Genomic DNA, 144,179 nt, shown 5'->3' on the forward strand with positions numbered 1-144,179 from the left:
GTAAAGCAATTGACACCAATATAGCTGAAGAAAAATCAGATAAAAGAATTTAAAAAAATGAAGAAACCCTAAGAATCATGTGGGACTCTATCAAGAAGAATAACTTGCATGTAATTGGAGTTCCAGAACAAGGAGGGATAACAGAATATACAGAGAGAACAGTTGAAGATCTGTTGGCAGAAAACTTCCCTGACGTCATGAAAGACAAAAGGATATCTATCCAAGATGCTCATCGAACCCCATTATAAGATTGATCCAAAAAGAAAATCACCAAGACATATTATCATCAAACTTGCCAAAACCAAAGATAAAGAGAAAACTTTAAAACCAGCCAGGGATAAAAGAAAGGTCTCCTACAAAGGAGAATCAATAAGTTCAGACTACTCAGCAGAAACCATGCAGTCAAGAAGGCAATGGGATGACATATATAGAGCACTAAAGGATAAAAAACCCCAGCCAAGGATCATATATCCAGCAAAACTCTCTCTCAAATATGAAGGTGAAATTAAAACATTTACAGATAAACACAAACTTAGAGAATTCGCAAAAACCAAACCAAAGCTACAAGAAATACTAAAGGAAATTGGTCAGAAAATCAATAACATCAGATACCAACACAACACAAGGTCACAGAACAGAACATCCGGATATCAACCCAAATAAGGAAATCACAAAAACAAATTAAGATTAATTTTAAAAAGAAAAAAATGCTCAAAACAGGAAATCATTGAAGTCATTAAGTAAAAGATCACAATAATCAAAAAGAGGGACTAAATACAGGAGGCATAGAACTGCCATATGGAGAGGAAAACAAGGTGATATAGGATGACACAAGTTAGATTTTACTTACAAAAATAGGGGTAAATATTAAGGTAACCACAAAAAGGTCTAACAATTCCATAACTCAAAATAAAAACTAAGAAAAACATAATGACTCAGCAAACATAAATTCAACTACTATGAAAACGAGGAACACACAATTTACAAAGAAAAACGTCTCAGCACAAAAAAGTATGTGGAAAAATGAAATTGTCAACAGCACAAACAAAAAGGCATCAAAATGACAGCACTAAATTCATACCTATCCATAATTGGGCTGAATGTAAATGGACTAAATGCACCAAAAAAGAGACAGAGAATCTCAGACTGGATAAGGAAACACAATCCGTCTATATGCTGCCTACAAGAGACACATCTTAGACTTAGAGACACAAACTAAAACTCAAAGGATAGAAAAAAACATATCAAGCAAACAACAATCAAAAAAGAGCAGGAGTAGAATATTAATTTCTGACAAAATAGACTTTAAAGTTAAACCCACTACAAAGGATAAAGAAGGACACTACATAATGATTAAAGGGACAAATGACCAGGAAGATATAACCATATAAAATATTTATGAACCCAATGACAGTGCTGCAAGATACATAAAACAAACTTTCACAGAACTGAAAAGTGAGATAGACACCTCCACAATTATAGTAGGAGACTTTAACACACCACTTTCAGAGAAGGACAGGACTTCCAGTAAGAAGCTCAATAGAGACAAGACCTAATTACAACAATCAACCAACTTGACCCCATAGACTTATACAGAACACTCCACCCAACAGCTGCAAAATATACTTTTTTTTCTAGAGCACATGGAACATTCTCTAGAATAGATCACATATTAGGTCATAAAGCAAGGCTTAGCAGAATCCAAAACATCGAAATATTACAAAGCATGATCTCAGACCACAAGGCCATAAAAGTAGAAATCAATAGGAGAAAAATCAGGGAAAAGAAATCAAATACTTGGAAACTGAACAACACCCTCCTGAAAAAAGACTGGGTTATAGAAGACATTAAGGAGGGAATAAAGAAATTCATAGAATGCGATGAGAATGAAAACACTTCCTATCAAAACCTCTGGGACACAGCAAAAGCAGTGCTCAGAGGTCAATTTATATCGATAAATGCACACATATAAAAAGAAGAAAGAGCCAAAATCAGAGAACTGTCCCTACAACTTGAACAAATAGAAAGCGAGCAACAAAAGAATCCATCACGCACCAGAAGAAAACAAATAACAAAAATTAGAGCTGAACTAAATGAATTAGAGAACAGAAAAACAATTGAAAGAATTAACAAAGCCAAAAGCTGGTTCTTTGAAAAAAATTAACAAAATTGATAAACCATTGGCCAGACTGACTAAAGAAATACAAGAAAGGAAACAAATAACCTGAATAAGAGACGAGATGGGCCATATCACAACAGACCCAACTGAAATTAAAAGAATCATATCAGATTATTATGAAAAATTGTACTCTAACAAATTTGCAAACCTAGAAGAAATGAATGAATTCCTAGAAAAACACTACCTACCTAAACTACCACAATCAGAAGTAGAAAAACTAAATAGACCCATAACAAAAAAAGAGATTGAAAAGGTAATCAAAAAACTCCTAACAAAAAAAAGCCCTGGCCCAGACGGTTTCACTGCAGAGTTCTACCAAACTTTCAGAGAAGAGTTAACACCGCTACTACTAAAGGTATTTCAAAGCATAGAAAATGACGGAATACTACCTAACTCATTCTATGAAGCCACCATATCCCTGTTACCAAAACCAGGTAAAGACACCACAAAAAAAGAAAATTACAGACGTATATCCCTCATGAACATAGATGCAAAAATCCTCAACAAAATTCTAGCCAATAGAATTCAACAACATATCAAAAAAATAATCCACTATGACCAAGTGGGATTTATACCAGTTATGCAAGGTTGGTTTAATATTACAAAAATCATTAATGTAATCCACCATATAAATTAAAAAAAGACAAAAACCACATCATCTTATCAATTGATGCAAAAAAGGCATTTGACAAAGTCCAACACCCATTCATGATAAAAACTCTCAGCAAAATAGGAATTGAAGGAAAATTCCTCAACATAATAAAGGGTATCTATACAAAGTCAACAGCCAACATCATTCTAAATGGAGAGACCCTGAAAGCATTTCCCTTGAGAACGGGAACCAGACAAGGATGCCCTTTATCACCGCTCTTATTCAACACGGTGCTAGACGTCCTGGCTGGAGCAATTAGGCTAGACAAAGAAATAAAGGGCATCCAGATTGACAAGGAAGAAGTAAAATTATCTCTATTTGCAGATGACATGATCTTATACACAGAAAACCCTAAGGAATCCTCCAGAAAACTACTGAAACTAATAGAAGAGTTCGGCAGAGTCTAAGGTTACAAGATAAACATACAAAAATCACTTGGATTCCTCTACATCAACAAAAAGAACATCAAAGAGGAAATCACCAAATCAATACCATTCACAGTAACCCCCAAGAAGATAAAATACTTAGGAATTAATCTTACCAAAGATGTAAAAGACCTATACCAAGAAAACTACAAAGTACTAGTGCAAGAAACTAAAAGGGACCTGCTTAAGTGGAAAAACATACCTTGCTCATGGATAGGAAGACTTAACATAGTAAAAATGTCTATTCTACCAAAAGCCATCTATACATACAATGCACTTTCAATCCAAATTCCAATGACATTTTTTAATGTGATGGAGAAACAAATCACCAACTTCATATGGAAGGGAAAGAAGCCCCAGATAAGTAAAGCATTACTGAAAAAGAAGAAGAAAGTGGGAGGCCTCACTCTACCTGATTTTAGAACATATTATACAGCCACAGTAGTGAAAATAGCCTGATACTACTACAACAACAGGCACATAGACCAATGGAACAGAACTGAGAACCCAAATATTAATCCATCCACATATGAGCAGCTGATATTTGACAAAGGCCCAGTGTCAGTTAATTGGGGAAAAGATAGTCTTTTTAACAAATGATGCTGGCATAACTGGATATCCATTTACAAAAAAATGAAACAGGACCCATACCTCACACCATGCACAAAAACTAACTCCAAGTGGATCAAAGACCTAAACATAAAGACTAAAACGATAAAGATCATGGAAGAAAAAATAGGGACAATGTTAGGAGCCCTAATACAAGGCATAAACAGAATAAAAAAATTACTAAAAATGATGAAAAGAAACCAGACAACTGGGAGCTCCTAAAAATCAAACACGTATGCTCATCTAAGGACTTCACCAAAAGAGTAAAAAGACCACCTACAGATTGGGAAAAAATTTTCACCTATGACATCTCTGACCAGCACCTGATCTCTAAAATCTATATGATTCTGTTAAAACTCAACCACAAAAAGACAAACAACCCAATCAAGAAGTGGGCAAAGGATATGAACACACACTTCACTAAAGAAGATATTCAGGCAGCTAACAGATACATGAGAAAATGCTCTCGATCATTAGCCATTACAGAAATGCAAATTAAAACTACGATGAGATTCCATCTCACTCTAATAAGGCCGGCATTAATCCAAAAAACACAAAATAATAAATGTTGGAGAGGCTGCAGAGAGATTGGAACTCTTATACACTGCTGGTGGGAATGTAAAATGGTACAACCACTTTGGAAATCTTCTTAAAAAGTTAGAACTACCATACAACCCAGAAATCCCACTCCTCGGAATATACCCTAGAGAAATAAGAGCCTTTACATGAACAGATATATGCACACCCATGTTTATTGCAGCACTGTTTACAATAGCAAAAAGCTGGAAGAGACCAAGGTGTCCATCAACGGATGAATGGGTAAATAAATTGTGGTATATTCACACAATGGAATACTATGCATCGATAAAGAACAGTGACAAATATGTGAAACATTTCATAACATGGAGGAACCTGGAAGGCATTATGCTGAGTGAAATTAGTCAGATGCAAAAGGACAAATTTGTATAAGACCAGTATTATAAGATCTTGAGAAATAGTATAAACTGAGAAGAACACATTCTTTTATGGTTACGAGAGGGGGGAGGGAGGGAGAGTGGGAGAGGGTTATTCACTGATTAGTTAGTAGATAAGAACTACTTTAGGTGAAGGGAAGGACAATACTCAATACAGGGAAGGTCAGCTCAACTGGACTGGACCAAAAGTAAAGAAGTTTCCGGGATAAACTGAATGCTTCGAAGGTCAGCGAAGCAAGGGCGGGGGTTTGGGGACTATGGCTTAAGGGGACTTCTAAGTCAATTGGCAAAATAAATTCTATTATGAAAACATTCTGCATCCCACTCTGAAGTGTGGCATCTGGGGTCTTAAATGCTAACAAGTGGCCATCTAAGATGCATCAATTGGTCTCAACCCATCTGGATCAAAGGAGAATGAAGAACACCAAGGTCACACAATAACTATGACCCCAAAACAGAAAGGGCCACATGAACTAGAGACTTACATCATCCTGAGACCAGAAGAACTAGATGGTGCCCGGCCACAACCGATGACTGCCCTGACAGGGAGCACAACAGAGAACCCCTGAGGGAGCAGGAGAACAGTGGGATGCAGACCCCAAATTCTCATAAAAAGACGAGACTTAATGGTCTGCCTGAGACTAGAAGAATCCCGGCGGTCATGGTCCCCAAACCTTCTGTTGGCCCAGGACAGGAACCATTCCCGAAGACTACTCATCAGACATGGAAGGGCCTGGACAATGGGCTGGAGAGAGAAGCTGATGAAGAGTGAGCTACTTGTATCTGGTGGACACTTGAGACTGTATTGGCATCTCCTGTCTGGAGGGGAGATGGGAGGGTAGAGAGGGTTAGAAACTGGCAAAACCGTCACGAAAGGAGAGACTGGAAGGAGGGAGCAGGCTGACTCATTAGGGGGAGAGTAAATGGGAGTATGTAGTAAGTTGTATATAAGCTTATATGTGACAGACTGACTTGATTTGTAAACTTTCACTTAAAACACAATAAAAATTATTAAAAAAAAATCAGCTGGATTCTTCTACACCAACAAAGAGAATGTCAAAGAGGAAATCACCAAATCAATACCATTTACGATAGCTCCCAAGAAGATAAAATACTTAGGAATAAATCTAACCAGAGACATAAAAGACCTGTACAAAGAAAACTACAAGACACTACTGCAAGAAACCAAAAGAGAGTTATGTAAGTGGAAAAATATACCTTGCTCATGGATGGGAAGACTCAATATTGTAAAAATGTCTATTCTACCCAAAGCGATCTATAGATACAAAGGAATCCTGATCCAAATAACAATGACATTTTTTAATGAATGGAGAAACAAATCACCAACTTCATATGGAAGGGAAAGAGGCCCTGGATAAGTAAAGCATTCCTGAAAAAAGAAGAACAAAGTGGGAGACCTCACACCACCTGATCTGAGAATATTTTATACCTCCACAGTAATCAAAACAGCCTGGTACTGGTACAACAGATACATAGGCCAATGGAACAGAAGTGAGAATTCAGAGATAAATCCACCCAAAATGAGCAGCTATTTGACAAAGGCCCAAAGTCAGTTAAATGCGGATAAAGACAGCCTCTAACAAATGATGCTGGCATGACTGGATATCTATCTACAAAAAAATGAAACAAGACCCATACCTCACACTATGCACAAAAACCAACTCAAAATGAATCAAAAACCTACATATAAAATCTAAAATGATAAAGACCATGGAAGAAAAAATAGGGACAATGCTAGGAGCCCTAAAACATAGCACAGACAGTCAAAAAAAACTTACTAACAATGCAGAAACACCAGAAAAGAAACTAGATAGCTGGGAGCTCCTAAAAATCAAACACTTATGCTCATCTAAAGACTTCACCAAAAGAGTAAAAAGATTGCCTACAGACTGGGAAAAAAATTTTGGCTATGAAAATCCTGATCAGCATCTGATCTCTAAAATCTACAGGATACTGCAAAATCTTAATGAAAAAAAAAAAAGACATACCAATTAAAAAATGGGCAAAGGATATGAACAGGCACTTCACCAAAGAAGCCATTCAGGAGGCTAACAGATACATGAGGAAATGCTCATGATCATTAGCCATTAGAGAAATGCAAATCAAAACTACAATAAGATACCATCTCACCCCAACAAGGTTGGCATTAATCCAAAAAACACAAAATAATAAACTTTGGAGAGGTGTAGAGAGGCTGGAACACTGCTGGTGGGGATGTAAAATGCTACAACTACTTTGGGAATCAATTTGGTGCTTCCTTAAAAAGCTAGAAATAGAACTACCATATGATCTGATCCAGTAATCCCACTACTTGGAATGTATCCTAGGGAAATAAGATCCTTCACAGGAACAGATATATGCACACTCAAGTTCATTGAAGCACTATTTACAATAGCAAAAAATGGTAGCAACCCAGGTGCCCACCAATGGGTGAATGGATAGATTATGGTATATTCACATAATGAGACAGTACACAATGATTAAGAACAAGGATGAATCCGTGAACTATCTCATAACGTGGAGGAATCTGGAAGGCATTATGCTGAGTGAAATTAGGTAGTTGCTCAAGGACAAATATTATACGAGACCACTATTATAAGAACTCAAGAAAAAGTTTAAACACAGAAGAAAATATTATTTGATGGTTACAACTGTGGGGAAGAGGGGTGTTTACTAATTAGATAGTAGACAAGAACTATTTTAAGTGAAGAGAGAGACAACACACAATACGGGAGAGGCCAGCACAATTGGACTAAATCAAAAGCAAAGAATTTTCCTGAATACAACCAAATGCTTCGACGGGAAGGGTAGCAGGGATGGGGATCTGGGGACCATGGTTTCAGGGGACATCTAGGTCAATTGGCATAATGAAATATATTAAGAAAATGTTCTACATCCCACTTTGGTGAGTGGCGTCTGGGGTCTTAAACACTAGCAAGTGGCCGTCTAAGATGCATCAATTGGTCTCAAGCCACCTGGAGCAAAGGAGAATGAAGACAACCAAAGACAAGGTAATGATGAGCCCAAGAGACAGAAAGGGACATATAAACCAGAGAGTACATCAGCCTGAGATTGGAAGAACTAGATGGTGCCCGGCCACCACTGATGACTGCCCTGACTGGGAAAACCACAGAGATTTCCTGATGGAGCAGAAGAACAGTGGGATGCAAATCTCAAATTCTCATAAAAAGACCAGGCTTAATGGTCTGACTGAGACTAGAGGGACCACAGGGGTCCTGGTCCCTGGACCCTCTGTTATCCCAAGGCTGGAACCATTCCTGAAGCCAACTCTTCAGACAGGGATTGGACTGGACTATAAGACAGAAAATTATACTGGTGAAGAATGAACCTCTTGGCTCAAGTAGACACGTGAGATTATGTGGGCAGCTCCTGTCTGGAGGAGAGATGAGAAGGCAGAGGGGGACAGGAGTTGGTTGAATGGACATGGGGTATACAGGGTGGAGAGGAGTAGTGTGCTGTCTCATTATGGGGAGAGCAGCTAGGAGTACATAGCAAAGTGTGTAGAAGTTTTTGTATGAGAGACTGACTTGATTTGTAAACTTTCACTTAAAGCACAGTAAATAAAAAAATAAAATAAAAATTATGCAAAGATTAATACCATATAACCTAGAGTATTCAAAGGTGCAAAACTTGGAGTTCATTAAACTACAGGGTACATTGAAACTCAAAATAAGGTGCTCAACAGTGGCTACAATAACTGATGTGGGTCTCAAAAACACACTTAGAACTTTCAAATTCCAGCTGTGGAAAAGGTAGATAAGGTCTCCAAAATCCCAATATGGCCCAAATCCTGGTGGCGTAGTAGTTAAGTGCCACGGCTGCTAACCAAAAGGTCTGCAGTTCGAATCTGCCAGACGCTCCTTGGAAACTCTATGGGGCAGTTCTACTCTGTCCTATAGCGTCGCTATGAGTTGGAATCGACTCGACGGCAGCGGGTTAGCAGTCATATTAATGTGGAATTTTGAGTATACAAAGTAGAATTCAGCAAAAGAAAGGAGAGGAGAGGAAAGCAATGTGCACAAGCACACGCGGGGGTCTCATGAGATGCTCATATCACCACTCCAGAGCAGGGACCCTGCTCCAGCCTACAGAGGAGAAAACTGCTTTTCTGATGAAATGAATGATTGAGTCAGAGTTGCAAAGCTTGGAAATGACAGAACTACAACTGTGACCAAAACCTGTGCTTCTTGTTACAAAAATAGCACCTCTTCACAAAAGCTAACTTACTTTTTGTTCATTCATCAGAAGATGATTTTTAATAAAAAGATTATAGAATAATAGCCTGAAAGTCAGAGGAACATAATTAGAATGTTGACCCCCTCCTTGTTTGCTGTATGGTCTTCTGTTAGCTCAGAGACCTCACTAGTATTCCTTCCAGGGTCTCCATTTGTGAAAATCAATAGTTCCTCCTACCTGGACTAACCCACTGGTTATTAGAATTAAGTGAGAAATTACAGAATCAAAACATCCATATATATATGTAAAACAGAACTTCTATGTTTCAACATTTTTATATGTGCAATTCAGTGATAATGCTTACATTCATTATGTTGTGCAACCATCGCCACTGTCCGTTTCTAATTTTTTTCATCACCGTTAACAGAAGCCCAGTGCCTGCTAAGCAGTGAGTCCCTCTTTCCCCTTCCCTCAAGCCTGTCCCTAGTGACTTTTGTTTCTGTGCATTTTCCTATTCTATATATTTCGTATAATATTTGTCCTTTTGTAACTGATTTATTTCACTCTGGATAATGTTTTCAAGGTTCATCCATGTCACAGTTTGTATCAGAGCTTCATTTCTCTTTATGGCTGATTAATATTCCATTGTATGTGTGTATTTATCCATTCATCTGTTGATGGACATTTAGGTTGTTTCTATCTTTTGGCTATTGTTAATAATGATGCAGTAAGCATTGGTGTACATGTATCTGTTTGTATTCATGCTTTCAATTATTTTGGGTATATATGTGGATTGGGATTGCTAAATCAAATGGTAATTCTATGTTTAAACTTTTTGAGGAGGTCCAAGTGGTATGTTAAAGTCTCCAATTTTTATTGTAGCACTGCTTACATCTTCCCTCAATTTCTTTCAATGTTTGATTCATGTATTTTTGGGCTCTGTAGATAGATAAATACATAGATACATAGAAAGGTAATGAAAACAGCAGAACTGAAACAGAGACAGAGGAAGACAGGTGCCATGTGAGGATCATCTACAAGCCAAGGAAACCCAAGGAAACAAGGAATGCCCAGGGTTACTATAAGAATTGACATGGCCAAATCCCTTATTTGGACTTTTAGCCTCCAGAACCGTGAGACTATAAACTTCCATTCTTCAAAGCCACCCACTTGTGATGTTCTGGTACAGAGGCACTAGCTAACCAAGACAGCTACTGTGAACCCCAAACTGTTCAAGGCTTTGCCAAGGTTAATTCCAACAGTTCCTGCTAGTTTTTTTTTTTTTTTTTTTTCTTCTTTTTCACATCTCTGTGGGAGGATGGGAGCATGAAGCTCCTTATTCTACCATCTTGGTGATTATTGTTAGGTGCTGTTGAGTTGGTTCCAACTCATAGTGACCCTATGTACAACAGAACAAAATGCTGCCTGGTCCTGCATCATCCTTACAATCATTATAAATGGAGAAAATATTGAAGTTGTAAAGGATTTCATTTTGCTTAGATCCACAATCAACACCCATGGAAGCAACAGACTAGAAATCAAAGAACTCATTGCAGTGGGCAAATCTGCTGCAAAAGACTTCTTTAAAGTGTTAAAAAGCAAAGATGTCACCTTGAAGACTAAGGTGCACTTGACCCAAGCCATGGTGTTTTCAGTCGACTTATACACATGTGAAAGCTGTACAATGAATAAGGAAGACCAAAGAAGAACTGATGCCTTTGAATTACAATGTTGGCAAAGAATATTGAATGGACTGCCAGAAGAATGAACAAATCTGTCTTGGAAGAAGTACAGCCAGAATGCTCATCAGAAGCAATGATGGTGAGACTTCATCTCACATATTTTGGACATGTTATCAGGAGGAATCAGTCCCTGGAGAAGAACATCATGCTTGGTAGAGTAGAGGGTAAGTGAAAAAGAGGAAAACCTTCTTAAATGAATTATTAAATTAAATGAATTATTAAATGAAATGAATGTAATTTTACTCTGTTAGAATGTATTTTGATTACACTTTTCCTTTTCATCACTTTACTGCTAAGCACAATATGCAAACAGAGGGGGAATAGCAAGGACAAGAGAGACAGAGAAATTACAAATATCTCTAACCTACTACTCTGATCATCTCTGATGTCAATTTTTTTCATTGTTTTTAGATCCAACTAGAAATTACCTTCTGTCTTCCAATTTTAATTCTAAGGTTGGACTCAAGATGCCCTGCATCCCTCTTATGTAATTCTCAGAGGAGACAATCGACACACACTGCTTTCTGAGCCCCTTTAGTGCTTTAGCTTAGAGTTTGGCACAAGGAAAGAGGAGAGAATAGAACATATCCTTTAATATAGGGTAGTTTCAGGCATAATGACACAATGGAGTTAATTTTAGTGTCATAAAAGATATAATCATCCAACTTTGATAAGCATCACACTATCATTTCTCATCACCACAAAATGAACCTATATGAGAGCTCACTCTTCAAAAGGAAGCCCTCTCCCCTGCTGCCAAATTCTCACCCCATCTTTCGTTTTTCCAAGCTCCAAGACTGACTATCCCTTTTTAAAGTAACTGTTTTCTTTTGGCAATCAATCTACAGTGGAATCCATTTAAACTTTTAAAAATGCATTTCTTCGGAAGGTTACACCAAAGATATTTTGATTAAGATTTGGATGTTTCTTCAACTCTTCAGCCTTTCATTCTGATATTATTGCTGCAGAATTTACCCTGCGTGATGGCTGAGGTCATCCATTCTATGCTGACTTATCTTTACTTCATTCTCTGAGGCTCCCACCTTATGTTCACATTTCAGTCTCCATGCTGTTTTTCTTTGTATTTTTCATACTTACCCCAGAGTCTGGCATAAATACGAACTTGATAATACCTGATTACTTAAGGCATGGTGAAAGTGTTTGAGCACTACCAGGTCTTGAAACATATGCCATCATGCTTTCCAGATTTCCTTGGTCTAGTTTTATCCCTGCTCAACATTTTATGTAAGTTCTTCTTTTATGGAGGGTATATACAGATAGAAGACTGCTTGTGAAGTCCATTTGTCAGTAAGCAGCACTGTACAAATAACTGATATATGCACATCTACATAAAAGTAAATTTCACAAGAAAACTGTGTGTCTTGAGAGCTTTGATTTAGACTTTACTTGTTTGTTTTCAATTCTTCTAGAAATTTTATCCAAAGACTTTTTTAATTTGAGTTTATAGTTTTCATGATAGGTTTACATAAGACTTTATAAGTACATGTGTACTTGCATCTGTACAAGTGTGTGCACGTGTGCACACACACACTAGAATAACAATGGAATGGTCAAGACAAAAATTACTTCATAACTACTGCTCTGGACATCTTTTGATTGGGGACAGAATTAACGTGCTTGTTGTCTGGCATGTAGCTTGTTTATGACTACACCCACCTAGCTAAATTGATATTTTGAAAGTTTGTGAGCTAAGCAACTCCTGTATGTGAATTTTCAATTTCCCTTCTGGATGTGATGCCTTTCTTCTAGGGTCACTGTTCATGGAAAAGCAAATAACAAGAATCACAATGAAGAACTGCCTTTCACAACACTTAAAAAAAAAGGGAGGGGGGAATGTTTATTCTTCCTTTTCTTCTCTCAACTCTGTGCTTGCAGATGTTGAATACGATATTTCTGACTGGTACAGTTTTTTTTTTTCTTTAAGAACACACAGTCATTGAATACAATCAGTTCTTCATAACCTACACTTGTACTTTCACAACCTATGAGAGCACTGCAGGGTCACTGAATGTGTGGGCACTGGAACCTCTGGCCCTGCCTTGTGATTATTGGCAAAGGCACTTTCTTTCACTGTGCTTCAGATTCGCCACCAAAGAGAGATTTTACTATCCCTCTTCATGGTGCTGTTGAAAGGAGTAAATTAGTTAATAGGAGATATCATGTAGGGTAGTCCTTGGTCATAGGAAACACTCTTTATGTGTAGCTATCATTTATTTATAGGGGTGTGGCTGCAGAACTTAGTATTTAATGATAGGTCATGAGATATGGCAATAAAAGCACAAGCAGCAAAAGACAAAATAGATAATTGAGACCTCAAAAAATTAAATACTTTTGTTCATCAAAGAACTTTAGCAACAGAGTGAAGAGAAAAACCTCACATTAGGAGAAAATTTTGGAAACCCTTTAAATGATAAGCATCTACTATCCAAAATATATTTTTAAAAAGTCTACAACTCAGCCACTAAAGACAAACAAATCAATCAAAAAGGCAGGGAGGGGGAGCAGGGAACAAAGAACTTGAACATACAGTTCACCAAAGAGGACATTTGAATAGCCAACAAGCACATGAAAAGATGTCCAATGTCATAAGACATTAGGGAAATTCAAATCAAAACCACAGTGAGTTACCACTTCATTCCCATTGGAGTGAAAAAATGGGAAACAAGAGGTGTTGAAGAGGATGTGAAGAATTTCAAACCCTCATCCATTGGTGGTAGTAATGCAAATTGGTGCAGCCACTGTAAAAAACAGGTCATGTTTCCTCAAAAGTTTGAACATGGAATTACCATATAACCTGGCAATACCAATCCTAGATATATACCCAAAAGAATTGAAAGCAAGAATGCAAACAGAAATATTTACACCAGTGTTCATTGCAGCACTATTCACAATAGGCAAAAGGTGGAAACAACCTAAATGTCCATTGACAGATGAATGAATAAGCAAAATTGGTGCATGTGTACACTGGCATATTACTCAGCCATAAAGACAAAATCCTGATACATGCCACAACATGGATAAAACTTAAAAACATTATGCTGAGCAAAATAAGTCAATCACAAAAGGACAAATGCAGTATAAACTCATATATATATATATATATAGAAACCAAAGCTTACTAGTGGTTACCAGGGTAGGAGGGAGGGGGGAAGGTGAAATTTTCATTTGGGGGGGTGCACAGAACTTAATGGTAGGATAATCAGGAAAAATATGGAGGATGGAAGGATGGACACAAGATGGAGGACAGATACAAGATGGAGGATGGACACAGGATGGAGGGTGGACCCATGATAGACACACAGTGGAGGATGGATACAAGATGGAGGATACACACAAGATGAAGATGGATACAAGGTGGAGTACGGACACAAGGTGGAGTATGGACACAAGATGGAGGATAGATACAAGATGGAGGATAGACACAGGATGAAGGATGGACACAAGATGGAGGATGGACACAAGATGGAGGATGAATACAAGATGGAGGATAGACACAAGATGGAAGACAGACACAAGAAGGAGGATGGACACAAGATGGAAGAGGAATACACAGTAGAGGACAGACACAAGATGGAGGATGGATACAAGATGCAGGACAGATATAAGATGCAGAATTGAAACAAGATGGAGGATGGAGGATGAACAAAAGTAAACCAGTTGTTGTTGAGTTCATTCTGATTTCTGGCAATCCAGTGTGTGTTGGAGTAGAAATGCATAGGCTTTTCTCTGCAGTAATCTTTACAGAAACAAATTGCCAGTCCATTCTTCTTCAGATTCAAACTGCTAACTTTTAGGTTAGTAAAACCAAAAAAAACCCAGTGCTGTCGAGTTGATTCCAACTCATAGCAACCCTATAGGACAGAGTAGAACTGCCCCATAGAGTTTCCAAGGAGGGCCTCACGGATTCCAACTGCCGACCTTTTGGTTAGCAGCCATAGAACTTAACCACTACGCCACCAGGGCTTCGTGGTAGAAACTAGGTTAGTAGTCAAGCATAAATCATTTGGGCCACCCAGGGACCTGAGTACATAATAGTTGTGTAATACTTATTTGGTAACTTTAACCCATTTCTTGCCCAAATAATTACGGAACTGAGTGAGCTAAACTATGAAATAATATAAAATCCACTAACACCGAGATAGTTGCTGTGATACCCCTTCAAAGGGAGGATGGCGAGACTTTGCCTCATGTACTTTGAACATGTTATCAAGAGGTACCAGTCCCTGGAGAAGGACATCATCATTCCTGGTAAAGTAGAGGGTCATCAAAAAAGAGGAAGACCCTCAACAAGATGGATTGACACCGTGGCTGCAACAATGGGTTCAAACACTGGAACAATCTTGAGGGTGGAACACGACTGGGCAGTGATTCATTCTGTTGTACAGAAGGTCACTTTGAGCTGAACATACTTGATGGCACTTAACAACAATAACTCCTAGATATGTCATAATTCCAGGTAGGGAAGGAACATTCTTCTTACTGGGCTAGTATACTGCATTCCAGTCCACCCATTGCCCACCATCCTGAAAGTGTAGGAAGGGTGCAATGGGGACAGATGCTTAAGTGATCAAACAGTTCTGCTGTATGTTATTGTTAGGTGCCGTTGAGTCGGTTCCGACTCATAGCGACCCTATGCACAACAGAACGAAACACTGCCTGGTCCTGGACCACCCTTACAATTGTTGTTATGCTTGAGCTCATTGTTGCAGCCACTGTGTCAATCCACCTCGTTGAGGGTCTTCCTCTTTTCTGTTGACCCTGTACTCTGACAAGCATGATGTCCTTCTCCAGGGACTGATCCCTCCTGACAACATGTCCAAAGTATATAAGACACAGTCTTGCCATCCTTGCCTCTAAGGAGCATGCGGGCCTCACTTCTTCCAAGACAGATTTGTTCATTCTTTTGGCAGTCCATGGTATATTCAATATTCTTCACCAACACCACAATTCAAAGCTGTCTACTCTGCTTCGGTCTTCCTTATTCATTGTCCAGCTTTCACATGCATAAGATGTGATTGAAAATACCATGCCTTGAGTCAGGCGCACCTTAGTCTTCAGGGTGATATCTTTGCTCTTCAATACTTTCAAGAGGTCCTTTGCAGCAGATTTGCCCAATGCAATGCATCTTTTGATTTCTTGACTGCTGCTTCCATGGCTGTTAATTGTGGATCCAAGAAAAATGAAATCCTTGGCAACTTGAATCTTTTCTTCATTTACCGTGATGTTGCTCATTGGCCCAGTTGTGAGGATTTTTGTTTTCTTTATGTTGAGGTCTAATCCATACTGAAGGCTGTGGTCTTTGTTCTTATAGTAAGGGCCTCAAGTCCTCTTCACTTTCAGCAAGTAAGGTTGTGTCATCTGCATAACGCAGGTTGTTAATGAGTCTTCCTCCAATCCTGATGCCCCATTCTTCTTCATATAATCAAGCTTCTAGTATTATTTGTTCAACATACGGATTAAATAGGTATGGTGAAAGAATACAACCCTGATGCACACCTTTCCTGACTTTAAACCATGCAGTATCCTCTTGTTCTGTCCGAACAACTGCCTCTTGATCTATGTTCAGGTTCGTCATGAGCACAATTAAGTGTTCTGGAATTCCCATTCTCCACAGTGTTACCCATAGTTTGTTATTATCCACAGAGTCGAATGCTTTTGCGTAGTCAATAAAACACAGGTAAACATCCTTCTGGTATTCTCTGCTTTCAGACAGGATCCATCTGACATCAGCAATGATATCCCTGGTTCCACGTCCTCTTCTGAAACCAGCCTGAATTTCTGGCAGTTCCCTGTCAATATACTGCTGCAGCCATTTTTGAATGATCTTCAGCAAAGTTTTGCTTGCGTGTGATATTAATGATATCGTTCTATAATTTCCACATTTGGTTGGATCACCTTTCTTGAGAATAGGCATAAATATGGATCTCTTCCAGTCAGTTGGCCAGGAAGCTGTCTTCCATATTTCTTGGCATAGGAGAGTGAGCACCTCCAGTGCTGCATCTGTTTGTTGAAACATCTCAATTGATATTCCATCAATTCCTGGAGCCTTGTTTTTTGCCAATGCCTTGAGAGCAGCTTGGACTTCTTCCTTCGGTACCATCGGTTCCTGATCATATGCCACCTCTTGAAATGGTTGAATATTGACTAATTCTTTTTGGTATAATGACTCTGTATATTCCTTCCATCTTCTTTTGATGCTTCCTGTGTCGTTTAATATCTTCCCCATGGAATCCTTCACTATTGCAACTCAAGGCTTGAATTTTTCTTCAGTTCTTTCAGCTTGAGAAACACCGAGCATGTTCTTCCCTTTTGGTTTTCCATCTCCAGCTCTTTGCACATGTCATTATAATACTTTACTTTGTCTTCTTGAGAGGCTCTTTGAAATCTTCTGTTCAGTTATTTTACTTCATCAATTCTTGCATTTGCTTTAGCTGCTTGAAGCTCAAGAGCAAGTTTGAGAGTTTCCTCTGACATCCATCTTGGTCTTTTCTTTCTTTCCTGTCTTTTCAGTGACCTCTTGCTTTCTTCATGGATGATGTCCTTGATGTCATTCCACAACTCATCTGATCTTCAGTCACTAGTGTTCAATGTGTCAAATCTACACTTCAAATGGTCTCTAAATTCAAGTGGGATATACTCAAGGTCATATTTTGGCTCTCATGGACTTGCTCTGATTTTGTTCAGTTTCGGCTTGAACTTGCATATGAGCAATTGATGGTCTATTCCACATTCGGCCCCTGGCCTTGTTATGACTGATGATATTGAGCTTTTCCATCATCTCTTTCCACAGATGTAGTCAATTTGATTTCTGTGTGTTCCATCTGGCAAGGTCCATGTGTATAGTCGCCGTTTATGTTGGTGAAAGAAGGTATTTGCAATGAAGAAGTCGTTGGTCTTGCAAAATTCTATCATTCAATCTACAGCATTGTTTCTATCACCAAGGCCATCTTCTATTGCCACCCTCTTCTCCCACTCCACTGTCTCCCAACTTGTTTAGGTACCTTACCAGAGTGGAGGGACAAGAACACACACTTATTGAGTATCTTTGTGCTAGACACATGTGTCCATTATACATCCTATCTCATGAAAACTCAGGGAGGCACATATCATTGTCCCGTTTTATAGATGAGGAAATTGAGGCTCAGAGAACATGAATTACTTGTGTGGCTAATAACGGCAGAGCTAAAGTCAGAGCAAAAACATCTCTGACCCCAGCATCTGTTTTTCACTCAGAGGTGTGCCTTTTCTTTCCACACAGGTCAGTATCTCACTATGTCATTTACTTAGTATGTTCAATAATTATGATAATGTATTTTCCATTTTTTTCTCTTTTTATAGAAGTGAAATTCAAAAAACAAAATTAACCGCTTTAAAATGCACAATTCAGTAGTAAATTCACAATCCTGTGCAACCACCACCTCCATCTAGTTCCAAAACTTTTTTATCATTCCTAAAAGGAAACTCTACACCCATTATGCAGTCACTCCCCATACCTCCTACTCCCAACCTCTGGAATCCACCTATCTGTGTTCTGTCTCAATGGATTTACCTGTTCTGGATATTTCATATAAATGAAATCATAATTTTTTTTTGTATGTCTGTCTTCCTTCATTTACCATATTGTTTTTGAGGTTCATCAGTGTTGTAGCATGTATTAGGACTTCATTTCTCTTTACAGATGAGCAATATTCCATTGTATGTATACACCACATTTGTTTATTCATTTAGTCCATTGATAGACACTTGGGTTGTTTCCACCTTTGGCAATTGTGGGTAGTCCTGCAATGAACACTGTTGCGCAAGTATCTGTTTGAGTCTCTGCTTTCCATTTTTTGGTATATACCTATGAGCTGAATTGCTGGTTCATATGGTAATTTTCCGCTTAGCTTTTTAAGTAACTCCTGAACTCTTTTCTGCAGCAGCTGTATCATTTTATGTTCTCACCAGCAGTGGACAAATGTTCCAATTTCTACACATCTTTGTAAATACTTGATTTTCATTTATTTATTTGTTTATTTTTTTTAATAATAGCCATCCTAGTGGGTGTGAAGTGGTATCTCATTGTAGTTTTGATTTGCATTTCCTGAATGGCTAATTATGTTGAGAATATTTTTACCTGTTTTTGGCTATTTCGCTATTTTGGCTATCTTCTTTGGAGGAATGTTTATTCTTTTACCCATTTTTAATTGAATTGTTTTTTATTGTTGAGTTTTAAGAGTTCTTTATATATTCTAGATGGTAGACTCATCAAATACATCATTTGCAGATATTATCTCCCATTCTGTAGGTTGTGTTTTTATTTTTTTGATAATGTCTTTTACACAAAGTATTTTTAATTTCGATAGAGTCCAATTTATCTATTCTTCCTTTTGTTGCTCTAACTTTCAGTGTTATCTTTAAGAATTCATTGCCAAATCAGAGATCATAAGATTTACTCTTTTTTTTTTTTTTTTGAGTTATATATACTTTTATATAGGGAAACCCTGGTGGCTTAGTGGTTAAGGGCTACGGCGGGTAACCAAAGGTTCAGCAGTTTGAATCCACCAGGTGCTCCTTGGAAACTCTATGGGGTAGTTCTATTCTGTCCTATAGGGTCACGATGAGTCGGAAGCAACTCAACGGCACTGGGTTTTGTTTTTGTTTTGGTTTATGTGGTTTCAGGAGACCTGACGGTGCAGTGGCTAAGGACTCAACAGCTAACAAAAATGTTTGCAGTTCAAATCCACCAGCCACTCTGCTGGGAGAAAAATGTGGCAGTCTGCTTCCATAAGTATTACAGCTTTGGAAACCCTGTGGTACAGTTCTACTCTTTCCTATAGGGTTGCTAGGAGTTGGAATCAACTCAATGGCAATGAGTTTGGGTTTTTACATAGTTTTAGCTCTCACACTTAGGTAGTTGATCCATTTTGAGTTAATTTCACATATGGTGTGAGGTAGGGGTCCAGCTTCATTATTTTGCATGTGGATATCCTGTTGTCCCAGCACCATTGGTTGAAGAGACTATTCTTCCTCTGTCAAAAATCAATTGGCCATAAACGTGTAGGTATATTTCTAGACTCACAATTTTATTCTGTTGGTCTATACATCTGTCCTTATGCCAGGACCACACTGTTTTGATTAATGCAGATTTTCAGTAAGTTTTCAAATTAGGAAATGTGAGTCCTCCAACTTTGTCTTTCTTTTTAATATTGTTTTGGCTACTCATGGCCTCTTGAAATTCCATATGAATCTGAACATTGGGCTTTCCATTTCTGAAAAATAAGGCTGCTGGAGTTTTGATTGGAATAGAACTGAACCCATAGATTGTTTTGGGGTGGTATTGTCATATTAATGTTAAATCTTCCAATCCATGAACATGGGATACCTGTCCATTCATCTATGGGATCATTAATTGCTTTCAGAAATGCTTTGTAGGTTTTTGTGGTGTCCAGGTCTCTCATCCCCTTGCTTAAATTTATCCCTAAGTTTTTAATTCATTTAAATGCTATTGTAAACAGAATCGTTTCTTAGTTTACATTTCAGATTGTTCACTGCTAAATATAGAAACACAACTGATTTTTGTGTATTGATCTTGTCTTCTGCAATTTTGCTGAAATTTCCATTTTTAGTTGCAGAAATATATGGATGGCATTAGAGAAGAAAGAGCTTGGAAATTAAAATTACGTACAAAGCCCTTTGATTGAGACAGGCTGGCATTCTAGCAGTGGATTTTAGCATAGTCAGATAATTGTACTCTTTATCAAACAACATACAATAAAACAAACGTATAGTTAGCTATATGAATATCCTTCAAGAAACTAGGATAAACAATATGATGTGCTTCATTGTCCATTTATTTGGGACATGAACTCATTCTAAGTTTGTCTGTCCTATTTGGGAACTGGTCCAGGGCTCACCAAGGTGTGGTGAAGGTTGACCATCTGCAAACATAGCAAGAAACTACAAGAATTTGATAGAATACTCTACAAGATAGTAATCTTTAAGAAAACTACTTCTTAGGGAGGAATTTGTGTCTTCACAACCTGCTCTGTCCAGTTGATTCCAACTCATAGTGACCCTATAGGGCAGATAGAACTGCCTCATGGGGTTTCCAAGGAGCAGCTGGTGGATTTGAACAGCTGACCTTGACCTTTTGGTTATTTTGGTTAGTAGCCAAGCTATTAACCACTGCACCACCAGGGCTCATATACATAAAGAAACCCTGGTGGCATAGTGGTTAAGAGCTATGGCTGCCAACCAAAAGATGAGCACTTTGAATCCACCAGGCACTTCTTAAAAACTCTATGAGACAGCCTACTCTGTCCTATAGGATCACTATGAGTCTGAATTGACTCGACGGTAACGGTTTGATATAAATATATATAAAGTAGCGTTGACCTTAATGACATAGATGGAGTCAAGCCTCTGGGACTTTCAATTGCTAATGTAGCACGACTCAAAATGAGAAGAAACAGCTGCAAACATCCATTAATAATCAGAAGCTGGAATGTACAGTTATGAACCTAGGAAAATTGGAAATTGTCAAATATGAAATGGAATGCTTAAAGATCAATTATTAATACCCTAGGCATTAGTGAGATGAAATGGACTGGTATTGGTCATTTTGAATCAGACAATCACATGGTCTACTATGCCAGGAACAACAACTTGAAGAGGAATGGTGTTGCATTCATAGTCAAAATGAAGAACATTTCAAGATCTATCCTGAAGGACAATACTGTCAGTGATAGAATAAAATCCATATGCCTACATACGGCACTGGGTTTTTTGGTGTTGGGTACATGGAAGACCAGTTAATATGACTATTATTCAAATTTACACATCAACCACTAAGGCCAAAGATGAAGAAACTGAAGATTTTTACCAACTTCTGCAGTGTGAAATTCAACAAACATGCAATCAGGATGCACTAATAATTACTGGTGATTGGAACTTGAAAGTTGGAAACAAAGAAGAAGGATCAGCAGTTGGAAAATATGGCCTTGGTGATAAAAATGATGCTGGAGATCCCATGATTGAATTTTGCAAGACCAGTGATTTCTTCATTGCAAATACCTTTTTTTCACCAACATAAACAGTGACTATACACATGGACCTCGTCAGATGGAATACACAAGAATCAAATCCACTACATCTGTGGAAAGAAATGGTGGAAAAGCTCAATAGCATCAGTCAGAACAAGACCAGGGGCTGACTGTGGATCAGACCATCAATGTGCAAGTTCAAGTTGAAGCTGAAGATAATTAGAACAAGTCTGCAAGAGCCAAAGTACAACCTTGAGTATATCCCACTGGAATTTAGAGACCATTTCAAGAATAGATTTGACACGTTGAACACTAATGACCAGATGAGTTGTGAAATGACATCAAAGACATCATACAGGAAGAAAGCAAGAGGTCATTTAAAAGACAGGAAAGAAAGAAAAGACCTAAGTGGATGTCAGAAGAGACTCTGAAACTTGCTCTCAAATGTAGAGTAGCTAAAGCAAAAGGAAAAAATGATGAAGTAAAAGAGCTGAACAGAAGATTTCAAAGGGCAGCTCAAGAAGACAAAGTAAAGTATTATGATGACATGTGTAAAGAACTGGAGATAGAAAACCAAAAGGGAAGAACATGTTCAGCATTTCTCAAGCTGAAAGAACTGAAGAAAAATTCAAGCCTTGAGTTGTAATACTGAAGGATTCTATGGGGAAAATATTAAATGATGCAGGAAGCATCCAAAGAAGCTGGAAGGAATATACAGAGTCATCATACCAAAAGGAATTGGTCAATATTCAACCATTTCAGGAGGTAACATATGATCAGGAACCTATTAAAGGAAAAAGTCCAAGCTGCACTGAAGGCATTGGTGAAAAACAAGCTTCTGGGAATTGATGGAACACCAACCGAATGTCTCAACAAATGGATGCAGCGCTGGTAGTGCTCACTTGCCTATGCCAAGAAATTTGGAAGAAAACTACCTGGCCAACTGACTGGAAGTGATCCATGTATATGCCTATTCCCAAGGAAAGTGAAATTATGAAACAATATCATTAATATCACCCACAAGCAAAATTTTGCTGAAGATCATTCAAAAGCAGCTGCAGCAGTATTTCAACAGGGAACTGTCAGAAATTCAAGCCAGATTCAGAAGAGGAGGTGGAACCAGGGATATCATGCTGATGTCAGAGGGATCCTGACTGAAAGTAGAGAATACTAGAAAGATGTTTACCTGTGTTTTATTGACTGTGCAAAGGCATTAGACTGTGTGAATCATAAAAATTATGGATAACATTGCAAAGAATGGGAATTATGGAACACTTCATTGTGCTCATGAGGAGTCTGTACATGGATGAAGAGGCAGTCATTCAAACAGAACAAGGGGATACTGCATGGGCTAAAGTCAGGAAAGATGTCTGTCAGGGTTGTAGCCTTTCATCATACCTATTCAATCTGTATGCTGAGGTAATAATCCTAGAAACTGGACTATATGAAGAAGAACGGGGTATCAGAATTGGAGGAAGACTCATTAACAACCTGCATTATGTAGATGACACAACCTTGCTTGCTGAAAGTAAGGAGGACTTGAAGCACTTACTGATGAAGATCAAAGACCACAGCCTTCAATATGGATTACACCTCAATACAAAGAAAACAAAAGTTCTCAAAACTGGACCAATAAGCAATATAATGATAAACGGAGAAAAGATTGAGGTTGTCAAGGATTTCATTTTACTTGGATCCACAATCAACACCTATGGAAGCAGCAGTCAAGAAATCAAAAGATGCATTGCATTGGGCAAACTGGCTGCAAAAGACCTCTTTAAAATGTTGAAAAGCAAAGATATCACCTTGAGGACTAAGGTGTGCCTGACCCAAGCCATGGTGTTTTCATTCGTCTCATATGCATGCAAAAGCTGGATGATGAATAAAGAAGACTGAAGAAGAATTGATGCCTTTGAATTGTGGTGTTGGTGAAGAATATTGAATAGACCACGGACTGCCAAAAGAATGAACAAATCTGTCTTGGAAGAAGTGCAACCAGAATGCTCCTTAGAAGCAAGAATGGAGAGACTATGTCTCACATACTTTGGACATGTTATAGGAGGGATCAGTCCCTGGAGTAGGACATCATGCTTGGTAAAGTGGAGGGTCATCGAAAAAGAGGAAGACCCTCAAGGAGATGGGTTGACACAGTGGCTGCATCAATGGGCTCAAGCATACCACCTGTTGCGAGAATGTTGCAGGACTGGGCAGTGTTTTGTTTCGTTTGACTAGGAGTTGAAACTGACTAGATGGCACCTAACAACAACATATAGATAGATAGATAGACAGACAGACAGATAGATAGATAGATAGATGATTGATGGATAGGTAGATAGATAGATGATAGATAAATAGATGATAGATAATAGGTAGATAGGTAGGTAGATAGATAGATGATAGATAGATACATAGCTACATACATACATACAAACATCATATTAAATATTCACTATTAAACAAACCAGAAACCAAACCCGTTGCTGTCAGTCAATTCCAACTCACGGCAACCCCATGTATTACAGAGTAGAACTGCTCCGTTGGGTTTTCTTGCCTGCAATTTTTATAGAAGATGATCTCTAGGCTTTTCTTTCCTGGCGCTCTTAAGTGGATCCAAATAACAAACTTTTAGGTTAGTATTCAGGTGCAAACCAGGGAGCTTCAATATTTAATGTTTAAGTATATTTAATACATGAATATGTTTAATAAAATATATCTTGTTTAAAAGCTATAATTTATTCTTGAAACCATATTAAAAGAAAAAAAGACCTATTTTTTTTTTATGGGAAAATCACATGTATCCTATTCCACCCCAAGAAAACTAAACAATTTTCACAGATAGAAAAATAAATCTGCTGAACAAGTGTGTATAAATAGTAAAGAGCAATTTGACAGTAAATAGCACATAAAATGGAATTCAATCAAGTTTTATTGTGCTAATACTTTGATTCTTTCTCTACACCATTTTTTTTTTTTTTAAATATTACCTTTGGTAGCTCATAGTTATCTTGCCATTGAATTGTCTTCCAACATAAAGGTACTGGACAGAAACACACTCTTAGGGTAAAATAGAGGATAAACACTGAGGAGCTCTGGAAGTCACAGAAATAAAGCAAGCACACACAACAGACAGAGGAGCTTAAATGAAGCTACCTCTTCCCTCTTTCTTGGGAAATGCAGGCCAAGGAAACTACTTGGTCTTAGCCTTCATTTAAAGTTGTTGCGTGTGATGTTCTCTGACTAAGGCGGCTGTCTCAAGTAGTTTAGAGAGAGCGTCTATGCTGGAAGCCATAACATCAAAATATCACTGCTTAACAATGCACTTGGGTGTGTTTTGGGGTGAAAAAGTCACTACAAACAAAAAGGGTGTCTGAGAAGTAGTACAAGAGTTCACCGATCCTTATAGCCAAGCGTTACTAACTGAGGGTGGTTTATGGAAGGCAAGTCTATAAATAGCACAGTCCTCTGGCTACACCACTAGAAATGGCCAGCCACCTTCTATGATGACCAAGTATGGGCGAATCACCAAGGGCTCAGTGCCAGAGATAATCCCTCAAGCCAGCCTCTTCAAGAGGGAATGCCAAGAGAAGTCTGAGGGAGGAGATATTGCCACCTCCACATTGTGCAAGGCAGTGAGGATCAGGCAATGCTGCCATTGGGTTGACACTTGGCTGCTCCTGGTCCAGACTTGTTGGTGAATGCTACAAGATTTTCCAACACCAGAGTCCCCTTCCTCGAGTTGGCAGCAAACAGCTCTCATTCCTATGAAGTCCATGCTCTCTGCCAAACTTCTCTTCTCTGGGGGGCAAGGACCTGCATCTTTGCTGGGCAGTGCATTTCACAGGGGGATGTCTTCCCTGTTGTTTTCTCTTCCTTCCCTGGGTCACCAGGGGTAGGACTTCCTAGGATCTATGTAAGAGAGTGGGGAGAATTGGCACGTGTCACATGTCCTGTTCTAAGGACCTTATCTGAAGCCTCTCTTTTAATCCTAAAGTTTTTCTCTGTATGGTACAAACAGCAACTGAGAGGTTGGAGGTTTGAGGCTACCCAGAGCCACCTTGAGGAAAAGCCTGGAGATCTACTTCTGAAAAACCAGCCATTGAAAACCCTCAGAGCACAGTTCTACTCTGGGACACCTGGAGTTGCCATGAGTAGGTGCTGACACTATGACACCCGGTATTTTACTTTTTGGTCAGAGGATCACATTCAAGCACCTGTCCCCCACTGTTCCCACTAGGTCACTATGTGCCATCCCCTAAACATCACTTTGTGAGACTCAGAATCACAGAGCGAAGTCTGCTAGAAGGGTTTGACACCTGCAGAGACTACAGAGGAACCCCTCCATAAAGCTGACAGTTCAGAGGAGCCAACAGCTGGAGCGATGGCCTCCCTGGCTCCAGCGATGCCCCACTGAGGTTCTCTCTGATCCTGGAGTCCTTCTTTCCTCCCACTGTTATAGATGCCTCATCTGGTAACTTAGGACTGGGCGTGTCCTAGTATTTAATCCACTGACCCATCCTGTTGACAAAGGTTTGTGCGTGGGTTAGAATGAGTGGGTTGGATGAGTGGACAGTGTGGCTCACTAGAACCCTGCGTTAGTACAATCTCCAGCTCCTTTTAGATCTGTGGTTCACAAAGCCACTTGTTTGAAGGCTTATAATTTTACACCATTTTAGGACCTGTCTCAGCCTCCTAGGGCTGCCATAAGAAAAAAGTGTACCAGTGAGTGGCTTTGAAGAACAAGAATATATTGTCTCACAGTTTTGGAGGCTGGAAGTCTGAACTAGAGCTTCAGATCATGGGCAGGGTCCTTCCTTGTCAGTAGCCAGGGATCATCCTTGGCACTCCTCAGCTTGTAGAGGGATCTTCACATGGTGTCTCTCTTCCCCGTGTGCAATTGTCTCAGGTGGGATTAGGTTTAGGACCCACTCTACTCTGTTGTGGCCTCATTAACATAACAAAGAAAGCTCTTATTCCCATATGAGGTAGCATTTACAGGTATAGGAGTTATGACTTCAGCATATATTTTGGGGGGCATAATTTAATCCACAACAGGACCCTTAAACAGAAGGAAAAGAAGGAGAAATACAGATTTTTTTCTCTCACAGAAAACACAAATCCTGGGAGTCTGAACAGGGCTTGCTTCTTCACTAGGGTAGAGCTAGAGCCCTGGATTCCATGGGCCTCTTCAGCATCCATTTACAGACCATGAAAAAGTCATCCTAAGCGACAATGTTTCTGATATGGCCACTGCCGTTGCAAGGAAATGCAGCTGCCTGTTGGAAAACTTACATATTCTAGTAAATTACTGAAAATAATCTGAATATATGAGATATACCATTGATGCAATGCACGATTTTAAAGCACCGTTATTAACATACGTGCCAGAGCACTTAACCAATTACGTACATATACATATGGTGGAGAAGTGGTTAAGAGCTTGGGTGCTAACCAAAAGGTTGGCAGTTCAAATCCACCAGCCAGTCCTTGGGAACCCTATGAGGCAGTTCTACTCCGTCCTATAGGGTCACTATGAGTCAGAATTAACTCAACAGCAATGAGTTTGTTTTGTTTTCTTTCTATCATCTATCTATCTATCTATCTATCTATCTATCTATCTATCTATCTATCTATCTATCTATCTATCTATCTATCTATCTATCTATCTATCATCTATCTATCTATCATCTATCTATCTATCTATCTATCTATCTATCTATCTATCTATCTATCTATCTATCTATCATCTATCTATCTATCATCTATCTATCTATCTATCTATCTATCTATCTATCTATCTATCTATCTATCTATCTATCTATCTATCTATCTATCTATCTATCTATCATCTATCTATCTATATCTATCTATCTATCTATCTATCTATCTATCTATCTATCTATCTATCTATCTATCTATCTATCTATCTATCTATCATCGATCTATCTATCTATCATCGATCTACCTATCATTGATCTATCATCAATCTATCATCGATCTAGCTATCTATCATCTATCTATCATCGATCTAGCTATCTATCATCTATCTATCATCGATCTATCATCTACCTATCTACCTATCATCTATCTATCTATCTATCTATCTATCTATCTATCTATCTATCTATCTATCTATCTATCTATCTATCTATCTATCTATCTATCATCTATCTACCTATCTACCTATCTACCTATCTACCATCTATCTATCTATCTATCTATCTATCTATCTATCTATCTATCTATCTATCTATCTATCTATCTATCTATCTATCATCTATCTATCTATCATCTATCTATCTATCATCTATCTATCTATCTTATATTGTCTCTGAACTTTTCAAAGGCTTCCTGACTTACATGTATAAGCCTAGCCTTCTCCTCCATGTTTATATAACAATATCCACCCGTTCCACCACTCAAGTCAGAACTGGGCCTTAAGTTCACATCCATCACCTTAAACGGCCTTTCCTATGTCTTATTGCTTCACTGTCTGACTCACTCTCGCTTTTCTTCAATCTTAGCCAAATATGCTTGTTTTTTTTTCCCCTTCAATCTCTCTCTCTCTCACACACACACAATACTCTTTCTTCTATTTTCTCTTCCCTTCTCTTCTCTCTCTCTCATTCTCTCTCTTATTCTCTCTGTCTCTCATTCTCTCTCCCTCTCTCTCTTCCCCTCTACACCTCCCCCGTCTCTCTCATCTTTCTGCTATATTTGATTCTGCTATAATATTCAGGAATCCCTAAAAATACTTGGGAACTTCCAAACTACTGTGTTGTTTTTCCTATTCTCTCTCCAGTAAGTTGGAAATTTATTCTTGTGTGCATCATCACAAAATGTACACTTACTAAATCTTTGCTCTTCCCCCTCCTCTCCCTGGGCTGGAAGGTGGAGGAGTGCAGAGAAGCACAGCTCTCTGTGTCAGTGAGAGGTGTCCCTCCTGTCATTCTGCTTTTCTGAATCATTCCTGGAATACCTGCCAAACCTGCTGCAGAATCCTGCTCCCTTTTCTGATAGCGAGAATGGCAGGAGGCTGAATTGCTATGTGGCTGTACCAGCACAACACTGGGCAACTCAGAAGGATCTACTGAGACCTAGGTGAAATGGAGCTTCTCCATTTTATCCCGAATGGTAGAAAGGGAAAACCGTAACAAACTTCATGCTTGTTTATGTTACCCACCCCATTGCTGTCGAGTCGATTCCAACTCATAGTGACCCTACAGGACAGAGTAGAAGTGACCCATAGGGTTTCCAAGGAGCACCTGGTAGATTCAAACTGTCAACCTTTTGGTTAGCAGCCGAATGCTTAACCACTACACCACCAGGGTTTCCTCATTTAGGTTATAAGGGGCAAAATGCTCATTCCCCCTTGGTTGAATTTTTTTTGTTTCCCCCAGCAGAAACCCAGCCAATTACCTTTAAAAAAGGGAGAGAGATCCGTTTATAGAAAACCTTTTTACAATTTATTTCCTGTTATTGATTTTTAAAGTATAAAAGGGAGGTTCTAGCTAGATGTAGGGCATCAGTGGTGAAAGTCTGACCATGTGAACAAATAAATAAATATTTACAGTCTTTGGCAAACAAATGAAGTTTCATCCACTTGTACTAGAAGCTTGTTAAAAAAAAATAAATAATTTACAGGAAAATATGGTACATTCTGAATATTAACAGCATCATCCCACACCATTGTATTGTTTGACCAAACAACCACAAAACAGAAAACCCACTCATTCTTTATGATCCTTACATTTAATGAAGTCTCCCAACCCTTTACTGGTCTTGGGACTACAGTTCCACAAAATAAAAAAAAAGAAAAAAAGAAAGAAGTGGCAGCAAAAGAAACAAAACAAAATTAACCTCAAAGGAAGCAACAAAAATAATTTTATCAAAACAAAAATGAAATCTGTAATTAAGACTAATGCTATAGATCCTTTCTACTAGACATGGAAATGAGATCACTATTAACAGAAAGGGGAGGAAGAGTCACCCCATATCAGACAGACAAGACAAACTTATTAAACCCCTACATAGAGTGCGATTAGTATTTTTTTAAGAAAGACCATGCAACTTAAAGCCAAAAAGAAATCAAACTTTTGTACATTACTGCATGACTAGTTAATCGGTGTGTCTTTTAACAGTAAATGCTGGTATTTCTTCAGTATTAAAAAAAAAAATCCTATATACAGCAGAGAGGTAACAGTAAAACATACGATATTAAAATTACTGTCAATAGTATATATTAAGGTTCCATTTATAAACTCTTCATTATTATTTATTTACCTATTACATTTTACAGCATGCTTTATCATGACAACATAATATTACTAAGCCTTGTATGCTTGCAAGCATATTTCTTGCTGTAACACTATATATTATTACATACTGGTTATAAGTTCATTTCTAGAAATTATACTACCTATGTATTACTTGACACATCTAAAATAAGTTACTGGCAAATGGAGTTGCATTCTATATTCATTCAATAAATATTAACAAAACATTTATAACTGGAACCTTAATGAAATGTGTTAGTGAATTAGGTAAAAGCAACTATTCCATAGTTCCCAAAGCCTAGAATAGGAATTATATGCCAAAGTGCATTTGCTTATGTGTCTGCTTGTCTGTTCGCTAGTACCAGAGATTGAGAAAGAAGCCCAAGCAAAAAGTTCTGGTGGCCGTAATGCAAAACCAAATGGCAAGTAGCCAAGAATTCTCTCAGTGCTAGAACAGCAGAAGTGACCAGCTCAAACTAAGGCACTTTGCTCTGCTAAACTAACACTTAAGTTGGAATTTGCCAGTCCCAGGCTCACGTTTAGAATCTAGTTCAACCCTTTTCACAAGATATTTACAAAAAGATAATCCTTCCTTGATTCAATTACATCTCTGCATAATGTGTGTGGGGGTGGTTCATTATAGGAGAAGAGGAGAATGGGGGGTATTCACTTATTTTTGTAATTATTTTTTATGTTCCAATTAGTTAATTGATATCTTCCATCATTTGAGATCAGGCTATAGTCTGATATGATTATCGTTTTCTAGCCTCTTCCTTACTATGGCATTGCCTCAGACATTCATTGACCCTGTTTTATAATTGACCTAATATGATTTGTGTGTTATTGTAGAACAGCTCTATTCCAAGAATAGTGACAACTTTAAGCAATGAAAGTGATTTAGCAATATTTTTCCTGCTTAATTTATGATAATGGTATATGCACAGTACTCCCTTCAACTCCATATACACATAAATACAATAAGTAATTACATTTTATATGTAAACGTCATTCTTTTTTAAACACACAAGAAAGAACAATGCATGTCATACTCCATTTTCACTCTGCATAGAGTCACATACATTATCAAACTGTTTTCCTATAATGGGTTGGAATCTCATCTTTGGGTTTCATTAACATTTATCCTATGAAGGCACTTGGGTTTGGGGTTGATGACAGGAGATGAATAACCATTCAGAGTTAAGGGCAAGGGGCAGGAGGTGCTGCTAAGAGAGAGAAGCTGCAAGTGCCAGGATGAATTGAGGTGTCTGGGTAACAGCATGTACAGTACATGGCTGGAAATGCAGCAAATCTTGTTTAGATATCTGAAAAAAAAAAAGATAAACTGAATTAGGATGATAGGGTCATGGCTTTTGTTTTGCCTATAACCTAAAACATCATTATTTCAATATAAAAAATGACATTCACAATATAGATTGATGGGTAGTTGGGTGAGTGGGTGAATGTATGGATGGATCATTGAATGGATAAATGGGTGGGTGGGTGGATCATTGGATGGATGGATGGGTGGATGGGTGGATGGGTAAACAGATGCGTGGATGTATGTATGGATGAATAGATGGATGGATGGACAGACAGATGGACGGACGGACAGATGGACGGACAGATGGATGGGTAGGTGGGTGGTGGGTGGATGGATAGGTGGGTGGATCATTGAATGGATGGATGGATAGATGAGTGGATGAATGGATGGATGGACGGACGGATGGACGGACAGACAGATGGATAGGTACGTGGGTGGTGGGTGGATGGATCATTGACTGGATGGATGAATGGGTGGAAGGGTGGATCACTGAATGGATGAGAACATGAAATGTCTTGAAAGGCAACCTAAGATAGGGAAAGGAAAACTTCACCAGAAGCAAGAAGTCAAAATTCTTTTACACCTTTATTATCTGTGCGCTTGTCAATGTGTGATTTTTGAGACACATCTCTGAGCCTTGCTAACATCATCTGCCTGCAGGATGATGTTTTCATATCTTCTAGAAGGCATGGCATTGGACCATATGAGACCTCAAGTTCCCTTCCAGGTCTATAGTCACATGACCCAAATATGCTCTAGATAAATAACTAAAAAGAAACCCTTCCTCTCTTCCCCGCCTTCCTCTACTTCCCTGCCTTCCTCCCTTCCTTCCTTTCATTCTTTATTCCTTTCCTAATTTTTAGCAAGGGTAGCAATCTAGAATGCCTTTAAGAGTCCAGCAGGTAAGGGAATAAGAAGCTGTGGATACAGTGAAATTGGGGTGGGTGGGGCCAGTGAATAACTGGAAAGTGTCCTGCCAAAGGCGTGCAAATTCAATTTAAAACAAACAAATAAACAAAAACCATGCTGGCCAAACAAAACATCTGCTAGGAATGGGTCCCCAGTTTATCATCCCAATTCATAGCTTTTGTGAAAGGAAAAGTAAGCGTGTGTTTCATCCCCAGCTGCCACACTACCCCAGTGCATTGATTCTCATACCCACCTCTGCATTCATATCTGAGGTCCGAGAAATAGACCATCTCTTGAGAGAAGACAAACAGGCCTAGCCGCCCTCCAGCATAGGTTTGGTCGTAGATAGGCCCTGAGTCAGCCATCACCTGTTTTCCTTCATGCACTAACACTCTAAAAAGGGAAAGAAGGAGATATGTGAACTCATGAAGCAGATTCACCAAACACTAGGTGGTCAGTCATTGTAAGAGCTGTTGGCACGGGAGAGTCTAAGAGTCTCAGCTCGTGGATTCAGCATAACCTCTAGGGAGGGGGCGAGCTGCTTACTTTCTCCTTACAACCACAGGCCAACTCAACACTCTCCTCCTTTCTCTTAACTCATGTCAGCACCACAGTCAATCAATGCATAGCAATCACCCACAGAGAGGTCGACCACAGTCTTTGCTTTTGAGAACCCACAGACAGTTTGATTGAGGGAAGGGCATCCTCAGTCTCCCCCAGGTGGAGCCAGGTGCATCCTCCTAACCTGTTGGGTGCCATTTTATTTACATGTTGTCACGCTTCTCAGACCTTCACCTTGTATTAAAATCATAAGCACACCTGGGTTTCTCCCACTAGACTGAGTGTTCGAAAGTAGAGACAGGGGCTCTACCCAACATGGAGAGGGCAAGCCAGAAACCATGTTCTCCCTGTGCCACAGCACTTTCTGCAGGTGCTCACCTGCTCATTATAGTAAGGCTCCTATGATGAAGCAATGAGAGAATAAGTGGAAGGCTCTACAAGGAGACATCACATCCCTACACCACCTGGCTCCTCACCTGTGCAGGTGGGTTTATACCTACAATGGACATGCTTGTTTCCAGCATCTATGGAGAATCCAAGCAGGTCATGGTTCTTATTAACTAAGTCTAACTTTAAAAAAAAAAAAAATTAAATTTAAATTGTCCACATTTTCTTTCAATCAAAATTAATTACAAATGCCATCAAGCCTAGAGAAAAAAAAAATCTGTGGAGCTGATAACTGTTAAAGTTATTTTAAAATGTGTTTTAAGTTCAGCCATTTTACAACATCATGAAGAAGTATGAATGTGTTCTCCAGCTAATGCACATGCTAATATTGCAAAGATGCAGTTATTTTAATTGCACTTTCTTTTCCACGTCCAGAGTAGTATTTAGGAGAAAGATACTCAACATTCTCCAAATGATTTTAACAAGACAAGTCTTAGATTCTCCTCTTCAAGAATATTTTTAGAAATAACACATACAGTTGTGGGACAAAAAAGGGAACGTTTTTAAAAATGAAAAATCTGAAGAAGAACGCATACATTAGAATTCATATTGGCTATGGTTGGAGGTTAGAATCCACCCAGAGGCACCAGAGAAGAAAGACCTGGCAAGCTATTTCCAAAAAAATCAGATACTGAAAACCCTATGGAGCACAATTGTACTCTGACACACATGAGTCGCCATAAGTCAGAGTCAATTCAACGGCAACTGTTTTTTTGTCTATTAATATTTCTTTAATTTGTCTATTAACATTTAGACTTGAAGTCAAGTGGAAAGAAGTTCCCAGAATGGTCATCATTTGATAGAAACCTGGAAGGAATCGAGATGCCCTCACCTTATGTAACCTGTCTTGGGTCTATGAGTAAGATGCCACCTGTAAGCCGTGAAATCTTTCCAGCCAATATTTTTGGGGTCGTGCCATAATGTGCGCACCTGCAGAAGAAGAAAATATCACTACTGAGCACAGCCAGTAACCTGGGCTTCAAAACACTTCATAACACCAACAGGGAAATACACAGTCTTCCCTATGCAAATGAGTCCTCGAGGTGCATGTGGCTGCATCGCTCTCATGCATCTCACAGAACACATCTCCTCCTGGATGGATCCAAAATCCATATATAAGCAGCAGTGGCGCCCAGTGTGAGGAACCCAGGCCTGAGTCAGAGTCACAGCCTCACATCAGCATCTGCTACTTTCCCAGTGAAGACCTTGGGCAAAATTTTTAAACTTTTTGAAACCCAGCTCTGCCTGTCTCTAGGGAAAAAAAAAAAAAAATTGCCATCAAGTCGATTCTGACTCATAGCAACTCCACAGGACAGAGTAGAACTGCCTCATAGGGTTACCAAGGAGCAGCTGGTGGATTCGAAATGCCAACTTTTGGGTTAGCAGCTGAGCTCTTAGCTACTGTGCCACCAGGACTCTGGCTATCTCTACAAGAGGGCAGAATGTGACTAATTTGCAAGCGGGCTGCCAATTGTGTTCATAAAAGCAGAAGGGACAGTCCTTTATAAAGCAGGCACTCAATAAAAGATGACTACAGTTATCGTGTTTGAGTCCAGTGGGCTCAAACATACCAACGGTCATGAAGATGGCACAGGACTGGCCAGCATTTTGTTTTGTGATACGTTAGATCATCATGAGTCGGAGCAACTTAATAGTAACTAGCAATAACAAAATGATTGTCATGTTTTAGGTAAAAATAAATAAAAACAGAAGTTGGGGTGTCTTTAGAATGGCTGAAGCATGTGTGTGGTATCTGTGAAGTGGTATAAGGAGGAGCCATGTCTGCCCGCCTTGTGTTCCTCACCTGGCCCTCCGTGTTCCCCGTGTGCCACAGCGCATTCCGCAGGTGCTCTCCCGTGCCCGTCGTGGAGTTGACCACTTTGAGAGACACCCCTGAGTAGCCATATGCCCGCGTGGGCTTGTCCTCCCAGTAGGTCTGAGTGACCTGCTTCCACATCACCACATAGAATCTGCTGCTGGACTGATAGCCAAAGACAAAGCCAGCATAATCGTCGTCCCGGTCGGTATTGACATAAAACGTGCCACTGAAGTCGACAGACCCAAATTCATCGAAACCTGGATTCAAAGGGAAGGCGTTCTGTCACAGGATGTAGTCAGACACACCATCTAAGGAAATTCCCAAATTATCCCTGGGATGACGTGAATGCAGGTATGAAGAGATTGGGACAGGCTCCCCTCCTCCACCCAGCCCATGTTCTGCTGTTGTGAGTTTGATTAATTTTTCCTGATTTTCTTCAAGGAGGGGAGTTACATTTACAGAACAAGGGGAGGACTTTTTTGTATTACATAATAGATATTTTAAAGTACAAATCCAAAAATTAACACACATGGGGGTCACCATGGGTTGGAATTGCCTTTGGAGAGGCAAATCCACGGGTCCCCAAGTTTTTCTACTTTAATTATTTATGTCGACAGTTCTACACACCATGAGTGGATGGAGGCTGGCAGAAAGACCACACTAAACCCATCTCCATTATTTTAAAGAGCAGCTTGTGTTCCTGCGGTCATTTGATCATGGCGGGATCACAATAGTCCCACACACTGTATCTTGGAGGCTCACCTACAGCGATGCCAGGGTCAGAGTTCGCTGTCTGAACCAGCTCCTTGCCTTGGTGACGGATCACCCAATTGGGATCAATTTGAGTGGTGCCTTTGGGGTCCAGGTGGACCATCTGGAAGTTCCTGAAGTCAGTCTCGCTGATGGCATTGTTTTCAGGACACACATCATCAATGTCTGGGACACTGTCATTGTCAAAGTCATCTTTGCAAGCATCACCCCGCCCATCGCCTATTCACAAAGGATGAAACAGAAACAACAAATCAGAGAGTTGGTCATCACTGGCCTTGCTAGGTCTGAGAAAAGTTCGTGCATCATCCTCTGAAAATTTAAGGTTAAACGTTTCACGGCATTTTGTGGATTAACGCTTAGTGATCTCTAAGACTTTCAGTTGAATGCTAGGAGAAGTCTTGATAAGCTTTTCAAAACATTGCTCTGGTACATAGTACAGCAAAGGAGAAATGAAGTCAAATCCCACCAGAGACTTTTCTCCCTTTTCTGACTCAGCACTGGGGTATGGGGTCTGAATGACTGTTGTCAGGGAACAGCAAGCTCAGTCTCTAACATTTTACCCTGGTAGTTCCCAGCACATCTATCAGCATCTTTCTCTTCCTCTCTGCCTCTAATCTACTTGGAATTTAAGGCAGAACTTGTACTAGAAATGATTTCTCCTGGGGAGATATGAACTCCAAATTTTTCAGGGAGGTGGTAGTAGGAGGCTGGGAGTGCAGGGGTAAGTGATCCATACACCACCCTGGTGTATATGGGAAGAAGAACCATGTCGCCTCAGCAGCTATCCAGCTCCATGGTAACACTGATCATCCTATAGGCTATGACTGAGTTAGCCCATTTTTGTGCCAGTCGTTTTAGGAGAAAAAGATACAAAGTTTGATGGACTCTCCCATCACATTCTTAAACTCCTTTTCCATTCTTTTCAATAGCTTGCACTGCACACCAACTGTGTGTGGCAGGCACATAATCCTGCACATGGAAATCTTAAAAATACTGAAATACTCCCATGTGTGGGAGCTTCTATTCCATCCCACCACTTCCCTGGGTGAAAGGTCTGGCATATGCTCCACCTGCTGGCAAACCCACTGCCCTCTATGATCTGGATCCAGTCTGTTTTCCTACCAACCAATAGCTTCGTGCTTCCTGTTAAATCCCAGGGAGGGTCCTCCAGGCTGCACTGTGGATCTTGGTGTTTTCCCATATCCTTCTTAGCCCCTTATGATGGTTTACTAAGGATCTGTGTCCTCAGCAAGTCCACTGGAGCTGGCCAGGATGGCTCACTAAGACACTCTTTGCATCTCCAACTGGAAGTCAGACAGCCTCAGATGGCCACTGAGCCCAGCCACACCCCTCAGTTGTTACATGAAGATGGGGCATAAAAGGCTGCAGAATCCTGATGGTCTCAGCCTCCCCAGGACCCTATGCTGCTGGAGACCACTAATTCATATTAACCCAGGTAACATAATTGTTTTCCCTTTATGCTCCACACTCCTGCCATTTTTTGTTTGCTTAGCCCTTAAAAGACTAAGTCCTCAGTGACCTCACTGCCATAATACACTGAATCACTGTTTCACGTTATGTTTAAACTGACATTTCTTTCTTAGAGATTGTCCGAAGTTTGAAGATTGGTATAAAGACGCTGACACTTTCCCTCATCCCAACGTACATAAGCAGATCCCTGAGGCATATCATCTGTTGAACAATACACACAGAAAGAGCTAAAAATGCACGGAGCAGGAAAGGAACACTGCCCTTTCAGCGTGGCTGCATCTCCCTACCAGGAGTTTTACAACAGTTTCATCACACACACATCCCTGTCTTTGCAGGACTGTTCACAGGGAGGTTTCCACCGTACGAAAGGACCAGAAACAGCACCTACCATCTGAGTCCTCCTGGTCTGGGTTGAAGACAAGCCTACAGTTGTCCCTGTCATCAGGGATACCGTCATTGTCGTCATCCGAGTCGCACGCATCGCCTTTGCCATCCCTGTCGTGGTCGGCCTGGTTGGCGTTGGAGATGTAAGGGCAGTTATCCTGGTTGTTCTGGTGACCATCCTCATCGATGTCCTCATTGTTGTCACACTGGTCCCCAACAAGGTCATTGTCCACATCTGTCTAAGGGGGCACAGCAAGAGGAAGGCAGCAGTGAGCATTCACGCACTGAAGCAGGGAAGACTCACAGAGGTAGCGCTGAAGAACCAGCACGGGGTCTGGTTGTACAGTCTAAGAGGACAGGATGGTGGAGAAGGAATGGTTCCCTTGAGACCACATGACTATCGGATATCAGAGCAAGGACTTGAATCCAGGGTTCTCAGCCCTGCCACCCTCCACGCTATGCACCCCTCTACAGGAAATCACTTTCATATGTCAGACTTGTGTGTCTTCACAGGAAGAAACTAAATGCTACAGAATGAAAGGCCATGTTTACATCATCCACTGCCACACAGTGCACGGTCTGTATCAGCGCGTTATATTCCCACTCACTGCATCCAAAGGCAAATCTGGAAATGTCGCCAATTCCTACATTTGCGTCAGGGAATTCAGAGAGTAATACACAGAGACCCCATCCCTTTAGATAGAGTGAGGCTACATATCGACTCTTCTGGGACTCGCCACTGGGATGCAAGAGACATGCATAGCTTTGAGTCCAGCAAATGTTCCCAGTTAAAATTATTGAAAACCCTACATTGTTGTATCTTGGCAGAGTTAATAAATGACGATAAAGGGATATCTATATTTATAAAACCTAAAAACCAAACCTTTTGCCATTGAATTGATTCTGGCTCATAGTAACCCCATGTCTTACAGAGTACAACTGTGCTCCATAGGGTTTTCTTGGCTGTAATCTTTGGAAGCAGATTCTTTCTTCTGTGGTGTCACTGAGCAGGTTCAAGCTGCCAACCTTAAGGTTAGTCATCAAGCACAAACCATTTGTGCCATCTGTGTCTGCATCTACATCTGTATGTATGTATCACTGCACATGCATATACACAACTGGTAAGGACCTCAGACCCCCCACACAAACTTCTCCTTATAGGCACAAGCAGTTACCTGGTCAGGATTGTGCACAAGGGGACAGTTGTCACAGTGATCCCCCACCCCATCGCCATCGGTGTCTCTCTGGTCAATGTTGTAGACATAGGGACAATTGTCTCGCTCATTGAAGACATCTATAGGCGTTCAAAGAAAGAAATGGAAGCACGGTGCCTTTAGGAAAATGTGCTGCTTTTCCTATTTGCATTAAATAACTTCCAACCAAACTTTTCTTTAATTAAAAAAAATATGGTCTAAGAATATGGTAGAACTTAAAGATGATTAGATTCATGAGAGAACATATATCATATTTCACTTTAAAGTCCAAATGTCTTTAGTTTAAAACAGAACCAGCTCTTGAATATTCCTGGGTAGGATTCCACATAGGAGGAGTCATTAAATGTGTTGTCACAGTGTAAAACTCTGCACTTAACTATATTGGTTATTTCCCCTCAAAGAGCCACTCAGAAAATATGTACTGGGTTCCTCAGAACTGTTTAGCTCCCAGGTTCTGATGCCTCATCAACTACACGAGTGCACATTTGTAGGAAAATAACAATGCAAGATTTATGGGATTTTAGATGTAATATGTATTTGAAGGAATCTGAAAATAGACAATGGATTCTGCTAATATTGGAGCTATGAATAAATGCGCATCAGCAGCCATACCACAGTGACACATATGAAGAACCAAGAGTCCAGAGTGAAGGGATCAGGCAGAGTTGAAAGGTCAGCCTCATTCTCAGTCAGGCAGAGTCTGAGCAAGGATGAAGTGGCCAAGCAAAAGGGATCGAGGTCAAGAGAGAAAGGACTCCCTAAAAACAGACTCAGCATCAAATAGACAACCTAAATCACAGAGTGGAGGAGGTCCCCTGATGCCTCAGAGCCACCGGCAAGCATGTGATTCAGATGCTCTCTCAGAGGCGCGGTGGAAGCAGAAATTGGTGTGGAGTTTCTCGAAAAGGTGATGTTAAAATACACACTATGATAGCTCCTAGTGGGTGCAGAGTTTTTGTGTGGAATGACAAAAAAAAAAAAAAAATTTTGGGAATAGATAGTGGTGATGGCTGCACAACATGGTGATTATCATTTTTAAAAAACCCACCGCCATCAAGTCAATTCTGACCCCTAGTGACTCTATAGGACAGAGTAGAACTACCTCAGGGTTTCCAAGGCTGTAATCTTCATGGGAGCAGACTGTCATATCTTTCTTCTGGGGAGGAGCTGCTGGATTCTAACTGCCTGAATATCACTGAATTGTGCACTTAGAAATGGCTAAAATGATGACAAATTTTGTCATATGTGTATATAAAATAATCTGAAAAAACACACCATGAGACAAAAGAGTAGGTTACAGTGAGCCAGAGGGGCTGCGGCTGGCGATGGCTGGGAATACCAGGACCAGAGACACAGAGCTGAGTACCCAGCAGCTCCCAAAGAGGCTAACCGACTGCCTGCTGTTTCCCTGGAGATGTTGCTCGTCTCTGCACCCGGTGGAAAGGGGTGAACGAAGGAGCTGACGCCCTGCTGTGGGTTTAGGGCTTATTTGGGGAAGTCACAATGAGCTCAAGCATAACAAGGATTGTAAGGATGGCTCAGGACCGGGCAGTGTTTTGTTCTGTTGTGCATAGGGTCACTATGAGTCGGAACCAACTCCACGGCACCTAACAACAACAACAGGGCTTCAGAGTAAGAGGGCAGTGTTCTATTTACCTGTCAGCAGGTGTGACATCAGAGGTGACCATATGGGAAACTCCTTTAGGAGGTGCTTTTCATGGAGTGGCTGTTCATGGAGTGACTAGAAATAAAGACGTAGATAAAAGCGCCCCGCAAGAGATCACACAAAAAGAGGCAAATGGCTGCTACCAGACTTTTTCAGAGGTGCAGTTTGGTGAGAAAAGGGCTGGGCTCTCGGAACTTTGAGTGGGTGGCTGTGTTAGAGAGGAGGCCATGAGGAAGGTCAAAGGCACAGGACTCGGGGGCTGGTTTGGAGAAAGGAAGATGCCTGATGTAATGTTGTTGTTGTTGGCTGCCAATAAGTCGGCTCTTAACACACGGTGACCCCACACACAATGGAGAGAAATGCTGCCTGGTCCTGCACCATACCCATGATCAGTTACAGATTGGACCATTGTGATCCATAGGGTTTTCATTGGCTGATTTTCTAAAGTAGATCACCAGGCCTTTCTTCCTAGTCCCTCTTAGTCTGGAAGCCCCACTGAAACCCGTTTGGCATCACAGCAACACATAAGCCTCCACTAACAGACGGATGGTGGCTGTGCACGAAGCACATTGGCCAAAATCAAACCCAGATCTCTCACACAGAAGGTGAGAATTCTATCACTAAACCACCAATGCCTCACCTCAAATACATAGTTTTCTAAAAGGTGGTCCTGAAGCTGATGACTGCTGTCATGGACCACAAGAAAAGACAAAGGCTAAAGGGGCAGAATGAGGGTAGGCTTCTACAAGCACAGTTTAATGAATCATTTAATCTTATACAGGAATCTCTGGGTGGCACAAATGGTTAAAGCAGTTGGCTGCCAACCAGAAGGTTGGAGGGTCAAGTCCACCCAGACGTGCCTCAGAAGAAAGACCTGGCAATCCACTTCTGAAAAATCAGCCATTTACAACCCCATGGAGCACAATTCTACTCTGAAACATATTGGGGCACCATGAGTCAGAGTCAACTCCAGGGCAACTGGTATATCATTGTATGGGTGGAGTTGAGCTCAACCCGTAAATACAAGCTAACACGTGAAGTTTGTAAGCACTTCTGATGGTAGCCTTAGAATGCATGTATGATAGTGAGTGCAGGACTGACCGTCCCCGTCGATGTCCATGGAGCAGGCATCACCCTCGCCATTGTTGTCGGTGTCGATCTGCGCTGGGTTGTGCACGTATGGGCAGTTGTCACAGCGGTCCCCAACCTCATCTTTGTCATAGTCAAGCTGGCGGGGGTTGAATAGAAGCTGGCAATTGTCCTGGGAGAAAACAAGGACAGAATTTAAGAAAGAACACATGAATGCTTATTTGATTTCTTATAATATTGCTCAGGGCTTATAAGTTATTTGCTCACAGTAGGTAAAAATAACCAACATAGGAATAAAAGAAAACACATGAAGTCTTTCAGCTCTAGTGAAATGCTTCCTTGATACCACATCATTTTAGTCTCTTGTATGCATCTGTCCCCTGTTAAAAACTTTGAGATTTTCTAATCCAAAACTGACACACCATATACGTCACAGTGAGAATAGATCCATAAATCTCAAATCAATGAATGAATCAATGAAAGTCAGATGTAGGATATCTGTGAGCGAAAATACAGGCAACCTATCCCTGTTAGTGCCATAGTATGTGCTAATCTGTCAAATCATTGATGTTCTGAAAAAAATTTCTCAGAAAAAATGAAAATATTGTCACAAAGTCAAGTATATCACTCATGGTGGTAATAGCATTGCCCATTACTGGCACCTCCCTACAAAGAAGGGAGGTGGACATGTTCCTTTTTATGTAATTAAAGTGAACCATGTGAGCGGAAACATTCCTAGCAGGGCACTCTAGACAGCTCCAGGCGCTGGTGAACCTGCCGTGTGACTAGTCTTCCTTATTAATGATTCTGAAGAATCAGTGATATTGACCACCGATCTCCTGGCCACACTGCTCCTGAAGTTGAGAGTAGGGTCAGTGGCTGCACCAGCCTACCTTTTCATCGCTCACGCCATCATTGTCATCATCCTCATCACAAGCATCCCCAATTCCATCCTTGTCGAAATCTTCTTGCCCAGAATTAGGCAGATGGGGGCAGTTATCCTGCAATTAAAGAAATGTAATTTTTTTTTTCAGGTTGATCTAAGAGCAAAGTCTTTCTTTTTTTTTTTTTTTTTTTGTACTTTAGATGAAGGTTTACAGAGCATATTAGTCTCTCATTAAACAATTAGTACACATATTGTTCTGTGACATTGGTTGCCAGCCCCATGACATGTCAACACTCTCCCCCTCTTGACCTTGGGTTCCCCATTACCAGCTTTCCTGTCCCCTCTTGCCTTCTTATCCTTGCCCCTGGGCTGGTGTGCTCATTTTGTCTCATTTTATCTTATGGGGCTATTGGAAACCCCGGTGGTGTAGTGCTACAGTTGTTAACCAAAAGGTTGGTAGTTCGAATCCACCAGGTGCTCCTTGGAAACTCTATGGGGCAGTTCTACTCTGTCCTGTAGGGTTGCTATGAGTTAAAATACACTGGACAGCAATGGTGTTTTTTTGTTTTTTTTCTTAAATCTTTGGCTGAAGGATGAACCTCAGGAGTTACTTCAATACTGAGCTGTCCGGTAGGCCATACTTTGGGGGTTTCTTCAGTCTCTGTCAAACTAGTAAATTTGGTCTTTTTTTTTTTAAATAATTTTTATTGTGCTTTAAGTGAAAGTTTACAAATCAAGTCAGTCTGTCACATATAAGCTTATATACACCTTACTACATACTCCCATTTACTCTCCCCCTAATGAGTTAGCCCGCTCCCTTCTTCCAGTCTCTCTTTTCATGACCATTTTGCCAGTTTCTAACCCTCTCTACCCTCCCATCTCCCCTCCAGACAGGAGATGCCAAGACAGTCTCAAGTATCCACCTGATACAAGTAGCTCACTCTTCATCAGCATCTCTCTCCAGCCCATTGTCCAGGCCCTTCCATGTCTGATGAGTAGTCTTCGGGAATGGTTCCTGTCCTGGGCCAACAGAAGGTTTGGGGACCATGACCGCCGGGATTCTTCTAGTCTCAGTCAGACCATTAAGTCTCGTCTTTTTATGAGAATTTGGGGTCTGCATCCCACTGTTCTCCTGCTCCCTCAGGAGTTTTCGGTTGTGTTCCCTGTCAGGGCAGTCATCGGTTGTGGCCGGGCACCATCTAGTTCTTCTGGTCTCAGGATGATGTAAGTTTCTAGTTCTTGTGGCTCTTTCTGTCTCTTGGGCTCATAGTTATCGTGTGACCTTGGTGTTCTTCATTCTCCTTTGATCCAGATGGGTTGAGACCAATTGATGCATCTTAGATGGCTGCTTGTTAGCATTTAAGACCCCAGATGCCACGCTTCAAAGTGGGATGCAGAATGTTTTCATAAAAGAGTTTATTATGCCAATTGACTTAGAAGTCCCCTTAAGCCATAGTCCCCAAACCCCTGCCCTTGCTTCGCTGACCTTCGAAACATTCAGTTTATCCTGGAAACTTCTTTACTTTTGGTCCAGTCCAGTTGAGCTGACCTTCCCTGTATTGAGTATTGTCCTTCCCTTCACCTAAAGTAGTTCTTATCTACTAACTAATCAGTAAATAACCTTCTCCCACCCTCCCTCCCTCCCCCCTCTCGTAATCACAAAAGAATGTTTTCTTCTCAGTTTATACTATTTCTCAAGAACTTATAATAGTGGTCTCATGCAGTATTTGTCCTTTTGCATCGGATTAATTTCACTCAGCATAATGCCTTCCAGGTTCCTCCATGTTATGAAATGTTTCACATATTTGTCACTGTTCTTTATCGATGCATAGTATTCCATTGTGTGAATGTACCATAATTTATTTAACCATTCATCTATTGATGGACACCTTGGTTGCTTACAGCTTTTTGCTATTGTAAACAGTGCTGCAATAAACATGGGTGTGCATATATCTGTTCATGTAAAGGCTCTTATGTCTCTAGGGTATATTCCGAGGAGTGGGATTTCTGGGTTGTATGGTAGTTCTATTTCTAACTTTTTAAGAAGATTTCCAAAGTGGTTGTACCATTTTACATTCCCACCAGCAGTGTAGAAGAGTTCCAATCTCTCTGCAGCCTCTCCAACATTTATTATTTTGTGTTTTTTGGATTAATGCCAGCCTTGTTGGAGTGAGATGGAATCTCATCGCAGTTTTAATTTGCATTTCTCTAATGGCTAATGATCGAGAGCATTTTCTCATGTATCTGTTAGCTGCCTGAATATCTTCTTTAGTGAAGTGCGTGTTCATATCCTTTGCCCACTTTTTGATTGGGTTGTTTGTCTTTTTGTGGTTGAGTTTTAACAGAATCATATAGATTTTAGAGATCAGGTGCTGGTCGGAGATGTCCTAGGTGAAAATTTTTTCCCAATCTGTAGGTGGTCTTTTTACTCTTTTGGTGAAGCCTTTAGATGAGCATAGGTGTTTGATTTTTAGGAGCTCCCAGTTATCTGATTTCTCTTCGTTATTTTTAGTAATGTTTTGTATTCTGTTTATGCCTTGTATTAGGGCTCCTAACATTGTCCCTATTTTTTCTTCCATGATCTTTATCGTTTTAGTCTTTATGTTTAGGTCTTTGATCCACTTGGAGTTAGTTTTTGTGCATGGTGTGAGGTATGGGTCCTGCTTCACTTTTTTGCAAATGGATATCCAGTTATGCCAACACCATTTGTTAAAAAGACTATCTTTTCCCCAATTAACTGACACTGGGCCTTTGTCAAATATCAGCTGCTCATATGTGAATGGATTTATATCTGGGTTCTCAATTCTGTTCCACTGGCCTATGTGCCTGTTGTTGTACTAGTACCAGGTTGTTTTGACTACTGTGGCTGTATAATATGTTCTAAAATCAGGTAGAGTGAGGCCTCCCACTTTCTTCTTCTTTTTCAGTAATGCTTTACTTATCTGGGGCTTCTTTCCCTTCCATATGAAGTTGGTGATTTGTTTCTCCATAACTTTAATAAATGTCATTGGAATTTGGATCAGAAGTGCATTGTATGTATAGATGGCTTTTGGTAGAATAGGCATTTTTACTATGTTAAGTCTTCCTATCCATGAGCAAGGTATGTTTTTCCACTTACATATGTCCCTTTTAGTTTCTTGCACTAGTACTTCATAGTTTTCTTTGTATAGGTCTTTTACATCTTTGGTAAGATTTATTCCTAAGTATTTTATCTTCTTGGGGGTTACTGTGAATGGTATTGATTTGGTGATTTCCTCTTCGATGTTCTTTTTGTTGATGTAGAGGAATCCAAGTGATTTTTGTATGTTTATCTTGTAACCTGAGACTCTGCCGAACTCTTCTATTAGTTTCAGTAGTTTTCTGGAGGATTCCTTAGGGTTTTCTGTGTATGAGATCATGTCATCTGCAAATAGAGATAATTTTACATCTTCCCTGCCAATCCAGATGCCCTTTATTCCTTTGTCTAGCCTAACTGCTCTGGCTAGGACCTCTAGCACAATGTTGAATAAGAGTGGTGATAAAGCGCATCCTTGTCTGGTTCCCGTTCTCAAGGGAAATGCTTTCAGGTTCTCTCCATTTAGAATGATGTTGGCCGTTGGCTTTGTATAGATGGCCTTTATTATGTTGAGGAATTTTCCTTCAATTCCTATTTTGCTGAGAGTTTTTTTTTTTTTTATCATGTATGGGTGTTGGACTTTCTCAAATGCCTTTTCTGCATCAATTGATAAGATTATGTGGGTTTTGTCTTTTGTTTTATTTATATGGTGGATTACATTAATTTTTTTTTCTAATATTAAACCAACCTTGCATACCTGGTATAAATCCCACTTGGTCGTGGTGGATTATTTTTTTGATATGTTGTTGAATTCTATCGGCTGGAATTTTGTTGAGGATTTTTGCATCTATGTTCATGAGGGATATACGTCTGTAATTTTCTTTTTTTGTGGTGTCTTTACCTGGTTTTGGTATCGGGGATATGTTGGCTTTATAGAATGAGTTAGGTAGTATTCCATCATTTTCTATGCTTTGAAATAGCTTTAGCAGTAGTGGTGTTAACTCTTCTCTGAAAGTTTGGTAGAACTCTGCAGTGAAACCGTCTGGGCCAGGGCTTTTTTTTGTTGGGAGTTTTTTGATTACCTTTTCAATCTCTTTTTTTGTTATGGGTCTATTTAGTTGTTCTACTTCTGATTGTGGTAGTTTAGGTAGGTAGTGTTTTTCTAGGAATTCATCCATTTCTTCTAGGCTTGCAAATTTATAAATGTGTTAGAGTACAATTTTTCATAATAATCTGATATGATTCTTTTAATTTCGGTTGGGTCTGTTGTGATATGGCCCATCTCATGTCTTATTCGGGTTATTTGTTTCCTTTCCTGTATTTCTTGAGTCAGTCTGGCCAATGGTTTATCAATTTTGTTAATTTTTTTTCAAAGAACCAGCTTTTGGCTTTGTTAATTCTTTCAATTGTTTTTCTGTTCTCTATTTCATTTAGTTCAGCTCTAATTTTTATTTTTTGTTTTCTTCTGGTGCCTGATGGATTCTTTTGTTGCTCGCTTTCTATTTGTTCAAGTTGTAGGGACAGTTCTCTGATTTTGGCTCTTTCTTCTTTTTATATAATGTGCATTTATCAATATAAATTGACCTCTGAGCACTGCTTTTGCTGTGTCCCAGAGGTTTTGATAGGAAGTGTTTTCATTCTCATTGCATTCTATGAATTTCTTTATTCCCTCCTTAATGTCTTCTATAACCCAGTCTTTTTTCAGGAGGGTATTGTTCAGTTTCCAAGTATTTGATTTCTTTTCCCTGATTTTTCTGTTATTGATTTCCACTTTTATGGCCTTGTGGTCTGAGAAGATACTTTGTAATATTTCGATGTTTTGGATTCTGCAAAGGTTTGTTTTATGACCTTATATGTGGTCTATTCTAGAGAATGTTCCATGTGCACTAGGAAAAAAAGTATATTTTGCAGCTGTTGGGTGGAGTGTTCTGTATAGGTCTATGAGGTCAAGTTAGTTGATTGTAGCAATTAGGTCTTCCTTGTCTCTATTGAGCTTCTTACTGGAAGTCCTGCCCTTCTCTGAAAGTGATGTGTTGAAGTCTCCTACTATAATTGTGGAGGTGTCTATCTCACTTTTCAGTTCTGTTAAAGTTTGTTTTATGTATCTTGCAGCCCTGTCATTGGGTGCATAAATATTTAATATGGTTATATCTTCCTGGTCAATTGTCGCTTTAATCATTATGTAGTGTCCTTCTTTATCCTTTGTGATGGATTTAACTTTGAAGTCCATTTTGTCAGAAATTGATATTGCTACTCCTGCTCTTTTTTGATTGTTGTTTGCATGATATATTTTTTCCATCCTTTGAGTTTTAGTTTGTTTGTGTCTCTAAGGTGTGTCTCTTGTAGGCAGCATATAGACGGATTGTGTTTCTTTATCCAGTCTGAGACTCTCTGTCTCTTTATTGGTGCATTTAGTCCATTTACATTCAGTGTAATTATAGATAAGAATGTGTTTAGTGCTGTCATTTTGATGCCTTTTTGTGTGTGTTGTTGACAATTTCATTTTTCCACACACTTTCTTGTGCTGAGACGTTTTTCTTTGTAAATTGTGTGTTCCTCATTTTCATAGCAGTCAAATTTATGTTTGCTGAGTTGTTATGTTTTTCTTGGTTTTTATTTTGAGTTATGGAATTGTTAGACCTCTTTGTGGTTACCTTAATATTTACCCCTATTTTTGTAAGTAAAATCTAACTTGTGTCATCCTATATCACCTTGTTTTCCTCTCCATATGGCAGTTCTATGCCTCCTGTATTTAGTCCCTCTTTTTGATTATTGTGATCTTTTACAGAATGACTTCAATGATTTCCTGTTTTGAGCATTTTTTTCTTTTTAAAATTAATCTTAATTTGTTTTTATGGTTTCCTTATTTGGTTTGATATCAGGATGTTCCGTTCTGTGACCTCGTGTTGTGTTGGTATCTGATGTTATTGATTTTCTGACCAAACAATTTCCTTTAGTATTTCTTGTAGCTTTGGTTTGGTTTTTGCAAATTCTCTAAGTTTGTGTTTATCTGTAAATGTTTTAATTTCACCTTCATATTTGAGAGAGAGTTTTGCTGGATATATGATCCTTGGCTGGCAGTTCTTCTCCTTTAGTGCTCTATATATGTTATCCTATTGCCTTCTTGACTACATGGTTTCTGCTGAGTAGTCTGAACTTATTGATTCTCCTTTGTAGGAGACCTTTCTTTTATCCCTGGCTGCTTTTAAAATTTTCTCTTTATCTTTGGCTTTGGCAAGTTTGATGATAATATGTCTTGGTGATTTTCTTTTTGGATCAATCTTATAATGGGGTTCGATGAGCATCTTGGATAGATATCCTTTTGTCTTTCATGACGTCAGGGAAGTTTTCTGCCAACAGATCTTCAACTGTTCTCTCTGTATTTTCTGTTATCCCTCCTTGTTCTGGAACTCCAATTACATGCAAGTTATTCTTCTTGATAGAGTCCCACATGATTCTTAGGGTTTCTTCATTTTTTTTTAATTCTTTTTTGTGATTTTTCTTCAGCTATTTTTTATATTGGTGTCAATTCCCTTGTCCTCCAGGTCCCCCACTCTGCATTCCAATTCCTTGATTCTGCTCCTCTGACTTCGTACTGAGTTGTCTAATTCTGTAATTTTACTGTTAATGATTTGGATTTCTGAACGGTGTCTCTCTATGGATTCTTGTAGCTCATTAGTTTTTCCACTATGTTCTTGAATAATCTTTTTGATTTCTTCAACTGCTTTATCAGTGTGTTCCTTGGCTTTTTCTGTAGATTGCCTTATTTCATTTTTGCAGTCATTCTTGATGTCTTGAAGCATTCTGTAAATTAGTTTTTTATATTCTGCATCTGGCAATTCCAGAATTGTATCTTCATTTGGGAAAAGATTTTTATTCATTAATTTGGGGGAGTTGTAGAAGCAATCATGGTCTGCTTCTTTATGTGGTTTTATATCAACTGTTGTCTCCGAGCCATCTATAAGATATTGTAATGATTTATTTTATATTTGCTCAGTGAGTCTTATGTTGTTTTGTTTTCTTTCAATATACATAGGTGGGCTACTAGATTGCGCTGCCTTGATTGTTGTAGGCTTTGAATCACTTATGTCCTCTTACCAGCTGGTTTGGGCTGTTACCAGAAATATAAGCCTAAGAGTCCAAGGAAATGTAATTTTAACTTAATTAAAGGAAGTGTAATAATTCTGACCCAAACCATGATATATTCAATGGCCTCATATGCATGTGAAAGCTGGACAATGAAAAAGAAGAGAGAAGAAGAATTGACACATTGGAATTGTGGTATTGCAAAAAGTATTGAATGTACCTTGGTCAGCCAGAAGAATGAACAAATCGGTCTTAGAAAAATATAATCAGAATCCTCCTTAGAAGTGAGGATGATGAGACTTTGGCTCCTTACTTTGGAAGCACCATTAGGAAAGACCAATCACCAAAAAAGGACATCATTTTTGGTAAAGAGTCATTGGAAAGAAGGAACACCAACAGTGAGATGGACTGACACAATAGCCACAAGAAGGGACTCAAAAAAACCAATGATCATGAAGACAGCACAGGATAAGGCAGCATTTTCTTTTGTTGTACATGCGGTTGCCTTGAGTCAGAGATGACTTGATGGCAACTAACAACAACAACTGTAATTCTAAAAGCATTCTCAAAAGCTCCTTTCTTTCAGTAAGATGGGTAAAATGAGACAATCAGCATGAAGAGGTAAACCTCAGACGTGTTCTCAGAGGGACATGCATGACTTATCCTGGGGCTTAATTTGGGGATTGAGTTTGTGTTGTTGTAACAACATCCTAGTTGTCCATTTTGTAGAATTTCAGGCAGGAACTTAACTTCAAAAATGGCTCATCATAACTCATATGTGTGAGTACATGTGTATATTCATTTTACTTGGATCCACAATCAACAAGCCATGGAAACAGCAGTCAAGAAATCAAAAGACGCATTACATTGGGTAAATCTGCAAAGGACTTCTTTAAAGTGTTGAAGAGCAAAGATGTCACCTTGAACACTAAGGTGTGCCTGACCCAAGCCATGGTATTTTCAATCGCATCATATGCATGTGAAAGCTGGACAATGAATAAGGAAGACCGAAGAAGAATTGACACCTTCGAATTGTGGTGTTGGCAAAGAATATTGAATATACCATGGGCTGCCAAAAGAGCAAACAAATCTGTCTTAGAAGTACAACCAGAATGCTCCTTGGAAGCAAAGGTGGCAAGACTGCATCTTACATACTTTGGACATGTTGTCAGGAGGGATCAGTCTCTGGAGAAGTACAAGGCAAAGTACAGGGTCAGCAGAAAAGAGGAAGACCCTCGATGAGGTGGATTGACACAGTGGCTGCAACAGTGAGCTCAAGCATAACAGCAATTGTAAGGATGGCGCAGGACCGGGCAATGTTTTGTTCCATTGTGCACAGGGTCGCTATGAGTTGGAATCGACTTGACAGCACCTAACAACAACATGTGTATATAAAACCAAACCAGCTAACATCGAGTTGACGCCAGCCTGAGGCACCCCTGAGCTGCAGGGCTGGAGTATATGCCTTTCTTTCCAAGTGCTGCCCTGGGAATCAGTTCTCTATTGCAGGGAAGTTGAGACAAAAGGAACTTGTCTTTAAGCCCTGGATGCCTGAGAAGTTGCCAAGGAATGCCAGAAACAATAAAGAGCCAGCCCTCAGTGTAAAAGCAGGGTGGGATATTTGTGTCCCCTATGCTTCCCACAGCCTTCAAGTCATAAACCAACAAGCCAGGGCCACAAACTGTGACCCTCATCAACCAAAAGATTCAAAGGAAAGAGCCTTCCGAAGGAGTCCCTGACCTGTTCAGAAAGGGAGACATAGAACCTGACGTTATGTTCCGTAATTCAGCTCTTGGCAATAAGTGTGTAACACATATAAGAAAAATGAGAAGAAAGAAGTCATCTTGTTTTCAGTCCAAATATACTATAAGCCAGAACAGAGCTGTGCAGACATTAGTAACTTAAAGGAATGGAAATATCAGAAAAGAGTAGACACTGAAGCGTTTGCTTTAGTGACAGTAACATGTACCTTGGGGAAGCCCAGGGTGGCCCCCAAGCAGAGTCAAGTGGACAACTGGTCTCCTCAGAAGCAGCACGTGGGGGCGTTGGGAGCCAGTGCTTCAGCATTACGGAGGAAGAGAAGAGCATATATCACTCGTGGTGGGGGACACAGACCAGGGTGGGGTGAGCTAGCCATGGAAGGAAGGAAGGGCTCAGCAACTGGGCTGCAGGGTTTGTATGCAGACCTCCAGACGAGCTGCAGGGCTTCTTAATCAGTCTTACTTTTAAATCTACTTATTCTCATAAATTATATATATATATAATACATATATATATATATGTATGTGCGTGTGTATATATACGTGTGTGTGTGTGTATACAAATAAAACCAAATCCACTGCCATTGAATCGATTCTGACTCATAGTGACCCTATAGGACAGAGTAGAACTGTCCCATAGAGTTTCCAAGGAGCGCTTGTAGGATTTGAACTGTCAGCCTCTTGGTAAACAGCTGTAGCACTTAACCACTTCACCACCAGGGTTTCCTCTGTGTGTGTGTGTGTGTGTGTGTGTGTGTGTGTATGGAAACACTGGTGGTGCAGTGGTTAAGTGCTACAGCTGCTAACCAAAGGGTCGGCAGTTCAAATCTGCCAGGTGCTCTTCGGAAACTCTATGGGGCAGTTCTACTCTGTCCTATAGGGTCCCTATGAGTCAGAATCAACTCGACGGCACTGGGGTATATATACACCCTTTGCCATCGAGCTGATTCCAACTCATAGCAACCCTATGGGACAGAATAGAACTGCCCTATAGGGTTTCCAAGCAGTGGCTGGTGGATTTGAACTGCAGATCTTTTGGCTAGGAGCCATAACTATTAACCACGGTGCCACCAGGGCTCTAAGTAAATGAATGTTTATACTTTCAAATGGTATTTTTGTAAGCTTCTAGCATTTGCAATTTTGAAGTTATTAAAGCATAAAACTGCACTAAGATTTTTTGGGGAGACCCTGTGAACTGAACTGAGTGTGGCCCCCAAAAGTCTATGTCTGTGTTCTGATCTCTGGAACATGTGAATGTTGCCTTATGTGGTGTAAGATGTGATGAAGCTAAGCATCTTGGAGCTTATTCTGGCTTACCCAGATGGGCCTTAAATACAATCGTGTGTATCCTTATGGGGGGGGGGCTTTTGGACTGACAAGCAGAGGAGAAGTTGATGTGATGCTAGACACAGAGATTGAAGTGATGCCACCACAAGCCATGAATTCCAAGAAATGCCAACAGCCACTAGAAGCTGGAAGAGGCAAGGAAGCATCCCTGCCCGCCTCCAGAGCCTCCGGAGCCAGCATGGCCCCGCCGACATCTCAGTTTTGGACTTCTACCCTCCAGAACTATGAGACAGTAAGCTTGTTTTGTTTTAAGCCACCAAGTCTGGTCTAATTGTTACAGCAGCAACGTGAAGCTAATGCACCCTTTATAGTCCCTGAGAAGGCCCATCCTCCTTTTGCTGCAGTGCTAAAGGCTCTCTGTGGAGAAAAGCAAACACTAGTAACCATGGTCTGGCTCCATCCACCCAAGGACATGTTAGCCTCCACACTTTGGGACCACCTGTGAGCCTGAGTTCCACCATCTTCTTGCCTTCTCCTCCAGCTCCAAGTCTCTCTTTTTACTTCAACAAATGTTTGTTAAGACCCAGGGCTCTTCCCCATTCCCAGAATAAGCACTGCAGCTGCTTTCACACTAACCTGGGAAAGTAAGGGCATGAATGGAGAATGAACTCCACCTGGTAACCCCAGTCCACCAGGAAGACATCTGAGAGATGCTGGTGGGAGCCCTAGCGTCACCAACACCCTCCCTCCTTCATCCCACCAGGGCAGACAAAATGTGCACACTCTGGGGTATGTCATTGTCTACGAGAGGAACTTCATGAGGATTGTAGGGTCGGACTTGGAAAGACTGCGAGTTTCTCATTGTTTGGGACAATGAATCATTTCAAATCTGCCATGAAAGACCCATCCTGACTTGACTGGAGTTGGGGCTGTTTAAGCATTTGAGTCATAGTGGTGCAAACACACTCAACTGCTAAATGAAAGGCTGGTGGTTCAAGTCACCCAGAGGCACCTCAGAAGAAAGGCCTGGTGATCTACTTCCAAAAAATCAGCCACTGAAAACCCTGCAGAGCACAGTTCCACTCTGACACACAAGAGTTGGCCATGAGTCAGAGTTGACTTGATGGCACCGGGTTCGCTGGTTGTGCTCTGTCCCAGGCCCTGGCAATCACCTCCCACACAGCCCACCTACCTTGATGCAGTGATAGGTGGCGTTGGTGGCACAGACAAGGTTCTTGTTGGGCCAGCCATCCAGGTCCGAGTCCTCCCCGCAGATGAGGCCGTCCCCGGCGTACCCCGTCTGACACTCACACTTGTACATGGGGTCACTGAAGTGGCCCAAGTAGATGCACTCGGCATTCCTGTGGCAGCGGTGTGTCTTGTCTTTGCAAGGGTTCTCAGGTTCACACACCTGTGGGGAAGGCAGCTGTATGAGGCTTGGGTCGGCACCGCAAGCACACATGCACGTGTCCTAGGTTCTGTCCACTGGGCTGCTGTGGGGACTACAGCCACAGTGCGGAGAGCAGGTAACCTGGAATTGTGGGTTGCTGGGGCTCTCCTCAGTAAGTTCCTGGAGCAGTCGAAACGTTTCCGAGCCTGCAGAAGGCTCATGTGTGGTGTTGCTGATATTTAAGGAAGTAATGAGGCCCTAAACCTTGTGGGTTCTTTGCACTACAACTCAGGCGAAGTTCACTCTACTCATCACTCTGAGACAGCGTTTTCTCAGCTTCCGGAACAGAACGTAAGTACTTCCTCTGCCCTTATCTCTCTTATCAATGCTGGATGCTGAATGTTGCTCCTTGGTCTTCTCTATCCCACCCTCCTTATTTTTGGACTTTTGCCTGATAAAGAAAGGAGGAGCAGGAAGAGCGGGAGAAGAAGAAGGAAGAATGGGGTCGTCAGTGGTACATGAAGACAGCCTGCCCCACTCACCTGCTTCTCTGTCCTGGCTGCCTCCAGGCCGACACCAAATGGCTGGCTTCCCCTGTAGCGCGGGGGACAAGGCAGGCAGTGGAAACCAGGGTTGGTGTTCATGCACCGGGAAACCTTGTTCGTCGTGAAGCAGATGTCTGTGACAACAGCACACTGCAGGGGACAAGCAGATAGCAGGTAGTGGGGCTCTGGCCCCCGTGTAAAGTCCCCCACCCCATCATGGGCCAGGAAGGGGGACCCCCACCTCATCTAAGTCCTCGCAGTGGGTGCCGTTGCCCAGGAAGCCAGGTGGACAGGACCCGCAGGACCAGGAGCCATCGGGGAAGCTGTTGCACTCTGCTCCCGGGAAGCAGGGGTTGGACAGACACCCATCTGTGGGGGGGGAGGCAGGGCAGAGTCAGGTTCAACATCACCCTGTTCTAACCAGGCACAGAATTAACTCGGAAAAATAAAAAGACTACTGGGCCTGGGGAAGTGCTTCATTTTCACACTGCCAAGTGCCTGCAATGTGGTCATTGTAAAACTGTGAGTTAGGAATTCTCAGGTAGACTAACACTGGGCCACCATCAAAAGGTGTGATCTCTAAGAAGATACTGTCGAGTGGTCTAAGTGTCATAGATTACAACAGAATGTGGACATCGAGGTCCCTAGTCTACACGCTATACGAGGTCCCTAGTCTACACGCTGTACGAGGTCCCTAGTCTACATGCTGTTCAGCATTGTGGTCACATTTTGTGTTCCCCATGAAAACACGGAAGGCACAGCACAGCAATGGTAACCATCATGAACACCCTAATGTCACTGAACCGTACTGTGAAGAATGTTGAAACGGCAGGTGCTTTCTGACATTTATATTTACCACAGTGAAAATGTAAGGAAACACTTTAATAATGCAGATGATCTTTTTTTAAATAAAAGTTGTCTTTGCACAGTGAGAACAGAATTGATTTTTAATTTTTATTCTGTTTTCTAGTTATTTTCCATAATTTTTGCACTTTTAACCAGAATGAAAACTCAATGACTTTTCACAGGGCCATGGGCACCATTAGCAGGCTGAACTCTACTTTGTGTGGAGGAGGCCCACCAACCCCACTGACACACCCCATGTTCACCACCGTCACTCCCACAGATCCCACTTACATGCCCCATGTTCACCACCAACACGTTCCACATCCTCCACCAACACACCCCGTGTCCAACACCAACAAGCCCTGTGACCTCCCACTGACGGGGCAGACCAATGCCCACTGTGAAGAAAGCCCAAGGACACCGCTGACACTCTCCATGTCCACCACCAACACGCTCGTAGACCCCATTGGCAGGTCTCATGTCCACCACTAACATGCCCAGGTCTACCACTGCACACTCCCATCCACCAACACACCTCTGTCTACCACCAACACTCTCACAACCACCGACATACCCCCGTCCAACACAGACATGCCCGTGTCCACCTCTGGCACACCAGTGTCCACCCACCGACAGGGCAGCTCTTCCGGTTGCACATGTGCTGCTCCTTGGTGTCTCCTGCGCAGGCCTTCCCTCCGTGCTGGGGCTCAGGGCTGTTGCAGACCCGTGTGCGCTCCCGGATGCCACCGGCACAGGTGACCGTACAGGCTGACCACGGGGACCAGGGGCTCCACCGGCCATCAACTATGGGGACAGCACACAGAGGTGAGAGCACAGAGAAGAGTCAGGGGCAGGAAATGCCACTTCACACTGCTGTGGTGTACGAAGGGAATGCGGTGTTCCACACATTGGAGAAAAAAACTGGTCTCTGTTGGTTGACTTTAAGTAGAAGCCCCTGGTTGGTGCAAATGGTTAATGCACTTGGCTGCTGACAGAAAGGCTGGAGGTTCAATTCCACCCAGGCACCTCGGAAGAAAGGCCTGGTGATCTACTTCTGAAAAACCAATCATTGAATACTTTGTGGAGCACAGTTCTACTCTGACACACTTGGGGTTACCAAGAGTCAAAATCGACTCCACGACAACTGGTTTTTGGTTATTTCTCCCTAGCTTACACCCTATGCTTTTAGCTACATGAATAGTCATTTGTATCACAACATTTCCCCAACTGAGGTCTTTACCTTTCCCCTCAATATGTCACCTTCTTTTGTTTCCTATGCTAAATAATGATTCCATTGTCCACCAAGCCACCTCAGCCTGACACTGGGCAGTCTTCCTGACCAGAACAGATATCCCTCCCTAAAGTACCAGTTCCAGTTGCCGTGGGGCCGATTCTAACTCACGGCCACCCACGTGTCCCTTCCTGACCATAGGATTTAGGAGTGATATACATGATGACGGAAACCCTGGTGGCATAGTGGTTAAGTGCTATGGCTGCTAACCAAAGGGTCAGCGGTTCGAATCCACCAGGTGCTCCTTGGAAACTCTACGGGGCAGTTCTACCCTGTCTTACAGAGTCGCTATGAGTCGGGATTGACTGGGCGGTACTGGGTCTGGTTTTTTTGGTTATACATGATGACAATTAAGAGGGTTTCATTTTTAGGCCTGGGGAGAAAATTCACACAAACTTTTATATCTAGAAGCACAGAACTGATTACAAAGGGCTACAAATTACTGGTGCACCTCTGTAACATAGAACCAAGAGAAAAAAAAAAAAAAAACATTACCACCAAGTCGATTCAAACTTTCCAACTCATAGCGACCCTACAGGACAGAGTAAAACTGCCCCATAGGGTTTCCAAGGAGGGGCTGGCGGATTTGAGCTACTTACCCTTTGGTTAGCAGCTGAGCACTTAAGCACAGCGCCACCACAGAAGTTTTCATTTCTGAAAAGTTGTTTAAACTTGAATTTGGTTTTAAATGTTTGTCATTTAGTCTTTTGTACAAAGAAGCAACTGATTGAACGCCACCTCCCTACATCCCCCTTTTTCCTGAGTGTTGACCATCATGAACTGGGATTACTTAGAGAAGGTGCTACATGTTCTTAACCTCTACATTTTCTATAAACTCTGACACTGGCTTGGCCAAGATGCTGAGTGGAAGTGCCGCTTTCAGAAGATATTCTGCCCTGTGCCTGGTCCAAAGCCACGACCGTAACTACCTCCAGGCTCTGGCCTATCTGTCCCTCCACTGTAGATCAGAGTCTGTGAGACAGGGACAGGTTCAGAGCGGTTCATCAAGGTCACACTGAGCCCAGGCAAGCAGCACCCACCCTGAAGGCTCCGTTCCAAAACTGGCCAAGCCGGGGAACTGTAGAACACCTTCCATTCCTCTGGAACTAGGCTGGGCTGCCATCCCAGGATGCTGGGCTGGACTGACAATGGACTGGCATCCATGTGCCCTGCTGTACCTGAGCTGTTCACAGACAGCTCTCCTGTGCCACTGTCCCCAGCAAACGCAGCTACAAGGCCCCCACACACTTACTGGGGCAGGGGACGCCCTGGCATGCCTTTGTCTCACGGCCGCTCCCCTTGCAGCTCTTGCCACCCAGCTGCGGGACGGGGGAGTTGCAGAGCCGGATGCGCGAGATGTTGCCAACCCCACAGGTGGTAGAGCAGGAGGACCAGGGGGACCAGTGGCTCCAGCCGCCATCTTGCCGGACTGCACATGGAGAACACAGCACAAGGAGATCAATACACATAGAAGCTGAAGACGAGCTCGTACCAGACCAGGTGTCTGCCTTTTCACTAACTGATTCCTTACATCTAAGAAGGATGGGGACAAAGAGAATTTCACCTGGCAGGAACCCTTCAAAACAGAGTGGACTGTGTACTGCCTACCAAACTGTAGGATGCAATTATGCTCTTACAAAGTCTGGTGCCTCAAGAAATGCCATGCTTCATCCACTGTGCAGGCATCCAGGCTGAGGAACGAGAGTGAACAGGAGTGGGGCCCCAATACTGCCGTAGTCACACTGACCACGGGAAATGCTCCCCAACACTTTCTGTGATCATCTCATTGACCATGGCAGTGCTCCCCAACACTTACTGTGGTCATCTCACTGATGATGGGCAGTATTCCCTGACACTTACTATGGTCATCTCACTGACCATGGGCAGTGCTCCCCGATATTTACCGTGATCATCTCATTGACCATGGCAGTGCTCCTCGGCACTTACTGTGGTCATCACACTGACCATGGGCAGTGCTCCCCGATCCTTACTGTGGTCATCTCACTGACCATTCACAGTGCTCCCCAATACTTACTGCAGTCATCTCACTGACCATTCACAGTGCTCCTAGACACTTACTACGGTTGTCGCACTTGCCCAGGCTACACAGCCTCGTCTGAATGGAGGGTCCCAGGCAGGTGTTGCTGGTGACATCACACGACCGTCCTCTCTGCTGGGTCCCCGAGCCACAGGTAACAGAGCATTCTGTCCACTCTGCCCAAGGAGACCAGCCCTCGTCACTGTCCACAGCTGTGGTCAGAGGAAGCACAATGGACTTAAGTCACACAATCTACATTATGGACTACCTCACCAAACAAAACAGATAAATGGCACAGCAGCTCTTGAGCTGAGAACTCATGCAACTCAGGAGTCAGAATGTGCAAGACCTCCTGGTGAGCAAGTAGTTCTCTAACCAAACAAGCCCAGGGTCACCAAAAGTCCATTATGCCTAAGGAGCTCAACAGCTGCCTTCCCAGTTCAAAACAGGAAAGGACCCTTTGCTGAATGGAGGTTCCCATTTCCATGGCTGTTGTGTGAGGAGCCCTACAGGACCAGGAACTGGGGGGGGGTCTGTACTCTGAGGTTTGGGAGGGGTCTAGTCCATCTGTGTCCAGGGGAGTTGTTTACTAGATTTTTAAAAATATCTTACAAGAGAGTGCATTAAACCATGTTTACATGAGATTTTTTAAAAAATTATTAAGGTTTAATTTATTTCCATTTTAATCTTTCTTGCTGACTTACATATGGTAACAGATCACTTCAATTACTGGTTGGAATATAGGACACTAAAACTCAGTTCTAAATAATTTAAATGGTGACAGGTGAAATAAAAAGGCAATTTCCTACAAAGAATTTATTCACAGGTAATTAAAATCCCTAAAGGATGGAAATTACAGTGATTTACCGCAAGAGATAGTTCCAGTAAATAGTAAAAAATGCTATTTGTCCCACTATTGTATTCAGGTAGCAAAGAACCCACTATACACATACGAATGTTCTATGGTTAAATGTTTCAGAAAGCAGGACAAACAGGAGAATGGTCAAGAAGGTGTTTTTCTGTGCTGTGATGCTCTCAATAACATAAGCGTTTCTCCCTCTCATCTGAATGAGGGCACTCCAATTATCAGAATTGTATTTTTATCCTAGCCAATGGGCAATCCATTTTATGACTATTTAACACATAATGTATGTCAGGCACTTGGACATATGTTGTATTGTTTATTTAACAACAAAGCCAACCCTCTGTAGAGGGGATAGCTATCCTGCACATTTCAAATAATGAAACTGAAACTAAGAAAAATTACACTTTGCTTGAAATCATGGAGTGATGAAGCCTGAGCTCTGGCTGCATCTGTCCCCCGTCCACACCCAGGGCTGAGCATGTATATCAGGGCCACCAGCAAAAGGACAATGGCTTCCCCAACTCTGCACCCTTGCCAGGCCCAGCAGCTCAAGTGCATCTCCAGGTCTGGGTCTCTCCAGGAATGGTGGAAAAAACCAGGGGAGGAGGAGGTGCTGAGACAAAGCTTCCAAATATGGTCCAAGCCTTTGTGACATCAATCTCAAAGCTTTTAGATCAGCTTATGAAGATGAGAAAGTGTGGGCATGAAGCAGGAAATTTGAGAGTGGATATACTCAGAAACAACCAATTCTGCTCAGTTCTGCTGGAGGACACGAGGAAAGGACAGAAGAATGAGACATCAAAAATCCAGTTGGTAGGGAGTCGACTCCAACTCATGGCGCCCTCACATGTGTCAAAGTAGAATTGTGCTCCATAGGGCTTTCAGTGGCTAAGTTTTTGGAAGTAGATTGCCAGACCTCTCTTCCAAGGAGCCTCTTGGTGGCCTCAAACCTGCAACCTTTTAGTTAGTAGCCAAGCATATCAACTAAGATCTAAGCTGACTCAGCAGTCTGTATTTATAACTGGGTGGCACAAACTGTTGGCACTCAACTGCTAAAATGTTGATGGTTTGAATCACCCAGTGGCACCACAGAAGAAAGGCCTGGCAATCTGCTTCTGTAAAGACTACAGCCAAGAAAACCCTATGGAGCTCAGTTCTGCTCTGTAACACGTGGCATCTCCGTGAGTCAGAATCAACTCGATGGCAAAGGGGTTAGTTCCTTTGTTTACTATGGACATAAAGTTAGGGTTCTTTCTTTGTACATAAGATCTTGAGCAAGTTGTAGCCCCCCTGGGGCTCAGTCCCTCATCTGTTAAAGTGAAATGAGTTGACAAGGACTCATCCAGATTCCTGAACTTCTAAGATATACAAATGGCTTCCTGGCAGACAGTCTGTGTGGTGTGATTAATCACCCTTGTGTGTGGCCTTTCTAGCCATGGTCTTGTAACTTCCACCCAGGTGATTGTGTGATAGGGTAATTGTGGCCTACCAAGGTGATTAGTCAGTTTTGCCTTAAAAGAGAGTCACTTCAAGAACAGACAGGAGGAGCCCACCACAGAGGAAAGAGAGACCAGCAAGAGAGACCCAGCAGCAGAGACCGGCAGAGGATACACCATGGTAGGCTTTCTGGCCCACAGAGAGAGAAAGCTGAGTGCCTTTGGGCAGAGACTGAGGATCAGGGAGAGGCAAGCCTGCGAGCACAGCTGGAAAGAGGCTATCCTGATGGAAGAACTATATCCCGGGTGTTCTTAAGCCTGAATTATAACTGTTACTTCCCGAATAAACTCTGTAATTGTGAATATGGTCTGTGAGTTCTGTGCGGCCGTTGCAATGAATTATCAAACCCAGTAGAGAGTTGCTGTGGAAGGGACTGTTGGTTTCAGAATTAGTAAAGATGGCAGAGAGAGGAGGCCTATCTGACCTCCACCTCGTGGGACTCAGCTTTGGGCTACTGATCTTGATTCTCCTTTCCTCTTGTGAAGTCAGAGGAGGTCAGACACTGTCTTCAATTCATTTTTCCAGTCAGTAAAGGGAATGACCCCCACATGCTGTCAGTTTGTCGTACTGTGGGGGCTTGTGTGTTGTTGTGATGCTGGAAGCTATGCCACTGGTATTCAGATACCAGTGGGGTCACCCATGGAGGACAGGTTTCAGCTGAGCTTCCAGACTAAGACAGACGAGGAAGAAGGACCCGCAAGTCTATTTCTGAAAAGAATTAGCCAGTGAAAACCTTATGAATAGCAGTGGAACACTGTCTAATATACTGCAGGAAGATGAGCCCCCCAGGTTGGAAGGCACTCAAAAGACAACAATGGAAGAGCTACCTCCTCAAAATAGAGTCGACCTTAATAACATGGATAGAGTCCAGCTTTTGGGACCTTCATTTGCTGATTTGGCATAACTCAAAATGAGAAGAAACAGCTACTAACATCCACTAATAATCAGAAGTTGGAATGTATGAAGTATGAATCTAGGAAAAATGGAAATTGTCAAAAATGAAATGGAACGCATAAACATCGATAACCTAGACATTAGTGAGCTGAAATGGACTGGTATTGGCCATTTTGAATTGGACAATCATATAATCCACTATGCTGGGAATGACAACTCGAAGAGGAATGGTGTTGCATTCATCATCAAAAAGAACGTTTCAAGATCTATCCTGAAGTACAACGCTGTCAGTGATAGGATAATATCCATACGCCCACAAGGAAGACCAGTTAATATGACTATTATTCAAATTTATGTACCAACCACTAAGACCAAAGATGAAGAAATTGAAGCTTTTTACCAGCTTCTGAAGTCTGAAATTGATCAAACATGCAATCAGGGTGCATTAATAATTACCGGTGATTTTGAATGCTGAATGATCTGGAAACAAAGAAAAAGGATCGATAGTTGGAAAATATGGCCTTAGTGATAAAAAAAAAAAAAAAAAACGATGCCAGAGATCACATGATTGATTTTTGCAAGACTTCTTCATTGCAAATACCTTTTTTCACCAACAAAAATGTTAACTATACACACGGACCTCACCAGATGGAATACAGAGGAATCGAATACATCTGTGGAAAGAGACAATGGAAAAGCTCAGTTATCATCAGTCAGAACAAGGCCAGGGACTGACTGTGGAACAGACCATCAATTGCTCACATGCAAGTTCAAGTTGAAACTGAAGAAAATCAGAGCAAGTCCACGAGAGCCAAAATACGACCTTGAGTATATCTCACCTGAATTTAGAGGCCATCTCAAGAATAGATTTGATGCATTGAACACTAATGACCTAAGACCAGACGAGTGGTGGAATGACATCAACGACATCATACATGAAGAAAGCAAAAGGTCATTGAAAAGACAGGAAAGACAGAAAAGACCAAGAGGAATGTCAGAGGAGACTCTGAAATTTGCTCTCGAATGTTGAGCAGCTAAAGCAAAAGGAAGAAATGATGAAGTAAAAGGACTGAACAGAAGATTTGAAAGGGCTGCTTGAGTAGTCAAAGTAAACCATTATAATGACATGTGCAAAGAGCTGGAGATAGAAAACCAAAAGGGAAGAACACGCTCAGCATTTCTCAAGCTGAAAGAACTGAAGAAAAATTCAAGCCTCGAGTTGCAAGAGTGAAGAATTCTATGGGGAAAATATTAAATGACACAGGAAGCATTAAAAGAGAATGGAGGGAATACACGGAATCATTATATCAAAAAGAATTAGTCAATGTTCAATCATTTCAAGAGGAAGCATATGATCAGGAACCGATGGTATTAAAATAAGTCCAAGTTGCACTGAAGGCTTTAGTGAAAAACAAGCCTCCAGGAATTGACAGAATATCGACTGAGATATTTCAACAAACAGATGCAGCACTGGAAGTGCTCACTCATCTACGCCAAGAAATTTGGAAGACAGCTACCTGTCCAGCCCACTGGAAGAGATCCATATTAATGCCTATTTCCAAGAAAGGTGATCAAACTGAATATGGAAATTATCAAACAATATCATTAATATCACATGCAAGCAAAATTTTGCTAAAGATTATTCAAAAGTGGCTGCCGCAGTATTTTGACAGGGAACTGCCAGAAATTCAGGCCAGATTCAGAAGAGGATGTAGAACCAAGGATATCATTGCTGATGTCAGATGGATCCTGGCTGAAAGCAGAGAATACTAGAAAGATATTTACCTGTGTTTCATTGACTATGCAAAGGTATTCAACTTTGTGGATCATAACAAATTATGGATAACATTGTGAAGAATGAGAGTTCCAGGACACTTAATTGTGCTCATGAGGAACCTGTACACAGATCAAGAGGCAGTTGTTTGGACAGAACAAGAGGACACTGCGTGGTTTAAAGTCTGAAAAGGCATGCATCAGGGTTGTATCTTTTTACCATACCTAGTCAATCTATATGCTGAGCAAATAATCCAAGAACCTGGACTATACCAAGAAGAACAGGGCATCAGGATTAGAAGACTGATTAATCAAACAACCTACATTATGCAGATGACACAACCTTCTTTGCTGAAAGTGAAGAGGACTTGAAGCACTTACTGATGAAGATCAAAGACCACAGCCTTCAGTATGGATTACACCTCAATATAAAGAAAAAAAAAAAATCCTCACAACTGGACCAATGAGCAACATCATGATAAACAGGGAAAAGATTGAAGTTGTGAAGGACTTCATTTTACTTGGATCCGCAATCAATACCCATGGAAGCAGCAGTTAAGAAGTCAAATGACTCATTGCATTGGGCAAATCTGCTGCAGAAGGCCTCTTTAAAGTGTTGAAAAGCAAAGACGTCACCTTGAAGACCAAGGTGAGCCTGACCCAAGCTATGGTATTTTCAATTGCATCATATGCGTGTGAAAGCTGGACAATGAATAAGGAAGACCAAAAAAGAATTGACGAATATTCTTGGCGAAGAATGTTGAATATACCGAAAGAACGAACAAATCTATCTTGGAAGAAGTACAACCAGAGTGCTCCTTAGAAGCAAGGATGGCTAGGCTGCATCTTACATACTTTGGACATGTTGCCAGGAGGGATCAATCCCTGGAGAAAGACATCATGCTTGGTAACGTACAGGGTCAGTGGAAAAGAGGAAGACCCTCAACAAGATGGATTGCCACAGTGTCTGCAACAATGGGCTCAAGCATAATAGCGATGGTAAGGATGGCACAGGATTGAGCAGTATTTCTTTCTGTGGTATGTAGGGTCTCTATGAGTCGGAACCAACTGGAGGGAACCTAACAACACACAAAAGGGAGTTATGAGCTTGGGATCAATTGTTCTGCATCTTATCTGTTTATACCATGGGTCTAAGTCACACCCTTCTCTGCACACATAAATACATGAATAAAACAAATAAATCACCGAGACGCTCGCATTCCTGGCAGTACTTACAGTGGAAGCAAGAAGGGCAGCATTCACCTTCCAGGAAGGATGGATTCGCACATGTCACTGGCGGGCATGTGATTTGGTGGCAAACAGTTTTAAATTTCTACAATGAAACAAAGGTATTTATACAGCACTCATTAAAAAAAACAAGTTTGTGAAAGATTGTCACAAGGGCTAACCTGAAAAAAAAAAAAAAAAAAAAAACCTGAGGAGGCCCAAAAGCGTGGCTATAATGTCCTCTATCACCCACGGATCTTACACGTTATAAACAGAAGAGGCTGGAAAATAGAGTCAGCCCTTTCTCTCATTAATTCTCAGAGCTTAATGAAAATAGGGACACCAAAGATGGCTCTCTATACCCACTGTCTTCCTTTCTCCAATCACAGGAGCTGTGATGACAAAACAAAGACCACCCACCCTCTTGGTGTAGGAGAGGATAAATGGATGGGCCATGTAAACCTGTATTGTTTGATGTGAAGACCACCATCCATGGGAATTGAACACCATCAAGTAAAGAAAAGGAAAATAATCATCTCTTTAAAATATTTAATAGTGACTTGCATTTTCCCAAATGTCTCTGCTGAACCTCAATGCCAAATAGAACCAAGTGGAAATAAACACAGACAGAAACACATGACTTTCTATGCCAGCTCTGTCCCCAACCACCTGTGTGACTTTGGCCACGTCGTTTCACCCTCGGGATTTTGGTTTCTTTATGTGCAAAACAAAGAGGTCGATTTAAGTCTTTATCCCTGTGGTTCCTTCCACATCTGTGACTCTTATGTCTAAACACATTTTATACTTGGCCATTGAATGTTGCAGGGCCCTGGTGGTGCAGTGGTTAAGCATTTGGCTGCTAACCGAAAGGTCGGCAGCTTGAATCCACCAACCACTCCTTGGAAACCCTATGGAGCAGTTCTACTCTGTCCTGTAGGGTCGCTGTTGAACATTGCCAGTGTTCGGGCAGTTAAGATGTGCTGAGAGTTAAGTGTGGTGCAGAATGCCTGAGTGTGCACATTGTCCCCTTGCACACAAGAAGAATGGCATCTGGAGCCTCACTTTGCAGGTGCAGGTCGTGCAGCTGTCCACTACCCAGGTCTCGTTGTCTGCGAAGAACCGGCCATCCTGCCAGCACGCTGTCACATTCCTGGTCTTAGGGGGTCCACCAACAAGCTCCCAGAGGAACTGGTTGTCATTCGACTGGAAAATTAAGTTAAATATTTAAGTATAGACAGGAACACACTACACTCAGCCGTCGCACTCATGGATGAGAAAGAACGTTCCTCCTTATGGAGCAATAACAGCCCAGAATCCACTGGTGGTACGGTTTCTACCATCTGCATGGACATGGGAGAGGCTGATGAAGACTGACTAAAATCTATGCAAAATTGTGCCCTTCATGACTGCAACCAAACAGACTGTCTCCACCGTTGCTGTGGCTCATCCACTGTGCTCCTCTCCTCCCATGTCTAATTAGCATCTGTCCTTGCATATTGCTGCCTTCCCACATCCCTTCAGTGGGTCCCTACTCAGGCTGATGCTACCCCAGAGGGCTACCACTGCCACCAAGGTGCAGGACAGCGGTCGGAAAGGGAGACGGTCAACTGGTCAACTGCAGGTGAGAACTAAGGTCCAGTCCATGCAGTTCACTCATTTTCTCTCTTATTCACTAAGTGTGACAGGCACTGTCTCATAATACAATAAAAAAAATGAAGTAAGGATGTAATTCTTGCTCTACTGGGGGTTAAGACTATGGAGAAAAAAAGAAAAATAAACTAAATAAAATAAATGAAAATTACACCAAATGTCCCTAAAAATGTATGTGTTTACCTCCTTTGTTCTGAGCTCTCCCCTCAGGAGACTATTATGTGAGTCTCTTCTCCCTGAATAGTGATTTCTATCTTGGGGTGACAAGCCCTTTGAGAATCTGGTGACAGATGTGGGCCCCCACTTGCAAAAACGTACAGAAGTTCACCACCCTGATTTTTTGTGCAATTTCAGGGAGTTTACAAATTTCCTGAGTCTTGGACTCCAAGTTAAACAATCTTATCCTAAAAGTTCTTTTCAGTTTGAGAAGGAGAAATGTTTGATCATCGTAAGCACAACTTCTTGGCACCTGCCATTTCCTTCCTTCTCCACGCCTACCCTTCCTCACTTCTCAGGCATCTGCCTCACTTTCCCTTCTCCACATCTGCCTTCCGCCCTCTTCCATACCTGACCCTCCTCACTTCTGGGTACCTGCCCTTCCTCCCTTCTCCTCACCTGCCCTTCCTCCCTCCTGGACACCTACCACTTTCTTCAGGTTCTCGTGCAGCTGGTTCACGATCACATGCAGCCCTGACAGCTCGTCGATCATGTGACCCAGCTCTTCGCAGGAGCGTTCACACACTTCCGGCTTCTTCTCCGCGCTCTGGCCCACATACTCAGTTGTGATATGTGGGCTCAGGTGGAGGGTCTCCGTGTTCTCATTGATGGCATTGACCTCCACTGGGGGGAAGCACACCAAGACAGTGAGGGGGATTGGCTGGAGCCCCACACTAGGACTATATGTGGGTATCTTAATGTTAAGTTGGAGTCCCCAGGTGGCACAAATGGTTAAGTGCTCCAATACTAGCCGAAAGGTTGTCAGTTCGAACACACCCAGAGGTGCCTTGGAAAACAGGTGTGTTGATCTGCTTCCAAAAAATCATCCATTGAAAACCCTACAAAGTGCAGTTCTACTCTGACACATATGGGATCACTGTAGGTCAGAATCAACTGAAGGGCAACAACAGCAACAACAACGCTAAATTATGCCCAAGGGCAACAGCTGTTTCCAATCATGACCCAGGCTTTAAAAAAAAAAAAGAAAAAAAAGGCATCTGCCCCATTCCAAAACACTATACTTACTAAGCATGTAAAAATAGGACATTGGAAAATATAAAGAATACTACATTGCCAGAAGACTGAACAAATGTTTTAGAAGAAATACAACCATAATGCCCCTTGGAAGCGAGGATGGACAGACTTCAGCTCACGTACTTTGGGTGTGTCATAGGGAAAGATCACTCACTAGAAGAAGACATCCTGCTTGGTAAAGTAGGCCGAAGCCTAAACCAAATCTGTTGCCATCGAGTTGATACCAACTCATAGAAACCCTGTAGGACAGAGTAGAACTGCACTAGAGGGTGTCCAAGGCTGTAATCTTTACGGGAGCAGACAGCCACATCTTTCTCTCTCGTAGCAGATGGTAGGTTCCAACTACTGATCTTTCAGTTAGCAGCTAAGCGCTTCAACCACTGGACTACCAGGGCTCCTCGGTAGAGCGGAGGCTCACAGAAAACAAGGGAAACCCTCCATGAGATGGATTGACACAGTCACTACAACAATAGACTCTAACATGCTAACAATCACAAAGATGGCGCAGGTCTGGGCAATGTTTTGTTCTGTTATACGTAAGGTCACCATGAGTCAGAGCTGACGCAACAGCAATGAACAAAAACAACATACATTCACAAATGCATGTGCTGAAGTTACACATGTCATTAATCTTATTCAAACTAAGGTAGAGGTAGCAATTTTTTCTTTTTCTGACAATATCTCAATTTAGGCCCCATCCTAAACCTTTCCTTCAGCCACATATTCTATGACTTGTTTTAATTTCACATAGCTCTCTTATCCATCCCTAAATCCTGTTCTTATCACTCCTTGCTCTGCCTTAAAGAAAATTCCATTATCTTCATGCTCAAATAAGTAACTTCCTAAAAACACCACCTTTGTGCCATTTCTTTGCTGGAATTCAGGGTCAATCCACTGCAGTGAAGGGGAGACACCTACAGGAGCCTGATCCAGAGGAGTCTGCCTTTTACTGCCCAGATGTGGTACCCAACTGCCTGAAGTCTCAGTGCGTGGGACACGTGTGGACATGCATGTAATTCACGCACTTTATTCTTGGAAAGTCCAGAAGCAGAAGTCATCAGCAGGCCAAGCTGGGCCTGGTTAGCAGTATCAGTGCCAAGGTCTCCCAGCAGGAGCTTGACCTGCTTACTCACAATCCAGCTCCTTCAGACATTCCATTATTGAGTTAACACTGTTAAATGTCATAATTCTGTCAGGCAGTGGTTACTAAGTTTTCATTACTTGGTTATACCCCTTTGTTGTCACTCACATTAACCTTGGAATTTTCCCCTCAGATTTCTTATATCTATAAAAATATATCAAACCAGACCCTTTGACATTAAGTCAGTTCCAACTCCTAGTGACTCGATGGGACAGACTAGAATCGTCCCTTAGGGTTTCCAAGCAGAAAGCTGGTGGATTTGATCTCCTGACTGTTTGGTTAGCAGCCATAGCTTTTAATCGCTGCACCACAGCTCCTATAAACACATGTTATTGTCGTTATGTGTTATCTAGTCTGTTTCAACTCACAGCGACCCTATGTACAACAGAACAAAACATTGCCCAGTCCTGCACCATCCTCACAACTGTTGTTATACTTGGGCACATTGTTGCAGTCACTGTGTAAATCCACCTCATTGAGACTCTTCCTCTCCTTCACTGACCCTCCATTTACCAAACATCATGTCCCTCTCCAGGGACTGATCCATCTTGATAACACGAGACGTAGTCTCACTATCCTTGCTTCTAAGGAGCATTCTGGCTATATTTGTTCCAAGACAGATTTGTTCATTCTTTTGGCAGCCCACAGTATATTCAATACTTTTCCACAACACCACAATTCAAAGGCGTCAATTTTCCTTCAGTCTTCCTTATGCATTGTCCAGCTTTAGCGTGCATATGAGACATTTGAAAACACCATGGCTTAGGTCAGATACACCTTATTCTTCAAGGTGACATATTTGCTTTTCAACACTTTAAAGAGGTCTTTTGCAGACGATTTGCCCGATGCAATGCCTTGTTTGATTTCCCGGCTGCTGCTTCTGTGGCTGTTGATTGTGGATCCAAGTAAAATGAAATCCTTGACAACTTCAGTCTTTTCTCCATTCATCATGATGTTGCTTATTGGTCCAGTTGTAAGAATTTTTGTTTTCTTTATGTTGAGGGGTAATCCATACTGAAGACTGTAGTCTTTGATCTTCGTCAGTGCTTCAAGTCCTCTTCACTTTCAGCAAGCAAGGTTGTGTCATCTGCATAACGCAGGTTGTTAATGAGTCTTCTTCCAATTCTAATGCCCCATTCTTCTTCATATAGTCCAGCTTCTCAGATCATTTGTTCAGCATACAAATTGAATAGGTATGCTGAAAGGATACCACCCTGACACACACCTTTCTGGACTTTAAACCATGCAGTATCCCCTTGTTTTGTTCGAATAACCGTCTCTTGATCCATGTACTGATCCTCATAAGCACAGTTAAGTGTTCTGGAATTCCCATTCTTCCCAATGTCCATAATTTATAATCCACACAGTCAAATGCCTTTGCATAGTCAATAAGACACAGGTAAACATCCTTCTGGTATTCTCTGCTTTCAGCCAGGATCCATCTGACATCAGCAATGACATCCCTGGTTCCACGTCCTCTTCTGAAACCGCCCTGAATTTCTGGCAGTTCCCTGTTGGTATACTGCTGCAGCCGCTTTTGAGTGACCTTCGGCAAAATTTTATGTGCATGTGACATTAGTGATACTGTTTTATAACTTCTGCATTCTGTTGAATCACTTTTCTTTGGAATAGGCATAAATATGGATCTCTTCCAATCGGTTGGCCAGGTAGCTGTCTTCTGAATTTCTTGGCAGAGATGAGTGAGCACTTCCAGTGCTGTATCCATTTGTTGAAACTTCTCAATGGGTATTCCGTTAATTCCTGAAGGCTTGTTTTTCACCAATGCCTTCAGTGCAGCTTGGACTTCTTCCTTCAGTACCATGAATACCTGATCATATGCTACCTCCTGAAATGGTTGAATGTCCACCAATTCTTTTTGGTACAGTGACTCTGTATATTCCTTCCATCTTCTTTTTTTGCTTTCTGCATCATTCAATATTTTCCCCTTCAAAACCTTCAATATTGCAATTCGAGGCTGGAATTTTTTCTTCAACTCTTTCTGCCTTAGAAATACTGGGCATATTCTTCCCTTTTTTGTTTTCTAACTCCAAGCCTTTTGCACATTACATTATAATGCTTTGTCTTCTCAAGATGGCCTTTGAAATCTTCTATTCAATTCTTTTATTTTATCATTTCTTCCTTTTGCTTTAGCTACTCGACGTTTAGCAACATCTTTCAGAGTCTCTTCTGACATTCATTTTGGTCTTGGGTCATTGGTGTTCAACGTGTCATATCTCTTTTTGAGATGGTCTCTAAATTCAGGTGAGTTGAAACAGACTAGACAACACATAACAACAATAACATATGTTTATAGGAGCTGTGGTGTTGCAGTGATTAAAAGCTATGGCTGCTAACCAAACAGTACTCAAAATTGTACTTTGGCTCTTGTGGACTTGTTCTAATTTTTTTCAATTTCAACCTGAACTTGCATAGGAGTGATTAATGGTCTGTTTTGCAGTCAGCCCCTAGCCTTGTTCTGACTGATGCTATTGAGCTTTTCCATTGTCTCTTTCCACAGATGTAGTCAATTTGATTCCTGTGTATTCCATCTGGCGAGGTCCACATGTATAGTCAACATTTTATGTTGTTGAAAGAGGTATTCACAATGAATAAGTCATTGGTCTTGCCAAATTTTACCATCTGATCTCTGACATCATTCCTATCACCAAGACCATATTTTCCAACTACCAATTCTTCTTTGTTTCCAACTTCTGCATTCCAATCACCAGTAATTATCAATCCTGATTGCATGTTCGTTCCATTTCAGACTGCAGAAATTTGGTAAAAATCTTCAATTCCTTCATCTTTGGCCTTAGTGGTTGGGGCATAAATTTGAAAAATGTATTAACTGGTCTTCCTTGTAGGCGTGTGGATATTATCCTATCATTGACAGCATTGTACTTTAGGATACATCTTGAAATTTTTTTTTTATGACAAATGCAACAGCATTCCTTTTTAAGTTGTTATTCCCAGCATAGTAGACCATATGATTTTCTGATTCAAAATGGCCTATATCAGTCTATTTCAGCTCACTAATGCCTAGGATACTGATGTCTACTCATTGCATTTCATTTCTGACAACTTCCAAGTTTCCTAGATTCCACGTTCTGTTTATTAATGGATGTTTGCAGCTATTTCTTCTTATTTTGAGTCGTGCCAAATCAGCAAATGAATGTCTCGAAAGCTTGACTCCATCCACATCATTAAAGTCGACTCTACTTTGAGGAGGCAGCTCTTCCCCATTTGTGTTTTGAGTGCCTTCCAACCTGGGGGGCTCATCTTCCAGCACTATATTAGACAATGTTCCGCTGCTATTCATAAGGTTTTCACTGGCTATTTCTTTTCAGATGTAGACCACTGAGTCCTTGTTCCTAGTCTGTCTTAGTCTGGAAGCTCAGCTGAAACCTGTCTGCCACAGGTGACCCTGCTGGTATCTGAATACCAGTGGCATAGCTTCCAGCATCACAGCCACATGCAAGCCCCACAGTACAACAAACTGATGGAATCATATAAATAGAACCACATGAATGTGTGTGTGTGTGTGTGTGTGTGTGTGTGTAAAGAGAGAAAGGGATTATCTTAACTGGATTCTACTCTCAGTTCATATCATTTTCATTCAGTAACGAAACTCTCAGTATATCCAGACTACTCAGTTTTCATTTATCTTAACAGCTAAGCAAAAAACAGTACATCTCTTTGTTTGTCTTCCTGCTTCTGTCATGAATTCAATTGTCCTGGTCATAAAACTATCCAACTAGACTGAATTTTCCCACGTTTCTGCAAATATTCTTAGTAGTGAAATAATAATGTTTGGCACCATTCTCAAGGTTACTCCCTTTTTTTAACAAACAGTAAAAAGGGCTGTGTTATTACTAAGCACCAATTTGTGAAAGTGTTTCTATAAGGCCAATTTTCTTTAAAACTGACCTAACTAGTGGGGAATAAAAATTGGAAAATTTGTTCACAAAGATCTTAAAAATGGAACCCTAACAGAGCCCTCATTGTGCAGTGGTTAAGAGCCTGGCTGGTAACCAAAAGGTCAGTAGTTCAAATCCACCAGTTGCTCAGTGGAAACCCTACCAAATAGTTCTACTCTGTCCTATAGGGTCGCTATGAGTAGGAATCAACTGAACAATAACTGGTTTGTTTGTTTTTTGGTTTAATGTTCCAGGTGCTTCAGTAGAAGACACGCTCATGGTTAATTGCTACACATTATTAGATAGACAAGGAAAAGGCTAGTAAATATTTAAAAGTATATAAACATATACTAATTCTGTATCTTGAAATAAAAGATTATGATTTCTGTGCACATCTGCTTATTAAGTAAGACCTTCGGTAAATTTAAAGTGTTGCTTTTACTAGTTCCAAGCACATTACTGACTTGTAACGCTAAGTCTAGAAAATATCTATTTAAAGAAGTTATATTTGTTAGAAAGTATGTTGTTAAAAACAAGCAAACAACTGTTTTCAAAAAGTTGTAATTATTTTTGTCATTGTAGGTGAATTTTACCCACTATATACAATCATGTACCACAAAACGTCCATGCAGCAACGTCCGACCACATATATGTCTGTAGTCCTGTAAGGTTACATCAGAGTTCAGAAATTCCAATCAGAGAAGGGGACTTAGTGAAGTTAAGCATGTCGCACTCAACAATCATGACAATTCTCAAAAACAAAGAAAAAATCTCCAAACTGTTAAAGGATCAGCCCCACTGAAAGAGCTATGACATTAACAAAAATGTGACAGGAACTTAGATATGGAGAAATTGCTAATGACATGAACTGAGGACCAAACACAAAAGCAAATCCCTCTCAGCATGTTGACAATCACTGTTAAGGCACGAAGCTTGTTTGAGATGCTTAGAGAAAAAGCAGGACCAGACTACAAAACGGAGTTTAGTGCTAGGTCTTGGTGGTTCAAGCGCTTCAAACAATGTTTTTCGCTGCAAAATGTAGAAGTGACTGGTGAGTCTTCTAGTGCTGATGCAAAGGCAACATGAGAATTTGCTGAAAACTAACATAAGCAAATTGTGTTTTTAATAGGCACCATTGAGTCAGTTCCAATTCATAGAGACCCCGTGCACAACAGACCAAAACACTTTTCAGCTCTGCCACATCCTCACAATTGTTGCTGTGCTTTGAGCCCATTGTTGCAGGCACAGTGTCAATCCATCTCCTTGAGGGTCTTCCTCTTTTTTTCTGACCTTCTACATTACCAAGCATGATGTTCTTCTCCAGGGACTGATCCCTCCTGACTTGTCTGAAGTATGTGAGATGTAGTCTTGCCATCCTTGGTTCTAAGGAGCATTCTGGTTGTACTTCTTCCAAGACAAATTTGTTCATTCTTTTGGCAGTTCATGGTATATTCAATATTCCTCTCCAACACCACAATTCAAAGACATAAATTCTTCCTTGGTCTTTATTCATCATCCAGCTTTTGCATGCATATGGGGTGACTGAAAACACCATGGCTTGGATCAGGTGCACCTTAGTCTTCGGGGTGATATCTTTGCTCTTCAACACTTTGAAGAGGTCCTTTGCAGCAGATTCACCCAATGCGACACGTCATTTGATTCCTTGACTGCTGCTTCCATGGCTGTCGATTGTGGATCCAAGTAAAATGAAATCCTTGACAACTTCAATCTTTTCTCCATTTATCATGATGTTGCTCATTGGTCCAGTTGTGAGGATTTTTGTTTTCTATAAGTTGAGGTATAATCCATACTAAAGGCTGTGGTCTTTGATCTTTATCAGTAAGTGCTTCAAGTCCTCTTCGCTTTCAGTAAGGAAGGTTGTGTCATCTGCATAATGTAGGTTGTTAATCAGTCTTCTTCCAATCCTGATGCCCTGTTCTTCTTGGTATAGTCCAGGTTCTCAGATTATTTGCTCAAAATACAGATTGAGTAGGTGTGGTGAAAGGATACAACCCTGATGCACACCTTTCTGGACTTTAAACCATGCAGTATCCTCTTGTTCTATTCAAACAACTGCCGCTTGATCTATGTATGTACAGGTTCCTCATGAGCACAATTAAGTGTTCTGGAATTCTCATTCTTCACAACGTTATTCATAATTTGTTATGATCCACACAGTCGAATGCTTTTCCATAATCAATAACACATAGGTAAACATCTTTCTGGTATTCTCTGCTTTCAGCCAGGATCCATCTGACATCAGCAATGGCATCCCTGGTTCCATGTCCTCTTCTGAATCTGGCTTGAATTTCTGGAAGTTCCTGGCCAATATACTGCTGTAACTGCTTCTGAATGATCTTCAGCAAAATCTTACTTGTATGTGATATTAATGATATTGTTCAATAATTTCTGCATTCAGTGGGATCACCTTTGCTGGGAATAGGCATAAATATAGATTTCTTCCAGTCAGTTGGCCGGTAGCGTCTTCCAAATTTCTTGGCATAGAGGAGTGAGTACTTCCACCACTGCATACATTTGTTGAAACATCTCAGTTGATATTCCATCAATTCCTGAAGCCTTGTTTTTCAACAATGCCTTCAGTGCAGCTTGGACTTCTTCCTTCAATACCATTGGTTCCTGCTCGTATGGCACCTCCTGAAATGGTTGAACATCGACCAGTCCTTTTTGGTATGCTGACTCTGTGTATTCCTTCCATCTTCTTTTGATGCTTCCTGTGTCTTTTAGTATTTTACCCATAGAATTCTTCAATATTCATACTCAAACATTGGATTTTTTCTTCAGTTATTTCAGCTTGAGAAATGCAGAGCGTGTTCTTCCCTTTTGGTTTTCCATCTCCAACTCTTTGCACATGTCATTATAATACTTTACTTTGTCTTTTCAAGCCACCTTTTGAAATCTTCTGTTCAACTCTTTTACTTCATTTCTTCCTTTCGTTTTAGCTACTTGATGTTCAAAATCAAGTTTCAGAGTTTCTTCTGACATTCATTTTGGTCTTTTCTTTCTTTCCTGTCTTTTTAATGACCTCTTGCTTTCTTCATGTATGATGTCCTTGATGTCATTCCGCAACTTGTCTGGTCCTGGGTCATTAGTGTTCAACTAGTCAAATCTCTACTTGAGATGGTCTCTAAATTCACATGGGATATACTCAGCATCCTACTTTGGCTCTCAAGGACTTGTGCTAATTTTCTTCAGTTTCTATCGAACGTGCACGTGAGCAAATGATGATCTGTTCTGCAGTCAGCCCTTGGCCTTGTTCTGACTGATGCTGTTGAGCTTTTCCATCGTCTCTTTCTTTCCACAGATGTAGTGGATTTGATTCTTGTGTATTCCATCTGACGAGGTCCATGTGTACAGTCCCTGTTTATGTTGTTGAAAAAAGGTATTTGCAATGAGTAAGTCATTGGCCTTGCAAAATTCTATCATGTGATCTCAAGCATCGTTTCTATCACAATGGCCATATTTTACAACTATGGATCCTTCTTCGTTTCCAACTTTCACTTTCCAATCTCCAGTAATTATCAAGGTATCCTGAGTGCATGTTTGATCGATTTCAGACTACAGAAGTTGGTAGAAAGCTTCAGTATCTTCATCTGTGGCCTTAGTGGTTGGTTCATAAAGTTGAATAATAGTCGTATTAACTAGTTTTCCTTATAAGTGTATGGATATTTTCCTATCACTGACAGCATTGTACTTCAGGATACATATTGAAATGTTCTTTTAGATGATGAATGCAATGCCATTCCTCTTCTAGTTGTCGTTCATGGCACAGTAGACCATATGATTTTCTGATTCAAAATGGCCAATATCAGTCCATTTCAGCTCACTATTATTGCCTAAGATATCAATGTTTATGCATTCCATTTCATTTTTGATGATTTCCAATTTTCCTGGATTCATACTTTGTACATTTCACGTTCTGATTATTAATGGATATTTGCAGCTGTTTCTCCTCATTTAGAGTCGTGCCACATCAGCAAATGAAGGTCCCAAGAGCTTGACTTTGTCCGCATCATTAAGGTTGACTCTACTTTAAGGAGGCAGCTCTTCCCCAGTGGTCTTTTGAGTGCCTTCCAAACTAAGGGACTCCTCTTCCAGTACTGTATAAAACAATGTTCTGCTGCTAGAGTTCCAGCATCACAGCAAAATGCAAGCCCCCACAGTATGACAAACTGACAAGCTGAGGTTATTTGCCACAGAAAGTTTTTAATATGGACGAGACCTCCTTATTCTGGGAGTGAATGCCTGAAAGGACCTTCATCCATAACAAGGTGTTTACACAACATCCAAATCACATAATGTCCTGTTTCAAAGATTGTATGGTGGATGTTAAATGACCCAGGACTGTGTATGTATATTGAGAGAGAGAGAGAGAGATTATCTCTGTGGTAACAGACTCATGTTGCCATCAATAATCTAGCTCCAATGTAACTCTAAACCTGTTGCAGTCCAGTCAATTCTGACTCATGGCAACCCCATGCGTGTCAAAGTAAAACTGTGCTGTCCAGGATTTTTGATGACTGATTTTCGGAAGTAGATCACCAGGCCTTTTCTCCAAGGCTCCTCTGGGTGGACTCCCACCTCTAACTTTCCAGTTAGCAGCCAAGCATGTTCACCATTTGTACCACCCAGGGTCTCCCAGTGTAAATCAGCCTGCATCAAGTTACAGTACAGATATTTTTTTATTAGGGACATTGCAAAGGGTATATTTTCTCTTTATACAACTGTATTTGTATATATATATATAATATATATAAATAGACTAGCAGATTGAAAAAAAATAGCAGCAACAAAAAGTACCCAAAAGAACAAGAACCCTCTAGTGTGCCCCTAAGCACATGGTACTCAAGGAGGATCATTCTTATTTGAGTTCTCAGTTGCTCTCTAGATAACAGGCAAAGCCAGGGTTCATTAGGGTTAAGGTTAGAGTTAGGACTAGGACGAGGGTTAGGAGACCTTCCATTCCCCTTTTGTTGGGGTATAATGTCCCTCTCCTTTGTTCCATCACAAGGCAGCAAAGTGCTGGCCTAACCAGAACATATGCTGGCACTTCTTAGGCTCGTCTTCTATACCTGGACACAGATGGCCGCCCAACCCTAGCCCCAGTATGTGCAAGTTCTGCTTGCTCTTTCCTTTGCTCTCCTGGTGAACTACAGGGTTACTGTCTGATGTCAGTTCATGTCTTTGCCTTTCAGAATGTTTTGCATTTTCAGTCACTGCACCCAAAAAAAGGGCAATGACTCAACTCAGATGGACTGATGGTGTGTTTTAGAAGGATCTGGAATATGGGGGGTGAGAGTTGGGCCTGAGCCACAGTTGCTGTTGCCAAGAAGGAGTCTGGAATCGGGAGTGTATGTGATGAGGTGCTAACAATGACTTTCATCTCAACAGTCCAGCCCAGGAACATGGCGTTTATTCCTTTTACCCTCTTGTACCTTGACTGATCAACAGGTTGAAAGGTATGCACCTTAGACTGAAAGATACTTAAGTCTGTAAACTCAGTCAGCAGTTCATGACGGAGCTAATGCCGAGGGGCTCAGGAGGGATACCTTGTTTCCTGCATAGGAAACGCACAAACGTGGGGTCCCAGCAAGGATGAGTTATCAGAGTAGGGCCCTACCTGGAAGTGGACGGCTGGACCACGTAGCTGTGATTGTGAAATTATTAATCCTACGAATCCTTCACACTTTTATCCATAAAAGAATGACTTACTTTTGTCATCACTTAGTATTGAAATGAAGAAGTGGTCTTAATGAAAAATATTATACAGCTGAAATCGTGTACCAGATAAGACCACCACACATCTGTTGGTTCATCATGCTGTGGTGGCTTGCAAGTTGCTGTGATGCTGAAAGCTACGCCAATGATATTTTAGATATCCTCTGGGGCGCCCATGTGGAGAGATTTCAGCAGAGCTTTCAGACTAAGACATAGGAGGAAAGGCTGGTGACCTATTTCTGATAATCGGCCAATGAAAACCCTATAGATCACAACAGACTATTGGCCTGATGTAATGCTGGAAGATGAGCCTCCTAGGTTGGAAGCCTCTCAAAACACACCGTGGCTGTAACAATGGATTCAAGCACACCAGTGATCATGAAGAGAGTGCAGAACCAGCAGTGATTCTTCTGTTGCGCATGGGGTCACCATGAGTCGAAGCCAACTCAATGGCAACGAACAGTAAGCTGATACCAGCTTTTGCCTTGGAGCCTATCAGACAAACCCAGGCTGGTAGCCCAGCCTCACTGCTTATCACGTAGTTAAACCCGGCAACTAGCATAGCCTCTTGAACCTTGTTTTTGTTGTTGTTAGGTGCCATCGAGTCGGTTCTGACTCATAGCAAACCTATGTACAACAAAATGAAACACTGCCCAGTCCTGCACTATCCTCACAATCACTGCAATGGGCCTTAGCTTCTTTATTTGTAAAATGAGAAGAATGAAAGTACTCATCTCATAAAGTTATTTGGAAGATCAAATAGTATATTTAAAGTGTCTGGCATAGTGACCTTCATAAATTAAAAGCTCAGGAAAAGGTTAGAAAATTATGGTTGGAAATATAATTCAAAATGGTAATTAACAGACAATTGGGATGATTTGTAGATGATTCAAGTAGCATAAATTTTTGTAATTTGACTATCAACAACAATGAATAGTATAAGAATATTTCTTAATTCAAGTTTGACAAACTTGATTCACTTTATGCAGCGTATCTTCACACATTAACAGACTCTAAGAGTTGCAGGTACAGGTGTCCCAAGATTACAAGGGTTCCCTTCCTAAATCTGTCTTTAAGTCAAATGTGTATGTAAATTGAAACACTTCGGTACAGTTCATATCTAAGGTCAGTTAGTCAAATGTTTGTTTTGGTATATAGTGTACCTTTCTATGCATAAAAACATTAAAGAAACACTTCCAGATACACTAAAATATCTGCAACATAATAATACAGGAATAATAATAACACAGGAACAATAATAATAATGTTTTGATGTGGGTCTCAATGTGGTACCCATTTGTTGTTATGAACCATTTCATGTACCTCGAATTTTTAATATAATAGGCTATACAGGGACTGGTTCATAACTACAGGTTGTATGTAAGTCAGACATTCGTCATAACCCAGGGACTGCCTGTATTTCAAATCAATTTTAAATGCTAATGATTTATATTGGGTTGTAAAATGGAAAAATCTTTGGACTATTGAAATCTATCCAAAAGCAACCCTTCAAACAGTTTATCATTTTTGGATGTCAACATGTCTAAGTTGATTAGGCAACTCATTCAAGGACAATGATGGTACTTTATTAAAACAGTTTTACTTAAATCCCCACTAGCACTATTTATACACACACACACACACGCACACACACATCATAGTAGAAAGTCAGTGCAAGACACGGAATGGCAGACATAGTCCAAAACACACTTACCTTCCTGGCCTTGCTGACACCCTTTCTTGCTTAGAACATCTTCCACAGAATTTTCAAAAACTAAGTACACATTTTGAAGTAAACCCTATAAATAGACATAAAGGGAGAAACAGAGCAACATATAAACATTGAACTTTTGATGTCAAGCTAAATGACAATATAAAAACACAAAATGTAATCTTAAAATTGTGACAATCATTTTGTGTTTTTATACTCAGCAGGCTTGAAATCTTTTATAATTGATTATCCACAGTATATTTTATTTTTAAAACTTTATTTTTAGGCATGACACAGAAAGTGGGAGTTTAATGTAAGAAATGGGCTGACTAGAAGAAAGGGCATTCTACAGAGAAGAAGGAGGGTGGCCGGAAGAGTGCTGTGTACATTCTCTCATTTGAAGGTGGTCCTGTAGACATTCCAGGCTGTCCTTTCCTTACAGGGTATGCTAGTGATCACAGTACTCCTCCATTTGCCTAAAGGTCTCAGAAGCGGCTCTTGGACCAGCCACAGTCCGTGTGGGATCACAGACAACAGGTCTACCAGAGCCTCCCCGTGTGTGAGTGGTCAATCATTGTTTATGGCAGGAGCTGATCATCACAGTGAGCCACATGGGGTTCCTTGATGTCCACAGGAGATTCATTCAATAACAAGGCAAGCATCTCTGGGCCTTTTACTCAAACCACCTAGTTTAAACACATATTCACTTCCAAAGAACGCACACACACCTAGAAGAGAGAACTGTGCTGACGTTCCCTTGTAGGTCACAAACACAGTGATTTAGAAAGACCTGCTTCCCAAAAATGTTTTAACCGAAATGAACATGGAACTATCCCCCCATAAATAAGTAGTCCTTTCCTTAGATACGGACAGTCGTTAATTAACTCTCATGTGTTTTCAACACAAAACAGCAATTTATGAGCTGTTTCCACTGCAGTAAAATGAACGTGGGGTTATCAGAAACATTTGAATAGGGTTCACTCCTTGACTGTCACACCAGTGCCCCACATGGAAATCCATGATCATTTGTGCAGGTAGAAATGTGGCCCTGGTGTCAATGTGCTCTGTTTACTCCTGGCTCAATAAGAGGAGTGTGTGCTAGTGTGTGGGTGTGTGTATGTGTAAGTGCATCTGAGTGAATGTGTGAGTGTGTGCATGTGAATGAATGTAAGTGTGTGTGGTTTGTCTCACCAGCACCTTCCCTGCATACTCAAACATAGATACGCATGAGAGACACCCTGTGCGACAGTGTATGTGAGTGAACATTAGCATGTGCGTGTCTGTGTATGTCTGCACGTGAGTATGTGTTAGCACATGTGGTGTGTGTGATGTGTGCGTGTGGTATCTATGGTGTGTGGTACATGTTTGTGTATATCTATCTGCAAGTGTGTGTGTGAGTGGGTATGCATGTGTGAACGTCTGTAAGTGAATGCATGTGGTGTGTGAGAGTGTGCATGAATGTGTAGTGTATAAATGTGCATGTGTATCTGAGCATGTGAGAGTCTGAGTGTGTGTGAGAGTGTGTCTGTGTGTAGTGTGTACTGTACATAGTACACGTGTGTGTGTGAATGTGCGTACACATGTGTATGAATGAATGTGTGTGGTGTGTCTCACCAGAGCCCCACTTGCATAATCAAATGTGGATATGCACTAAGGGATGCTCTGTGTTGTCGTCTCAGCAAAGTCCACCCTCAGCCTCTCAGCCAGCCCTCTACGCACCCTGAAGTGGCTCTCCCGGGAGGACCCTTTGGCCACGTACATCCTGCTCTTCTCTGTCTGGAGCTGCTCATAGAAGGGCTCATCCAGTGTGAAGCTGTCCATCAGGTCACAGCCCACGTACAGGCTGTAGGTCTCGCCCGTCACCTGCACCGTGATGTTCTTCCACTGGGAGTCTGCCAGGCCCACATCTTCTAGGGAGATGACATGCTGTGCCCCTTCCACCCAGTAGGTGAGGTCCAGCGTGTCAGCCGGGCCATTTGAGACGATCTCAAACTGCCGCTGTGTGGCGCCCGGGCCCTCCAAGGCCAGCAGGGTACCCCGGGACTTGCGGTCCTGCTTCAGGCTGGCCACAAGGAAGAAGCCCTCCTTCTGCTGCATCATCTTGGCCATCTTGCTGAGGTCATCAGCGTTCACCGGTGGGATGTAGTCAAAGCGGACGAACCGGTACGCCGGTACACTGATGTCAGGCCCTCGGAACTGCTTGGCTCCTATGGTCTTGCGGTTTATGTTGCTGACACTGAAAAGGTTGAAGGAAGCGTCATCATCCTGGTCAGCAGCTGCCAAAGGGAACAGCAGCAAGGAGGTTACCAACAAACAGCAGACAAGGGTGCGAACAGCTAGTCTATCTTTATAATCAGACCACAAGTCTATACATAACAAATGTATGCAGTCATCCAACAATTTACGGCTTCTTTTCTTACAAGAATGTCAATTCTATATTTTAAATAAAACCATTATCATCTGTCCTGGAGTCCCTGAGTGGAACAAACAATTAACTTCTCAATTACTAACCAAAAGGTTGGTGGTTCCAACCCACCCAAAGTTACCTTGGAAGAAAGTCCTAACAATTCACTTCTGAAAGGCCACAGCTATGAAAGCCCTGTGGAGCACAGTTCCACTCTGCACTCATGGGGTCACCATGAGTTGGAATCAACTTGTTGGCAACTGGTAGGTAGGTATCATCTATCTCAGGACTACTAACTTGTGTCCACAGAATAGCTGCTGGCCCATCCATGGTTGCCATCCATGATGACTTGAGGGGCTTGTGCCCAAATGTCAGTCAACAACCTCACCAAGCACACAGTCTAGATTGGCCGGCATTTTCCATAGCAAGACTTTCTCAATGAAGGAAGCAATGATTGATTTACACTGTGGCACAAGTCCTGTCTCCTGTCACAGACCAGGAGTTTGAGCCACGCTGACCTCTCCCCTTCTTGCTGTTTATCCAGAACTAAACCTAATGACAACCTTCCTCCCTACCCTTTGATTGCCCAGAAAAAGAAAAGAACGTCCCAGAAAAGAAACGCATATTTGTCTTTGAGACTGACGAATTTTCAGAAAGGAATGAAATTACATGTTGCTTTCTTATGCAGACCATCTGAGGTAAACGATTATATTGACCTCTCTTTATTTTGTGAAGATAGATTATCCCATTCGTGGTGCATGCTACAGGTGAGAATCTGAGGCAATCATTGGGCTCAGGTCATTCTCAGTGGAGAGGCACATTTTACCCTTGTGGTGGTTAATTTTATGTGTCTTTAGGTTAAGATTCCCAGTGGTTTGACCAAATGCTAGTTTGGTTGCTGTTTCATAATGTAATGTGACATTATGATCACCTTCCACAGTGTAATGTGATACAATCAATGGATCCATTGAAAAAGAATTTCCTTTGGGTGTGTCCTGCCTTCAGGCAATAAATAGGCATTTAGGGAAATTCTCTCAACTTTGTACTCTTTCCATCACTTTACTTACAGATTCTGGGATGCAAGCCTACAGAAGTCTTCAGCCTTCTGCCTGACTTCCACAACAGTATGAGCCAGTCCCTTGAAATAAATCTCAGTCTCTCTCTCTGTCTCTCTCTCTCTTTCTCAGAACCCTGAGTAGGACAATCCTCAATAAATGAACGATTTTAAGTTGCCATTTAAGCTACTGGCAAGAAAAGTTATCAGATCTCACCAAAATCAAAGCACTTTAAATAATTCAAAATAATTTACTCAACAAGAGGTTTCAACAAAGCTTAAAGTTTCATCTAACACTTGACAAGTTAAAACATTAAATACACAGTGTTGGTGATAGAAGTATGAATTTTGCAACTTTCTGATAGGCTATTTGGAAATATGCCAAAAATCTTCAACGTAATTAAAACCTTTGGCTCAACAATTCTACTTTAGGAACATATCCTAAGGATATAATCATAAATGCCTAATGATTTATTCACAATAATATTTATTGTGGCATAATTTAGACTAGTGAAAATAAAAGCAACAATATAATAGGAATTGGTCTAAAAATATTGGGGTTTCTCCCTTTGATGGAATACTATACAGTCATTAGAATAATGTATAAGAAAATAAACGCATGGGAAAATATTTATGATATACTTTAAGTTAGAAGACAGTGGGAAGAAAATAAGTTATAAAACACTGAATATTTCCAGTGTTGTAAATATAAGATAAAGAGGGGAAAAAAAAGTTAAAACATGCAAAGAAAAATATTGTACCTCTAGGTAAAAGGGTATTTTTCTCTAATACCCAAATTTTCCAAAGTCAATCATTTCAAATTATATGTACTCAAAAAGGAAATACATTATATTTAAAAAGAAACTAGGAAGGTCCTAGCAGGTTGGGTTTATTTTCTTTAAGTCTTTCATTTTTCAGTCAAGCTGCTTGCAACAAGGCCAGCCAATGAGAAGGTTGCTGGAACACTCACCATGCAAGGTGGAAGACACCCACAGAGCCAGCAGGGCCAGCCTCCAGAGCATCCTGCCTCCTAGGAGCAAATCAAACCCTCGTTAGTCCTGAGTACACAGCCACAATGCTTAGCACAGACTGCCGTTGAGTCAGCCTCCGACTCACGACGATCCCGAGGCACAACGAAATGAAACGCTGCCCAGTCCTGCGCCACCCCCATGATTGGTAGTGGATCGGATTGCAGTGATCCATAGGATTTTCACTGGCTGATTTTCAGAAGTAGATTGCCAGGCCTTTCTTCCTAGTCCATCTTAGTCTGGAAGCTCCACTGAAACCTGTTCAGCATCACTGCAACACACAAAAGCCTCCAGTGACAGACGGGTGGTGGCTGCACATGACTTGCATTGGCCAGGAATTGAAACTGGGGTCCCCCATATGGAAGGCGAGAATCCTACCACTGAACTACCAACGCTCCATATTTAAAAATAGTTACATTTAAAACCCAGAAGTAAATGCATTTGTGGGAAGCTGAAATGTAGATAAGAAATGTGCTTTTGAAATGAGATTCTTCTAGCTATGGGTATTACTCGTTGGTCTAGTACTTACTGATAAGCACTATGCTAGTTGCATTCCAAATATCTGCATTATTTAATTCTTATAATGACATAGGAGGTAAACACCATTAACCCCATTTTACAGATGAGCAAGTAAAGGAAATGCAAAGCTAAGTGCTGCCAATAAGTAGTGTACCCAGGAAGTTTAACCCAGGAATCTGAATTAAAAAAAAAAAAAAAATCCATCCTGGTGAAAAATAATCCATGAATGTATTTTGGGTAAATATCCAAGGAAAAAAGTTATGTATAAGCTAAGTAAATAAACTAAATATTGACTGCATTTGAAAGAAAGAAGTAAACATAATTTGGTATGTCATACTTAGAAAAACACAACGTCCTACTTAGCTATGATTTACCCTGCTTTTCTGTTTTCCTCCAGGCCTGTTTTTCCATTCTTGGGGCTTTTAGCTGGCGTGGTCCGACAGCACTGCACCAGGAGTCAGGAGCCTGGGCAGGAGCCAGGCTGCAGTGTTAACCCTGTAGGACTCGGGGAAGAGGTGGGCCTCTGTCCTCTCATCAGCCACATGGATGTGGAGACATGACTCCTAGGTCCTTCTGGAACCACGTGTGCACCGCATTCTAACTCAAAGCTAAAGCGTCAATCTCATTCCCCCCACGTGTAGAATATTACAGCTCATCGTCTTCTTGGTGTTAAAGAAAATACAGAAGGCTCCCTCTCGAGAAATATTTGGTAAATTGGAAATGTCACCTCTAGGGAATGGAGAAATATTCCGCAAAGGAAGGACCGCGTCCTGCAGGACCCCCCAGACCCCTCCCAGATCGAGAGCTGTGTTTCACACAATGCAGGACACAAACAAAACCATAAAGTGGCCCTGCGCTGAACTTGAACCATTCCCTGGCAGGTGGCAGGGAGCACAGTGCCTACGTCCCAGGCTGCCCAGATCAAAGCTTAGCCTGTCAGCTGTGTAACCTAGGGCAAGTTACTTAAGCCACCTGTGCCTCAGTTCCCTCGCCTGTAGAATGAAAATAAACCAAAACAAATATATATATCCATCGCCATCAAGTTGACTCCGAATCATAGTGACCCTATAGTATAGAGTACAGCTGCCCCATAGGTTTTCCAAGGCTGTAATCTTTACAGAAGCAGATAGCCATATCTTTCTTCCATGGAGGGGCTAGTGAGTTTGAACTGCTGACCTTTCAGTTAGCTTAGCCACTGCACCACCAGGGCTCCTTAGAATGAAAAAACTCATTAAAAATGTCTGCCTCATAGGGCTGCCTGTTATGAGAAATAAATGAAGCAAATCAATATTTGTAAAATGCTTAGGATATCATACAGTACAGCAAGCAATTATGGCGTTGGCAGAGAGTACAGAGCATATCACGGACTGCCAGAAGAACGAACAAGTCTGCCTTGGAAAGAATACAGCCCGAATGCTCCTTAGAAATGAGGGTGTTAAGACTTTGTCTCATATACTTTGGACATGTTATCAGGAGGGATCAGTTCCCGGAGAAGGACAACACGCTTGGTAAACCAGAGGGTCAGCAAAAAATAAGAAGACCCTCCACGAGATGGATTGACACAGTGGCTGCAACAATGGGCTCAAACATAGCAGTGACTGTGCAGGGCCGGGCAGCATTTCATTCTGTTGTACGTAGGGTTGCTATGTGTCAGAGCCTAACAACGATAGCAAGCATGCAAATATTTGTGGGAAAAAACATATACCTACATGTCTTCAATGCTTTCTACTACTACTTTTTGGTATAGTAGCAGTAATAATAATAGTAATGTTAACAGGGCCTCTTTATACGTTTTGTAAGATGATTAAATGAAATGGGTAAACACCTGTGCTTAGAACAGCACTTGGTGCACAGAAGCACCACATACCAAACCAAACCCAGTGCTGTCGAGTCGATTCCGACTCATAGTGACACTATAGTGGTTTTAAATGAATAGTTGGTAGACAGGGCACAACATCTGGATGGCTTCTGCTGCGTCCTTTGACCGTCTGGCAGATGTAGGCTGTCTGGGATCTCCTCACTGGCTCCAGTCTACCCCTTATGAAAATCACATTCCCCAGAGACAGCCATGAGATTGCTGGCTCTGGTAAAGTGACATCCATCCAAAAAGTGAATTTGAAAATTCTGGGTACTCAGACTCCTGAGTTGAGGCTTAAACAAAGTAACCTGAATTCAGTTCTTCCCACAGTCTAATCCTCCATGTGTCTCTGACTCGGGGTGGATTCCTTAAAAAGTAAAAATACTGCAAAATGTCAAAAGTCTGTTATTTGTCGGTGAGTCATAGTCCTCCTGTCTTATCTCACGGGATTGTTACAACAGCAACAAAGAACGATCACAAAACACAGGCGTAGCAGTTACAGCTTTGCTGCGTGCTATGTCAGACACCCTGAGATCAAGCCATCCCCAGGACCGTGCCTAAGTTTTCACTTCCCCACATTGACATGTGTGCTTATGGGTGTATATTTCCAAAGGAAAAGAAAGCCGAAGCTTTCCTTCAACAGAACTTGACCAGAAATTATAAAGATCTTTCAAATTATTTTTATATCAATAACCAAAGCAAAAAATATTTTTAGGGGGAAGATACGTATTTACATCCATCAAGAGTTCTGCAAACTTCACTTGTTGGCAAATAAACCCAACTTTTCTTCATCATCAGGACCAGTTACCTTTTAATATGCAAATTACCCCCAAAATGTTTTAAAACAACTGTATTCCAGGAGAGTAAGAGTACTTTTCATAGACTGACTTCTACTATTAATGATTCTTAGAATTGGAGTCACTGTAATCTCTCTGATTTCTTTTCACATTCCCTGGGACACTGGTCCTAATTTCTTTCTCAGAGTCCCCTCAATAACAAACTCTAACGTGGAGTCCCTTATTCTGCAGTTGACAGGCACAGAGTATGGAAATACCAGGATTCACTCGGTATGGAGCAAGTGCCAAGGGAGGCGACAGCACGTGAATAAAAAGCTTACCAGGAGCTTACTTGCATCGACTCTTTGATTAAGTAGTAAAAACACACTGCAAAGAGACTGTTGCTAACAAGGGGTTCATAGATACACCACCCACCCTAAATTACAACTCCACGTTACACGTTTTCCTTCTCTCTCCTAGAAATTAGGAGAAACATTTTTGAAAATTATCATACAATGACATGATTTGGTAAATTAAAAAAAAAAAAGAAAAAAACCTCACCTGGTATTTTGATGACTGATTGATGTCCCAAAGCAAGCCCAGAAAGAGTGAGGGCCATGGAGTGGGAAGGCTCAGAGCGGTCCCTCGGTGCACATGGCCTGGGTCCTGTACTGCAGGCGGCTTCCCCCTTATATGCGCCTCTTGTCAGCCAGACACAGGGGACGCCGCTCGATTTATCCCTCGGAGGGCTGACATCATCCCCATCCTGATCCCGGCATTTGCTCTGGTACCTGGAGCAGAAGGCCAAGTCCAGCCCTCTGCTAGACTTCCCTCCCTCTCAGCCCGTGGTGCCAGAGGGGCGGGTGAGATGCAGAGGGACAGCCGCACTCAGTCTCCCCGTCCTTCTCAGGAAATAAAAGACTGTAAATAAAACTTGCAGGCTTGTCTGTAACTCCCCTTGTGCTGAGGAGAAAGAATGCAAGCGCTATGCTCTAAGTCTGCTTCACACCGCCAGACGTAAGCACGGCGATGCTAAGCGCGGTAAGTAGAGATCAGAAGGGCACAGCGGTACAAGCATTCTTCAATCATTAGTCTGGGTATTGACAAAGTTGTACACTGAATGGATTCATTTTATCATGTGCCAAAAAGAGGCAGTTCATTGAAAAGGAGTCTGCTCACTTTCTTTCAGAATGTTAGAGGGCTGCGAAGTAGTCTTGTAGCTTTGGGGAATTTATTTTACTCGAAAGCCTGCTTCATCCGCTGGGCACAGATCCCACACACTGACTGGCCCTGCAGACACCTCGGTGCCTGGCTGACCCCGTGTAGGGAGTATTCTCACAGTGACAGGAAGCAGCCCATCATCAGCTCATCCTCTTCATCAAAGGGACAGTGGGCTGTGAGGCTTTGCACGGTAAAGGCAAGAAGCAAAAATCGTGCAGCATTCGATCTCCACGCTCCCTGCTCCCCCAGCTCTCAAACACTGAGTCCCTCCCAGGTGGTGGGCAGGGGGAGGGTGGTCAGATAGACACAGCATCACCTGGGTGAGCACAGGCTTCCGTTCTGGGCTGGCAGCACCCAGGGTGCTGGGTTCTGTCTGGGGCTGCTGTGTCTAGGGCAAGACAAAGAGCAAGTCTCAACCAGAGACAGTTGGAAACAGCGTGCGTAGAGGGCGCCCCCAGACCCAGGTCCTCGGCAGGGGACAGAGAGAGGGACAGAGAGGCAGAGAAAAGGTGACAGAGAGATTGCAGCTGTGAAGGACGGTGTGGCTGTTTCCTCTCTTGCATTTCCAGAACACTTCTGTTTTATGGCCATGGTCCATCTCCCACCCAATGGACAATATGGACATCTGACACACACAGGAAACGGGGCCAGTCTCAAAGAATGTTTAAGATAAGAAGTTAATATCTTCTGATGGTTAGCAAGTTGGTGGCAAAGCCATCATTTGAATTAAAAAGTCAGCATTCTAATTGATATAACCAAATTGATAGGTTATCTCAAATTCCAGAGAAAAACACATAACCCAGGTTTCCTCAAAGAATTCCACAAGGACAATTGTCAGTTCATCAGTTCATCTTTGCTCACAGGCTGGTCATCCCTGTGGCCAGAAAGCAAAGATTCTGAGCTCGGCCATTCTAGTTAAAGCTGTCAGGCATTAATTCAGCATTTACCGAGCAGGACTGTTGGAGAAAAGCCTTCAGGAATGTGCGGGAGGAGAAGGCAAGATGCTGCCTTCATAGCTGATCAGAGAAGCAGGCTGTGAACATGCAGGTGCCTAAGTAAAGAGGCTGTGCCCAGCAGGGTAGACCAGCACTCTGGGCCCTGGGAAGGAGCAGTGCTTCCCAGGGGAGAGCTGCCCCCCACCCCTCAGGGGGCTTCTCAGAAGGGCAGAATTGAGCCAACAGGAGTGGAACAGGTGAGGGGAGAGCACTGCAGGTGGAGGGACCACACAAAGATACCGAGCGGGAACTAACGGCCTATGAGAGAAAGCCTGAGCAGCTCTACAGAGTGGACGCTGACCAAGAGCCAGGAAGGGTCCACCTCATGTGTGTGGAGCATACCTGTGGGTGACAGAATGATGAGAGATGTTGGTGCCATGACGGACGTGGCACTTCATGGCCACGCTAAGTGCAGATGGATTGGAGGGCAGAGGGGAGAGGTAAAGTCCTGGTCAACTTCCCTGGGGAGCCTCAGAGCAGGGCATGGGGACATGGTGACCAGCCAGGGCACAGAGGCCCTAGAGGGATGAAGACACAGGCTGGAGGGAAGCACAGGCATGGGGAAAGCATGTGTTAGATGAGAGATCTACCTTCACACTGGAAACTCCTGTAGGAGGTACCACTTCTGCACTGCAGGCCCCGTAGCATGGAGGGCAGACAGAGGAAGGTCAGAGTCATGACGACGACAGGACAGGAGACAGACGGGGAGCTGCGGTTTCAGCCCTGGCCTGTCGCTGTGTCCACCAGCTCTGGGAGGCACACAAGGGCACAGTGAGCAGATGGATGGTTGGGCGAAGCCAGGAGGCCAGTGGATGCCTCAGATGACAGACAGAAAGCTCTGGATAGGCTAGAAACTGGCCTAGCCTGATCGCTGTTGGGACAGGGCTCAGCTAGCTCCTGCCAGGCACCAGAACAGCCAGACCAAACCACCCAACATGGGGGCGATTGAGAAGTACAGATGACACGGACGGGATGGGTGCCTGAGCAGAGCGCAGCTCAGGGACTTCTCCAGGAAACCTGGCTCCTGAGGCCCAGCCTAGGTAGAAGGGACAGGAGCACCGAGGCTGGGGGCCAGGGGGCTGGCAGTGGGCAGGGCCACATGGGTGGGTGTGAGCATTCTGGGAGAGCTCCCTCAGGTCTGCAGGCCAGAGAAGGGAGACAGCAGGCCACAGAGGCCAAGGTCTGGAAGTGAATTAGCAGCTCCAGGGAAACAGGCCTGGGAGCCAGCTTCAACCAGCCAGAATCCTGTGCTGGCCCATGCACTCAGGGGCAGTCTGGGCTGAAGGTGCACCTGGGGGTCAGACAGGCAGACCCTGGGCTGCAGGCCGGCAAGAATCACCAGCCCCAAGCACACAACAGGACAGGGATGACTGCAGGACAGGAGCGTTGCCCTCATGTAGAGCTCCCCTGGCGCCTGCAGGTCCGACTACCGCAGGAGGGTGCTCAGAGCGGCACGGGGGTGCAAGGGGGTGGGGTAGGGAGGGGCACAGGGGCGCGGAGGGGCACGGGGTGCAAGGAGGGGCGTGACGGTGCGGGGGGTCGCGGAAGGGGCGCTGAGGTGGGCAGAAGGGTACGGAGGTGGGCGCAGGGGCGCGGAGGAGCACGGAAACGATCTGGATGCATTGCGTTGGCGGAGGAGTGCGGAGGGGTGCAGAAAGGGGCGGAGGGGGGCGGAGGGGCGCTGAGGGGGGCAGAGAGGATTCAGGTACAGGGAGAAGACGGAGGGGCGCGGAGGTGGCAGAGGGACGCAGTGGTGGGGGCGCACAGAGCCCGCGTGGGAGGGAAGCCCCTCGCGTGAGCAGGGCCCATGGGCTGCAGGGCGGAGTCAGGACTTCACCTGGAGTGATGAGGCCGTTCAGCTGACACTTAAGACTGTTCCAGGGCTGGCACGAAGTTGACGTCTGACAGGAACGTTTGGAGACCAGGTGAAATTTCTGACACATCCACGTGGGGGTCCAGGCTGTCGGAAGCGGGTAGGACTGAGAGGTGGGGAGGGGCAGGGGCATCTTGGAGCCAAAGAACTTTAACCTGGATGGGGTTGGCTGGGACGGGGCTGTACCAGTCCCAGAGCCTGGGCTTGTGGAGGGCGGCTCTCTTCTCCGGAGAAGATGAAGAATCTGTCCGTGAAGACTCGCTAACCGTCCCTCGCCTTTGCAGGCTCACCTTCAGGCCCCCCGGCCTCATTCATAGTCCCCATCTCCGACAGGGTAATGGCACCTGTGCTGAACCACGGCGGGGGAAGAAGCTCTCTGCCCCACCGCAGCTCCAGGGTAGAGGAGTTGATGTGCACACAGATGTGAGGCTCTGGACGACACCCGAGCTCTCACCTGGACATAGGTCGTCAGCAAGGCCAGGGGCCTAGGCGATTGCACACCAACAGTGCCAGCAATGAGAGGGGAAGGGAGAAGAAAGGAAAAGAAGAGTCAGCCTAGGGAGCTAGTTTCTGGAACCAGGACCCGAGGTCCAAAGCTGGCCAGCCTCACAATCACACTCAGCTGCTGGCCCCGGAGGTTGGAGATTGGGGTTCTTGCCGGGGGGAGGACAGAGAGGATCCAGACAGCTTCTCTTAGCAGGACAAAAGAAGAAGCTTTACTGAGGCCCAAACATCGGCTGCCCTTGAACTCCAAATGGTCAGGCCACAGGAACGGCTCCTCCCCACGGCTGACACCATCTCTGCTGTATTCCTGGAGGAGCGTCCACCGCGGTCACCTCACTGTGCTCAGTTTCAGGCAGTGAGTCTTAGGAGCTGTGGTTACTGCCCTCTAGTCGCCTGGACTCGTGGTAAGCCCATGCACAAGGAAACAAAATGCTGCCCCTTCCTGCGCCATCCCGGTGATCAGTTGTGGATGGAGCCATTGTGGTCCATAGGGTTTCTATTGGCTGATTTTTGGAAGTAGATTCCTGGTCCTTTCTTCCTTGTCTCTCTTAGTCTGGAAGTTCCACTGAAACCTGTTCACCATCAATAGTAGCACGCCAGCCTCCACTGACAGAGGGGTGATTGCTGTGTGTGAGGTGCATTGGCTGAGAATCGAACTCTGGTCTCCCACATGGAAGGTGAGGGCTCTACACTGAACCACTGCTGCCTCCTGGGTGTAAGAGGGCTGTGTGATTTGGTCCAGTTGCAGGTGGGCAGGAGGGAGGGAGGACCAGAGTGGATGTGAAGGACTCGGATGGGAGGCCCATGCCCTGAACACGATGACTTGAAGAACTGTCGCAAAAAGAATCTCCTGTGGCTCCAGAGGCAAATTAGAATTTATGCATAAAGGGAACAGGGAAGAGATGTCTGTCTGCTCAGTCCTCAGAGCTGCCGGGCGACAGAGAGCTTCTTGCCCCTGACACGTTCAGGTCCCCTGAGCTCTGACATGTTCAGGTCCCATGAGGCCAGTGGGAGATGCAGAGCTCAAGTATGAGGTTGGGTGGGACTGAACTTGAGCTCGTAAAGGCACAAGCATTCAGTCTGACCCATGCTGTGGTCTTAGTCCCTGCAACACAGCCTGCTGTGCACTAGGTGTGGTAGCTGCGCAGCAAGTATCCTTTGAATAGAAGAATGGACAAATGGACACACAAATGCATGAATAAGTGGACTCCCGTTCCTTCCATGCAAACACTCAGAGTCTACAAGGCTTGTATCAAAGGCAGAAGGAATTCTCCACCCGGGGAACTCTGGTGCCTGGACTACAGCCACTGTCTTCCGGAGCCCCGGGCATGGGAGGCAAGAGGGGCTACAGGGAGGGGACAGGGGCACTGATGACCACCCACCTCCTGCACCAATGGCTGTGGTGGTGGTGGTGGGAATCCCACAGGAAGCCCTGTGGCCAGGCCTCTCCGTTCTCTGTGTCACAGGGTGTGGTCCCCATGACAAACGAATGTGCCCGATCCTGAGAGGCAAGAGCAGACGTGAGCGGCCACCTGGGACTGCACAGCTGCCAGCATCTGGCTTCCTTACTCCCTGGGCTCTGCCAGCCACAACCAGCCAGTAAGCCAGATGCTCTGCTCCCTCCAAGGCCAAGGGCACAGGTTACAGGCAACAGCGGCAGAGACGCACCAAGGCCTGCGAGGTCTTTGTGAGTCTCCCGGGGCTGGGAGCAGTGTGGGAAAACTCCTGAAAAGAGCTTGTGGGGAAAAAAGCCAAGTGGTTAGGTAAGGGTTGTGTCTGATCTCCTTGAGGCTGGGCACTCAGGGGGAGGGCGGGACAGGAGCAGCCCACTGGGCCTAAGACAAACAGATGGAGGGGAGGGAGTCCCCCTTCCCTGGGGGGGCTGTGGCATGCTGTGGCTGAGCCTGGCAGGGACCAGGAAGCCAGGTCTATGTCCCCAGAGGCTGTGACACTGAGGGACCCTCTCACCTTTAGTTCTCTCTCGTAGGACATGGGATAATAACAAACCTGCCCAAAGGGTGGTAGGAATAAAAGGCCCCCCATGCATGCACCTGAAGACGGTAAAGCACCGATGCCATCTCAGAGACTGACAGAAATGCATTCAGGTCACCCCAACCCACAGAGGCCCCAGGGTCTGCTGGAGCCAGGGCCTGGCCAGCCTGCACTGAAGTGATGCACTCACAGTCTGTCCCTTTGCTGCTCCGTCATTTCAGAAAGCTCACAGTAGTGCAAATGCTCACCACCCTCAGATCGTCCCTGGAAGGTGCTGAGGATGCAGGTGACTCAACTTTAGGGTTTCAGAGCAGGGAGTAAAGCAATAAAGACAATTATAAAGCTCCGGAGTCAGAGCACACTGCCCAGGCACACCCAGCCCTGTCTCTCGGCTCAGGCCCTTCTGTCCAGGCCAGCCTTCCCAGGTACCGATAGAAGCAGGAACGTGGCCTCTGCAGATGGATGTGCAATGCCTCGGTAGGCCCTCGAGGTGTTGAGAAAAAGCTTGACCTCACCAAGGTGTGCATCCCTCGGCTTGGCCCGGCACCTGGGGACTGGCAGGAGGGAGAAACCCCTGCCTATGGCAGATGATCCTCCTGGGATACTGGAAACGGCCCCGATGCTGGACCTTGGCCCCCGGTACACAGCGCCGGCCGAAGCCAGGGCACCGCCATCCCCAGACACAGCCAGCCATGGGGCTCAGGCCCCCCCAGCCCCCCTCTCTTCCCAAGTGTTCCCCCATTCCCAAGTGGCCTCATCCTGTCCAGGGTTTTAAAATCACCTCTCTTCCGGGTCCACCAGGGTGGTCTTTGGACTCGTAGCCTCAACTTCTATTCCAATGCACTGGTGGATGTAAACTTATCATGTCCACAAAGAAGCCTTGATCTCCTAACCTCCCTCTCCACAAACAAAAATGTGCGTCCAACCCCAATCTTTCCCAGATGAGTAAATGTCCTTGATCAGGAAGCTTCTCAAGCCAGAACCCATGAGTCACCAGCTCTCATCTCTCCTCCCCTCCTCACCCAGGCATCTGGGAGAGCTATCAGACACCCTGGTCTGTCCTCTCTTTCTGCTCCACAGTCAGACCCCTGGATCCGCTGGGTGGTGCAAATCGTTGTAAGTTCGAGTCCACCCAGAAAAAAGGCCTAGTGATCTACTTCTGGAAAATCACCCGTTGAAAACCCTGTGGAGCACGGTTCTACGCTGATTCATGTGGCATTGACTCACTGCAGCTGCCTGGTTGGCTGGGAGACTGCTGGCCATTGCCACCACTTCCCTCTCAGAATTGCTGCATGTGAGTCAGTTGTAGAAACAGTCCCTTCCAGGACCCGAAGGCTTCTGTCCTTCTTCAGCCGCAGGCTGTGCGCCCTTGGGTCATCGCTTCACCACACCTGACTTAATCCTAGTTAGACTGGGGTACCACCACCACCTCATCCTGGGCACTGTAAGCCCCACTGAGCACAGCACACTTAGAAAATGCCTGGAGCTGATAAGTACTGAGTAAGTGTGACCACTTACAACTACAGCAGCTGGACTCTTCTGCTCCTCCACACTTCTCTCTCCTACAGCCATTCCCCACAAAGTAACCCAGAGCTGATGAGGTAGACCATGGAGCCGCCACTAGAAAGCCTCAATGGCCTACCGCTATACTTAGAATAGAACCCAAATTCCCATGACCGTCTCAGATGACTTGCCTACCTTCCTGCCCCGGGGCTTATGCCGAACTTGATGCTACAATTTCTCTCCCATCTTTTCTTGAACTCGTTCCTGTCGGGCTTTACCCACACTGCTCCACCCAGCTGTCCTTGCTAAGTTTACAAATGGCCACTTCTCATTTTCCTAACTCAGTTGATTGCTCTCTCCTCAAAGCACACAGATTCCAATAACATCACTCATCTACTGTTCCTCCTACCTCTCTGACCTTTGGGTCTCATTTAAACTAGTTTCTCCTCATCTTGCTAACTTTTTTTTAATCATTGTTTTTATTGTTCTTTAAGTGAAAGTCTACAAATCAAGTATGTTTCTAATACAAAAATTTATATACACCTTGCTGTGTCCTAGTTGCTCTCCTCCCAATGAGACAGCACATTCCTACTCTCCACCATGTATTCCCATGTCCATTCAGCCAGCTTCTGTCCCCCTCTCCCTTCTCATCTCCCCTCCAGACAGGAGCTGCCCACATAGTCTTCTATGTCTACTTAAGCTAAGAAGCTCATTCCTCACCTGTATCATTTTCTTATACTCCAGTCCAACCCCTGTCTGAGGAGTTGGCTTTCGGAATGGTTCCAGTCTTGGGCTAACAGAAGGTCTGGAGACCATGACCTCCAGGGTCCTTCTAGTCTCAGTCAGACCATTAAGTCTGGTTCTGCATCCCACTGCTCTCCTGCTCTATCAGTGATTCTCTGTTTTGTTCCCTGTCAGGGCAGTTATTGGTTGTAGCCAGGCACCATCTATTTCTTCTGGTCTCAGGCTGATGTAGTCTCTGATTCATGTGGCCCTTTCTGTCTCTTGGGCTCATAATCCTTTGTGTCTTTGGTGTTCTTCATTCTTCTTTGCTCCAGGTGGGTTGAGACAAATTGATGCATCTTAAATGGCCGCTAGCGTGTAAGACCCCAGACCACTCACCAAAGTGGGATGAAGAATGCTTTCTTAATACATTTTGTTATGCCAGTTGACCTAGATATCCCCTGAAACCATGGTCCCCACACCCATGTCCCTGCTACTCTGGCCTTCGAAGGGTTCTGTTTATTCAGGAAACTGCTTTTGGTTTAGTCCTATTGTCTTAGCCTCTCCTCTATTCTGTGCTGTCTTTCCCTTCACCTAAAATAGTTCTCATCTACTATACAAATTAGTGAATACCCCTCTCCCTCCCTCCCCATCCTCATAACCATCAAAGAATATATGCTTCTATGTTTAAACTATTTCTCGAGTTCTTACAATAGTGGTCTCATACAATATTTGTCCTTTTGCAACTAATTTCACTCAGCATAATGCCTTCCAGATTCTTCCATGTTAAGAGATGTTTCACGGGTTCATCATTGTTCTTTATCATTGAGTAGTATTACATTGTGTGAATATACCATAATTTATCTATTCACCTGTTGATAGGCACCTTGGTTGCTTCCATCTTTTTGCTATTGTAAACAGTGCTGTAACGAACATGGGTGTGCATATATTTGTTCATGTAAAGGCTTATTTCTCTAGAATATACTCCAAAGAGCGGGATTGCTGGATCGTATGGTAATTCTATTTCTAGCTTTTTAAGGAAGTGCCCAGTTGATTTCCAAAGTGGTTGTACCATTATACATTCCCAACAGCGGTGTATCAGTGTTCCAGTCTCTCCACAACCTCTCCAACATTTATCATTTTGTGTTTTTTAGATTAATGCCAGCCTTTTTGTTGGAGTGAGATGGTAACTCCTTGTAGTTTTGATCTGCATTTCTCTGATGGCTAATGATTGTGAGCATTTCATCATGTATCTGTTAGTCCCCTGAATGTCTTCTTTGGTGAAGTGTCAGCTCATATCCTTTACCCATTTTTTAATTGGGTTATTTGTCTTTTTGTTATTGAGGTTTTGCAGTATCATGTAGATTTTGGAGATCAGATGCTGATCGGAAATGTCATAGCTTAAGACTTTTTCCCAGTCTGAAGGTGATCTTTTCACTCTTTTGATAAGTTTTTGGATGAGCATAGGCATTTGATTTTTAGGAGCCCCCAGATATCTAGTTTCTCTTCTAGTGTTTGTGCATTGCTAGTAATGTTTTGTACACTGTTAATGACACATATTAGGGCTCCTAGCGTTTTCCCTATTTTTTTTTTTTTTTTTTTACCCTCATCATTTTAGATTTTATATTCAGGTCTTTGCTTCATTTTGAGTTAGTTTTGGTGCATGGTGGGAGGTATGGGTCTCGTTTCATACTTTTTGCAGATGGATATCAAGTTATACCGTCACCATTTGTTAAAGAGACTATCTATTCCCCATTTAACTGACTTTGGGCCTTTGTCAAATATCAGCTGCTCATATGTGGATGGGCTTACGTTTGCATTCTCAGTTCTGTTCCATTGATCTATGTATCTGTTGTTGTAGCAGTAAAGGCTGTTTTGACTACTGTGGCAGTATAATAGGTTCTAAAATCAGGTAGAGTGAGGCCTCCCACTTCATTGCTATTTTTCAGTAATGCTTTAATTATCCAGGGCTTCTTTCCCTTCCATATGAAGTTTATCCATCTCATTAAAAAATGCCATTGGGATTTGGATTGGAATTTCCTTGTATCCACAGATCACTTTCAGTAGAATAGACATTTTTACAATGTTTAGTCTTCCTATCCATGAGTAAGGTATGTTTCTCCACTTATGTAGGTCTCTTGGTTTCTTGCAGTAATGTCTTGTAGTTTTCTTTGTTTAGGACTTTTACGTCTCTGGTTAGATTTATTCCTAACTATTTTATCTTCTTGGGGGCCACTGTAAATGGTATTGATTTGGTGATTTCCTCTTTTAAGTTCTCTTTGTTAGTGTAGAGGAATCCAACTGATTTTTATATGTTTATCTTGGATCCTGGTACCCTGCTGAACTCTTCTATTATTTTCAGTAGTTTTCTTGAGGATTCTTTAGAGTTTTCTGTGTGTAAGATCAAGTCATCTGCAAATACAGATACTTTTACTTCTTCTTTGCCAATCTGGATGCCCCTTATTTCTTTATCTAGCCTAATTGCTCTGGCTAGGACATCCAGCGCTATGATGAATAAGAGTGGTGATAAGGGGCATCCTTGTCTGGTTCTCGTTCTCAAGGGGAAGCTTTCAGACTCTCTCCATTTAGGATGATGTTGGCTGTTGGCCTTGTATAAAGCCCTTTATTATGTTGAATTTCCCTTCTATTGCTATTTTGCTGAGAGTTTTTATCAGGAATGGGTGTTGGACTTTGTCAAATGCCTTTTCTGCATCAATTGATAAGATCATGTGGTTTTTGTCTTTTGTTTTATTTATATGATGGATTACATTAATTGTTTTTCTGATGTTGAACCATCTCTGCACTGTTGTTGTTGTTGTTGTTGTTGTTGTTGTTGTTAGGTGCCATCGAGTCGATTCCGACTCATAGCGACCCTATGCACAACAGAACGAAACACTGCCTGGTCCTGAGCCATCCTTACAATTGTTGCTATGCTTGAGCTCATTGTTGCAGCCACTGTGTCAATCCACCTCGTTGAGGGTCTTCCTCTTTTCCGCTGACCCTGTACTCTGCCAAGCATAATGTCCTTCTCCAGGGACTGATCCCTCCAGAAAACCTGTCCAAAGTATGTAAGATGCAGTCTCGCCATCCTAACCTCTAAGGAGCATTCTGGCTGTACTTCTTTTAAGATAAATTGTTCGTTCTTTTGGCAGTCCGTTATATATTCAATATTCTTTGCCAACACCACAACTCACAGGCATCAATTCTTCTTTCATCTTCCTTATTCATTGTCCAGCGTTCACATGCATATGATGTGATTGCAAATACCATGGCTTATGTTAGGCTCACCTTAGTCTTCAAGGTAACATCTTTGCTCTTCAACAGTTTGAAGAGATCGTTTGAGGCAGATTTACCCAATGCAATTCATCTTTTGATTTCTTGACTGCTGCTTCCATGGCTGTTGTTTGTGGATCCAAATAAAATGAAATCCTTGAGAACTTCAATCTTTTCTCCATATATCATGATGTTGCTCATTTGTCCAGTTGTGAGGATTTTTGTTTTCTTTATGTTGAAGTGCAATCCATACTGAAGGCTGTGGTCTTTGATCCTCATTAGTAAGTGCTTCAAGTCCTCTTCACTTTCAGCAGGCAAGGTTGTGTCCTCTGCATAACCCAGGTTGTTAATGAATCTTCCTCCAATCCTGATGCCCCATTCTTCTTCATATAGTCCAGTTTCTCATATTATTTGCTCAGCATACACATTGAATAGGTATGGTGAAAGAATACAACCCTGATGCACACCTTTCCTGACTGTAAACCAGTCAGTATCCCCTTGTTCTGTCTGAGCAACTGCCTCTTGATCTATGTAAATGTTCTTCATGAGCACAATTAGGTGTTCTGGAATTTCCATTCGTCACAATGCTATCCATAGTTTGTTATGATCCACACAGTCGAATGCCTTTGCATAGTCAATAAAACACAGGTAAACATCCTTCTGGCATTCTCTGCTTTCAGCCAGGATCCATCTGACATCAGCAATGATATTCCTGGTTCCACGTCCTCTTCTGAAACCAGCCTGAATTTCTAGCAGTTTCCTATCGATATATGTTGCAGTAGTTTTTGAAAAATCTTCAGCAAAATTTTGCTTGAAAGTGATATTAATGATATTGTTCTATAATTTCCACATTCGGTTGGATCACCTTTCTTGGGAATAGGCATAAATATGAATCTCTTCCAGTCATTTGGCCAGAAAGCTGTCTTCCATATTTCTGGGCACAGACGAGTGAGCACCTCCAGTGTTGCATCTGTTTGTTGAAACATCTCAGTTGATATTCCATCAATTCCTGGAGCCTTGTTTTTCACCAATGCCTTCAGAGCAGCTTGGACTTCTTCCTTCAGTACCATCGGTTCCTGATCATATGCCACCTCTTGAAATGATTGGACATCGATTAATTCTTTTTGGTATAATGACTCTGTGTATTCCTTCCATCTTCTTTTAATGCTTCTGCGTCATTTAATATTTTCCCCATGGAATCCTTCACTATTGCAACTCGAGGCTTGAATTTTTCTTCAGTTCTTTTAGCTTGAGAAATGCCGAGTGCGTTCTTCCCTTTTGGTTTTCCATTTCCAGCTCTTTGCACATGTCATTATAATACTTTACTTTGTCTTCTCAAGACGCACTTTGAAATCTTCCATTCAGTTCTTTTGCTTCATCAATTGTTCCTTTTGCTTTAGCTGCTCAACGCTCAAGAGCAAGTTTCAGAGTCTCCTCTGATATCCATCTTGGTCTCTTCTTTCTTTCCTGTCTTTGCAGTGACTTCTTGCTTTCTTCATGCATGATGTCCTTGTTGTCATTCCACACTTGTCAGGTGTTCAGTCACTAGTGTTCAATGCATCAAATCTATTCTTCAGATGGTCTCTAAATTCAGGTGGGATATACTCAAGATCATATTTTGGCTTTCATGGACTTGCTCTGATTTTCTTCAGTTTCAGCTTGAACTTGCATATGAGCAATTGATGGTCTGTTCCACAGTCAGCCCCTGGACTTGTTCTGACTGATGATATTGAGCTTTTCCATCGTCTCTTTCCACAGATGTAGTCAATTTGATTTCTGTGTGTTCCGTCTGGCGAGGTCCATATGTATAAAAAAAAAGTCACCGTTTATGTTGATGAAAGAAGGCATTTGCAATGAAGAAGTCGTTGGTTTTGGAAAATTCTATCATTCGATCTCCGGCATTGTTTCTATCACCAAGGCCATATTTTCCAACTACTGCTCCTTCTTCTTTGTTTCCAATTTTCGCATTCCAATCGCCAGTAATTATCAATTGTATGTTTGATCAATTTCAGACTGCAACAGCTGATAAAAATCTTCTATTTCTTCATCTTTGGCCCTAGCGGTTGGTGCGTAAATTTGAATAATAGTTGTATTAACTGGTCTTCCTTGTAGGGGTATGGATATTATCCTGTCAGTAACAGTGTTGTACTTTAGGATAGATCTTGAAAAGTTCTTTTTGACGATGAATGCAACACCATTTCTCTTTGAGTTGTCATTCCCAGCATAGTAGACTATATGATTTTCTGATTCAAAATGGCCAATACAGTCCTTTTCAGCTCATTTTTAATGCCTAGGATACCAATGTCTATGTGTTACATTTCATTTTTGATGATTTCCAATTTTCCTAAATTTGTACTTCAGACATTCCAGGTTCTGATTATTAATGGATGTTTGCAGCTGTTTCTTCTCACTTTTCAATGGTGTTGGAGTTTGTTTTATGTATCTTGAAGCCCAGTCATTGAGTGCATAAATATTTAATATGGTTATATCCTCCTGGTATATTATTGTCCCTTTAATCATTATACAATGTCCTTCCTTATCATTTGTGGTGCATTTAACTTTAAAGTCTCTTTTGTCAGAAATTAATTTTGCCACTCCTGCTCTTTTTGATTGTTGTTTGCTTTATCTGTGCTCTTTTTTGATTGTTGTCTGCTTTATATATTTTTTTTCCATCCTTTGAGGTTTAGTTTGTGTCTCTAAGTCTGAGGTGTGCCTCTTATAGGTAGCATATAGATGGATCATGTTTTTTTATCCATTCTGCCACTCTCTGTCTCTTTATTGGTGCATTTAGTTCATTTACATGCACTGTAATTATGGATACGCATGAGTTTAGTGCCATCATTTTGATGTCTTTTTTTGTGTGTTGTTGACAGTTTCTCTTTTCCACTTAATTTTCTGTGCTGAGTAGTTTTTTCTTTTTCTTTGTTTTTTTTAAATAATGTCTTTTCCTCATTCGTTTCTGTTGATTTTGTTTTTGCTGTGTCTTTATGCTTTTCCTGTATTTTATTTTGATGTGTAGGATTGTTAGTCTCCTTTGTGGTTACCTTAAAATTTACCTGTATTTTTTCAAGTTTAAACCAAACTTTTTTTTCTCTGTATTGCCTTGAATTCCTCTCCATATGAAAGATCTATGACTACATTTTTCAGTCCCTCTTTATTGTTTTAATGTTGTCATCTTTTACATAATGACATTGCTGTTTCCCTGTTTTGAGTGTTTATATTTGTGATTTCCCTGTCTGGGTTGATATTTGATTGCTCTGTCCTGTGTTCTAGCCTTGGCTTGATATCTAATATTATTGATTTTCTAACCAGAGAACTCCCTTTAGTATTTCTTGTAATTTCAGTTTGGTTTTTAGGAATTTCCTAAACTTCTGTTTATCTGGAAATGTCCTAGTTTCACCTTTATATTTAAGAGATAGTTTTAGTGGATATATGATTCTTGGCTGGCAGTTTTTTCCTTCAATGCTTTATATAAGTCATCCCATTGCCTTCTTGCCTGCATGGTTTATGTCAAGTAGTCCAAGCTTATTCTTATTGATTCTCCTTTGTAGGTGACTTTTTGTTTATCCCTAGCTGCTCTTAAAATTCTCTTTATCTTTGGTTTTGGCAAGTTTGATTATAATGTGTCTTGGTGACTTTCTTTTGAGATCAACCTTATGTGGGTTTCGATAAGCATCTTTGATAGATATCTTCTCATCTTTCACAATATCAGGGAAGTTTCCTGCCAACAAGTCTTTAACAATTCTCTCTATATTTTCTGTTATCCCTCCCTGTTCTGTTACTCCAATCACTCATAGATTATTTTTCTTGATAGAGTCCCACATTATCTTAGCGGGTCTTCATTTTTTTTAATTCTTTTATCTGATTTTTCTTCTGATATACTTTTGCCAAGTGTTTTATTGTCCGTCTCACTAATTCTGACTTCCATTTCCTCAGTTCTGCTACTCTGACTTTCTATTGAGTTGTCTAATTCTGAAATTTTATTATTAATCTGAATTTTTGATTGCTGTCCCTCTACGGATTTTTCAGCCTATTAAATGTTTCATCATGTTCTTGGATAACCTTTTTAATTTCTTCAGCTTCTTTATCTCTGTGTTCCTTGGCTTTTTCTGCATTTTACCTGATCTCTTAAAGAGTTTTGTATATTAATCTTTTGTAATATACATCTGTTAATTCCAGTATGACATCTTCATCTGGAAGCTTCCTTAATTCCTTGTTTTGAGAGCTTGTTGAAGCAATCGTGGTCTGCTTCTTTGTGTGATTTGATATTGACTGTTGTCTCCAAGCCATCTATAAGTCATTTTATTGATTTCTTTTTTGTTTGTTTCTTTGTTTTGTTTTGATATGCCCAAATAGGCTGCTTGAGTGAGCTAGCTTGATTATTTGCACCTTTGAAACTCTAATGTCCTGTCACCAGATGGCTAGAGCTGTTACCAGGTATATGAGCCTAGGAGTCCATTGACTTTTCTTGTATGGATTCAGATCACGTGTCCAGGTTAGTTGTTGATCAATTGTGTGGTCCAGGCTCTGTCCTACAGTCTTAGAGGGGCAGGGGTGATTGGTGTAGGCACAGGTATCTGGTTGCAACAGGTGGTCAGGCTCTGAACAAGGCAAGAGGCTGACAACCATCCCCTGAGTGTCTGTGAGGAAAGCACATCCCTGTTCCCTAGAGCACACAGGTGCGTGGCTTCTGCTGCTGGACCATGGGAACTCAATGCTTTTGGTTGTGAGGATTGGGAGGCACCATTTATCCTTGAACCCCTGTCACAAGTGGTTGGGTGATGTGGGTGGAGCCACCCATCCTCAGGCCCCTGATGTGGGTGGGTAAGGACCTTGTTTAATAGGCAAAGTGGTGTCAAACATCAAAAACCCACCTCTTCACCACACAGCTGAAATAGTTGAAGTCAGATCTCAAGCACATACACCATTGCAGTCTGCCAACAAGGGCCAAATCTCCTGAAATGGGCCCACACAGGTCCATGGAGGGGTGAAAGGTATTCAAAGTTCATTTGTGCCTGGACAGGAGCCACTTTTGTCCCGAGCTCCCCAGCTTAGTGGTGCTGACAGATTATCTTTTCCCCCAGTTGTGAATATTTTCCTTCCCCAAGGCTGGGAGAATGGCTCAGGGCACACAGCAGAACCTATCTCAGTCCCAGGGAAATTGACAGTCACTGAAGCTGGCTTGGGGGCTAGGGGCATGGTAAAAAAAAAAAAAAAAATGCAAGTACTTAGCTTTTACCCAGAGTTATGTTCTTCTCTGGTTCCAGACGTGTGAGTAGACCGTTTGACTCACTGTCTGTCCATGAGGAAACCACGTCCCAAACACTACTGCCAGCCCAGCCATGGTTGCTCCAGGGGATTGTGCCTGAGGGGCACCAGTTCCCACCAAGTCAGGTCTGGCAACTCCTCGCCAATTCCGAACCTTCTCTCCCTCCCCTTGCCACTCAGTCTGATTTCCTAACTTCACCTTTGATGTTCAGGGCTCCTAACTTGTCATATATATAATCGTTTCATTTGTTTTTTCTGGTCTTTGTTGTAAGAAGCGTCACCAGAAGCATCTGACTACTCCACTGTCTTGGCCCCACCTCCTCATCTTGCTAACTTTTGAATATCAGGTATCCTTGGCTTAGTCCTTAGACCATTCTTTTCTCTATCTGCATTTTCTTACTTCCCTGGTGATCTCAACTAGTCTAATGACTTTGAATAGCATCAAAATACTAATGATTTACTAGTTTACATCTGGACAGGACCTCTTCACTGAACTCCAGACTCAGAGACCCAGCTGCCTGTGTGAACCTCCCCTTGGGTGTCTAACAGCCACCTCCAAGGTACCAAGTCCACAATTGGTCTCCTGGTCTCCTTCACACCTGCTGCTTCTGTGGTCTTCCCATCTTTCTCACTGGCAACCCCACTTCCCATTGCTGACTTGGGACTCAGCTGTGAACATTCTTGACTTCTGCCTCTCTTTGCCGCATTCAAATGGCAGAAGATCCTGTTGGTTTTTCTTTCAAAATAAATCTCAAATCTGACCAATTCTCACCAGGTCAGGGGCTACCACTCTGGTCCATGCTACCATTTTCCACCTGGGATATGATTATAGTCTCCTAACTGGTCTTCTTGCTTCTTCCCTTGTGGTGCTTGCCTCCATCCAGGCAAACAGAGAAACTGCCCGGAGATCCACACTCCAAGGGGGCTTTCATTGGACCTCCCTTGAGTCATGATTTGCCTTAGGGGACAGGAGTCCATGGGAGCCAGAATTCTACAGGAAGGATGATGTTTTGGATGGAATTGCGTCCCCCCCAAAATGGGTATCAATTTGGCTAGGCCATGATTCCCAGTATTTTGTGATTGTCCACCATTTTTTAATCTGATGTGATTTTCCCATAGGTTGTAAATCCTATCACTATGATGTTAATGAGTGGATTGGCAGCAGTTATGTCAATGAAATCTACAAGATTGGATTGTGTCTTGAGCCAATCTCTTTTGAGATATAAAAGAGAGAAGCTAGCTGAGAGACAGGGGACCTCATACCACCAAGAAATCAGTGCTGGGAGCAGAGCGCATCCTTTAGACTGGGGGTTTCTGTGCAGATAAGCTCCTAGACCAGGGGAAGATTGATGGCAAGGACCTTCCTCCAGAGCCAACAGAGAGAGAAAGCCTTCCTCTGGAGGTGATACCCTGTGTCTGGACTTGTAACCTCCTAGACTGTGAGAGAATAAATTTCTCTTTGTTAAAGCCATCCACTTTTGATATTTCTGTTATAGCAGCACTAGATAACCAAGACAGATGATACTTAGGTTCATCTCAAAAATCATGTAAGTTTTGATAGACTAATTAAAGATGAAGGCAGAGGAAAAAGCCTCAAATAAAGCCCAGAAATGAGAAATCATGGGACGTGTTTGCAAAACTAGAAGCAGCCCAGCTTGGCTGGAGACACCCATGAGGAGAAAAGGTTGAGCTTGCGGACTGCTGTGAGTCCACAGAGTTTGGATTCCAAGTTCAAAAGGTCTTTATTCTGTCCTCTCAGCAATGGGGTCCCATGCTTAAAATTCTGATCAAAGCAGTGATGTGATCCAAATCACACTTGGGAAAGATTATTCTCATTTAATATAAAAGAAAACTCAGAAGATGGAGAGACATAAAGCAAGGCAACAAGTTAGGACATTTCCAATTTCCTAGAGAGCTAGAAATGGGAGTTTGGGTTGAAATAACATAAATAAGAGTAGAGAAAATACTCCAGATGCAAGTAAGTTAATTAAAAAAAAAAAAAAAAAAAAAAACTGTTGCCATTGAATTGATTCTGACTCATAGAAACCCTGTAGGATACAGTAGAACTGCCTCAGGGTTTCCAAGGAGTGGATGATAGATTCAAACTGCTGACTTCTTGATTAGCAGCCTTAGCTCTTAGCTACTGTACCACCAGGGCTCCAAGTAGGTTAATAGAAGTTAGAAATTCATTGGAAGTGGGGGTGAGTGAAATGTATCTCTAAATTTGGGGGTGACAGCATGATGTTGGGTTATAAATAGAAAAAGGAAAGGTGAAAATCAGGAACTCAAGTATATTTTGTATAGATAGAGATGTTGTTAGTTGCTGTTGAGTGGGCTCCACATCCTGGCGACCTCAAGTACAACAAAGCAAAAACATTGCCCTGTCCCATGCCATCTCCATGATTGTTGTTATGTTTGAGGGCATCAGACTTTGTGAGGAACTGAAGTTCAAGAGAGAAAAACAGAAAATGCTGCACCGGCATGTGGCTCATAAGTGGAATTCGGTCCACAGAAAGAATCAGTTCCAGGACTGAGAGACAGGCGGTGGGGGCCGAGACTGCTGGCCTCTGTCCTTCTCTGGCCGGGACTGTCCCAGTCACTGGTGAGAACTGGATGCTGGTTCTTGGAGTTGCGATGAAACTGGGAAAACAGAGATGAAGAAGACAGAGTCAGAAAAGATGGTTTTTAGGGGCATTTTCTATGCCTGGATCAGGGAGACCCAAGGCTTCCTGGGTAGCAATGTAACACGCGGGGAGAATGTCACTCATTATACACAGGATGCCAAGACATCTGGTGAGGAACCCACTGAAAGGTATCTTGGGTGTTCTCTGTGTCCTCTGCAGAAATGTGAGCAGGAGTTGTTTCCATAAACCTGTATGGGCTTGCTTGGTACTGAACCTGCAGGTTACTGCCCACATCCAGTAGAGCTTGGAGGACTAAGCATCTACATCGTTTCTTTAAATAGGATTTATGTGCATATGTTTATGGTGGTCAACCTGAGGCCCATTACTGTTTCAGGTTGAATAGGCTGCCACAGTAGGATTCTTGCCTTCCGTGGGGGAGACTTGGGTTTGATTCCCAGCCAAGCACCTCAAGCACAGCCACCTCCTGTCTGTCAGTGGAGGCTTGCATGTTGCTATGATTCTGAACAGGTTTCAGCAGAGCTTCCAGACTTAAATGTGCTAGGAAGAAAGGCCTGGTGATCTGTTTTAAAAAATCAGCTGGTGAATACCCTGTGGAACAATACAGGAGAGGTCAGCACAACTGGACTAAAACAAAAACAAAGAAATTTCCTGAATACAACCAAATAATTCAAAGGCCAGAGTAGCAGGGACAGGGGTTTGGGGACCATGGTTTCAGGGGACATCTAGGTCAATTGGCACAACAAAATGTATTAAGAAAGTGTTCTGCATCCCACTGTGGTCTTAAACTCTAGCAAGTGGCCTTCTAAGATGCATCAATTGTTCTAAACCCACCTGGAGCAAAGGAGAATGAAGGATACCAAAGATATGTGGTAAAGATGAGCCCAAGAGACAGAAAGGGCCACATAAATCAAAGGCTCCATCAGCCAGAGACCAGAAGAACTAGATGGTACCCAGCCACCACCCATCCCTGTCCTGACAGGGAACACAACAGAGAATCACAAGAGAACAGTGGAATGCAAATCTCAAATTCTCATAAAAAGACCAGGCTTAGCGGTCTGACTGAGACTAGAGGGACCCCAGAGGTCATGGTCCCCAGACGCTTTATTAGCCCAAGACTGGAACCATTCCCGAAGCCAACTCTTCAGATAGGGATTGGACTGGGCTATTAGATAGAAAATGATACTGGTGAGGAATGACCTTCTTGGCTCAAGTAGACACATGAAACTATGTGGGCAGCTCCTGTCTGGAGGGGAAATGAGAAGGCAGAGGGGGACAGGAGCTGGCTGAATGGACACGGGGAATACAGGGTGGAGAGGAGGAATGTGCTGTTTCATTAGGGGGAGAGCAGCTGGGAGTATATAGCAAAGTGTGTATAACTTTTTGTATGTGAGACTGACTTGATTTGTAAACTTTCACTTAAAGCACAATAAATAAATAAATAAATGACTAGATTATTCTAACAGGTGAATATAATACAATGCATGTAACTATCATTTGTTGACCATGTATGTGGTGTACAGTTTTCGATATTATGATTATAAATAATGCTGCTGTAAACATCTTTATGTCCATTAGTTTTAATTATTTCTTAGATCTAGAGACCTTTAAGTTTGAGTATCAGGTCAAAATATAGAAGCATTTTTATGGCCCTTGATATATAGTGCCAAATTGCTTCCAAAAGAGTTGTGACTATACTAATTTATATTGCCCATCAACATGTTAGAATTGCTTTCACCTCACCTTGCCAGCAAAGGATATTTCCATTTTGAAATATCTTAGTAAATTTTTTGGTTTATGTTTCTTTTAGTACAAACAAAATTGAGTATTTTTTGTGTATGTGGTTTATTGTTTGGAAAACATCTGTAGAGCACTTTGCCCACTTTATTCAATCTCAATGTTTTCCTCAAGTATGTGTGAAATATATATGTGAATTGATTTTTCCAAATAAAATAAAGTTATCTTTTTTTACTGACAAAAAGAAAATTCTGTGGATCACAACAGTTTGATCAGCAATCAAACATGGGGATGGCACAGGGCTGGGCAGCATTTCCTTCCATTGTGCATGGGGTCTCCATGAGTCGGGGGAGACTGAGAGTAGCCAGCAGCAACTAGAAGGAAGTCATGAGGTTCAGAGAGCCCTAGCTCCAGAACGGGAAGAGCTGCTCTTGATGCAGCTTGGACCTCCTCACTGCATCACAGATGGTTAGACCAGGAAGCATCAGCATCGATGTCGCATTTCAACAGGAGTTTACCTCATCTGCTCAACATCGGTGGTTAAGTTTTGCTCAGTATTACTTTTCCAGTGGCAGAAGGCTTGGTGCTGAATCACTGCCTTGTGTGTTGTCCTGGGAGAATGCACACATGGCAGTGGGTTTTCACAAACAGATTCATGTGACTGATATTTAAACAATGTTTTTGTAATTAGTCAGGAATCTGAACACAGAAACAGAGTGGGAACGCATTTGGACCAATCGCGGCCGTGCTGACGCCTCACTGGGTGTGTGCATGTGCCTTCTTGTGGAATTCATTGTCTAGTCAACAAGGGCAGAGGATTCCCGTGATTGTAAAATGCCCCAGATAGGACGACAGATGTGGACATGATTCCCAATATTGAGTAAGCTTAACCTTTCACAGTGTGCAATCAAGGAAGCATCCCCTTTCATTCCAATGTCTTTGCAAGTTAATGAGAGGCCAGATTTTGCAAGATTTCATAAGAAAGACTCAAGTTCTTTATTTTTACTCAATTTTTGATTGTTTTGAAAAGTACTTGGCAAGCCTTATATGGGCAAGAAATAAAAACCAAGAGGACAAAGCAAAGAATTGTTGTGTTACATGTAGCTTCTAAATGGGTACCAGTAAGTAATGAACCAGGTGAATAACAGTCTCATCCAGAATGAATTTACTCCTCAGTGGCTGTCTTGAAACATCAGTAAATGGGAAGCATCAAAATTGAGCTGACGTTATTGAAGGAGTTTAAAAAGGAAGGAATCTCCAAGTGGTGCAAATATTTAAAGTGTTCAGCTGCTAATGGGAAGGTTGAAGGTTCTAGTTCACCTAGAGGTGCCTCAGAAGAAAGGCCTGGTGGTCTGCTTCCAAAAAATCAGCCATTGACAACTCTATGGACTACAGCCCTATTTTCACATATTCATGGAGTCGCCATGAGTCAAGGTCAACTACACCATGGCAACTGGTACTGGTTAAAAAGAAACCTTCCTTTAAATCTTTGTTAATAAAAGTGTTTCTTTATTGTGTACATTACATTCCTCTGATATATGAAATTATTGACAAAGGGGAAAAATGGAAATTTTCTCTGATTACATTTCGTGTTATTCATTCAGAAGAGTAATAGTAAGACCCACATCAGAGGTTCTTTATTTCGAATCTATGTTGGTATTCTTTGCTGTGTTAATGAGGCCATATCAGTGTAGGGTGGGTCCTAAACCTTATCATTCCTGGATGAGTTGAAGAGTAGCATAGACTCAGAGAAAAGTGATCACAAACAGGGGCAGATAGATCCCAAAGAGCCAAGGAACAGAAGCTAAAAGAGACAAGGGCTTTCCCTGAGAGCCCACAAACAAAGAGCTTTCCCCCAGAGATGACAGAGAGCATTCCTCCAGAGCCCACAGCCTTTCCGCGCATACTATAGACAGAAAGTCTTCACCCAGAGTTCAGAGACAGCAGGGAGAGCCTTCCCCCAGAGCTGATAGAAAGCCATTCCCCAGAGTGCTCAGAGGGCCTACCCCCCAGAATCCACAGAGAGAAAGCCTTCCCCGGAGTCAACAGATAGAGCTTTCCCACAGTTCACAGACGGACAGCCTTCCCTAGAGCCCACAGACAAGAGAGAGAGCCTTCTCCAGAGCCCAGGCAGAGAGAGAGCCTTCCCCTAGAATTGACAGACAAGAGCCCAAACACAAGAGAGAGAGCCTTTCCCCAGAGCCCACCCATAGAGCCTTCCAAAGAGCCCACAGAGACAGAGCCTTCCCTCAGAACCCACAGAGGTAGAGCGTTTTCCCCAGAGCCCACAGACAGACAGCTTTCCCCCAGAGCCCACAGACAGAAAGCTTTCCCCTAGAGTCCACAGACAGACGAGAGAGAGCCTTTCCCCAGAGACCACAGAGAGCCTTTCCAAGAACCCACAGACAGAGCTTTCCCCCAGAGCCCACAGACAGACAGAGAGCCTTCCCCCAGAGCTCACAGACAGACAGCATTCCCTCAGAGTCCACAAGCAGACACAGAGCTTTCACCTAGAGCCCACAGAGAGCCTTTCCCCAGAGTCCACAGACAGTCTCCCTCCAGAGCCCACAGACAGAGCTCTAGCTTTCCCCTAGAGCTGGTTCCCAAAATTTGGACCTCCAGCCTCCCAAACTGTGAGAAAATGAATTTCTGTTTTTTAACGGCACCCACGTGTGGTATTTCTGTTATAGCAGCACTAGGTGACTAAGATGCCCTTGAGACTGCTGTCAGTACAGAGACCCAGGGTGGCTGAGCAGGGTTGCAGGATCATTGATCTCTGGTGGAGCCCAGCTCTTGTGGGTGAGCCACTAGGAGAGCCATGTGTCCCATTCCCATTTGCTTTAGAGACTCCAGCATAAAAGTAAAGATGAGACTTCACAAAATGTGTGAGGTCCATGACTCAATAATGAGAGTTCCAGCTAAACTGAGATTTTGCAATGTCCGGCAAACACAGATGGGCCCTGTCAACATCCGCTATAATAAGTGGTAGAAACACCTCACCTGGAGAGGAACTTGGAAGGAAGCACTCCATGTGCAGCTCGGGAGGACACGGCAATGGAGGGATCCTTTTGGAGATGGAGTGTTGTGGCTGTTGTTGTTAACTGCTATCAAGCTGGCCACAACTCATGGTGACCCTGTGCACAACTGAACAAAATGCTGCCCAGTCCTGCTTCATCCCCATGATCTGTTGTGGACCAAACAGTTGTCATCCATAGTTTCCAAGGGCTGGTTTTCAGAAGTAGATCACCAGGTCCTTTTTCCTTGTCCATTTTAGCCTGCAAGCTCCAATGAAACCTGTTCAGTGTCTGCTGTGGATTGAATTGTGTCCCCCCACAAATATGCGTCAACTTGGCTAGGCCATGATTCCCCTTATTGTGTGATTGTCCTCCATTTTGTGATCTGATGTTACTATCCTATGTGTTGTAAACCCTAACCTCTATGATATTAATGAGACAGGATTAGAGGCGGTTATGTTAATGAGGCAGGACACAATGTACAGGATTAGGTTGTACCTTGAGTCAATCTCTTTTGAGATATAAAAGAGAGAACTAAGCAGAAAGAGAACTCCTGTCACCAAGAAAGAAGAGCCAGTAGAAGAGTGCATCCTTTTAACTCAGGGTACCTGTGCTGAGAAGCCCCTAAACCCAGGGAAAGATTGATGACAAGGACTTTCAACAGAGAAAGAAAGACTTCTGCTGGAGCTGGCACCCTGAATTCAGACTTCTAACCTCCTAAACTGTGAGAGAATAAATTTCTGTTATACAAGCACTAGATAACTAAGACAGCATCCTAGTAATACACAAGCCTGCACTGACAGACTGGTGGTGGCTGCGCGTGAGGCTCATTGGCCTGGAATCAAACCAGGTCTCCCTCATGGTAGGTGAGACCTCTCCCACTAAACCACCACTGTCTCATAATATGGCTGTAAAAGTAATGAATTTGGAAGCAGAAGATGTGAGTTCAGATCCTAACTCATACATTTGCACATTGTATGCCCACGGGCAAGTGGTCTGATACCTCTAGCTCTGTTTCCTCATCGGTGCTACCCCAGGCTGGTCCATAGCTCTTCCTCAAAAGTATGACCCAGGATCTCATATGGTTTCACACAGCAGTGCTGACAGCAAGCTCAAACAATGAAATGCTGCTTGTTTATACTTATTTGCACACCTCTTACTGAGGACTTCATGTTCCAGACACCATCCTAAGTACTTTACGAGTATTAACTCATTCAACTTTATGACACTCTGCATAGCACAGGGAAAGCATGTCTTATCAGTTGTTTCTTTAAAGCTGTGAGAAATCCCATCCCACTTTCCCAGGCTGGGGTAAGGCCAGGCACCACTGGGCAAGTTCCAAGAGACAGGGTAGAAGGGAAAGCTACCCAGGAGACCTTGGCTGGCACAGATGGTTAAGCACTTGACTACTAGCTGAAAGGTTGATGGATCAAATGCACGCAGGTGTGCCTTGGAATACAGGCCTGGCAATCTTCTTCCAAAAAAGTCACAGCCTTGAAACCCTACGAAGCACTTCTACTCTGCACACATGGGGTCGCCATGAGCAGGAATCGACTAGATGGCACCTAACAACACCAGCTCGGTTGTGTTTTCCAATTCCTCTGTGTCTAAAATGAACTAGAGAAAAATATGCCAAAAACAGTGCTGTACTTTTATTCTTGTTTTTTAGAGCCATTTCTTCCCCCTCAAAATAGTGCCTGAGAAGGAGCCGTTCCTCTTTCAGGGCCAGTCATGAGTAGGAAATGCAGGATGGCTGGTTTCATGCAAAGACAAGATGGAATAGCAGGGACCAGATTCACCCTCCTGCCTGAACCAGTCAAAGCCCAGACAGACTTACGAAGCAACAGTTGTCCAGACATGGGAGGTCAGCAACAAAGGCCAGAGAAACCTGAGAGATGCAAAGCAGTCATGAGCCACCGTGGCCCCAGGTTGCTGCCTGGCAGAACTTCCAGAAAGACAGGGATGGATGACCCTGGGGAGGTGGCTGACTCCCTGAGTTGAGCTGAAAGAAAGAGTCAGACAAGGCAGCTCAAATCTGCAGGATGGATCTGGAGAGCAGAGAGCTGAACAGAGAGTTCCAGAGTTGTGCAGAGGGCACCCTTAAGCACTCAGCTGAATGCTAATCAGAGCATTCAAGTGTGGAAACCACCACAGGAGGGAGAAAACTTCCCAAGGCATCAGAGGTAAAATTCCTGGTGCTCATGCAGGGCCTGGAATCATGACTGGAAAGCTTCATATTCCAAGGACTATAGAGCCAGGAGCCCTAAGCCTCTTGTTGGGGAATAATTTAAAAAAAAAAAAAAAAAAAACAGTTGCTGTCAAGCTGACCCTGACTCCTGGCGACCCCATGTGTGTCAGAGCAGAACTGTGCTCCATACGATTTTCAATTGCTGATTTTTCAGAAGCAAATCACCAGACCTTTCTTCCAGGGAGCCTCTGGGTAAATTTTAACCTCCAAATTTTGGGACTTAAGCCAAGCACATAAACCATTTGCACCACCAAGAGCCTCTGGGGAATAATTACCCCTAAACTAAATGCTGCTCCCACCCCTCCTAATGACTCTTAAAGCAAGACTCAAAAGGATTAAACTGCTCCCAAGTAACTTAATTGAATCCCCTAGATAGAGTTGAGTAATATTAGTAGGAACACAAAAATTATCTAGCAAGCTGCAGGGTAAAATCGACAATGTCTGGTATCTAATCGAAGATCATCAAGGATGCAAAGACAAAGAGAAGTAAAACGTGTAACGAGAAGAAAATGCAATCTGTTGAAACTCAACCAGAGCTCACACAGACTTGAGAATTAGCAGAAATGACATGAAAACAGTTTTTATAACTGTTTTCCATATGTTCAAAACCTTAAGTAGAAACCTTTTCTGAAATGAAAACTATGAAGTGAGAGGTGGGAAGTCCATGTGTGCAGATGAGAATGCAGGAGAAAAATTAGAGGACTTGAGGACCTGGCAATGGCCACGATCCTAAATAAAACCCAGAGAAAGCAGAAGATAAAAATAAATCAAAGAGCATTAGTGAGCTATAGGACAGCTTCCAGCTGATTCAAATACTTGTAATTGAAGTTCCCAAAGAAAGGGGGAGGCAGAAAACAGTAATGCCAAATATGTCCAGATTTGATGAGCACTATGAAGCAACATATCAGTGAAGCTTAATGAACCCCAATTACAAATAAAATGAAGAAAACTACACCAAGGTGCATAGGAAGAAAATTGCCTAAAACCAGTGATAAAGAAAAATCATAAAAAGAACCAGAGAAAAAAGACTCGTTATGTACAAAAGAACAAAGTTAAGGATGACATCAGAGTTCTCATGAACAACCAGTCCACAGAGAAGCAAACGAAGCCGCACCTTTAAAGTACTGAAATTAAAAACAAAACAAAAAGAAAACTGTAAGCCTAGGATTCTGCCCCAGGAAAAATATCTTTCATAAACGAAGGTAAAATACTTTTTAATGCAGACATACAAAAGTGAAAAGAATTCATCACAGCAGACCTGCCCTATAAAAAAAATAATAAAATGCCCTATAAGGGAGAGTAAAGAACGTCTATCTTGCAGACCTGCCCTATAAGGGAGGATAAAGGAAGTCTATCATGCAGACCTGCCCCATATGGGATGGTAAAGGAAGTCTGTCACACAGTCCTGCCCTATAAGGTTTGGTAAAGGAAGTCTGTCATGCAGAAAGAAGACAACACCAGATGGAAACTGGGAATACAAGGAAACATCTCCAACTTGATGACCGGCAAACAGTTGCTGTTGAGTTGATTTCCAATCATGGCGACCCAATGTGTGTCAGAGTATAATGGTGCTCCTTAGGGTTTTCAGTGGCTGGTTTTTCAGAAGCAGATTGCTAAGCCTTTCTTCTGAGGTGCCTCTGGGTGTGCTCAAACCACCAACTTTTTGTTAAGCAGCTGAATGTGTTAATTGTTTACAGCACCAAGAGACTACCAACCTGATAAAGCGTGTCTGTGAAAATTCTATAACTAACATCATAAACTCAATGGTAAAAGGCTGAATGTGCTCCCCCTAAGGTAAAGAACAAGACATGGATGTCTGCTCTTGCCACTTTTTTCAGCATTGTATTTGCAGACAACATGATTGTGTACTTAGAAAAGCCAGTGGAATCTACGAAAAACTACTAGAAATAATTGAGTTTAGCAAGGTTGCAGGATACAAGATCAATACACAAAAATCAATTATATTGCTATATACTAGCAAATGAAACCACCAGAAATTGAAATTTTAAAAAATACCATCTACAATAGGAACAAAAATATGAAATTAGGAATCAATCAGACAAAATATATTCAATACCTGTTCACTTAAAACTATGAAACATTGCTGAGAGTAAACCAAACCAAACAAACAAACAAAAAAAAACTGGAAACCCTAGTGGCATAGTGGTTAAGAGCCAAATAAAAAGAAGTGCCCTGCTAATGCATCAGAGAGAAGGGCCCATCGATCTACTTCTGAAAAGAATTAGCCGGGAAAACCTTAAGAATAGCAGCGGAACATTGTCTGATATAGTGCCTGAAGATGAGCCCCTCACTTTTTGGAAGGCACTCAAAATACAAAATGGATTGACATAGTGGCCGCAATAGTGGGCTCAAGCATAACAACAGTTGTGAGGATGGCACAGGACCAGGCGGTGTTTCCTTCTGTTGTACATAGGCTCGCTATGAGTTGGAACTGACTTGATGGCACCTAACAACAACAGCAGCAATGTGTATGAAGACTCAGTATTTTTAAATTGCCAATTATCCCCCAAATTAATCTGTAGATTTAATGCAATCCCCATCAAAATCTGGGCATGCTTTTTTGTAGAAACTGACAAACTGACTATAAAATCCACACGGAAATGTAAAGGACCTAGAATAGCCAAAATGACTCTGAAAAGGCAGAACAAATTTGGAAGGCTAACACAACCTGACTCTAAGTCTTATTATAAAACTAATCAAAACGGCATGATACTGTTAAAAAATGGAGCGGCGTAGAGTCCAGAAATAGACCCATGATTTATAGACAACTACTCAAAATAACCACAGTTGCTGACCAAGTTGCAAAGGCAATTCAGTAGAAAAGGGATAGTCTTTCCAACAAATGGTGCTAGAACAATTGGATATCCATATGGGGAAAAAAGAACTTGGATTCAGACCTTGCACCATATAGAGAGATTAATGCAAAATAGATGATAGACCTAAATGGAAACCTTAAAACTCTATGAATTCCAAAAGAAAATATAAGATAAATAATCTTTGTGACCTTGAGTGAGGCCAAGGGTTGCAACAACAACAAAGGCGTAATCCATAAAATAGAAGCATTGATAATTTTGACTTCATCGAAATAATATAGTCCTGCTTTGCAAAAATACATGTTTAGAGAATGAAAAAACGAGGCACAGATGGAAGAGTCGAAAATCCTATATCTGATAAAGAACTTGTAGCCATGTATCCAGAATATACAAAGATATTTCTTTCTCTCTTTCCCTATCTCTCACTCTCCCTGTCTCTCTGTCTCCCTCTCACTTTCTTACTGTCTCCTTCTCTCTGGCTTGCTCCCTTTCTCTCTCTGTCTCTCTCCCTTTCTTTCTCTGTCCCCTCTCTCTGTCTCTTTCTGTCTCTCTCTTTGTCTCTCTGTCTCTCTCTCTCCCTCTCCCCTCCTACCCCTCCTCGTCCGACTGCATTGGAACCATTTCCTCTGCGCCATATCACCTTTGCAGTCGTCCTTTATACTGTTTTGCAGTTATCTCTTTGTCTGTATCACTCTTAACCTTGGGTAGGAATTTTCATGTCTTCTTCCCCTTGAGAGTCTTAGCACTTGACCAGGTGTCTGCACATAGTGGTGATTTAATATTTTCATGAATAAATAAATGAAGCAATAATTTAATATTCACTCAAGGGCCTTGTTTGCTGAAAATTAGAAAATGCAGGGAAAAGTCTAATAAGTTTTTGATAAGCCTCTATATGAAGAGATGATATAATTATTTTGCCTTTGAAATGCCACAAATTATGTGGCTGGAAGTAAAATATGTACCTTTCTATGAATAAAGACCTGAAAATATTCTTAACATTTCTCTACCTAAACTGCCTTCTTACTTTATGATTAAAAGTTTCTAAAAGCAGTATATGTTGTGTTACTGTTTTATATAAGCAAAATAAACAAAAAGTTCAGTAAATAAAATACCATTTCCATGCAGAGATTTGAGATGAATTCAGGAGAGGGTTATTTTTCATTTCTGAGATTTTAATTTATTTATTTTTGTTAGTATTGGTTTTTTATTTCCTTTATTCTTTTATTTCCTCATATGCACTCAAAACGAAAAATAAAAGTGATTTGTTCTGGTTCCTAGACTGGAGGGCAGATTAACAGTTGAAAGTACTGAGCAGCATTTATAAAAGCATGCATATTTTCTGTAGGTTTCAATGAATTCTTTTCTATGTAATATCAGGATAAAATATATATAAATTTCTAACATTAGAATGTCATAAAATGCACTATTTCCATCGTGTTTGGGCATGTTTTTTAATGTAGTTCATATCCTGCAGATAACGCTTTTAATATTGTAAGTTGTGTTTATCTTTTTATTATGGTAAGTCTTCACTCAACGGTCACGCACATTGGAAGCTTGACTTTAGTACATTAAAACATACTTATTTCAACATCATTATACACAGGATCACAATCGTCTGCATGTGATGACAAATCAGTCCAAGACTCTTCATTTCTACCAGTGAACTGTGCTGAGAGTGTTGCAAAAGGGTAAATCCGTGTGCCTAATTTGAGAATTTTAAATTTCCACAAATATTTTCTCAGTTTTAAACACAGCACAAATATTCCTCAAATTATGTCAACCTGGGCATAAAATTACACCTGCAAGCATTTAAAAAACTGAGGAGAGAGGAAAGCTCTCTGCTGCAGATCGAATTGGGTCCCCTAAATTGTGTGTTGGAATTCTGATCCCTATACCTTGGATATAACCCCATTTGGGAATAGAGTTTTCCTTTGTTATGTTAGTGAGGCTATGTCAGTGTAGGGTGTGTCTCAAACCAAGCACTTTGAGATATAAAAGAGCATATTAGGCACAGGGACAGAGGAAGCTCAGATAGGAGAAGAAAAATGCCATGCCACATGAAGACCACCAAGGAACTGAGGAACATAGGGTGAAAAGAGACAAGAACCTTCTCCCAGAGCCAAAAGAAAGAGAGACTTCCCCAGAGCCTGTGCCATGAGTCGTGGTGGTGTAACAGCTAAGCGCTTAGCTGCTAACTGAAAGACTGGCAGCTAGAACCCACCCAGAGGCTCTGAGGGAGAAATACCTGGTGATATGGTGGTCTGCTCCTTAAAGATTACAGTCAAGAAACCCTACTGAGCAGTTCTACACTGTCAAGGCACCTAACAACAACAAACTGTGAGAAAAAAAAGTCTGCTTTTTAAAGTCCCCTACTTGCGGTATTTCTGTTATAGCAGCACTGGATAACTAAGACGTTGAATCTTAAGACATTAGACCTCATGATTATAGGATTTGAAGACATTTTCCACCTTAAATCTGTACCAGCTTCTCTTTTCTACATTGCTGGCTGGTCAGGAAGATAAGCCTAGTGATGGGGAGTAAGGTGGGAGACGCAGGTCTGTTTTCACCCTGATGTTCTTTGGTGAAATCTTTAACTTCTCAAAGTCCTTATTTCCTCCTATGTAAAATAGCTATGATGATAGTATTTACCTCGTTGGATTATTCTGAGGATTAGTGAGATGATGCATGTGAAGTACTAAGTCCTGGATTATGATGATCACTTGATAAATTATCATCACCATCACCAGCATCATCATATTATTATTACCTGATCCAGAGCCAGTCTTTCTAAACATCATTGTTGTGATGCTCTTGGAAATTTTAACTCCTTTTATCTAAAAATGCCTATTTATATAATATTTTTTAGCTGTATAAGTTCTTTTTACAATTCTTCTCCATTTTTGAAAGGATTTTACACCACTTGCTGTCAAAATCTTGCAAGAAAAGGCAAATCCAATTTTGTAATGATAATCTAATCAATAATAAGAATTGGGTTTGCAGACTTTTGCTTCATATGCTTTATTTGATGGTTGCATCTGGCATGCCAATCATGATCTAGCACTTAGATCTAGAACCTAGCCATGGTTCCCCTGGGAAAACATGAACTTTATAATTGATTGAATGAATCGTATTCATCGGTTGAATGAAGCTTTCCTCTAGCAGTTTAATCTTTCCCTTTAACTGTAGCAAAGTTCTCTTAACCCACTTCTACAAGCGTATTATATTCCAGAATTTACTTGGAAAGTTAGCCATCAGGGGTCTAGTTGGCTTGGGCTAGCCTACATAATGTCAAACATTTCCATGAACAAATACAGATCTAGATATGGAGAGAAATAACTTTGATCATTTCCAGGAATGGCACTGGACAATTATGTAAGCCCAAGAAAGCCATTCACACCCCAGTTGCCTCCATCATCTCATCATTAAAATGAAATCAGTGGCAAAGGAGCTCCAATTTCCCTTCTAGTGCTAGAATTATATGAGGTGTTGAGTTGTTGTATTACAGTTTCACAGCTTTTAAGCAAAAGTCTGTGCACTTGTCCAAAAATTTCCAGTAAAATACATCAAGGAGTAAAGAAAGAACACCAATGTTTTATTCATTCTTATCCAGCACTACCATTAAGTCTCCAGTTAATTAATTTTAGCGTGTATCTCCCCCATGAATTTTATTGACCAAAAGACTCAAAAACAGACCATCTAGGTAATATTGACCATACACCACTTAAACAGAAATTGTAGCAAGTAATTAACATCAGCACAATGCATGGAACTGATAAAGACTAGTGTTTGTTTTTTTTTTTCTTATTGAAGGCATTTTCCATTCAACTGCATCAATAACTTGATAATTTTGGTGTTTGAACCAAAACCACCACCTAACAGGTAGGCATTGTCTGCGCATTAGCATACTGCCCTTGGGAAAATATGGATTTTATAAATCCTGTCAAATCAATTACATTGTATCCTAATATTCAGAGTTAAGTTAAATCAATAAAGATCATTACAACCAGGTAGGATTGTTACTTATGATCCTATGACAAATATGTTCTAGGTCAGGGTTACCAAAATACTTTTTGAGATGGTGTTGGTATCAGCCAATAGATTTTAACTAGTTGCTTCACTTGATGAGTTTTTCATTTTAGAAAGATCCTTCAAGCTACAGTGTTGAAGACTGGCTGATTAAGGGAGAAAACCAGAAGAGAGAAAAAATAAAAGTCCATGAGAAAGACTATAATGACTCATAAAAGTGTCTGGGAATGGAAATGGTGAGGAGGGTCTGGATTACATTGAGACTGAGAAATAGAACCGATTTACCTGGGAGATGAATGGGCTGAGTTGTGGTTGTGAATGGCAGAAAGTTTTGAGACTTAGGCCTTGGGCAACAAATTAAATGGGATGACAGCAATCAAAAAAAAAAAAAATAGAAGTGGAGGAGCAGGTTTATGAGAATATAATGAACTGTCATGGAAGTGTTGGGTGTCATGGACATGTTGGGTGAGATGTTCCTGCCAGCGATGTCCAGGCAGTTAGACGTGAGAGTTGGAATGCAGAAATGAGGCCACACTTTTGTTGTTGTGTGTCATTGAGTTGATTTCAACTCATAGTGATCCTATAGGATGGAGTAGAACTGCCCCATAGGGTTTCCTAGGCTCTGATCTTTATGGGAGCAGATCACCAGGTCTTTTCTCCCCTGAAGCATCTGGTGGATTTAAACTGTTGACCTTTTGGTTTGCAACTGAGAGCTTAACTGATGTGACACAGAGCTCCATTTAAAGACACCAACGGTCTTAGTTACGTGGGGCGAGAGTAACACAAATACCGCAAGTGGATGGATTTAAAGAACAGAAATGTATTTTCACACAGTTCTCAAGTCTAAAAGTCAAAGTCAGGTTCTCAGCCCTGTCAATTCCTTCCTTGTCAGTAGCCCTGGTTGTTCCATGGTTCCTAGCAATTCCTTGGCTTATAGACGATCCTTACATGGATCTGTCTTTTCCTCTGTGTGTCTCTGTGTCTATTTTGGTCTTTTATGTCTCCAGAGTGGTTAGGTTTGGACCTACCCTACAGGTATGACCTCATTAACATGACAAAAGAAAACCATTGTTTCCAAATGGGGTCACATCCACAAGTGCAGGGATTAGGACTTCAACACATACGCCTGGGGAACATAGCACCAAACATTATAGGGTATGACTGAAGACAGGTTACATGGATGTGACCACACATGGAGAATGAATAAATGACTTAGAAGGAAAGAGGATGGAAGACAAAATATTGGTTAAAACCAGCAGTCAATGGGTGAGAGGAGGAGGGACCAGGGAAGGGCACAGAAAAGGAGCAACCAGGAAAGGAGGAAACAAACCAATAATGTGGTGAAAGGAAGCCATTTGAGTTCCCAAGAGTACTTCCAGTGAATAAATGCACAAATAGCACAGAATTGTTATTTGGGGTAAAAATGTCACCTTTGAGATCTTTTTGAAATGAAAAGTACTCCTCAGAGATTACCTTAAGAGGGTGTTGAAATGCATCATTTGAGAGAAAGGCTGCATGCCCTGACTTAAAAAGTCCCTTCATCCCCCTGTAACCAAATGAGGGTTCTTGTCTTGTCCTATTAGCTGACTGAAATAAGACAGATGCCACACCGCCAGTTGCAATGGAAACAGAAAGTGGAAATTTATTGTTTGCACAAACAAGGAGCAACATGGGGTTTAGCAGCCAAAAGACCATGTGCTCCCTGCCTGAGGGGGTTGGGGAGCTTTTTTATTTTCAGTGGCATCTGGGGGTTGGGTTTGGTGCCCAGAACTCTTAGCTCTTAGCTCTTAGCCCTCCCATGTCCTCATTTGGAGTTCCGGATGTTGAATCATGTTTGTGATGTTCAGGTCCAAGGACAGATTAAGGACTTAGCTTTTCAGGTCCTGTGCATGCTCCAAAATCCTGATTCGTGAATGCATGGGATTCTGGTACCAAATTCAAACTGCTTTTAGGGCTGCAGTGTAGTCCGGCCAAACTGCAGTTAGAAGCTGTGCCTTGGTGTGCTGTGAGTGGGGGTAAGACTCCGTGGAGGCTTCATCCCCATCCAGAGGAGCTACACCCAGGACTTTGGGAGATTCCCACAAACCACTGGGGCAGGCTGTGCTCCATTCATGAGCTCTGAAAAACCTGCTCCAGATCTCTGTGGGGATCCAGCTGTGGGCATTCAGGCACTCTTCACACCACACATCCATCTGGGAAGAAAAGCTGGGAGACTGTAGGGAAGATATTAAACTCCATATTTAGTGGCACGGCCCTGTGGATTAGAAACTGAATCCAGCAAGGACTTCGATACAACCTGTATCTGTAATGATAAACTGGAATCTTTACCCAACTGAGCTATTCCGTGGCATTTAATGATGTGTTTTGGGAAGACCTAATTATAAAAGCATATTTATAAAAAACCAAAAGCAAAACCTGTTGCCTCCCAGTCTATTCCGACTCACAGCCAACTTACAGGTCAGAGTAGAGCTGCCTCATAGGGTATCCAAGGAGTGGCTGGTGGATTCAAACTGCTGACCTTTTGGTTAGCAGCTAAGCTCTTAGCCACTGTGCCACCAGGGCTCCATATCTATAAGTAAAACTAAGCAATTTATCATCACAGCCACTCAAGTCCAGGTTATTCCTGGGAGAATTTTGTTGTCAGTGCTGAGACCTGCCTTTTGGGATCCCGGCCTGCAACGCTGCCTTCCCAGTTGGGACCTGTAACCAGTTCTCTCCTCAGCTTAACTTAGGACCTCAATGATTCCACTCAGCCAACAGGCAATAAAAAATTACGGTGTGATTTTTATTAAATCTAAGTTTATTAATTTTGCAATTTCCTGTGTGACCTTGAAATACTAAATCGAACTACAGTGACATGTCAGTTTACTTTGCCCAATTCTTGTAAACCAGATATCTAGATATAAGGTTCTATTTATAGCAAATGACATCACTGATTTTACATAATTATATTCCTGAAGATAAGCCTTGGCATTTTTCATGCTAGATAAGGTCTCTCTTCCACGTCTTTATTTATTGGTGTGCAAGCAGGCAGTGAGAGACAGTATTGGGAAGCTCAGGAGTCATGCCAGCCGTGGACCTGGGATCCATGCTATGTGATTTTGGGGAAGTTACACAGCCTTTCAGGGATGCATACAGAACTTTATGTATGTAAAATATGGCTTTTGTTGTCGTGTGCTTAGTCCATGCTGACTCATAGTGACCTCATGTGACAAAGTAGAACTGCCCCATAGGGTTTTCCAGGATGGGAAAGCAGGAAAGCAGATCGCCAGGTTCTTCTGAGAAACTGCTGGTGGGCTTGAACCACCAATCTTTATTGAAATCTTGTTGTGTATCTGTGGTCTTGTTTACATTTCACATATTCAAAGAGTATTCAATGTAATACTTTATGTAAAATGTAAAAAAGACAACAGGCATACAACAAGATTTCAATTAATGATACTATTGCAACTACTATGCTTAACTACATTGCATTACATGTGGTGTAGTTGTGGCGGAATATGTCATTTGATGTGAATTTAGCCTATTTTGAGAATTAAATACAGTACAGTACTTTATGTAAAATATAAACAAGACAGCAGGCACACAATAAGATTTCAATTAATGGTACTGTTGCAAGTATTATATTTAATTTCATTGCATTACATGTGGTGCGGCTACGGTGGAGCATGTGATTGAACATGAATTTAACAGTCACCAAACACGCAGATACAAGCCTCATGAACGAGGTGGGAATTTACCAATGAAAAATAGCCCCCTCATCCATCAGTGTCTGTGACTTCATCAACCTCTAGGATTTCTCCTGTTGGTAGCAATGCTGAGTTCTTTCCAATAAAGTCAGTAATGGCAAACCAGATGTGTGTGTTACCCCTGCAGGTACACATCCAAGAGAAAAACTTCACTGGGAATACCTATCAAATGTACTTCCAGGAGAGAGAGCTCCACCATCAAGAAGGGGAGGAGAGAGAAAAGGGATAGTTCAGGAAAGTTATGAGTTTGGAATGTGAACAGGCAGGAAAGGTGAATTGTTTTGTTTGTTTATTTGTTTGTTTGTTTTAATTAAAATCCTAAAGGCTCCTGCCACGCCCACTAAAGCTGAGACGGGAGGATTTAGTTCTATCAAGGAGGAAAATCAGCCGCAGTTGCCTCTGGCCAGCTGAGGACAGAAAGTCAGACTATTATTTTCTCACAAGAATAACTGAAGTGTATCCTGTACACGTGGGTTACCTAAGGTGTTTGATCTTCTCTGCTTTAACTGCCACACAGAAGGAATGGCAGGTCGGTCATGTCCACACTGGTTGCTGTGGCATTGGCCCTGATTCATGACGGCCCCACCCAGTCAGCAGAGAACACATACAACTGGCTTTGCAACCGCATGTACTTACAGGACCAAATGAGCACTGTCAGGGATGATCTCTTTTTAATGTTTTAACATTTTTTATCGAGATATAAATTACAAAGAGTAAAGTGCATAAATCTTCAGGGCACAACTCCTTGAGTTTTTATGTAAGTACACACTATGAGTCTGAATCAACTCGATGGCACACAACACACACTTGTTTAATGGCTACCCAGACCATGTTACAGATCATTCCAACACCTAGAAGCCTTTCACATGACACCTAGCTTTTATAAAACCCTACCTGTCCCCATACTAATACTTTTTATCAGGAACAAGTTGCCATTGAGTTGACTCCAACTAATGGCAACCCTTCGAGTGTCTGAGCAGAACTGTGCTCCACAGGGTTTTCAATGACTGATTTTTCATAAATAGACTGCCAGGCATTTCTTTTGAGATGCCCTGGGTGGACTTGAACCTCCAACCTTTGATTAGCATCAGGCACGTTAACCGTTTACACCATTCAGGGACTCTGTCAACAATGAAGTGGTTGTTCTTGTGTGCCATCGAGCCAATTCTGACTTACAGCAACCTACAGTACAGAGTAGAACTGCCCCATAACATTTCCTAGGCTGTAATCTTTATGGGAGCAGATCACCAGGTCTTTTCTCCCAAGGAGCTGCTAGGTAGGTTTAAACCACCAACCTGTTGGCAACTGAGCAAGTAACCATTGTGCCATCAGGGCTCCTTGGGAGAACAATAACAGGTAAGATAGTTAAGAATAATTATCAGCAGAGTTGGTGTCTTGGTTAAGTACTTCACCTGTGTTCTGTAATCCTTGATAGGAAAGATGAGGGGCAGACTTATGGGATTGTGTGAGCAGGAAGATGGCCAACACTGCTCCTAGTCTTGTGTGACCCAAAGGGTCTAAGAAGAGCCAACTGACAGAGAAGCAAGAAAGAGTGAGTTTGGCTAGAACCAAACCACAAATCAACCCCCTCTAGTGGGAGGGAGTGTCTTCCCTTCCACTCTTCTGTATTCCCTTATTGAAGGGGCCAGTTGACTCAGGGGTCACATTCTGGGACACACTGCCCACACTTGCCACTGGGCATGGCCACTACACGTTAAATAATTATGTCTCTTTTTGTGGTTTTCTCTTTTGTTCCTTGGACACTTTCGTGACATTCATGTCATTCTCCACACCCCCACCTCATTTTCTCTTCTCCTACAGTACACGTTAAGTGTGTTCCTGATCTGTGGGGTGAGGAGAGGTGGACCACGAGTGTGAGACTCAGGGTCCACTGACAGAGGGACCACTGAGGAAGCTCTGAGGACTCGCTGAGTCCAGCTCAAAGGTGACTCACTGATAAACGTCTCTTGGTGATGGTATTGGAAATTCATCCTTTTCCTTCAAATTCTCGTGTCTGTGCTTCCATGTCCCACTTAAGTAAAAATAGCCCATCCATTCATTCATACAAACAAACAGAAAGTTAGGTATTTTCTATACTCTGAAGTCTCATGCTGAAATCTCAGGTCACATAAGCCATTATTTTTCATGATTTATTCACAAAGAACACATTTATTATCTTGTAGACTCAATCATTACACCTTGATACATACTTTCTTTTTGTTTAATGTGAAAAGAAAAGTCTTCAAACCTTTGCTTAGCAACCACACATATGTATGAGCCTCAAATTACAGATTATTCTTTATTGCTGTGAACCAAGTGTCTCCTAAAGTGAGGTGGAAACACCTCAGGAGTGGGGTGATGCTGAGAGAGCCCCTTTACAGGACTGAGTGGAAGTCTTGATGGGTGACACATTTTTAAAATAAGCTAACATTATTTCCTGCCCATGACTATATTCAGCAACTGGTCATTTTGTCCTGTAAATAACTCCTCAAGTCTTGGTGTGAGTCCAGAGAGTTCTCCAGGTCCCTGAAGCATGGCATGGATGTTGCTTCCGAGGAGAAGTGGCACCATGTGAGGACAGACACCCTTCTTCAGGGACAGCAAGTCTTCCCACACCTTGTTTGGGGCTCTGCAGACACCCACTGCCTCTCACCTACTAATGGCATTTCACACAGCCAGGCACCCTCTGTTTTTGGCCCAGAAACTTCCAGTGTTCCCACAAAGTAAGTCCTCACACTGTACTCATGTGGTTGGTCAAGCAAGTAGAGCAGGGGTCAACAGCAGACACACCTCCAGGACCTTATCACCTCCCCCACCCGGACCGGAGGACACAGGAGTCAGCATCAACTGCACACCCTGCAAGCTGTGATGAGTGTTGGTATTTTTAATTTAATTAGGTGTTTCTTAAGCCTTTGGGAATTTACATGAGAAGGCCCTTGTTAAACACTGTACATTTGAAGCCCTGATTCCTCCCATTACAAATACCCAACTTCTCAAGCACCTCTGAATTCTAATTCACTAATATATATAATTTTACTTGGACCTTCAATCAACACCCATGGATGCAGCAGTCAAGAAATTTAAAGAATATAAAATCTAAAATGATAAAGATCATGGAAGAAAAAATAGGGACAACACTAGGAGCCCTAATACACAGTGAAAACAGAATACAAAACATAACTAACAATGCACAAACACCAGAAGAGAAACTAGACAACTGGGATCTCTTAAAAATCAAACACTTAAGCTCATCAGAAGACTTCACCAAAAGAGTAAAAAGATAACCTACAGACTGAGAAAAAAAAAATTGTCTATGACATATCTGATCAGGGTCTAATCTCTAAAATCTACAAGATACAGCAAAACTTCAACCACAAAAAGATGAATAACCCAATTAATAAATGGGCAGAGGATATGAACAGGCACTCCACCAAAGAAGACATTCAGGTGACTAACAATACATAAGGAAATACGATCACTAGCCATTAGAGAAATGCAAATCAAAACTACAATGAGATACCATCTCACCCCAACAAAACAAAAAAAAAAAAACACAAAATTAACAAATGTTGGAGAGGCTGTGGAGCAACTGGAGCACTTATACACTGCTTGTGGGAATTTAAAATGGTACAACCACTTTGGAAAACGATTTGATCCTTCCTTAAAATGCTAGAAATAGAAGTACCACATGATCTAGCAATCCCACTCCTTGAAATACATCCTAGAGAAATAAAAGCTATCACACAAATAGGCATATGCACACCCAGGTTCATTACAGCACTGTTCACAATAGCAAAAAGATGGAAATAACAAGGTGCCCATCAACGTATGAATGGATAAACAAATTATGGTATATTCGCACAATGCAATACTACAAAACAATAAAGAATAATGATGAATCTGTAAAACATCTCACAGCATGGATGAATCTGGAAAGCATTATGCTGAGTGAAATTAGTCGGTCACAAAAGGACAAATATAGTATGAGACCACTATTACAAGAACTCAAGAAAAGGTTTAAACACAAAAGAAAACTTTCCTTGATGGTTCCGAGCGTGGGGAGGGAAGGAGAGGGGAATTCACTAACTACATAGTAGACAAGAATTATCTTAGGTGAAGAGAAGGGCAACACACGATACAGGGAAAGTCAACCTCACTGGACTAAACCAAAGGCTAAGAAGTTTCCTGAACACAAGCAAACACTTCGAGGGACAGTGTAACAGGGGCTGGGGTCTGGGAACCATGGTTTCAGGGGACATCTAGGTCAATTGGCATAACAAAGTTTATTAAGAAAGTGCTCTGCATCCCACTTTAGTGAGTAATGTCTAGGGTTTTAGAAGCTAGCAAGTGGCCATCTAAGATGCATCAATTGGTCCCAACTCACCTGGAGCAAAGGAGAATGAAGAACACCAAAAACACAAGGAAAATATGAGTCCCAGAGACAAAGGGGGCCACATAAACAAGAGACTCCATCAGCCTGAGACCAGAATTAGATGGTACCCAGCTACCACCAATGACCACCCTGATAGGGAACAAATGGGGTGCAGAACTCTTCATGCAAAGAATAGACTGGACTATAAGACAAAAAATGATACTCGTAAAGAAAGTGCTTCTTAGTTCAAGTAGACACACAAGACTAAATGGGCAACTCCTGTCCAGAAGCGAGATGCGAAGGCAGAAAGGGATAAGAGCTGGTTGAGTGGACACGGGAAATCTGGGGTGGAAAGGAGAAATGTGTGGTCACATTATAGGGATAGCAACTAAGTTCACACAACAATGTGTGTATAAATTTTTGTATGAGAAACTAACTTGAGCCGTAATCTTTCACCTAAAGCACATTAAAAAAAAAAAAAGAAAGAAAGAAATCAAACTACGTATTGCATTGGCAAATCTGCTGAAAAAGACCTCTTTAAAGTGTTGAAAAGCAAAGATGTCACTTTGAGGACTGAAGTGTGCCTGACCCAAGCCATGATCTTTTCAGTCGCCTCATATGCATGTGAAAGCTGGACAATGAATAAGGAAGATCAAAGAATTGATGCCTTGAATTATGATGTTGGCAAAGAATATTGAATATACTGCGGACTGCCAGAAGAACAAACAAATCTGTCTTGGAAGAAGTACAGCCAGAATGCTCCTTAGAAGTAAGGATAGCAAGACTTTATCTCATGTACTTTCAACATGTTATCATGTCCAGTTCCTGGAGAAGGACGTCATGCTTGATAAAGTAGGTCAGCGAAAAGAGAAGACCCTCAACAAGATAGATTGACAGTGGCTGCAACAATGGGTTCAAACAAAGCAATGATTGTGGGGATGGTGTAAGATCTGGCAGTGTTTCATTCTGTGGCATGTAAGGTTGCTCTGAGTCACAGCTGTCTCAAGGACACCGAACAACAATAAAATATATATAATATAGTAACATAATATAATATGTACTATGTATTATGTAATAGTATACTAAACTTCCTGTAATAAACCTGGAAACCCTGGTGGCATAGTGGTTAAGAGCTACAGCTGCTAACTAAAAGGTTGGCAGTTCAAATCCACCAGGCGCTCCTTGGAAATTCTATGGGGCAGTTCTACTCTGTCCTATAGGGCTGCTATGAGTTGGGATAGACTCAATGGCAATGGGTTTGGGTTTTGTTTTGTTTTGTTTTGTTTTTGTAATAAACCTTAAGCAATGTATAAAGGCACATTTAAAATATCTTTCCAAGATGCAAAAACTCCCAGGAATAGCATTCATTTTTGAAGCGTAGCTAAAATCCACAGAAAATTGAAATATCAAATTTGATTAGGAAACATTGACCCTCTTCAGGGCCTGTCTAAGAAGGTCATTTCAGTTGTCTTGTCTGACCCCATTAACTCAGGAATGTTCTTTTGTAGGTGCTAGGTGACACTCAGGAGGGATAAAGATGCAGTCACCCTTCTCCAAGGTAACCGATGGAATCTGCTGGAACTACTTGGATTAAAAAAAAGAATCAAGCTGAATATAACTTCCAAGTTCAAGCCAACCCATTTTGTAGTGTTAAACACACTGGGTCTTTCTTTTTATTTTTAAGGCTATTCTTATCCACCTCTCTCTGCGCTTCCTGATTTTGGCTGGAACCAGAGCTGAGGTTGCCAAGATGCTGAGAAAAGGGAAAATGTCATGCCTTTTCCCGGCCTAATTAGAAGGCAGGAAGGAGCAAAACCAGCAACAACGTCTGTTTTGTAAGAGTTTCAAGTGTTTTGCTCAACATATGATGATAAGATGGAGATAATCAAACTTTGCTTCTATTTTCAACGCATTTCTCAAAATGTTGCCATAGCACTAACACATATCCAACAAGAAGGATATGTGTTGGGTCACAAGGCCAGGTTCCAAGCATTTGTAATTTCATCTGCTTTGGCTTTCTCAGAGAGGAGGTATTTGGAAACCAAGTTACAAAAGCAATTAGAAGATTTGTTCCATAAAGAGACAGAAAAATAAGATTCAATGATGCTTAAGCTTTATGAATCTTACTACTTTAAAATTTTTAAGGTGTCCATCTGGAAATTCAAAAAGAGAAAAAAATAATAGTCCTAAAGAACGTGTCTGAGAGGCAGAGACAAGATGGCGGAATAATCTGATGCTTCCTGTGGTCCCTTTCACAACAAAGACATGAGAAAACAAGTGAGTTGATTATATATGACAACCTAGGAGCCCTGAACATCAAAGACAAAGTTAAGGAGTCATACTGAGTGGCAGGGGGAGGGAGAGACAGTTCAGAAGCAGTAAAGAAATGCCAGACCTGACCTAGCTGGCACCCTGCAGGCCAGATCCTTTAGCCCACTCCGGCCAAAGCAAGCAGTGGTGCTCAGGATGAGTTTTGCCAGGGGGAAGTGGCACTGGATCTGTGAAAGTTAAATGTAAGCTTCTAACCTACAGCATGGGACCAAAATAACACTTTCTCCTATTGGACTTCTGTAAGGGAGAAGTTCCTGTTTTCCTCTCATCTGTCCCCTCCCTGCTCTGCTCCAGTGATGGTCCAGCAGTGTTCAGCAGTTGTTGCGCCCCCTAGGCCAGAAGGGAGACCTGTCACACCCAACCCTGTCTCCTGGCTTTGGGGAGGGAAAAAATAAACAAATGAACAAACAAAAAAAGGAGGCTACCAAGTCCCCTAAGCTGCACCCAAATCACTCTTGCGTCTTTAAAAAATTGCCACACTTCCTAAGCTGGGAAGTCAGGGCAGGCCCTGCCCCTTTGCCTTGGCACAGGCATAAGGGGTCCCAGACTTCAAATGCCTTTCACCTATGCCTAGACCTGTGTGGGCCCATTCAACAGCATATGCCCTCATTAGTATAGTACAATAGGGTCTATACCTGAAACTTTTCAACTGCAACAGCTAAGGGGAAGTGGCAGATTTGTGATGTCTGACACCTCCCAGCCCATTAAGCAGAGTCCTCACCCACCCACATCAGGGCTCTGAGGACTGGTGGATTCACCCAATCCATCTAGACACCCACGACAGTGGTCCGAGAATAAGTGGTGCCTCCCAATCCTTACACCCAACAGTATTGGGTGCCCAACATCCAGCTGCAAAGCCCACCCACCTACATGCTCTAGAAGCCAGGGACATGCCTTCCACCTAGGCACTCAGGGGCAGCCATCAGCCACCTACCTTAATCAGCATATAACCCCCTACTGCAGCCAGATACCTGTGCCTGTTTCATTCACCCCAGTGTAACCCTGCCTGTCTAGGACTGTAGGTGAGAGCCTGATCACACACTCAGTGACCAGTGACCTAGACAACTGAGATGAATCTACACAAGAAAAGTAAATGGACTCCTGAGCTCAGACACCTAGTAGAAGCTCTAACCACCTGGTGGCAGGACAGGAGCACTTCAAAGATGCTAATAATCAAAGTAGTTCACATGCCCAGCCTATTTGGGCATATCAAAACAAAACAAAACAAGAAGCTCAGACACAGTAAGCAAATGTACAATAAATAAATATAACAACATATTAATGGCTAGGAGACAACTGTCAATGTCAAATCACAGAAAGAGGCAGGCCATGACAGCTTCACCAAGTGACCAAAACAAAAAATCAGGAAACCTCCCAGAGGAAGAGAAGATCTTGGAATTACTGCATGTAGCATTCAAAAGATTAATATACAGAGCTCTTCAAGAGATCAGGAAAGCAATCAGGGAAAGCTCAGACCAAGCCAAGGAGCACACAGACAAAGCAATAGAGGAATTCAGGAAACCTATATAAGAGCACAATGGCAAATTTAATAGGCTACTAGAATCTATAGAGAGACAGCAAATAGAAACCCAAAAAATTAACAATAAAATTTCAGAATTAGACTACTCGATAGAAAGTCATAGGAGCAGAATTGAGGCAATGGAAGTCAGACTTAGTGAAAATGAAAATAAAGTACTTTACACCAATTTATTGGATGAAAAAATCAGATAAAATAATTTTTTTAAAATGAAGAAAATCTAAGAATTCTGTAGGAACCTATCAAGAGGAAAAACCTATAAATGATTGGAATACCAGAATTGGGGGGGAGGAGAAACAGAAAATAGAGAGAGAATTGTTGAAGACTTGCTGGCAGAAAACTTCTCTGATATCATGAAAAACAAGAAGATACATATCCAAGAAGCTCATCAAACCCCACACAGGGCAGATCCCAAAAGAAAGTCACCAAGACATATTATAATCAAATTTGCCAAAAACAAAGCTAAAGAGAGAATTTTAAGAGCAGCCAGGGATAAATGAAAAGTCATCTACAAAGGAGAGTCAATAAGACTAAACTCTGACTACTCAGCAAAACTATGCAGGCAAGAAGGCAATGGAATAACATATATACAGTCCTGAAGGAAAAAAAAATGGCCTGCCAAGAATTATATATCCAGAAAACGTCTCTCAAATATGAAAGAAAAATTGGTAATTTCCAGATAAACAGAAGTTAAAGGACTTTGTAAAAAAAAAAAAAATTACAAGAAATACTGAAGGGAGTCCTCTGGCTAGAGAATCAATAAAATAACAACCCAAGACTAGAACACAGGGCAGGAAAACGAGATATCAAGCCAGAGAGGGAAGTCAAAAAATAAGTCAAAGCTAAAACACTGGAAATAGGGAAACAGAGACATTAATATGTAAAAGACGACAACACTGAAACAAAAAAAGAGGGACTAAATAGTGCAGTCATACAACTCCCATATGGACAGGAAGTTAAGCCAATATCAAAAAATAAAAGATTGGCTTAAACTCAGAAAAATAGAGGTAAATTTTAAGGTAATCACAAAGGAAACTAACAAAACAACACATCAAAATAAAAAAATAAAAACAAAAAGACTCAGCAAATACAAAAACAACAATGAAAAAGATTAAAAGAAAATACAGAAAGAAAAGTGACTCAGCACAGAAAATTAAGTAGAACAGTCCACACCACACAAAAATATACACCAAACTTTTACAGCACTAAATTCATATCTATCAATAATTACACTGAATATAAACAGACTGAATGTACCAATAAAGAGACACAGAGTGGCAAAACGGATTAAAAAAAAAAAAATGATCCGTCTATATGCTGCCGACAAGAAACAAGCCTTAGATTAAAGACACAAACAAACTAAAACTCAAAAGATGGGGAAAAATACATTAAGCAAACAACAATCAAAAAAGAGCAGGAGTGGCAATATTAATCTCTGACAAAATAGACTTCAAAGCAAAATCCACCACAAAGGATAAATAAGGACACTACATAATGATTAAACAGTCAGTACAGCAGGAGTACATAACCTTAATAAATATATAAACATGCAACGATAGAGCTACAAAATACATAAAATAAACTCCAACAGCATTGAAAAGAGAGATAGACAGCTCCACAATAATAGTAGGAGACTTCAACACACTACTTTCAGTGAGGGATAGAACATCTAGAAAGAAGCTCAGTAAAGACACAGAAGATCTAAATCCCACAATCAACCAATGTGATCTCATAGACTTATACAGAACACTTCACCCAACAGCAGCCAACTATACTTTCTTTTCCAACATGCATGTAACATTCTCCAGACTAGACCATGTATTAGGCCACAAAGCAAGCCTTAACAGAATCTAAAACAGTGAAATATTTCAAAAAGTCTTTTCTGATCATAAAGCCATAAAAGTAGACATCAATAACAGAAAAAAAAATCAAATACGTGGAGAGTGAACAACACCTTGATAAAAAAAAAAAAAAAAAAACTATTGAGTTAAAAAAGAAATTAAGGACGGAATAAAGAAATTGATAGAGGGCTTGGTCTTTGATCGTCATTAGTAAATACTTCAAGTCCTTTTCATTTTCACCAAGCAAGATTGTGTCATCTCCATAATGCAGGTTGTTAATGAGTCTTCCTCCAATTTTGATCCCCCATTCTTCATAGAGTCCAGCTATGTGAACGGAGGTGGAACAACTAGATAAACCTATAACAAAAGAAGAGATTTAAAAGGTAACTTAAAAAATCCCCACAAAAAAAAAAGCCCTGGCCCTGACAGCTTCACTGGAAAATTCTACCAAACTTTCAGAGAAAAGTTAACACCACTACTACAAAAGGTATTTCAGAGCATAGAAAAGGAACACTTCCAAACCTATTGTATTAAGCCGATATAACCCTGATACCAAAACCAGGTAAGGACACCACCAAAAAAGAAAATAACAGACCGATATCACTCATGAATTTAGAAGCAAAATTCCTCAACAAAATTCTAGCCAATAGAATTCAACAAAAAATCAAAAAAATAATTCATCACAACCAAGTGGAATTCATACCAGGGATGAAGAGATGGCTCAACATCAGGAAAACAATGTAATCCACCATATTAATAAAACAAAAGATAAGAACCACATGATCTTATCAATTGATGCAGACAAGGCATTTGATAAAGTCCAACACCCATTCATGATAAAAACTCTCAGCAAAACAGGAATAGAAAGAAAATTCCTCAACATAAAAAAGGGCATTTATATAAAGCCAACAGGCAACTTCATCCTAAACAGAGAGAGTCTGAAAGTGTTCCCCTTGAGAATGGGACAGACGAAGATACTCTTTATTACCATTCTTATTCAACATTGTGCTGGAGGTCCTAGCTAGAGCAATAAGACAAGAAAAAGAAATAAACGGCATCCAAATTGGTAAAGAAGTAAAAGTATCCATGTTTGCAGATGACAAGGTCTTATACACAAAAAACCCCCAAAGAATCTACAAGAAAACCATTGGAACTAAGAGAAGATTTCAGCAAAGGATCAGGATACAAGATAAACATACAAAAATCAGTTGTATTCCTCTACACCAGCCAGAGAAAATCACCAAATCAATACCATTTACAATAGGCCCCAAGAAGATAAAACACTTAGAAATAAATCTAACCAGGGATGTAAAAACCTATACAAAGAAAATTGCAAGACACTACTGCGAGAGGCCTACATAAGTGGAAAAACATACCATGCTCATGGATAGGAAGACTCAACATTGTAAAAATGTCATTTCTACCCAAAGCGATCTACAGGTACAATGCAACCTGGATACAAATTCCTACAGCATTTTTTAAGAGAAAGAGAAAAAATCTCCAGCTTCATATGGAAAAGGCAGAGGCCCCAGATAAGTAAAGCATTACTAAAAAAGAACAGAGGGAGGCCTCACACTACCTGATTTTAGAACCTATTATATGTCACAGTAGTCAATATAGCCTGGCACAGGAACAACAACAGTTACATAGACCAATGGAACAGAATTGAGAACCCAGAGGTAAATTCATCCACCTATGAGCATCTGATCCTACTCACGGTGGATGGTCATCCAAGGCACCACTCACTTTACAACCCAAGGGCTCGAGTCCAGTTCCGGAAGCCACGCTGGCCCACCCTATGCACCCTGGCCCTGAGCACAACGGGGAGGGGATCAGTGACTCACCTCAGGGTCGTGGTTAGGTCTTGCCTTCACCTACCTCTTTGGCACGGTTGGGGACTAGGGGCACTGCAAGGGAGCTCGGGCCTAGGGACAACCTTCTAGTCACAAACAGAATCCCCAGCAGCCATTTGGTAGGCGTGTTAACAATTGCCAATCTGACACAAAAGGTCCTTGTCTTTTCCTAAGTAAGAATACATGCGAAAAACAAACTTTATCTTCAGCAAGCTTTATTTTGCTTGAGTCAAGCAAAAGGAGTTGGCGGGGATCTAAGCCTCTACAAAAGACTGACAACAACAAAGTCCGTTAAATGAGAAAAAACAGTCTCTTTAACAAATGGTGCTGACATAACCAGATATCCATCTGCAAAAAAAAATGAAAAAAGATCCATACCTCACACCATGTTCAAAAACTAACTCAAAATGGATTAAAGACCTAAATCTAAAAGCTAAAACGATAAAGATCATGGAAGAAAAAATAGGGACAAAGCTAAAAGCCCTAATACATGTCATAAACAGAATATGAAACATAACAACGCACAAAGACCAGAAGAGAAACTAGATAACTGGGAGCTCCTAAAAATAAAACACTTATGGTCATCAAAAGACTTCACTAAAAGAGTGAAAAACGGACTACAGACTGGGAAAATATTCCTGGCTACGACCTATCTGATAAGGGTCTAATCTCTAAAATCTACAGGTTGTGCAAAACCTCAACAACAAAAAGATAAGTAACCCAATTTAAAAATGGGAAAAGGATATATAAACAGACACTTCACCAAAGAAAACATTCAGGCGGCTAACAGATACATGAGGAGATGCTCACGATCATTAGCCATTAGAGAAATGTAGATCAAAACTGCAATGAGATACCATCTTACCCCAACAAGGCTGGCACTAATCCAAAAAACACAAAATAATAAACGTTGGTGAGGTTGTGGAGAGACTGCTTATACACTGCTGGTGGGAAAGTGAAATGATACAACCACTTTGGAAATCAATTTGGTGCTTCCTTAAAAAGCTAGAAATAGTAGTACCATACCATTCATCAATCTCACTCCTTGGAATATATCCTAGAGCAATATGAGCCGTCACCCATGTTCATTGCAGCACTGTTCACAACAGCAAAAAGATGGAAGCATCCAAGGTGCCCATCAGCAGAAGAATAGATAAACAATTTATGGTATATTCACACAATAAAATACTATGCCACAATAAAGAACAATGATGAACCCGGGAAACATCTCACAACATGGATGAATCCAGACAGTGTTATGCTGAGTGAAATTAGTCAGTCCCAAAAGGACAAATATTGTATGAGACCACTATTATAACTCAAGAAAAGGTTTAAACACAGAAGAAAACATTCTTTGATGGTAATGAGGGTGAAGAGGGAGGGAGAGGGGAATTCACTAACTAGATGTAGACAAGAATCATCTGAGGTGAAGGGAAAGACAACACAACACAGGGAAGTCAGCACAACTGGACTCAGATACACGAGACGAAATGGGCAGCTCCTGTCTGGAGGCAGGATGAGAAGGCAGGAAGGGACAAGAGCTGGTTTGACGGACACTGGAAACCCGGGGTGGGAAGGGGGAGTGTGCTGTCACATTATAGGGACTGCAACTAGTGTCACATAGCAAGATGTGTATAAATTTTTGTATGAGAAATTATCCTGAACTGTAGACTTCCACCTAAAGCACAACAAAAATAAAGAAATAAAATAAAGTAAAACACACCTGAAACATTTCAACGATTAAGGAGACAGCCAACTATGTCCATTATTTTATGTCTATAAAATAATGTCTTGCAAAACATTAGGTTAGGAAATATACCTAAATAGAAAGTTCTTGTCTTTTATGAGTTAAACAGAACAAAAGAAGAGTGAACATCAAAACCAAACAGCAATGTGAAAACCTAAAAACACACACAAAAAATAAAGAAGTACCCATTTGAAAGTCCGAACAGCTCAACCACCGGTGAAACTGAATACAGAGACTGCAGCAGATTATAGTTAATATTAGAGTCTCACAATGGTGCACATATTTCTTTTTCTAAATTCATATTACGAGTACTTATGCATATATACTTTGAAAGCACAACAGTGACATATACTTTATGGAATTTGAGATCAGTTTAGGAACATACAGAACAATGATCAGTAAGTACCATGTTAAGGATTTTAGGGAGCAGTGAACAGTTTTGTTGTTATTGTTAAGTTAGCTCCAGCCTGTTCCGACTCATAGTGACACTAGGTAGCACAGAACAAAATACTGCCTAGCCCTGCACCATGCTCACAATTGTTGCTATGTTCGAGCCCATTGTTGCAGCCACTGTGTCTGTTGATACAGTTGTGGGTCTTCCTCTTTTCCACTGATCCTCTACTTTACCAAGCATGATCTCCTTCAACAGGGACTGATCCCTCCTGACAATATGACCAAAGTATGTAAGATGCAGTCTCGCCATCCTTGCTTCTAAGGAGCATTGTGGTTACACTTCTTCCAAGACAGAATTTTTCATTCTTTTGGTACTCCACGGTGTATTCAATATTCTTTGCCAACACCACAATTCAAAGGCATCAATTCTTCTTCAGTCTTCCTTATTCATTGTCCAGCTTTCATAGGCATATAATGCGATTGAAAATACCATGACTTGGGTCAGGCACACCTTAGTCTTCAAGGTGACATCTTTGCTCTTCAACACTTTGAAGAGGTCCTTTGCAGCAGATTTACCCAATGCAATGCATCTATCCCCCAAGTGTCTGTCAGTTTGTCATACTGTGGGAGCTTGCAAGTTGCTCTGATGCTGGAAGCTATGCCACCGGTATTCAGATACCAGCAGGGTCACCCATGGAGGACAGGTTTCAGCTGATCTTCCAGACTGAGACAGACTAGGAAGAAGGACCCGGCAGTTTACTTCTAAAAACATTAGCCAGTGAAAACCTTATGAATAGCAGTGGAACATTGTCTGATATAGTGCTGAGAGATGAGCCCCCAAGGTTGGAAGGCACTCAAAAGGTAACTGGGGAAGAGCTGTCTCCTCAGAGTACACTTGACCTTAATGACATGGAGGGAGTAAAGCTTTCAAGACCTTCATTTGCTGATGTGGCACGACTCAAAATGAGAGGAAACAGCTGCAAACATTCATTAATAATTGGAACCTGGAAAGTACGAAGTATGAATCTAGGAAAATTGGAAATCATAAAAAATGAGATGGAAAGCATAAAATCGATATCCTAGGCATTAGTGAGCTGAAATGGACTGGTATTGGCCATTTTGAATTGGACAATCATATAGTCTACTATGCTGGGAATGAAAACTTGAAGAGGAATGGTGTTGCATTCATCATCAAAAAGAACGTTTCAAGATCTATCCTGAAGCACAACGCTGTCAGTGATAGGATAATAGCCATACGCCTACAAGGGACACCAGTTAATAAGACTATTATTCAAATTTATACACCAAACACTAGGGCCAAAGATTAAGAAATAGAAGATTTTTATCAGCTGCTGCAGTACTGCAATTGATCGAACATGCAATCAAGATGCATTGATAATTATTGGTGATTGGAATTTGAAAGTTGGAAACAAAGAATAAGGAATGGTAGGTGGAAAATATGGCCCTGCTGATAGAAAAAATGCCGGAGATCAAATGATAGAATTTTGCAAGACCAACGACTTCTTCACTCTAAATACCTTCTTTCACCAACATGAACAGTGACTATACACATGGAACTCACCAGATGGAACACACAGAAATCAAGTTGACTACATCTGTGGAAAGAGACAATAGAAAAGCTCAATATCATCACTCAAAACAAGGCCAGGGGCCGACTATGGAACAGACCATCAATTGCTCATATGCAAGTTCAAGTTGAAACTGAAGAAAATCAGAGCAAGTCCATGAGAGCCAAAATATGACCTTGAGTACATCCAACCTGAATTTAGAGACCATTTGAAGAATAGATTTGACACATTGAACACTAGTGACCAAAGACCAGATGAGTTGCGGGATGACATCAAGAACATCATACGTGAAGAAACAAGACGTCATTGAAAAGACAGGAAAGAAAGAAAAGACCAAGATGGATGTCAGAGGAGGCTTTGAAACTTGCTCTAGAACGTTGAGCAGCTAAAGCAAAAGGAAGAATTCATGAAGTAAAAGAAGTGAACAGAAGATTTCAAAGGGCACCTCAAGAAGACAAAGTATTATAATGACATGTGCAAAGAGCCGGAGATGGAAAACCAAAAGGGAAGAACATGCTCAGTGTTTCTCAAGCTGAAAGAGGTGAAGAAAAAATTCAAGCCTCGATTTGCAATAGTGAAGGATTCTGTGGGGAAAATATGAAATGACGCAGGAAGCATCAAAAGAAGATGGAAGGAATACAAAGAGTCATTATACCAAAAAGAATTAGTCAATGTTCAATCATTTCAAGAGGTGGCATATGATTGAGAACCGATGGTGCTGAAGGAAGAAGTCCAAGCTGCTCTGAAGGCATTGGTGAAAAACAAGGCTCCAGGAATTGATGGAATATCAGTTGAGGTGTTTCAACAAACAGATGCAGTGCTGGAGGTGCTCACTCGTCTATGTCCAGAAATATGGAAGAGAGCTTCCTGGCCAACTGATTGGAAGAGATCCATATTTATGCCTATTCCCAAGAAAGGTGATCCAACCAAATGTGGAAATTATAAAACAATATCATTAATATCACACGCAAGCAAAATTTTGCTGCAGATCATTCAAAAATGGCTGCAGCAGTATATCAACAAGGAACAGCCAGAAATTCAGGCCAGTTTCAGAAGAGGACATGGAACCAGGGATATCATTGCTGATGTCAGATGGATCCTGGCGGAAAGCAGAGAATACCAGAAGAATGTTTACCTGTGTTTTATTTATTATGCAAAGGCATTTGACTGTGTGGATCATAACAATTTATGGATAACATTGCCAAGAATGGGAATTCCAAAACAATTGTGCTCGTGAGGAATTTTACATAGATCAAGAGGCAGTTGTTGGGACAGAACAAGGGGATGCTGATTGGTTTAAAGTCAGGAAAGGTGTGCATCAGGGTTGTATTCTTTCACCATACCTATTAAATATATATGCTGAACAAATAATACGAGAAGCTGGACTATGTGAAGAAGAATGGGGCATCAGGATTGGAGGAAGACTTATTAACAACCTGTGTTATGCAGATGGCACAACCTCGCTTGCTGAAAGTGAAGAGGACTTGAAGCACTTACTGATGAAGAACAAAGACCACAGCCTTCAGTATGGATTACACCTCAACACAAAGAAAACAAAAATCCTCACAACTGAACCAATGAGCAACATCATGATAGACGGAGAAAAGATTGAAGTTGTCAAGGATTTCATTTTACTTGGATCCACAATCAACCCCCATGGAAGCAGCAGTCAAGAAATCAAAAGACGCATTGCATTGGGCAAATCTGCTGCAAAGGACCTCTTCAAAGTGTTAAAGAGCAAAGATGTCACCCTGAAGACTAAGGTGCGCCTGACCCAAGCCATGGTATTTTCAATTGCATCATATGCATGTGAAAGCTGGACAGTGAATAAGGAAGACTAAAGAAGAGTTGACGCCTTTGAATTGTGGTGTTGATGAAGAATGTTGAATATACCATGCACTGCCAAAAGAATGAACAAATCTGTCTTAGAAGAAGTACAACCAGAATGCTCCTTAGAAGCAAGGATGGTGAGACTGCGTTTTACATACTTTGGATATGTTGTCAGGAGGGATCAGTCCCTGGAGAAGGACATCATGCTTGGCAGAGTACAGGGTCAGCGGAAAAGAGGAAGACCCTCAAAGAGGTGGATTGACACAGTGCCTGCAACGATGAGCTCAAGCATAACGATGATTGTGAGGATGGCGCAGGACCAGGCAGTGTTTCGTTCTGTTTTGCATAGGGTCGCTATGAGTCAGAACCAATTCGATGGCACCTAAGAACAAGAACAACATTCAATCTGTATGCTGACCAGATAATATGAAAAGCTGGACTATATGAAGAAGAATGGGGCATCAGGATTGGAGGAAGACTCGTTAACAACCTGTGTTATGCAGAGGACATAACCTTGCTTGCTGAAAGTGAAGAGGACTTGAAGCACTTACTGATGAAGATCAAAGACCACAACCTTCAGTACAGATTACACCTCAACATAAAGAAAACAAAAACCCTCACAACTGGACCATTGAGCAACATAATGATAAATGGAGAAAAGATTGAAGTTGCCAAGGGTTTCATTTTACTTGGATCCACAATCAACAGCCATGGGAGCAGCAGTCAAGAAATCAAGAGATGCATTGCATTGGGTAAATGTGCTGCAAAGAACCTCTTTAAAGTGTTGAAGAACAAAGATGTCACCCTGAA

General features: G+C 41.8%; 1 protein-coding gene across 2 annotated transcripts; it reads right to left on the bottom strand.

Moving 5' to 3' along the window:
• Positions 1 to 29,298: 29,298 nt before the first annotated feature.
• On the bottom strand, positions 29,299 to 89,213 carry THBS2 (thrombospondin 2). Of its 2 annotated transcripts, XM_049905767.1 has the most exons (22): positions 88,836 to 89,212; positions 85,064 to 85,123; positions 82,355 to 82,911; positions 80,639 to 80,723; positions 67,523 to 67,719; positions 66,292 to 66,432; positions 65,239 to 65,335; positions 59,015 to 59,185; positions 58,188 to 58,364; positions 56,275 to 56,448; positions 55,040 to 55,167; positions 54,796 to 54,948; positions 54,056 to 54,274; positions 42,683 to 42,790; positions 41,802 to 41,961; positions 38,996 to 39,114; positions 37,825 to 38,059; positions 35,937 to 36,164; positions 35,160 to 35,431; positions 34,188 to 34,285; positions 32,601 to 32,740; positions 29,299 to 31,439 (listed from the first exon to the last, which is right to left on the bottom strand). In XM_049905767.1, exons 1-22 carry the CDS (start codon positions 88,891 to 88,893, stop codon positions 31,432 to 31,434), a joined length of 3,585 nt encoding a protein of 1,194 aa, XP_049761724.1. In that variant the 5' UTR covers positions 88,894 to 89,212; the 3' UTR covers positions 29,299 to 31,431. The 2 variants fall into 2 exon arrangements, with proteins under 2 accessions (XP_049761724.1, XP_049761732.1); XM_049905775.1 differs by lacking the exon at positions 85,064 to 85,123 and having other exon boundaries at positions 88,836 to 89,213.
• Between the last annotated feature and the right edge of the window lie 54,966 nt (positions 89,214 to 144,179).

Source organism: Elephas maximus, chromosome 1 (assembly GCF_024166365.1).
Source record: "Elephas maximus indicus isolate mEleMax1 chromosome 1, mEleMax1 primary haplotype, whole genome shotgun sequence".
NCBI lineage: Eukaryota > Metazoa > Chordata > Mammalia > Proboscidea > Elephantidae > Elephas > Elephas maximus.

Excerpts from the sequence above, each read along its gene's own strand:
- THBS2 (XM_049905767.1), bottom strand. The coding sequence starts at position 88,893 with ATGGCCCTCACTCTTTCTGGGCTTGCTTTGGGACATCAATCAGTCATC. Across the intron at positions 42,791-54,055 it reads CCACCTATCACTGCATCAAG|GATAACTGCCCCCATCTGCC; the intron begins GTAGGTGGGCTG and ends CTTTAATTGCAG. Across the intron at positions 39,115-41,801 it reads CATGGACATCGACGGGGACG|ATGTCTTCAATGAGCGAGAC; the intron begins GTCAGTCCTGCA and ends GAACGCCTATAG.